At 43.0% G+C, this 110000-nt stretch overlaps 1 protein-coding gene and 1 long non-coding RNA gene across 2 annotated transcripts in view; both read right to left on the reverse strand.

Annotated features, from left to right (window-relative positions):
- The window catches only part of LOC147016072 (uncharacterized), a 5753-nt gene extending 3169 nt beyond the window's left edge, over window positions 1-2584 (reverse strand). Inside the window, exon 1 of the long non-coding RNA XR_015049987.1 lies at window positions 1-2584. This exon is cut by the window's left edge and continues 263 nt beyond it. This is a non-coding gene — a long non-coding RNA (uncharacterized LOC147016072).
- A 13402-nt stretch (window positions 2585-15986) lies between these two features.
- LOC147016073 (uncharacterized) lies at window positions 15987-101421 on the reverse strand. Its single transcript, XM_085848757.1, has 17 exons — window positions 101229-101421; window positions 79532-79617; window positions 66789-66942; window positions 66522-66604; window positions 56278-56434; window positions 53060-53142; window positions 52719-52887; window positions 52417-52499; window positions 49982-50114; window positions 49829-49903; window positions 40883-40965; window positions 40558-40687; window positions 38721-38813; window positions 29809-29936; window positions 24278-24373; window positions 16720-16798; window positions 15987-16443 (listed from the first exon to the last, which is right to left on the reverse strand). Exons 1-17 carry the CDS (start codon window positions 101317-101319, stop codon window positions 16232-16234), a joined length of 1935 nt encoding a protein of 644 aa, XP_085704883.1. The 5' UTR covers window positions 101320-101421; the 3' UTR covers window positions 15987-16231.
- Window positions 101422-110000: the final 8579 nt, after the last annotated feature.

The following is a 110000-nucleotide window of genomic DNA, read 5'->3' on the forward strand; positions in this document are numbered from 1 at the left end:
CACACACACACACACACACACACACATATATATATATATATATATATATATATATATATATATATATATATATATATATATATATATCCTGGATGATCCTGGAAGCTGAAGAATGCCAAAGTTGTACCAGTGATGATGAAGAACCTCATAGGAATGATGAAGAGAAACCTCACAGAGATATTAAAAACCATCTATCTATAATTCCAGCAGTGTGTGTGTGTGTGTGTGTGTGTGTGTGTGTGTGTGTGTGTGTGTGTGTGTGTGTGTGTGTGTGTGTGTGTGTGTGTGTGTGTCTCTGTGTGTCTGCGACTGCTGTTTCTCGTCAACCACTGGTACGATCTAATTGAAACTTGCCAGGAATATTGCTGGGGACCTGAGGATGTGCCTTTTCAAGGTTTGATATTAATCGGACAAGTGGTTCCCAAGTTATGGCCATTTATTTACCAAACCAATGACAGGACACGGTGCTATGACGTGACGATATGACGGTGCTATGACTTCTTTTTTTCTTTTTTTTTTGCACGTACGGCCACGCACGTACGGCCACGCACGACCCTAACAAAAAAAAAATTTTCTCATTGCTTGCAGAAACTACCGACTATTAATATTGTTGTGGTTGACGAACTTCACAAACCACCATTCAGGTCCCTTAGGTGAGATATCTCTGTAAGTATATGTGTAGTTAGGCCCAAACCCGTTGTTTAGAGGGAATAAATGTCATTCATGCGGGCTGCGACCCTTTTAGATAGCCGTTTTTCTTTTACTATCTTTATTTTGGACCAGCCGCCATTACTACCACCACCAACCACGTCTCAACAGCCATCACACAACAACCACCAACCACAACTCCGCTTCACGACAACAGCCACGACGTTTACCGTCACAACTCACCACCATCGTATCACCACCATTCTTGCGCCACTTGTGGGCACCGATACTGGACTCGTGCGGGGCGCGCACCGAGCAGCGTGTTCAGAAACATCACAGACTTTCCGAAGAAAACGGATCAAAAACGACTCACGCCCACTTCTGTTCCGTCCTATCGGCGAGCGTGGGGCGAGTTGGCCCCGCCTCCAGGTGCGTTGGAGTAATATTGCTATATGCAAATTCATGGATCAAAAAGCATTCACGCCCACTTTTCCTCGGTCCAATGGGGAGCCAGTTAGAGGTGAAGGGTCGGAGGTAAAGGGTCAAAGGTGAAGGGGAAAAGCCATGGGGGATATAAACGGCTGCGTTCGTCAGTCAAGGCAGTTCGCAGTTGGGAGTTCGCGGAGCCAGTGAAGAGTTGTGACGAGTCAAGAGAGGAGACGGAGAGGGCGATCGGACGAAGCTGTGGAGAGGCGGCGGCGGCGGTTGAGGGGGTGCTCGCGTCGGATTCGGGGAACTGCGGAGGGAGGGGCCGGCGGCGCGACCGAGGTCGTGGTGGAGACGCTCGTCGCGGGACCCGAGACAGGGAGATATCCTCCATCCCCCGAGCATCAACAACCCCCTCCTGTTTCCCCCCGCACTGAGACAGTGCGACAAGGGGGTCCCTTTCCCACCCCCCACCAGACACTGTCCGCGAGGCCCGCGGAGTTGGGGCGCCACCGCCAGTTTGCGTCTCATCATCAGACGGGTAGGACCGACGCGGTCTCGGCCCCAGGCCCGCCTCATCCTTGAGGGTGGTCCTTTTCTTTTGCTTTGGGTATATGTGTTGTCGGCGCCGTCTGTGAAGTAAAATTGTATAAGTGTTGCCGTGTGCTCGGTAGTCGGATAGATCTGCATTGTCTTCTTCTTTTATATTTGCTTTTTGTGTAATATTGTGTGTGTCTTCTCCTTTTACATTTGCTTTTGGTGTAATTGTATATGTGTGCTTTCCGTGTGCCATCGCGAAATAAATGTGAATTATGTTGAACTGTTTTCCCGTTTCGCTTCGTCTTTTCTTTCATTGAATCTCCATCTTACTTCACGTAAAGGGTTGGTAGTGGGCTGAATACGCCCGATAATTAATCAAACCGTCGGGGCCGACGATAACACCGCTCGGTTATCCCGATAGTACGGAACGGGTCGCTTAAAGTGGCCCGTGTCCGAAGTCGACCTGCGGCGAGGTGCGATCGCCCGGTCTACCCTCTGTGTGGGTACTTAGGTAGGTCGAATTTGGCGAGCAACCCTATCCCACACAGGGGGCCGATTGACACGATCGTGGTGAGGCCGAAAGGTCCACCCGTGACTGGTTCCCGGCGTTAGTCCGAGAGGGTCACGACTGGATTGTCCGTCCGGTGGGCGACGTGCCGCGATTCGAGTTACGTTGCCGTTCGCACGCCGGCGGGCGCGAATCCGCAACACTGGTGTCAGGTCGTGCGATACAAACTCATCGCCCTCCTCGCGGCACTGGTATCGGAGAACGGGAAAACGAGCTCTCCTGTCTCCAGCTAAATTCACGGGAATCGGTCCAGGGGTGAGAGGAGTGACCCCCGATTCCCTCCAAATTACGAGCGAGCTAAATTAACCCTTTACGAGAAGCAAGATGGCGTCTCAAGGCGAGCGGGAGCCGGGGGTATTAGAAATGGATGTAGAATGTGTAGAATCCATGGCTCAGGACGAAATCCCCGTGCAGGAAATGTTGGTTGTACAGGAAAACGAACTCGCCCAACTGAACCCAGAGCCCGAAATAGGTGCGGCAGCGGCCGCGGTGTATGACACCTCCCCTCCCCCTCCCCACCAAAACCCCCCCGATCCTTGCCGAAACGGCTCACCCAAGCGCACCCGACATGGCCCAGCTATTCGCCATGCTGGCGGCAATGACAGCGAGGATGGATGCGAATACACAAAAGCTGGATGCGAATACACAAAAGATGGATGCGAATACACAAAAGATGGATGCGAATACACAACAAATAAACGAAAAGATGGATACAAACACAAATGAAATGAAAAACGAAATGAAAGGAATGAACAAGCAAATGAAGGAAGAAACTAAAAAGCTGCGGGGTGAGACGCAGAACATGGGCCGATGCCTGCAGGCGGGCATGAAGGCCGTTAGCAGGGAGCTTAAAATGGCGACTCCACGTGTGGGAGTGAACGAGCTGGGAGGGGGTGCAACGGCTGTCGGGCCCGCGGTGGAGGCGGGTGACAAAATAATTCGGGGGGCGTGTTGGGCGAGGGTCGTGACGGTAACCGAGAGGGACAAACTAATTGGGGTGACGGAGACGTGCACGAGGGAGATAACAAGGGAAGAGACGGAAATAATCGTTGAGACAAGGGAGGTAAAGGGTGAAGAGGTGACTGAGTTGGCAGAGACACGGGAGATGGGAACGATAGAGGGAAGACTACACGATGAAGACGGGGTAAGTGACGCACACACACACACGGAGGTAGTGGAGGACCATGAGGGTGAGCTGGTGGACTGGGTGGAGGCCCGGTGCGAGCAGCTGGATAGCCTCCTCCAGGAACGAGGGGAGGGAGTATGCCCCCTTGAGGCGAGTCACGACCAGGTAGGTTCGGTCGTGCTTTGCGAGGTCGAGGGGACGGGTGCTGTGGACAGGTGCACGGAGAGCTTGGGGGGTATAGAGGCCCCGGAGACCCTTGTGGGGACACGAATCCCCAGTGTGGTTGTCCCTGTGTGTGTGGTGCAAGGTGTGAGTGCGTTCCCGTGTGTGGAAGCGACCCCGTGTGTGAGTGGTGTGGTGGCGATTGTGCCGGAGTGTGTGCTTCCCAGCACAAAGTGTGTGGATGAGACACCGCGGTTGAGTGCCCCCGCGTGTGTGAGTGAGGCACGGTGTATGAGTGAGGCACCGCGGATGAGTGCCCCTGCATGCGTGAGTGAACGGCCGAGTGCAAGGGAGACCGTGTGTGTGAGAGAGCGGTATGTAAGGGAGATGTCGGTCGGCATGTGTGAACATGCAGCCTCGTCTCCCGGTGTGAGTTTAATGGTCTGGAGTGTGAGCGTCGTAACACGCGGGAGTGCGTGTGTCGAATGGCGACGACGGCGACGGAGGAACGAAAGCCAGGTAGCGGCTGTAGTTGTTTCGGGGACCGTGCCGGGTTCACCCAGCAGTGAGCACGAAGTCCGTGCTGTGCAACGCACGAGGCCCCCACGTGCTCGCTTGCGAGAGTGAAGTCCCGGTCCGGAAACGCCAGCGGTGGATTTGCCGATCCCGCGGACGGACAAAGTTTAGGCAGGATTACGGATTTGGACCGGACGGGTTCTCCACGCGATTGTGTGTGTTAAGCTCCAACGGGCAAAGCACATGTGTTCGCGTGGGGAACCCCTCGAGACGTGGGGCTTGTGTTTTTTTTTTATGCGCACGGTGACGTCATGGCTGCACGTGGGGTTGGAATCCGGCAGGAGGGGTATCCCTGCCGGATGGTACCGTCCAAGGAGGGACGAGGAACACGTGCAGCTGCATGACGTCACGGGCAGGTGCAAAGTGCGCGAGCTGCGAGTTGCCGCGCTGGTGCTGCGCATGTGAAAAAAAAAAAAAAGCAAGCCTCACTTTCGGGTGCACAGGATTCCTGGGCAAGGGGTGGAAGACCCCCTTGACCTGGGCACAGGATGGAAACTAGTTAGGGGGAAGGGTTAGCTTAGTTAGACCGACTTCATGGGGCAGGGGTAAGTCCTCATGGAGTCCGTGGAATGGATTAGTTAGAGGGATTTAGATGAGCTTTAGGTGGGGAAATAAAAGTTATTTTTTTGAGTTGGAAGACAGTGACAGACAGTGAATGTGTCGTGGGGACGTAGCTTAGCTATGTAGTGTTAAATGGAACGTGCTATAGTATAAGGGACGACGTGGGAGCACGAGTTAGTTAGGGGATGTAGTTAGAAGGATGGCAGAGTTCAGCGGTGGGTGTGTTGAAAAGTTGTGAGGTGAGTACATGATGAGTGAGTGAGGCCAGCGGGTCTGTGTGAGTGGAGCGAAGGGGGAATGCATGGTGCGATGAGTGATTGGGGGGAGGAGTGACTCCCGCCCAAGGGACCCCGGGGTTGGTGTAAAGTGAGTTAGCTGGGTTAGTCAAATTAACAAATATGGAAGTCGTTTTGTTGTTGGTGGGGAAGTAGGCTCGAAACCCGTTTGGAGGGGTGCAGGAGCCCTGTTGACAGGCTGGGAGGGTGGTGGCGAAAGGTGAGTATCGCTGAGTGGGTACCCCGGGCACCAGGCTAGTCGGCCTTAGTAGGCCAAGGGCCCATGGGGGGCCGGGATAGCGTAGTGGGCACGGGTGCGCCTGCTTAGTGCGGGGGCCCGGGGCGCCATTAGCCGTGTGGGCAGTGTTGTGGGCACGGGTGACCCTCGGAAAGGGGCCTGGGAAGCCAGCCTGCCACGTGTGCGTTTCAGGGGAGGTGCCATGGGGGGCACTCCCCGGTGTTAGGGAGCTGGTAGGCTCGGAGGCAGTGTAGTGCCCGGGGGTGCCATCGTCGGAGAATCGGCAGAGGGTCGTGCCTGCCAAAGGGAGCCACGTGTCCCAGCCATGAGACCGTGTGAGGGCACGGAGAGAAAATTGGGGGGCGAGGCCCGAAATTGTGAGGACACCAACACAGGCGACGGGAATCTGGGTTGTTAGAACCAATAGTTTAAGCGAGAGGCGCTTGTTGAAGCCCCGGGGTAGTTTAACAGTTAAATGGTTAGGGTAGATTAGGAGATGTACCCCTCCGCACCATCCATCCCCTCGCTCTCGTTGTGGGCCGCTGGACCCACTTTGGTTATAGATCGCCGAACTCTGGGGAGGCCATTCTGAGGATTGAGTTGGGCCTCGACACAGGACGTTAGCTCTCCCTTACTCCCCTCCGGGAAGGGAACGTAGGGGTTGGGAGTAGGCTAGGTGACAGGATAGGTTAGCCGAACAAGGACAGTACAGGGGGTTAGGGGACGATTTATAGTGGGGAAGTAAAAATAAAAACAACAAAAAAATAAGTTGGGGCTAAATTGGGTTTGACAAATTAAGGGAGTGGGTATAGACAATGACAGGCAAAGGCGATAGGTTGGGAGGGAGACCATAGGGTAGGTCCGAGCCCGCCTTCCGAGTGGCCAGCACCACCGCACTCCCTCCACCAACCTCCACTGAACGGCAAAGGCTGGCCAGCTTCATCTGCCGGCTGGCTGTTTTCTGCAAGGCCTGTGCCATCGGCTGGCCGTGTTTTGCTTCAAGGCCTGTGCCGGCCACTTCATCTGCTGGCTGTGTTGCTGCAAGGCCTGTGCCGGCTCACTTCATCTGCCGGCTGGCTGTTTTTCTTCAAGGCCTGTGCCGGCCAGTTCGTCTGCCGGCTGTGTTTGCCTGCAGCGGCCTTCTTCTGCGGGCTGTGTTTGCCTGCTCAACTTTGCCATGCCATGCCCACTGCCCCTGTTCACCAGCCCCGTTCAATTTTTGCTTTGCCCCCCCCCCCCTGTTCATTGCCATGTGCGCCAGGATCAAGGCAACAGTTTGCAAGCTGCGAGAACTGCCCTGTTGGCAGCTACAACACGGGCCTGCAGTGGCGGCCCGTGCACCGTGTTTGCGTTCAGTTCAAACCATTCATCCATCCATTCGTTGTGTTCATTGCGTGTGCCACTTGAGCTGGCACGGAGACTACGTTTGTGCAGCCCATGCACCGTTGTGGTTCACTGCGTTCAGTTCAAAAGGGAAGGCCTTGGACTGCGTGTGAGCAGCCAGCCACGTTCCCTGTCACCTGCATTGGTTGAGTCAGAGACTGCATGCGAGCAGCCTGGCTCCCTGCTAACTGCTTTCTTTTTGCAGAGTCCATTGATCCTGGGCCATGGTTTAGTGTAAAATTTGTAAGTTAAGGTTAAGATGTACTGTACATATGAGTGCGCCCCCGGCATGTCTGTCCTAGCGCCGGCAATTTTATTTAAGTCGTCCGTGTGAGTGAGCTTGTTTAGGTAGTTACTCAGCCCTCAGGTTATTTATTTTGGGGACACGAATACCATAAATGTCGCACTCAGGGATCCGTAGGTAAAATGTACTAGGGGAAAACTACACATGATGGCACACGAAAATTTGACGACTCGGGACGAGTCTGTAAAAAGGGGAGGGGGTAGTGTTGTGGTTGACGAAATTCACAAACCACCATTCAGGTCCCTTAGGTGAGATATCTCTGTAAGTATATGTGTAGTTAGGCCCAAACCCGTTGTTTAGAGGGAATAAATGTCATTCATGCGGGCTGCGAGCCTTTTAGATAGCCGTTTTTCTTTTACTATCTTTATTTTGGACCAGCCGCCATTACTACCACCACCAACCACGTCTCAACAGCCATCACACAACAACCACCAACCACAACGCCGCTTCACGACAACAGCCACGACCTTTACCGTCACAACTCACCACCATCGTATCACCACCTTTCTTGCGCCACTTGTGGGCACCGATACTGGACTCGTGCGGGGCGCGCACCGAGCAGCGTGTTCAGAAACATCACAGACTTTCCGAAGAAAACGGATCAAAAACGGCTCACGCCCACTTCTGTTCCGTCCTATCGGCGAGCGTGGGGCGATTTGGCCCCGCCTCCAGGTGCGTTGGAGTAATATCGCTATATGCAAATTCATGGATCAAAAAGCATTCACGCCCACTTTTCCTCGGTCCAATGGGGAGCCAGTTAGAGGTGAAGGGTCGGAGGTAAAGGGTCAAAGGTGAAGGGGCGAAGCCACGCGGGATATAAACGGCTGCGTTCGTCAGTCAAGGCAGTTCGCAGTTGGGAGTTCGCGGAGCCAGTGAAGAGTTGGGACGAGTCAAGAGAGGAGACGGAGAAGGCGATCGGACGAAGCTGTGGAGAGGCGGCGGCGGCGAAGGTGGTTGAGGGGGTGCTCGCGTCGGATTCGGGGAACTGCGGAGGGAGGGGCCGGCGGCGCGACCGAGGTCGTGGTGGAGACGCTCGTCGCGGGACCCGAGACAGGGAGATATCCTCCATCCCCTGAGCATCAACAACCCCCTCCTGTTTCCCCCCGCGCTGAGATAGTGCGACAAGGGGGCCCCTTTCCCACCCCCTACCAGACACTGTCCGCGAGGCCCGCGGAGTTGGGGCGCCACCGCCACTTTGCGTCTCATCATCAGACGGGTAGGCCCGACGCGGTCTCGGCCCCAGGCCCGCCTCATCCTTGAGGGTGGTCCTTTTCTTTTGCTTTGGGTATATGTGTTGTCGGCGCCGTCTGTGAAGTAAAATTGTATAAGTGTTGCCGTGTGCTCGGTAGTCGGATAACTCTGCATTGTCTTCTTCTTTTATATTTGCTTTTTGTGTAATATTGTGTGTTTCTTCTCCTTTTACATTTGCTTTTGGTGTAATTGTATATGTGTGCTTTCCGTGTGCCATCGCGAAATAAATGTGAATTATGTTGAACTGTTTTCCCGTTTCGCTTCGTCTTTTCTTTCATTGAATCTCCATCTTACTTCACGTAAAGGGTTGGTAGTGGGCTGAATACGCCCGATAATTAATCGAACCGTCGGGGCCGACGATAACACCGCTCGGTTATCCTGATAGTACGGAACGGGTCGCTTAAAGTGGCCCGTGTCCGAAGTCGACCTGCGGCGAGGTGCGATCGCCCGGTCTACCCTCTGTGTGGGTACTTAGGTAGGTCGAATTTGGCGAGCAACCCTATCCCACGCGGGGGGCCGATTGGCACGATCGTGGTGAGGCCGAAAGGTCCACCCGTGACTGGTTCCCGGCGTTAGTCCGAGAGGGTCACGATTGGATTGTCCGTCCGGTGGGCGACGTGCCGCGATTCGAGTTACGTGGCCGTTCGCACGCCGGCGGGCGCGAATCCGCAACAATATATTGGCAGAACTATAATCGTACATTTATATCATTGTCAGAAAAAGGACCCCTGTGGAGTGTGCCACCATGGATTGCAAAAGCAGGTTATGAAGCATGGCGTTTCACTCAATGAATTGACCCTATGCACTCAGCAAGTGACGTCACAGCGGAAGGCTCCGCCATATTGAGTGGCAAAAAATCATGGCTACCACGCATGTGTCACGCGAACTTCTGGGCTATTTCCATGGATTAGATATTTCTCAGAAGAGGTACTGCAAAAAACTGAAGCTGTGTGGTCTTAGTGAAGATCCTTATTTTATTTCAAAGGATAAATGGACAACAGAAAGGAAATTTTGCCCTCAAATCGTTTTCCCTGACATCTGTGTTTACCTTGTTGAAACGCCGAGTCCTTACACTCAAGCCAGCCTGAAAGCCTTCAAGAGTATGGACGCTTACTCATATTATATCGCCGGGTTTGTAAGTGACATAATCTCGACGAAAGCTGACAAGAACTGTATTATCGTGAGGACAATGGTAAGCCTGTTTTCTTTCATTTCACTATTATTCTATTCATTGTTGCTTGTTTTGTTCAGCAACCAGCGTCACTTTTTTAACCTGACTGCTGCCACAAGTTAATTTCAAGTGAAGCTCTTGTCTAAATGCTAAGTTTGTAGAAAATCTTCGTCAGTTTGCTTACAGATACATTATGTTTTTTCCATGACAAACATACGGTGTAATGCCACAATACTGTGGATATTTCCAAGTGCTAGTTTTTTTTATGTATCATACATACAGTGTCGGAGTGGTGCTGAGGTGTCGTCCACCAGACGGCGGTCTCCTTGGGTTAACCTGAGGCGGTCCCTAAGGGTGGGTGCCTGGAATGTCCTATCCCTAAGAGAGGATGATCACCTGTCTTTCTTATCATCTGAGCTCAAGCGTTTGGACATCGGGATTGCAGCTCTCTCTGAGGTTCGGAGACCGGATTGCGGCGAGCTAATGGTGGGTGGTTACACCTACTATTGGTCTGGTCGCTCTGATGGTTACCATACCCAAGGAGTTGCTGTAGCTGTGTCCAATAAGCTGACCCCAATGATAATTGAGGTAACACCGGTCAACGAGCGTATTATGAGATTAAGGATTCGTCACTCCTTAGGGGTCATTTCCGTGGTCTCTGTTTATGCTCCGACTGAGGCGAGTGATCTCACCGTGAAGGATGCATTCTACGCCACGCTCGAGTCTGTGGTTGATCAGTGCCCCAGACGAGATACACTTCTAGTCTTGGGGGATTTCAATGCATCGACTGGAACTGATAGGGATGGTTATGAGGTGTGTGTTGGTCCCCATGGGTCAGGAACTATGAACCCGAATAGCACTAAGTTCCTTGACTTTGCAAGAAGTCATGGACTTAGGGTGGCTGGTTCATGGTTTCAGCGCCCACAAGCTCATCGCTGGACTTGGTATTCCAACGCTGGCGGTGTGGCAAAGGAGATTGACCATGTCCTCATTGACGGTCGTTGGAGGATGATCCAGAACTGCAGGGTCTACCGGAGTGCTCAGTTCCTCAATACTGACCACAGGCTTGTTGTAGCAACTCTAAAGCTGCACCTTAAATCCTGGAGAATGGTACCATCCCAGCCTAGGCTGGATGTTGCCAAGCTCAGGGATGAGAGAGTAGCTGAGGAGTTTGCGAACATGCTGAGTGGACACTTGGGGGGTCTGGGTGCTTTGGGGGGTCCTGAAGAGTTGTGGAGCGCCTTCAAGACCACCGCCCTTGATGTTGCCGGTGGATGTCTTGGAACTCACCGCAGGGCAAAGAAGAATTTTGTCTCTCAAGGGACACTGGATACCATTGACCAGAGTCGCAGGGCCAGGCTGAATGGCAGAGCTGAGCTGTTCAGGGAGCTGAGGCGTAAAACTGTACGTGCACTGAGGGTGGACAAGGAGGCCTATGTGCGAGGAATCTGTGAGGGGGTAGAGCATCACCTGTGGACAGGTGATTCTCGTCCCGCTTACAGGGGATTTCGCGCATTACGTTCATCCAAGCCCATCCCTCGGAGCACTGCAGTTCGAGCAGAGAGTGGTAGGCTCTTGACAGAGGAGTCTGAAGTGAAGGCCCGCTGGGCCGGTGACTTTGAGCGGTTGTACCAGGCTGATCCCCCAGCTGTCGAGTTGGACGTCAAGGGTGTTACAATCCCTGTTGCTGACCCACGAATCAACTGTGGTCCACCTTCGCTTATGGAAACACGGGCTGCGGTGAACCAGTTGAAACGGGGCAAAGCTCCAGGGATTTGTGGCATCCATGCCGAACTTCTCAAGACTGGTGGAAATGCTGCACTCGTGTAGTTGCATGCAGTTTTTTGCTCTGCCTGGAACACAGGCATCATCCCAACTGACTGGAAGAGGGGCCTTGCTGTCCCTCTCTGGAAAGGGAAGGGTGATCGCCAAGACTGCAACAACTACCGAGGGGTGACGCTGCTCTCAGTGCCGGGCAAGGTCTTTGCTCGGATAATTCTTGATAGGGTTCGCCACCATCTGCTTGAGCACCAGCATCCAGAGCAGTCAGGCTTTACACCAAAGAGGTCAACGATTGACCGTATCCTTGCCCTTCGTGTCCTCACCGAACGCAGACGAGAGTTTTGGCAGGGGCTGCTTGCAGCCTATGTTGATCTCTGTAAAGCGTTCGATTCAGTGAATCGGGATGTCCTCTGGAGGATTCTTGGTCTTCGTGGGGTGCCACCAAAACTGATCGATCTGATGTCTGAACTCTACTCTGGTTCTGAGAGTGCTGTGAAGTGTGGTGGTACCACCTCTGACTTATTTCCAGTTGTTACTGGAGTTCGTCAGGGATGTGTACTTGCCCCCACACTTTTCAGCACTTGTATGGACTGGATTTTAGGGAGGATGTCGGAGAGATCAAGTTGCGGTGCATCGTTTGGGAATGTCAAGATCTCGGACCTTGATTTTGCAGACGATGCAGTCATCTTTGCGGAGACTTTAGACATCCTTTTGGGGGCCCTCGAGGTGCTGAATGAAGAGTCGGAGCCGCTGGGATTACGGGTTTCTTTGGTCAAAACTAAGATCCAGGCTTTCGGTGACATCTTGGATGCTGCTGTCCTGTCTGTGTCTGTTTGTGGTGAGGATGTTGAGGTCGTGGAGAGATTCACTTACCTTGGCAGTGATATTCATGTCTCTGCTGGCTGCGAGTCAGAGGTCAATAGACGTCTGGGTCAGGCCTGGGGAGTCATGGATTCACTGGATCATGGGGTGTGGCGCTGCCGGTACCTGTGCGGGAGGACGAAAGTCCGAGTCTTCAGGTCCTTGGTACTTCCAGTCTTGCTCTATGGGTGCGAGACTTGGACTCTGACCAAGGATCTGAGACGGAGACTTAATTCCTTTGGTACCAGGTGTCTTCGGAGAATCCTTGGCTATCGCTGGTCGGATTTTGTGTCCAACGAGCGGTTGCTGAGAGAGACTCGGATGAGATTTGTTACCTGCATAGTCCGTGAGCGTCAGTTGCGGCTGTATGGACATGTGGCTCGTTTTCCTGATGCTGATCCTGCTCACCAGATTCTCTCAGCGAGGGAGTCTCATGAGTGGAGGAGGCCAGTGGGCCGACCACGTGCCTCATGGTTGCAGCAGGTTGACCACCATCTCAAGGAGATGGGGATGGGCCTGGCATCTGCCTTGGGGATGGCCAGACGGAGGCCCCTGGAGTACCGACGGAAAGTGGACGCATCGACGCGCTGTTCTGGCACATGCTCCCATACCTGACCTGATCATACATACCGATGTGACTTTCTGAAGTGAAAATGACACTGATTTTGTTTTGCAAATTTCTAAAATGCTATTTAAAAAACTATTTAATTTAATCTGCGATGTAATAGCAAAAAGACAAGTTTCGAGGAAACAACTCATAACTGTGCGCGTTAGACAGCTGTTAGAAAGGCGATCTGGCCCATCTCATTCTGTCAATAAAACAAGGGATATAATGCATTTTAAAAATTCAAATCAGAAAATATTTTGTAACCACCAGCTATTTAATACCAACGACTGAAATAACGTATCAGAAATTAGTTACATACCGGAGATAAAATGAAGGCTACACAACCAGTCATGTTCACCAGGTCACCATTTTTCTCTTCTCAGAACCGATATCTGAAGATTCCGTCGGTCTACTTCGGCAGGAAAGTGGTAAAACTGCACTCCAGAGCCTTAAGTATATCGCTGAGTACATCCCGGGGCACAACAACTCTTACCCATTTGCAGAAAAAAAAAAATCGCTTGCTTGGAAATAACGGTGTCGTTGAAGTGGAGACTATCGGTTGTTATGGACGCGGTATACTTTCTTGCCACTCAATATGGCGGAGCTGCCACAGTCACGTGACCGGTGACGTCATCTGAATAAGGGCTATTTACACTTTCTGTACATCCCATAATTTTTTCTTCACTCAATATAATCCTCCGAACAGTAGAAAAAGTTAAGTTTAATGCTTTGCTTAAATAAATACACTAAGGTATAAAAATTACTACTTTGTTAAAATTTTGTATTTCATTTCACTCCAGATTTCGACTTATTTTGTTCACCAGATCCGATTCTCAAAGTAGGTGTGTCTTTACCGACCTAATATTTCGATTATATACTTTAATTATTCCGTGAGAGTAGATCGTGTTTCCAAATCAAGGCATTGGCCAAACAAAATGGCGGCTGAAGACTCCAACAAGCACAGAGAGCTGACCAAGATGGCGTGCTGCCATCCTGGTAAGGCTTGTTTTGGTTTTATGTGATGAGCACCCCCAAATTTATCTCTTCAAAAAGGTGTGTTTTAACACAAACCACCAATTTTCACTCCTGCACTTCCTTTGAGTTTTCTTAGTATGCATGCAAAGTTTCAGGCTGCTTGGTATATATATATATATATATATATATATATATATATATATATATATATATATATATATATATATATATATATATATATATATATATATATATATATATATATATATATATATATATATATATATATATATATATATATATATATATATATATATATATATATATATATATATATATATATATATATATATGTATATGTATATATATATATATATGTATATATATATATATATTTATATATATATATATATATATATATATATATATATATATATGTATGTATGTTCCCGAAATACAGCCAAAACGGTACACAATAGCGCAAAAATTTTAGGGCCACCTTACTCACCATTCTCCTGCGGTGTGCAGTATCAAGTTTCCTTCAAATCGGGGAATGAAAATAATTATTTAAAAAATCAACTCCCGATTCAGTCAAGTACTCTTCGGGAGAATTTGATCAATGCAAACAACCTCAGCGGTATAGTTCGCTGGAGCTATCTTATTTTTTTTCTTGAAATGATTTATGAAAACTCTCAAACATTTGGTACAAAGAACGATTTATTTTTAAGCATAAAATAAACATCGCCATTTTGATCTAATACTTCCGTGTTGATTAATAAATAAAATTGTGTTGAGAAGATTACGCACAATAATTTCTTTGACTTTCTTTTCTCCGTTTTTTTTTTCACATTGACATGCAATATCAAGTTTCGTTCAAATCAGGCAACGAAAAAATTATTAAAAGATCAATTCCCAATTCGGTCAAGTACTCTTGGGGAGTATTTGAACAATGCAAACAACCTCAGCGGTCTAGTTCGCAGGAGCTATTTTTATTTTTCTTGAAATTATTTTTTGTATCAACCGCTGTCACAACGGGAACCCAACGGGTTCACGGGTGATCTAATATATATATATATATATATATATATATATATATATATATATATATATATATATATATATATATATATATATATATATATATATATATATATATACACATCACCTTCATGCGATGTGTTATCTGCCCTGCCATCTCCTTCAACATTCTTAGATGTTAACTTTGAGTAACTTAATATCCACAACCCCTTTTTAATTAACCCACATGCCCCATTTAACCTCCAGGCAGGGAATTCAGTCAAGTTACCAGTACACAATGGGCTGCTGTTTTTCAGATATCGCATGGGATATTTAATGTCCACAGCATAATGAGAGCCAGCTTTACATTGACAACTGGTTATTGTTGTTGATGTCATGCTCTGACGAGCAGCGCCCCTTGCCAGCGCTGCAACGTTACTCACCTTTACTCAAATTCAACTCGAAAGGTGGCGTGAGTGTTGGGGGGAATGATCATGAGCACAATACCAACTGAAGGACCACGTGTCCTGTCAACCTGTGTGTCACAGCTGTTTATGGGTGGTGAGACCTCCACAACTCTGATTGAGGCAAATCTAATTGGATATTTTACATGAAAGAGTATCACAAATGTTGTATGTACAGTGGTGTCATATTACAGGTGTCAAGACAAATTCGTTGTGGGAAGGAAACATATTCTGATGGTGAGAAATATGCTGGGTGGTTTGTCATACACTTCTCAGCAGTCGGAGTTGTGCAGGAGTCTGTCAGGGTTGTGTGAAAGTAGCACACTTGCATTTGATCGATTTAGTCTAGGTCCGATTCCAGACCTGACTATAAACTGTTGGATTGGTGCCTCCGTGGCAAGGTGTTGCATCTCAACGTGTACCTTCCTTCAAATGGATGCTAAACTGGGTGTTCTATCTGTCATCATTAGCTGGTTGATGTTAAATAACCTGCTCTGTCTTTCACAAAGAGTAGGCAAGAGATCACTGCCATTCTGAACAATTTCAAAATTCCTGCCACATCAATTCAAACATCAGGCCACGCCAGCTGAGATGTTTTGTAAAACAATTGAGTCAAAAAGAAATCTCCCACAGTTGACACCATAAAAAAGTGGGAATAATAAAGATTGGTAAAGACATAGGTAGTCGTAAAGATGTTGTCGTAGTAGTAGTCATAGTAGTAGACGTAGTGCTAGTAGTAGCAAGTGCATGAACTTGCCATTTCTTCAGAGTAATAACTGCACTCAATGGCCTACAATTTGAAAGGCCTTTAACTTCCACAAAACTACCACCAGACGGGACAGTCAGCTAATCGTCCCCTCCAAAGGATATCATACCCACTGCTCTATTGTCTTGCCTGCCAGTGCGTATAATGATGAAATTTCATTTCGTTGATGAAATTGCAAGGGACTGAACACAAAATGGCTTGCAGGGAACCGTGGAATAATGGAGCTCTTCTTGACTGCAATCTCTCAACTATTACGAATTAACAATGAAGCAGGTTACCATTCCATAAGGTAAATCAAATAACTTTAATAATGGTGATGCAAGTCCTACCATGAATCAATTTCTTTACTTACTTCCCATTTAAAAATAACTTTTATCCAACATTCCTCAAACTGGCCTTTTGTTTGCATTACTGCATTATGTCTTATTAAGGATTTCTAGGTAAATTGCAAAACCGTTCAATGTAAATATTGATTGCAAAGCAAATTTAAGTCTCTATCTTATTCATTTGATTGATATATGATCCCATCTTCATTTTATGAGGCTACACCAGCTGGTCTCCCACTGTAAGTTGGCCTTACAAGTGACCTTTCTCCTTAAGACAGCTTTACCATGTTGCGATGGGCATGACATCCAGAAGGTCTGCCCTGGTTTGTGGTCATCATCCAGGTCTCCCCAAAGCATTACTTTCTCAGGCAAACTGAGGAATGGGCAACGATCCTCTTTCAAGAATGTTGGTTCACCTGCATCAAAAAGGAAACTTGTTGAAAAAAAACAAATAAAAGGGCTTCAAACTGGGACACATACTTTGCATACTTAAGACTATATTGAGAGAAATAAGACACCCTCTGAGTCAGCAACATATTTAATGAAGATTTGATTAGAAATTATCCATGTGCATTGCATTGCAACAAGAAAACCATTTTAAAAATAACTTGTTCACTGAGGCTGACTGTTCACACCCTGCTAAATTGATTATTATCAGACAATGAGTAAATAGACGCCAATATTAGACTCACCAATGATTGGTACTTTCTTGGGGATGATCAACCTGGCTTTAGAAATGGTGATACTATTCGTCAACAATGTCAGTTGCAACTGGAGATTAGGTGAAAAGACAAAAAAGGGGTTGAAAAGGAAATGTGATAAAGTAGACATCATATAAGTGGGTGAATTATCATACTATAATATCATACCGTTTGCGTGTTTTACTTGTATGTCCTGCAGAACCGTTGGATGCACTGCTGAAATGAGTTAATGATCGGTGGTTGTACTCGTGGGGTGCACTGGCTAGTTTTAAGCAGTTTTTAAAAACCCAAATGATAGTCCCAGGGGTTTAGTATAGAAGAGAGCACCCCGATTTTTTTGAAATGTGTATAGTATTGCATCACCTGGTGGTAGCTCATATTACAAGTCAAAAGTCGTTAAGTCAGGTCAGGGATGGAAGCATGCACCAGAGCAGCATGGCACTGCATTCACTTTCCGCAGGTACTCCAAGGGCCTCCGTCTGCCCATCCCCCAGGCAGATTCCTAGCCTATCCCCATCTCCTTGAGATGCCGATCAACCTGCTGCAACCAAGAGGAATGTGGTTGGTCATTGGCCTCCTCCACTCATGAGGTTCCCTCGCTGAGAGAATCTGATGAGCAGGGTCATCGTCAGAAAAATGAGTCACATTTCCACACTGACGCAACTGATGCTCACGGGCTATCCAGGTAACAAATCTCATCTGAGTCTCTCTCAGCAACCGCCTGTTAGACACAAAGTCTGACCAGTGAAAGCAAAGGATTCTCCGAAGAGACCTGGTTCCGAAGGAGTTAAATCTCCATCTCAGATCCTTGGTCAAGAGTCCAAGTCTAACATCCATAGGGCAAGAATGGAAGCACCAAGGACTTCAAGAATCGGACTTTCGTCCTGCATAGGTACCGACAGTGCCACATCCCATGATCCATTGAATCCATGACTCCCTAGGCTCCAACCCAGATGCTGAACAACGTCTGGCTCACAACATGCGGAGATATGAATATCACAACAAGGGTAAATGAATCTCTCCGTAACCTCAACATCCTCACCACAAACATGTACAGACAAAACAGCAGCATACAAGATGTCATTGAAAGCCTGGATCTTAGTTTTGACCCCGGAAACGCGTAATCCCAGCGGCTCAAACTCCCCATTCAGTTCCTTGAGGGCCCCCATTAGGATATCCAGCATCTCTGCAAAGATGACTGAATAATCTGCAAAATCAAGGTCAAAGATCTTGACATTCCCAAATGATGCACCGCAACTTGATCTCTCCTAATCCTCCCCAGAATTCAGTCCATACAAGCGCTGCAAACTTGGGGGGCCAGTACATACCCGTGACCAACTCCAGTAACAATTTGAAATAAGTCAGAGATGGAACCACACCTCACAGCACTCTTAGTACCAGAGTATAGTTCAGACATCAGATTGATCAGTTTTGGTGGCAACCCACAAAGACCGAGAATCCTCCAAAGGGCATCCTGATTCACTGAATCGACACTTTCCAGGGATCAACATAGGTTGCGAGCAGCCCCTGCCGAAACTCTCGTCTGCATTCGGTGAGGACCTGAAGAGCAAGGATACGGTCAATCATTGATCGATTTGGTGTAAAGACCGACTGCTCTGGATGCTGGTGCTCAAGCAGATGGAGGCGAACCCCATCAATAGTTATCTGAGCAAAGAACTTGCCCAGCACTGAGAGCAGCATTACCCCTCGGAAGCTGCTGCAGTACTGGAGATCACCCTTCCCTTTCCAGAGAGGGACCACAAGGCCCCTCCTCCAATCAGTTGCGATGATGCCTGTGTTCCAAACAGAGCACAGAACTGCATGCAACACGAGTACAGCATTTCCATCAGCCTTGAGAAGTTTAGCATGGATGCCTCAAATCCCAGGAGATTTACCCCCTTTCAACTGGTTCACCTCAGCCTGTGTTTCCACAAACAAAGGTGGTTCACAGTTCAATGGAGGGTCAGCAATAGGGATCGTTATACCCCTACCATCCAACTCAACACCTGGTGGGTCAGCCTGGTACAACCACTCAAAGTTATCAGCCCAGTGGGCCTTCTCTTCGGACTCCTCTGTCAATAGCCCACCACCCTCTGCTCAAACTGCAATATACCGAGGGACGGCTTGGAGGAATGCAATGCACAAATTCCTCTTTAAGCAGGATGAGAATCGCTTGACCACAGGTGATGCTCTACCCCCTCACAGATTACTCACACATTGGCCTCTTTATCCACCCTCAGCGCACGTACAGTTTTATGCCTCAACTCCCTTACGAGCTCAGCTCTGCCATAATGCCTGGCCCTGCAAATCTGGTCAATGGTTGCCAATGTTGCTTGGAAGACAAAGTTGTTCTTCACCTGACGGTGACTTCCAAGACATCCACTGGCAACATCAAGGATGGTAGTCTTGAAGACACGCCACGACTCTTCATGATTCCCCAAATCCCCACTCAGTCTGTTCACAAACTCATCAGCTACCCTCTCATCTTTGAGCTTGCCAACATCCAGCCTTGGCTGAGGTGGTACCATTCTCCTGGATTTAATCTGCAACTTCAGAGTTGCCACAAAAAGCCTGTGGTCGGTATTGAGGAGTTGGGCACTCCGGTAGACCATGCAGTTCTGAATCATCCTCCAGCACCCATCAACGAGCACATGGTCAATCTTTTTTGCCACACGATGAGCGTTGGACTACCAAGTCCAGCGATAAGCCGAGGGTGCTTAAGCCTTGAACCAGCCACCCTCAGTCCATGACTTATTGCAAAGTCATGGAACTTCGTGCTATTCTGCTTCACAGTTCCCGACCCATGCGGACAAACGCATGTCTTATCTCCAACCCCATCAGTGCCAGTCGATGCCTTGAAATCCCCCAAGACTAGAAGAGTATCTCACGTGGGCCAGCACTCAACCACAGACTCGAGCGCGGCATAGAATGCCTCCTTCACAGTGAGATTTCGCACTTCAGTTGGAGCTTATGCAGAGACCAGAGAAATGACACCGAATGAGTGATGAATCATCAGTCTCCTAATATGCTTGTTGACCAGTGTTACCTCAATTATCAAGGGAGTCAGTTTATTGGATATAGCTACAGCAACCCCTTCGTTATGGTAACCATCAGAGTGACCAGAACAGTGGTAGGTGTAACTACCTGCCATGATTCCACCACTATTCGTTCTCCGAACCTCAGAGTGTGTTTCAATACTGATATCTAAATGCTGAAGTTCAGATTATAATAGAAACAGGGATATGACATTCAAGTCACCCACCCGAAGGGACCACCACAGGTTAACGTAAGGAGACCGCCATGTTTTGTTTTTTTTTTGAAACCTTGTCAAGGCTCATATGAGAGCTAACACACAACGCACAGCAAGGTAGGCACGAGACAAGAGAGGCGGTAGTGGGAAGGACAAAACATGGGAACAAACATATTAGGTGATCTGTGGAAGGGAGAGGGATGGGGCGGGGAACACGGGGTGTACAAGATGGACATTACAGGGACATTCAGGAAGGAAAGCAGGGAATTTGAAGGAGGTGGGTTTGGGGTGGATTTACTGGGGAAGAAAAGATTGAGGACTTGGATGGGGGAAGATAAGAGGTGGTGGTGAACAGCTGTTTTGAAGACCTGGAGGGAAGAATGGGATTGAACAGAATGAGGGAGTTTATTCCAAAGGCAGGAAAAAAGAGGAATGAAAGAGTGAAGGTGAGCAGTGATTCCTAATTTTGGTAGTTTTATCAGAAGGGGGTTGTTGGTGGACCTTGAGCGTCCTGCAGAAATATGGTGGAGACAAATCGCAGACAGAGCAGGGGGGAGGGGGGGGTTGAGACTGGAGAGGAGATGGTGGAAGACAGAAAGACTACCGACCTGCCTGCAGTGAGAGAGTGAGAGGTCCAAAGACTCAGCCTCATCACGGGAGATGCCAATGATCCAAAATGCCTCATGGTTTCCACAGCGTGAAGCCGAGAAAGGTGACAGGCAGGAGCACCAGCCGAGAGGGGAGAGCAGTACTCCATCAGGCTGCGAACGAAAGCTTTGTATGTGGTCAGGAGCTCAGGTGGGCTGAGGAAGGACTTTGCATGATAGAGGATTCCCAGTCGGCATCTGGCTTTGGAGGCCAGGTTGGAAATGTGGCTTTCCTAGGAAAGATCATGGCAGACAGTGAGACCCAGAAGCTTGAAAGAAAGGACTTTTTCCAGAGGATTGTTAAGTAAATGAGGGGGGGCAGATTTCCAACCTCCTTGTCTTGTGGATGACCTCCCCCACCCCTTGTCCAACCTCCCCCCCTCCATATTTCCACTGGGTGCTCAAGGTCCACCAGCAACCCCTTTTTGGTAAAACTACCAAAATCAAGAATCTCTGCTCACCTTCACGCTTTCATTCCTCTTTTTTCCTACTTTTGGAACGAATTCCCAAACTCTATTCAATCCCTCTCTTCCCTCCAGGTCTTCAAAACAGCTGTTCACTACCATCTCTTATCTTCCCCCATCCAAAACTATGATCTTTTCTACCCCCGTTAATCCATCCCAAACCCACCTCCTTCAAATTCCCTGCTTTCCTTCCTGAAAGTCCCTGTCATGTCCATCTTGTTTACCTTGTGTACCCTGCCCCATCCCTCTCCCTTCCACAGATCTCCTCATGTGTCTGTTCCACATTGTTTTTTTCCTTCCCTCTCCTGCCCCTCTTGTCTCCTGCTCCCCTTGTTGTACATTCTGTGCATTAGCTCTCATACAAGCCTCGAAAGTGCTTCCAAAAAACAAAAACCCAACACAGCACTACAAGAAAGACTGCGTCTGTGGAATGTTGGTGAATGTTGGAGCCAAAGTTATAGCCGGGAGTGTTTGGACTAGAGATGAGTTTGACAACAAGGGCTGTGCATAGGCATGACCGGGAGAAGAAAGTGTGTGAATCTCGGCTCTGCCAGTGATGTGTGTGTGTGTGTGTGTGTGTGTGTGTGTGTGTGTGTGTGTGTGTGTGTGTGTGTGTGTGTGTGTGTGTGTGTGTGTGTGTGTGTGTGTTAGTCTTTTGGCACATGCAAGACAATATGTCGGTGTTCCATGTCCATGAACACAACTGGAGTGAGAACTTTTCTGCACTTCATTCAAACCATGAGCTGTGCTCATGTCCCACCATTCCCTTATAGCTGCCTTGCTCACTTCTACTGGTTCGAAATCCTACAAATTACTTATTTGATCTTGGTGAGTGAGGAAATAACAGAAAGGAACTCACAATATCATTCCATGTGTGTTTGTCTTTTTGGGTCTTTTGAATTTTAATGTCTCCAGTGGCCTGCAGAAGTATTCAACCCTCCAAAGTTTTCACATTTTGATGGCACCTGAGATTACTTCATGATGCTTTCAAATCAAACTTAATACTGTATATGGAGTCTTCACAAACTAGTCCAAAGTGATAAAGCTAAAAATTTCAGATAAAATGTGAATAAGTTAGATTCACAAAGAAAATCAGATGATTCTCAGTTGCATAACTATTCAAACCCTTTGCCAAATTAACCCAAAATCACTTCAGCAACAAATTATTTGTTTGAAATGTAACAAAATAAGTGTAATAGGTTTCAACTGTATGTAATCAGTGGTGTAACATAAAAATTAAGGTCCCGCACTTATCTAAGGAGTTTTAAGTTGTAACTCACTTGGTCAACCAACAAGACTAACATGAAGATCAAGGAGCTTCCCAACAAAGTCACACATAAAATGGTGGAGAAACACCATTCAGGAGAGGCTTATAAGAAGATTTCGAAGCCACTCATTATCCCTTTGAGGATGGGGAAATCCATCATTAAGAAGGGGACGACATATCATACCACCCAGACTCTACCCAGATCAGGTCGTCCATCTAAACTCAGCAGCCGGGCAAGCAGGAAAGTGGTTTGGGATGCAACTGTAAATCCAACAATGACTTTGAAATGTCTGCAAGGTTCTATGTCCGAGATGGGGGTCAGTGTTCATCAATCAACAATATCCAGTTCCCTTCACAAAAGCTGGCCTCCATGGACAGGTGGCAAGAATGAAGCGATTACTGAAGAAAGAAAAAAAAACGCATCTGAAAGCTGTATGGACTTTGCAAAAAAGCATCTTAATGATACTACAGGCACGTGGAGAAAGATTTTGTGGTCAGACGAGACAAAAATGGAACATTACAGTCGAAATTCAAAGCGTTACGTCTGGCACAAGCCTAACACTGCACATCACCCAGTCAACACCATCCCCACTGTCAAGAATGGTGGTGGCAGCATCATGTTATGGGACTGCTTTTCATCAGCAGGGACTGGAAAGCTTGCCAGGATAGAAGAGACAATGGACAGTGCAAAGTACAGGAGAATCTTTGATGAAAAACCTGCTTGAGTCAGCCATGAATCTGAAACAGGGCAGAAGATTCACATTTCATCAGGGCAATGGTCTAAAGCACAAAGCTAAAGCTACACTGGTAGAGAGAAACACCATACAGAAGAAAAATGCTGAATAATAAGAAAATAAATGTTCTTGAGTGGCCCAGTCAAAGTCCTGACTTGAACCCAAATGAGCATTTATGGCGAGATGTGAAGCTTTCAGTATATCGACGATCCCCATAAAACTTGGCAGAACTTGAGCAATTTTCACCTGAAGAATTGGCAAAGATTTCACCATCTCACTGTGTAAAGCTGGTGGAGACATACCCAAAAAGACTCAGCAGTCATGACTGCAAAAAGTGCTTCCACAAAGTACTGACCGAAGGGGATGAATACTTTTGCAACCAATCAATTTTGATTTGTACATGTTTTTTATTTTATCATCAGTATTCCTGATGTGTAAGCTCCTTCAACAATGACAGTGTTCAGTTTGATCCCTTCAGTTAGGAATGAAAAAGTTCATTTCGAAAAATTGTTTTTACATCATTCAAAAGTAATCTAAACGTGGCATTATTGGTCAGGGGTGAATACTTGTGCAGGCCACTGTATATTTTTCTGTACTGAGATTTAAAGCAAAATTAATAACCCTTGATTCTTCTCCTTCTTTTGAATGCAGCACATGGCTGCAGGTTCCATCCTTTACTTGGGGCACAGCTTTGCCGCAGTACCCCCTGTATTTGTTGAGTATGTAATGTGCTTGCATTTTGCTTGAGTTGGACATCTGTTTGGCCAATAATCCCCACAGTAAGAACGTTTCTGGCTGGCTAAGAGCTGAGAGTACTTGACTTGCTATTAGGCAATTATTTTCTCATTTGTAAGATTATTCAGAGAACTATTCCATCCTGCCTTTGTGCAAAACCAACCACCATCACCAACTCCCTCCACCTCCTCTTTGGGAAAATTGTAACTGTTGAGAATATCTTGCATCACATTGGCTTGGAATTCTGATAAATAAATATCACAAGAGAAGCAGATTTCTCCCCATTCTCCTCTCCCCTTTCCCCTACCATATATCTACCTACATAACAAAAGGAATATTATGTGACTGTTTGTGAAGGAGAGAGACAAATTATTGTTGAGAAAACAAGGCATATAAATTGAGTTTCTGTGAGCCTGGTGTGGTATCATGTGACAAACAAGGTGAACACTCACGAGGCCTCCATGATACGGAACTCGAATTGTAAAACAGCCTTCATCTGCTGCATCAAATTTCTGCAGGTTCCAAACCATATTACCATCCTGAAGCACCTGAAGTCACAAAAGTCACATTCTTCTCACACCATACTAACACGTCTGTTAATTTTTAAGTAATGCTGCACAATGTCTATTTTATAACTGTATGAAGTAATAACAAAAGAATCCATTTCAGATGGATTATCATATGTAGGTCATAAATCTCCAGCTCGGTTCTTGGAATATTTGTGGTTCGACTTGAAAATCCTTTTACTTTTTGCCTCCAATTCCCCACCTCTTCCTGCTTTCATTTTCCTTGCCAAACCAGGCAATGTCTACTACTCTGCTTCACAACCCACAGATACTTTACAGTTTAATGTAAAGAACATTCATTTCAGTTATAAATAATAATAATAACAGCCAAACTTTGAGGGAGAAAGATTTCAATGGAAAGTGCTCGGTCAATATGAATAACGAATAATTTTAAGCAAACAAGCAAGTGATACAGCAAGCAATCCAAATGGTTTCCACGTAATAATGTTGTCACTAATAAAATTAATGGGGCACATGCTATCACTTAACATTTTCAAAATTATCAATGCACAAAGATATTACTAATCGGTAATCAAACAAATCCTCTTTCAAATGCTGTGGAACATTTCTAAGTGAAATATGTGCAGAGAAAGATTGTTGAGAAAAAAATTTTAGAAATGAGTTTTTCTCACATTTCATAGAAATGAGTTTCAGAAATATTGTTTCAAAATTATTTTTGGATAAGGGTTTTTCTCACTATTTAAATAGACTAAGATTGTTTTAAGTGATTTTGGAGATGGGTTTTTTCTCACGATATTTATAACAGAAATACATCGAGGAAAGTTGTTTGAAATTATTTTTGGAGATGGTTTTTCTCATGTTTCCATCAGAAATAGAAAGAGAAAGATTGTTTAAAATGATTTTTGGAGATGAGTTTTTCTCGAATTTCTCATAAGAATATACAGATTGTATGCATTGTATATGTGGGAAAAAAAATTACATACCCAAATGAGGAATTGAACCCAGATCTACTGGAAAACTGTATCAGTGCTTTGCTATCTAAGCTATCTCAGTGATCTACAGGATGAATACGCAGTTCTCCCACATATAGATGCCACTCTCTTTCCTTTGCTGCTTCCAAAGAACTCGCTGCCAACTATAGGAGAAGCAGGGACCTGTCTATTAGAGGATCTTGCCTCCAATTCCCCACTGTGGGGGGGGGGGCAATTCCATGACCACTATTCCTCACCACAGGGGGTGAAGGAACACAGTTACTGTATAAATGAACAGGAAATAATGATTATATGTACTGTATATGTGTCTCCTCCATAACTCCAAAACCATAAAACCTTGCAGCTTGAAACTTTTCATGCACACTAAGAAAACTCCAAGGAAGTGCAAGAGTGAAAATTGGGAGTTTGGGTTAATGAAAACACCCCTTTTGAAGATAATTAACTTCCAAATTTAATTACATCTTCGGCCACCTCTCTCTCTCTCTGGGGTCTTGAGGCGTATCCCAGGTAACCTCACTGGCATCTGAAGCCGCCATTGGTTTTGGCCTGCTCAACCTTTCCTTGACTTGGAACAGGCCACAACAATTTGTGAATGATAAAGTTTTTTTGTTTTTTTTCACTTTTCTCACTCATATTATCGAATGCCTGTTCATCATAGCTACGAATTGCTGGGTATATTGCAATGCATAGAAACACCCAGAGAATGCCAGCATTTGTGGGATTATTTCATTTCCGCAAATGCCATAACCTTGAGAATCTCTTAAACTAAGCCAGATTATAAAATTTTAGCTCCATAATTGAACTTAGTAGCAGTTTTGACTGCGAAAAATGTTAACTTGTCTAATTCAGATATAGCTCTCGCTTGCGACCCATTTAATTGGAGTGCTTGAGCCGATTGCCGATCGCCCTACAGTGGACGGCAGTACAGTTCACGTCCCAATGATCGGTATGTACAGCCGGCAGTTGCAACAAGGTAGAGGTACGTATACGTGTATATTTGGATCTGTAATTTAGAAACTCTCTGTGGGTGTATGTGTATGCCTGCATGCTTGGTTACGGACGCCATCGTGTCAAAGTTTCATCCCATATCTTGGAGTTTTAATTTTTAACCTCAGCAGCGTATGAGCAATCATGTTTTCCTTTGTCCTCATGACTGATTCTAAAGCAATTGGCTATTTGTATGACTGTGCTTTCGCTTTGTGAGTTTCAAATCAAAATACATTTGATAACACACGATTTCCAAGCCATTCGCAGTCTTAACACGTTCTCTCAATTACAGAGCCAATTTTTTTCCACCTGTCACACACACACACACACACAATTGTTGTGCGTGTGTGTGTGTGTGTGTGTGTGTGTGTGTGTGTGTGTGTGTGTGTGTGTGTGTGTGTGTGTGTTGCTCATAAAGTATAACATATTATCTGCAAACTCCCCAACCCCCACAAGCCCCATCAATCAATCAAAAAAAAAATCTCTCTCTCTCTCTCTCTCTCTCTCTCTCTCTCTCTCTCTCTCTCTCTCTCTCTCTCTCTCTCTCTCTCTCTCTCTCTCTCTCTCTCTCTCTCTCTCTCTCTCTCTCTCTCTCTCTCTCTCTCTCTCTCTCTCTCTCTCTCTCTCTCTCTCTCTCTCTCTCTCTCTCTCTCTCTCTCTCTCTCTCTCTCTCTCTCTCTCTCTCTCTCTCTCTCTCTCTCTCTCTCTCTCTCTCTCTCTCTCTCTCTCTCTCTCTCTCTCTCTCTCTCTCTCTCTCTCTCTCTCTCTCTCTCTCTCTCTCTCTCTCTCTCTCTCTCTCTCTCTCTCTCTCTCTCTCTCTCTCTCTCTCTCTCTCTCTCTCTCTCTCTCTCTCTCTCTCTCTCTCTCTCTCTCTCTCTCTCTCTCTCTCTCTCTCTCTCTCTCTCTCTCTCTCTCTCTCTCTCTCTCTCTCTCTCTCTCTCTCTCTCTCTCTCTCTCTCTCTCTCTCTCTCTCTCCTCTTACAATTCCCATCAGCAAAACGATGGGTGGTATTTGCTTGTCTTTAAAATAAAATAAAAATAAGTGGCTCTTTCTTGCCAATGTGTTTTAGTGGTAGGTGCTGGTACTACAATTCATAAATGTATTTTTTACAAAGAAAGTAGGATTTACCTAAATATTGGCATGTATCACAACTTCTTTCTTTAATGGCCATAATTATTCCCACTTTGTTGTGGGGTTGGTCAACGGGAAGTTTTTTGGATGTCTTTCACAAACCTGATGGCCAGGCCTGACGTTAGGCTAAGTATTTAGTGCACGAATTTGGAACTTGGCCAAATATTGAATGACAGAAAGCCTGGGGATCTCCATAATTATACAACTGATGTTACATCTCAAGGTGTACCGTCTCGTGATACTGGTTGTCCTTTCTGCTGTCGAGTGTTAACTGGTAGACGTAAAAGATGCAATGATGTCTTTCAATGAATACAAGGCGAGTTATCACCAGTACCCTGAACAAATTCCTATTTCCTGCCACTTTCAGACGAATGGCAGACCAGGTCACCTTGTTCATGAAACAGTTGGTTCAAATTTAACCCTCGGCTTGCGTTAAAACAATGTCATCAGAAGATGGGAATAATTGGGACAGTCGTAGAGAGTTATAGTGACCTTCTATAAAATATATGAATTCATACCCACATACTTTTTAGCTCACCTGGAACGTAATTCCAGGGAGCTTATGGGATGGCACGTCGTCCGTCCGTCCGTCCAAAAATATTTTCAACTTCTTCTCTGAAACTACACCTAGGATTTCAATGAAACTTTACCACAACGTTCATCACCGTATATGTATCAAAGTTTGTTCGTGGCGTAAAAAAACAATTGGGCCCTACGGGTGTCTATGGGTGGTTGCCCCCCAAAAAGGTATTTGCTTTCTTCTCAGAAACTATACACACAATTCCGATGAAACTTGACCACAACCTTCATCTTCCGTGATGTACTAAAGTTTGGTCACGACATTAAAACCTAGAGGGGGAGCACTCGGGAGAGTGCAAAACCTTCGCCGCCAATACTGCTGGGTCACTCAAGTGAACCTTATATCTTATTCATTAAATATGTCAACAGTGCTGATAGAGTTATAGTTCTTTTCTCCATTTTTTTTTTGGGGGGAGGGGGGTTGGAAATCACTTAAAACATGTAGAAATGCAAAAAAAAAATTTTTCTCTACATTTTTTTTTTGGGGGGGGGGGTTGGAAATCACTTAAAACATGTAGAAATGCAAAAAAAAAGTGTTTTTTCTTTCCTCTAACAATTTTTTTTGGGCGGGGGGACCAAGTCCAAAATCTAATGGCATGATCCTTGGACCATACCTAACCCCCCCCCCCCCACCAAGTTTCGTCGTAATCCCTCGAGGAGTTTTTCCGTAATACTGTTCACAAACAAACAAACAGAAAGGGGTGAAAACAGTAACCTCTGATCTTCGATGGCGGAGGTTAAAAAATTGGGGTCCAAGGGATTCTAAGTAGAGATTGCCCCCCAAAAGAGGTATTTGCTTCTTTTTCTCATAGACTACACACACAATTCCGATAAAACTTGACCACTGCCTTCATCACCCATGATGTGCCAAAGTTTGTTCACGGCATGAAATGAAAATCCATAGGTATTTACTTTGTTCTCCGTTACATATTTTGTGGGCCATCCATGCCTATCAGTGGTTCCCTGGTTATCTTATCCAGCCGCTACCAGGTGAGCGCCCAGGGACATTGCCCCTATGTCTTACTAGTTCCCGATCGGTTTCACCGGAGGGGACTATTGGCTTGCTGTCCATCTCACCTGTAGTTTTTCAGACTTTTTTTTCCATATGCTTTAATATATTCAACTGAAACCTGGTACATGGCTTTATTATATTAAGTTACAGAACAAGTTCGTGTTTCAGGGCATTTTTCAATTTTTCACAGAATTATGCCCTTTTTGGACTTCGAAAATAACACATCGGTAGGGGGAACATATTGCAAAGCAATACTCGCTCTTGTTTATGATTATAGTGCAAGTAGAACAATTGTTTTATTTATTATACTCCATGTATAAACTTTTGCTTGGAAATTTGGACAGGAAAATAAAATTGTTGGTTCAACTTTTCACTATTTATTTGGTTACTCTTGATCCTGGTAGACGTTCAAACATTTAATATGTGACAACTTAAATTATCCCTCTGAACTCAAGGGAGTATTCTATTGACAATGTTAAGCTAGTTTGAGCATTTTACATGACGTTTCTGTTCATAAATCTCCTGTTCTATAAAAAAAAACATTCCAACATCATTTGAGACCACAGACAATTAGGAGCAATTTTGCTTTGAAAAAATAAAATAAATGTTTTTTCTCATCATTGATAGCCATTGTTTTCATCCATAATAATCTTTACAACATTGCAGCTGCACTTCATTGCTTGAGTTACAAATATTCTGCATTTTTGTTGACACAGAGAAATCCAGACTCCAGGGCCATTCCCATAAAACATACCTTAACGTTCCAGGGAGGAAGACTTTCATAGCAGAATACGAAGTGATCATTGGGCCCTGCATTCGTATGTATCATGTAGATGGTGTTTTGGCCATATAAAGCTAGTCCGCTCCCATTTCTCCGTGGGACTGCAAGAACAAATGAAGAAAATATTGTTATAGATATATACTGCATGTGCATGGTAAGGAGTGGTGCATCCCTGTGTGGATATAGGTGCATATTTCTTTGACAAAGAGAAAACAGCACGTTTTTGGTGTTGCCTGCGTGTGAATATACAAGTTAGTCATGATTTAAAGAGGTCCCAGCGTTGTCCGGTTGGCCTCCCCCCTCATTATTTAACGATCATGAATCTCTCCCATTTCTTTCCCACGACAGACACACACAGTCCCATGAACCAAATTCCACCGGGTTGGGATTCAGTTTGGGTCTACCTGCATCATGCCCTGGTGCATGATGCAGTCTGACTATAAAATAAGTGCTGGTGATAGAAACTGAGAGAAGGATAGAGCTCAGTCGTTTGAAGTGCGAGTTGAGTCACCAGCAGTCCGAGAAATGCTGGAGATCTGTGTCTACAGAATGTGTGGTCAAGGGAAGATGCAGATTTTGGGTAGTGTGCTGAGTGTTGCATCTGTGTCCACATGATGGACCGGACTTGACTGTCCACTCATTATCCCAGCCTGGTGTTGACTTAGTGGCTAGGGTGGCTGGCTTAGGATCTCAGGGTTGTGAGTTCGAGCTCCATTGGCTGGTGAATTAATACCATGTGGGTTGACTCAGCCTGTCATCACTTCCGAGGTCGGCAAAATGAGTTCCAGTGTACTGGTAGAGGGGTACAGCATCAGCGGCACAGCCACGCTTACAAGAAATGACAGCTACCTGTCAGCAAAGCTGCCACACACAAGGACAGAACTCATTAACCCCATTGGCGGAGCACCAACATCTGATCCAACTCATGCCATCGGCCATGAAGCACACTATTACCCCCCCCCCCCCCAATCACCACCATTATTGCCCATTTATTTATTCATCCTAACTTTATTTATTTGCTATTGCCCCAACACTCTGTGTGTGTACAGGCACAGGGCCATATTAGAGAGGTTATATTTTAATTGTTGGTCGGTGTAGCTCAATGTCTGTTTAACCCTGGAGTCTCATTCCTTCTGTACCGAAAAATGTTTGTGTTTTATTCATGATTGAATAAAACTGCATTGTCTTATTGTCACCATTTCTATTGTTATTGTGATTAAACCATCAAATAATAATGTGGATCAAGATGTTCTCTCATTCAGCGATCAAGATGTCGAGCGTCAAAGAAACCACGAAGTTTTGTCAGGAAGTACACTCTTCATGCCTAATTGTTCAATCTGATAAAATCACCATTAGACAAGTTTGGGGTGGAGCCCATGTGAATGGGGTTGTAGCAAACAGCGATCTGACATGTCCGCACAAACACCTGACGAATATATCTCTGATCTCTGATGTACCATACTAAGTTACAGAGCATTGATGCTGCCAAAGCAGTTTCGTGGCAAGAGTTATACAAGGTGGTTTGTCATTGCCTTCCCAGCAGTAGGACAAGGATTTGGCCATGGTGCCAGCAATAGCTCAACAACACTTCACTGAGGACACAGTGGGATATTTAACCTCTGCCAACTAATACCGGCAGACAAGACACCCAGTTTAATGTCCAGCGAGGGACAGCACACATATTAATGAATCACTACGTCTATGAAAAACCAGGTTGATGAGATTCAAACCGAGGCTAGACAGCTTAGAGGAGAGTGTGCATACCTCAATCCATCCTCGTCCTAATATATATATATATATATATATATATATATATATATATATATATATATATATATATATATATATATATTGTTGTGGTTGAGGAAATTCGCAAACCACCATTCAGGTCCCATAGGTGAGATATCTCTGTAAGTATATGTGTAGTTAGCCCAAACCCGTTGTTTAGAGGGAATAAATGTCATTCATTTGGGCTGTGACCCTTCAAGATAGCCGTTTTTCTGTTCTATATTTATTTTGAACCAACCACGTCTCAACCGCCATCACACAACAACCACCAACCGCAACGCCGCTTCACAACAACGCCAACAGCCACGACCTTTACCGTCACATCTCGCTCTCGCAACCATCGCATCACCGCCATTCCCGCGCCGCTTGTGGGCAGCGATCCTGGACTCGTACAGGGCGCGCACCGAGCAGCGGGTGCAAAAAGCGGCCTTTCTGAGAAATCGGATCAAGAATGATTCACGCCCACTTCTGTTCCGTCCTATCAGCGAGCGTGGGGCGATTTGGCCCCGCCTCCAGGCGCGTCGGAGTATAATCGATATATGCAGATTCGAGGATCAGGAATGATTCACGCCCACTTTTCCTCTGTCCAATGGGCGAGCGTGGCCCCGCCCCCGAGCCGATCCTGATCCAAAAATCTGCATATGGTTTCTCCTGTCGCACTATAAAGCGCCGAGCGCGGGGCGAATCGAGGAAGAGTTGGAGAGGTGTGGCAGCGGCAGAGGGAAGAGTTGGAGAGGTGTGGCAGCGGCAGAGGGAAGAGTTGGAGAGTTGTGGCGGCGGCAAAATCAGTCGAGAGAGTGTCTGTCGGGGTCCGGAGAGTCTGTAGAAGCCAAGGAGCTTTGTGGAGGTCTGCGCTCGTGTCAGAGTCGGGGAGCTGCGGAGAGGGGAGGCCGGGAACGCGGTCGAGGTCGCAGTGGAGTCGCCCGTCGCGGGACCCAAGCCAGCCAGATATCCTCTTTCCCCCGAGCATCAACAACCCCCCCCTGTTTCCCCCCGCGCTGAGATAGTGTGAGAAGGGGGCCCCGTTCCCACCCCATTCCAGGCAGTGCCAGCGAGGCCCGCGGCGTCGGGGCGCCGCCGCCATTTTGCAGCTCATCACCAGACGGGTAGGCTCGACGCGGTCTCGGCCCCAGGCCCGTCTTCCCCCTTATCGTTGAGGGTGGCCCCTTTTTTCTTTTGCTTTGGAGTATATGTGTTGTCGGTGCCGTCTGTGAAGTAAAAACTGTGTAAGTGTTGCCGTGTGCTCGCGTAGTCGGTAGTAGATCTGCATTGTGTTTCTTTTGTTGCAATTGCTTTTGGTGCGTAATTGTTGTTTCTTCTTTTGTTACATTTGCTTTTGGTGCATAATTGTGGTAATTGTATATGTGTGCTTTCCGTTTGCCGCGGAATAAATGTGCTTTATGTTGAACTGTTTCTCCCATTTCGCTTCGTCTTTTCTCTAATTGAATCTCCATCTTACTTCACGTAAAGGGTTGGTCGTGGGCTAAATACGCCCGATAATTAATCGGAACCGTCGAGGTTGACGATAACACCGCTCGGTTATCCCGATAGTACGGAATGGGTCGCTTAAAGTGGCCCGTGTCCGAGGTCGACCTGCGGCGAGGTGCGATCGCCCGGTCTACCCTCCGTGTGGGTACTTAGGTAGGTCGAATTTGGCGAACAACCCTATCCCACGCGGGGGGCCGATTGGCACGATCGTGGTGAGGCCGAAAGGCCCACCCGTGACTAGTTCCCGGCGTTAGTCCGAGAGGGTCACGACGGGATTGTCCGTCCGGTGGGCGACGTGCCGCGATTCGAGTTACGTGGCCGCCCGCACGCCGGCGGACGCGAATCCGCAACAATATATACATATATACATATATATATATATATATATATATATATATATATATATATATATATATATATATATATATATATATATATATATATATATATATATATAGATAGATCCACACACATCTGTAATACTAAATGTGTGTGTGTGTGTGTGTGTGTGTGTGTGTGTGTGTGTGTGTGTGTGTGTGTGTGTGTGTGTGTGTGTGTGTGTGTGTGTGTGTGTGTGTGTGTGTGTGTGTGTGTGTGTGTGCGCGTTTCTCCTCCGTAACTCCAAAACCATGAAACCTTGCAGCCTGAAACTTTTCATGCCTACTAAAGGAACTCCAAGGGAGTGCATGAGTGAAAATTGGGTGTTTGGATTAATTAAAACACCCCTTTTGAAGATAAGAAGATAACGACTTTATTTAATTATATCCTTCATCAGGCGCATCCTCCTGCACCTGATTGGGGTATTTAGGCACATCCTGGGTGACCTCGCTGGGTGTCTTAGCCATTTTGTTCGGCCTGCTCAAAAATCCCTCGAGTTGGAAACAGGCCGCAACGGTTTATTGACGATAAAATGCTCAAAATGGTTTTTTTTTTCTTCACTTTCCTCACTCATATCATCGAAAGCCTCATCTACATACCCATGAATTGCTGTACACATCACTTTTCTAAGTGCTGTAATTTTCAAGTGAGGATCTTGGAGTGATTTCATGCATTATATGATCCAATTTTCCACGATATACTCTCACGGACTAATTCAAGTATGTAATCGAAATATAATTTGAGTTTTGTGGATCGGATCATGTGGACTAAACTCGAAATCTGGAGTGAAATCTGAATATGTTAAGAAATTGGCAATGTTTAGTTTTTGCAGGTATGTGCCAGCCACTCCTTATCGACTATTTAATTGGCATGCTGGCTTGAGTGCTGAAGCTACTTGCCGAATGCCCTGCAGTGGATAGCGGTACAGTTCATGTCCCAAATGGGATGTTCAGTCAGCAGTTTCTATACAAGGTAGAAGCACATATTTAGCACACACAGAGGTGGTACATATGGGTAGATTTGGATCTGTGGAGGGACTCTCCAAAAATGTGTGCGCATACCTGCATGCATGGTGACGGACGCCAGGGTGGCAAAGTTTCATCCCATATCTTATGGGGGTTTTAAGTTTTAACTTCAGCAGCGTACAAGCAATCACATTTTCCTTTGTCCTCTTGACTGTTGCTAAAGCAATAGGTTATTACCTCTACCACCTAAAGTGAAGGAGGTTATGTTTTCACCCATTCCTGTCTGTTGGGTCGTCGAAATAGGTGACCCTTATTGTCAGTAATTCTGTCTGTTTGTTTGGATGTTTGTTCATTTGTCATCAGCATAATTGGTAGTAAATGTGGGTGGATTCTTATGTACATCGGTACATCTTATGACCAAGTGCTTTGGAAATTGTGATGGTTGCTAGGGACGCTTTGGTTCCCTGACAACAACCGAAAAACCTTCAAAATCGGTACCGTTCACGGGAAATCAATTCCGAAAGCCATTATCCCACGTAGGGTTATGAAATTTGGCACGAATGATCTACAGGTGATGCTCTATCAAATATATTCCGTTTTTTTGTGATATATGGAATACTTTACCCACAGCGCCCCCTACAATTAGGGTATGTGCGAAAATTGGCGAAAATTGAAGGCCCCTAGTGACCAGGTGAGTGCATCGATACGAATGAAACTTTGCAGGTTCATGGTACTCAATGAGTACTACAACTTTGCCTCAGGACATATTGACCGATTTCGCTTAGGTCAGGGGTCAAAGGTCAATTAGTGCAAAAATCGATAATATGCGAGAGCTGGAGGCACCTTCGTGCCAAATGCTACTCCTCCTAGGGTTATGGTCGGATGGTCATGAAAATTCACACTAATCGTCTGGAATACATTGTGCACAAACAATCGAGCCGGATTTTCGATTTAGATCTTTGTTCACCCACAGCACCCCCTCGAACTTTGGGGATTTCAGATTTCAAACCGCATTTTCGGTACTTTTCATTCAAATGGATACCGAGTAGTTATCAGTAGATGGAACTGGATGAGATTTGATATGCATAATCTTAAGGTGATTCCCTATTCGCTATATGACATCCATTTTGCTCTATACCTTATAGTTTCCATGCTCGGTGACCCATAGACGCCTACTGGCTTGTTTGTCTGTCTGTTTGTCTGTGAACAGGATATCTCAAAAAGTTGTGGACGGATCTGGATGAAATTTTGTGGACAGGTTCGCTGTGTGACAAGGATGAGCTGATTAGATTTAAGTGAAGATCCAAATCCGGATCCGACTACTAGAATTTTTAAGTGATTCTTCACCATTGACAGATAGGGCTAAACCGATATATATAGCACGATATCTTAAAAAGTTGTGAACAGATTCGGACGAAACTTGGTTGACAGGTTGGGTGTGTCGCAAGGACAAATTGATTCGATTTTGGTGAAGACCTGAATCCGGATCTGGATACGATAATTATTTCATTTATAAAGTGATTCTTCACCAATGAGAGATCGGGCCAAAAACGATGTAGTACTGGATAGCGTGATATTTCAAAATTGTATTGGGTCTGATATATGTTGTCATGGATCAGGCATTACGTGACGGAGGTATGCGCTCCACCGAGTGCCCTTATAGTTAGGTGTGCTTCACAAAAGTTATACGTTTCTCTTTGTGAGTTTCAAAGCAAAATATGTTTGATAAAACCCGATTTCTGAGCCGTTTGCCATATTGACGTGTTTTCGAAATTACCGAGCCAATTTTTTTTTCCACCCGTCACATGCAACTGTTTATAAAGATTAATGTTTATGCACATCTCCTTGAAACATCGATAATGCAAAGTTGTTTTTTTAAATTTGTTTATTGAAATCCCCCCAAAGCAAGGGTGAAAGCTACTCAAGGTTTTTGGGTTGTATAAAGTATGTACTGAAGTTGGTAATCACACCGACTCCACCCTGCCTAAAATTTTTGCCGATATCAGCCAAGCACTAAGGTGTGTATATCGTGTGTGTTTGTGTGTGTGTTTGTGTGTGCTTGTGTGTGTTTTGTTCATAAAGCAAAACATTTTCTCTCTGCAAACAACCCTCCCCCCCCCCCCAAAAAAAAAATGTCTTTTTTTTCTCTCCCTCTCCCTCTCCCTCTCCCTCTCTCTCCCTCTCTCTCCCTCTCTCTCTCCCTCTCTCTCCCTCTCTCTCCCTCTCTCTCCCTCTCTCTCCCTCTCTCTCCCTCTCTCTCTCCCTCTCTCTCCCTCTCTCTCCCTCTCTCTCCCTCTGTGCCATCCTTGCTCGGCCCCCTCCTAATACACTGCAGCACCCTCTCTCACATATACACATATAATCTTGACGTGTCCGGGCAGTGTTTATCTCCGGACGTGTCCTGATGATGTTTGTTTATCTCCAGACATGTCGTCATGCGGTCAGAATGTGTGAGCGACGTGATATGTGTGCTGATTGGGTGTCCAGCTTTGCCCATCCCCACCTTTGAGTATTTAGGGGGGTTTGTGGTAATTTTCATCACTCTTGAGAAATGTTAACGGATGCATGTTGCTTGTTACATGTTGTTAATCGAAACGTTGTCATTGTTTGTTCAAATAAATACTGGAGAATTTACCATGAATTCCTTTGATATTTCTGTTTACATATATATATATATATATATATATATATATATATATATATATATATATATATATATATATATATATATATATATATATATATATATATATATATATATATATATATATCTTGGGTACCCAGCATTGCCCGTTGTTTGGTATTTTGTAATCTTGTTGGTATTTTGAATCAATGAACATTTGATTTTTTTTGAGGGTTTATCTCTGGGGGCCTGAAACGTTTCCCTCCACCCACTAAGGAATGAGGTTGGGGATCATTTAATATTACCTTTCACATCTTTGTTTACAGACATTTTAGGATGGTTTTGTGATTTTTGTTTCCTGGGATAATGGCATTAAATTACATAAATATGCAAAACTTCAGCTTTCTATCGTACCGAGAAAGTCTTCAACATTATTTTATACGAGTGAGTGAGTGAATGAGTGAACGAGTCAGTGGTTAGAAAGGACTTTATAAATATGATGAACGTTCACATAAAATATGGGATGGACCTGCCACAAAGTCATATTTTGAAATGCAAGATACTCTCCTAACCCCCTGACACAGGTGGTATCAAGAAACACCAAAAACGAAATGTTGATTTCCTTGAATGCATGTTTTATACGAAATAATAATAAAATAAATAAATTGATCGATGATCAGATTGTTTTATAAACGTCATTACTTTGACTGTCAATTTCGAACCTCGGTGGTGTTATGTTGAGTGTCCACTCCGAGTCTGGGAGGGCGGCAGTTCAAACCCAGGCTGAGTCACACCAAAGACTTAAAAGTGGTACGTTCTGCTTCCTTGCACGACGCTCAGCATTTAAAAGGATGGAACTCGGATAATCCCCAAAGGTTGGCATCAATGGGGAGGAGGAAATGTCTCGCTTAGTGCAGTGAGCGGCACCGTTGTTGTGATGTCGCTGGTAACCAGAATATCCTGGGAAGTGGCGGCACTTCCCTCAAGCTCAGTGTGTGTGTGTGTGTGTGTGTGTGTGTGTGTGTGTGTGTGTGTGTGTGTGTGTGTGTGTGTTCCATTATGAGTTCAAGACCTTGTATTGAAAAATTTAAAACAACACCAACAACGATGCACCATCTCTGACACCTACGGGCAGCTACTTATTGCAACTTTGACAGAAGGTGTATTTGGTTTGTTTTAGGTTGCTTTTCCTTTGTTACATTATAGTTAATTGTCTTGTTTTGTATCTTCACGTGAATGTGCAGTGCAAGGTTCAAATTCGATTTACTGCGTTTTCCCCATTGTCTCATTACGTCTTCATTTATGTAAAATGCTAATATATCCCTGTCCTGCACATGATGTCTGTCCAAGCTACTCCTTCAGCCTAAGGTTATTTATTAAGAAAGGATTGTTGTTTTTTTATGACATTACTTTTTCTCACCATTTCTACCCAAAGGGTTATTATTTTTAATTAGCAATAAAATTTAATTAGCAATAGCAATAAAAAAAAAAAACAATTAGCAATTAGCAATTTTCTTGCTCAAACATCCAATACAAGTGATTGCAAGACCAAGTCAAAAGAACCTGAGCTCATGACCAGGATTTGTTGTGTGAAATCAATGAGAGATCTTGCACATAAAGCGATGAAAGCAAATCAAACTTACTCGTGCTGCGAGGATGAAATAGTGTCCACGGTCCTATTCCCATGGATTTGTAGTTGTGAGGGAAATGTGGTGTTGAAGACACTTTTCGTGATCCTGAAAAAAGTGCATATTATTGAACACAAAGTTAACAACGAGTTGTTTAAGAGGAGGTTGCGGGTCACCAAACATGTTCTGAAAATTTATCAATATGATTATATGTGCATTAAATAGTTCGATGCAAACTATTATGGTTGCCAAACTATTGGGAAAATTAATGAAATTTAACTCCGAAGTTGTTATTTCTCGAGGCTGTTGAAAAAAAAAAAAAAACAGCCGCGTGCCATATATGGATTGTGACGTCACGTTCTCCAAAACAAAGCGGACACTCACTCGCTCATTGAAGAAGTGTCCAGTTCAGCGGGCCGTTCTTTCGCTTTTTTTGATCTTGCAACTGTCTATATTATCCTTTATTATTTTTAATTATTGTAGAACAAAGTTATTTGGATATTTGTACATCATGCCTCGTACGTGTGTCGTCATGTTTTGCGAAAATGGCTGGAAAACGGGTAATCGCTCCCACCGATTCCCAAAGGAATCAAACATTCGCCGGCAGTGGATAAGATTTGTACAAACAAAACGGGCGAATTTTCCCCCAAAGAAAACGGGTAAAGAGGACCCTTTGGATAGACTTGTCATTTGTGGTGACCATTTCACAGCCGAGGATTACGAAGGCATAAACACATCTGATCACCACTCTGTGAATATGAGTTGTTGGTTGACAAGTTCTCCAGATACTGCTCTGTCAACAGAATCAATTGTTAAGTTTAAGTGAGAAAAACCTTGAAATGTATTCTTAAAGAGAACGTGGAAAAACACATAAATAAACTTTCTGAAAAACACGAGCATGAAAAAATTTCTCTACAAATCAACTTATTGTTGATTAAATTACTTTTTTTTTTAACAGCATCAGCAAATTGGGCTATTTCATTTCAATTGTAAAAATATTGATCAATTTTCCACTTTTTTTTCTAAATTTGGTAGAATATTTCCCAATGAGGCTAAACATGTTTTGGTATTTCTATGCCACAACAGTCTCTTAAAAGTTGGGGTTTGTTCTCACTGTTCACTTTCGCTGGGGTCAAGCTCAGCTGTCAGAAAGACTTCAACGCCAAGGCTTCGGTGTATAATATATCTGGGTCCATTATTAATTCATTCTATTTCTGACTCTTGAGTGACTAGAGGGTTAAAAAATTATTATATTAAGTCACAGACGAATCAAACTTTACATTATTTTATGCATCGAACAAGAAAATGAAAATCTACAAACCAATCTGTCTGGTGGAGTCTGTCAGTGTGAACTGCCGGGCAGTCAGTCCTGCCACTTGTACATGAAATCGGCCGTTTTCTGGCATTCGCAAGTGGCTCAAATTTATATGGCTCAGGGCCAGAAACTCCATCGTATAAATTCCCATCATCCTCCGACTCGTCCTCGGCAATATCGGAATGAAAACACTCAATTTCATCGCCGCTGAAATCGCTTTGATTCGCATCTCGCCGTTGTTTACACGCTGTTTCCGAATGTTCACGAAGTTTTCGGAGCACGTGACGTCATAGCATCTTCGGTAAATTCCGTTCTGTTTTTCGATCACTGACAAAATTTTTGACTTAAAAGTTAATTTTAGCATATTTTTTTTGATTTTCAAATGTAAGAAAAATAATTGCCCAACGATTATTAATGTGATTGCAACCTTCGAATCATGCGAAGTCATCAGCGACCCAAAACCTGCTCTTCAAGATGAAATAAACAGCACAAAGAAAAGGTGCTGTGAATATTCATTTGTTCAAAATAATACATCACCTAACGAGCAGTGTGGCAGCTCCATGTAACCTTGAGAGCAAACTGCATGCAGGGGTTTATTGGGTATATGTCCAGGCAAACACTGGAAGCTAATCAGCTCATCTTCAGGGACCAAAATGTCTCTTTTAGGCTGTAAAAATTGCATGATGAACACCACAAAACAAACAAAAATTTATTTCCAATTCTGGCCATCAGGATGCTCATTATTCAATAGCTCGGAGATCCAACATTCAGTCACTTCAACCAAATTAACGCATTTTATTCTTCAATAAAATGTCTTCTGTTCTGTTAGAATGAAAGCTTGGATAAAAATTAAAAAAAAAACCTTATTGGCCTGCAGACTGTAGTACATCGCCGGCAACACAAGGTTGTTGCTGTCCATCTGCTGTTCCATTACTTTGCAGTTATCTGGAAGTGAAAGGGTGACAGCTAACTGCTGGTTAAGAGAGAGGGTTCACAATTCTATTCATTACTAGCACTGATGTCAAGGCCAACGTGCAGGAGCAGAAAACATTGCACAGATTCTGAAGTATCTACATGTAAAATTTAGGGCTACTTGATGCTACAGTTTGGCAGTGAAAGAATAACGTGCAAACGCTTGAAAATATGTATGTTGTATAGATAACAACCTCAACCAGTAACATTGTATTTTGTACTTTCTTTTTTTTTCAGAAGTGAAGCTCATTCAAAAGCAAGGTAGAACTGACAGTGGGGCTAACATCAAGGGAATGAACAAACAGGAAAAGAGGAGACGGTGTAGGAAGGAAACACTGAAAACAGCAATAAGAGGGATGGGTTTTTTTGTGTGCATAGTTGAGGCTCGTGGAAGAGCCTGTACTGTTACTCTGAATTCTGAACTTCGAGGCTGGTAGAAATGCTGTACTCATGTCGTTGCATGCAGTTCTGTGCTCTGCCTGGAACAGAGGCATCATCCCAACTGATTGGAAGAGGGGCCTTGTTGTCCCTTTCTGGAAAGGGAAGGGTGATCGCCAGGACTGCAACAACTACCGAGGGGTGACGCTACTCTCAGTGCCCGGAAGGTCTTTGCTCGGATAATTCTTGATAGGGTTCGCCATCATCTGCTTGAGCACCAGCGTCCGGAGCAGTCAGGCTTTACACCAAAGAGTCAATGATTGACCGTGTCCTTACTGGATGCAGAGGAGAGTTTTTGGCAGGGCTTCTTGCAGCCAATCTCGATCTCTGCAAAGCATTCGATTCAATGTAACGGTATGCCCCTTGCGGGATTATTGGTCTTCGTGGGGTACCATCAAAACTGATCAATCTGATTTCTGAACGATAGTCTGGAACGAAGTGTGCTGTGAGATGTGGTGATCACATTTCCGACTTATTTCCAGTTGTTCCTTGAGTTTGTCAGTGGTGTGTACTGGCTTCCACACTTTTCAGCGCTTTTATGGCCTGGATTCTATGGAGGTTGTCAGATAGATCAAGCTGCAGTGCAACGTTTGGGAATATCAAGAACTCTGACCTTGATTTCACAGATGATGCAGTCATCTTTGAAGAGACTCCAGATATCCTTTTGGGGGCCCTTGAGGTGATGAATGAGGAGTTCAAGTTGCTGGGATTACAGGTTTCCTGGATATAAACTAAGATCCAGGCTTTCAATGACATCTTGGATGCTGATCGCTTGTTTGTGGTGTGGACATGTTTGTGGTTAGAATGTTGAGGTCACAGAGAGATTCGCTTGCCTTGGCAGTGATATTAATGTCTCTGCTGGCTGTGAGCCAGAGGTCAATAGACATCTGGGTCGGGCCTGGGGAATCATGGATTCACTGGATCATAGGGTGTGGCGCTGTTGGTACCTGTGCAGGAGGATGAAAGTGAGAGTCTTCAGGTCCTTGATGCTTCCATTCTTGCTCTACGGATGTGATACTTGGATTATGACCAGGGATCTGAGACGGAGATTTAATTCATTTGGTAACAGATCTCTTCGGAGAACCCTTGACTCTTGCTGGTCGGAGTTTGTGTCCAACGAGCGGTTGCTGAGAGAGACTCAAATGAGTTTGTTACCTGCATAGTCCGTAAGCATCAGCTGAGGTTGTATGGACATGTGGCTCGTTTTTCTGACGCTGATCCTGCTCACCAGATTCTCTCAGCGAGGAAGCCTCGTGAGTGGAGGAGGCCAATGGGCTGACCATGTGCCTCGTGATTGCAGCAGGTTGATCGGCATCTCAAGGAGATGGGGATGGGCCAGGCATCTACCTTGGTGATGGCCAGATGGAAGCCCCTAGAGTACCGGCGGAAAGTGGACGCAGTGACGAGCTGCTCCGGTACATGCTCCTGTTCGTGACCTGACTTGATACTTTAATCCTGGCTTTTGTCTCAGTCCACTATGTGGATTGCCACCACTGAACTGAAAATAAATAGAATGCTCATTGCCATTCACAGTACCCAGAGCCCGGTGTAGCTTTCGGATACCACCTTGGAACTTATGGTTTAAGGAAGTTTACGAAGATCAAATCTGCCTGTTTATTTCACAGTGTTGATTTTGGTTCAAATTGAAAACATGAATTTACCTTTCGTTGTTTTGTTATGATGTACCAAAATGATGCAAATCAAAGTAATGAAATATTATTAACTTTATGCATAGTAAACCCAAATCATTGGCAGAGTGAGCAGCCGAGAGAATGTGTATGTCTGCTGCAGGCAGGGCGATTCATCAATGTGTGTGCCGTCCCGCGGATGGATGTGAAACTGGATGTCCCATCGCATGCTCACCTGCCTCCAAGCAGTCTACCCTGAGTTTGAACCCCGACCCAGCTATAAACTGTCATCCTGGTGTTTCACATGCAGGGTGATTCATGAACGTGAGTGCCATGCCCCGGATGGACGTTAAACTGGATGTCCCGTTGCACAATTCCCTCTAAGCTGTCTAATTATCGCCGGTACCAGCCAGTTCATGAAAGACTTGGGTAAAACTCCCCTCAGTCTCACCTGGCCGAACCGACGAGAAGGTGAGTTTAATGATTGCCGTTCATATAAATACACTCATTAATCCTACCCCGTTAATCCTACCTACATAAAAAAAATTGTTATTAACCAATTTGCAACCTACAAACAAATAGATTTACCAACAGGGTTCATGTGATGAACGCCAAATGAGAGGCTGCGATCCTGCAGTGATATTTCAGAATGAAACTACACCATTCCTGTTCATCAACATATAAGAATACCTCCCGTAACAGATTGGAGCAGTTTATTGCTGCAGAAAATGTCATTTTAACATTGATTTTGGTTTTTCAATCTGGGATGCATTCAAAACCACCTTCATCCGCGACACGACTCAGCCAAGTGGTGCTAAAGGCCCGGTCACACCTTGACGTTTTAGCCAGCGATGGCAACGTATTAAAATGTATGTAAAACGCTGGCTTACGTTGAACTTTTGATGTTTTTTTTTTAAAGATTCGGACGTATTCATAGCGACTTGGTCTTATGTATAACGCATTGGTAACGGACACAGAACGTTTCGTTGTGTTATAGATAACTTATACCAACGAATGCTGAACCTGTTGTTGGCCTACACAACCGATGCCCAACGATAGTCTAACTTAGGCATAGCGCGTTGCACGCATCGCCGACGATGTCGTGACGTAGCCTATTAAAAGGCTGACGCACAACGATTCGAATCATAACTGCCGTAGAAATGGAAGTGTCAACATCGCGGTCACACCTTGGCGATCTTGCCAACGTATGCTGACCTAAGAAAAATGTGTCTAAAACGTTGGGGCACGTCAAATACGGTATGAGTAAGTTTGGTATACGTGAGTAGAACGCTAAAGTACGCTATCATACGTCGTAGTAAGTAGAGTACGTCAAGAAATTTTAAACATGTTCAAAATTTTACGACGTACTCGGCGTATGACACACGTTCCGCATGCGATGGGGATAAGTTTTACACACGATATGTGGACGCTTACACACGTCCACAAAGGCTACTTATAAGCTACTCATAAGTCGAAACACGTCGCGGTAATGTCTTTTTTACGCGAAACTTATTTCTAACTTATGTTTGACGTGCTTTGAACCAATTCTTTACGTAGTCCCAACACACATCGACGTATGTCGACGTATTCCAATGACGTCTTCCGGTCGACAAAAAAAAAAAAAATTAATGTGTTTCTAGCTTAGAACTGCCATATAAAGACGTGTTCCCAGCGGTTTTGGGAATTGGTATATAAAAATGCTGCTCATAAAAGGGGAACCCAACAGTGTTTTCGAGTCCTTTTTGAGTCGATGTCGATGTCAGCAGTAACAGTATCAGTATCAGTATTAGTATTAGTAGTGGTTTGTTCATGTTGGCAGTAGTAGGTGAGTGTGAGGGGGAGGGTGTGGGTTATGATGGATCGTCCTTGCGTTTAACGATTTAAATGATAAACTCAACGATTTAAATGGCTGCATCTCCACTATTGAAAGTAGACGCTTGCGCTCAACAATTGGATTTTTTTTTACACTCAACGACTTTTAAATGGTACCACTCAGCTATTTTCATTGTTTACAATGAACGATTTAAATTGCTGTCACTCGCCTTTGTTTTTTGACGCTGGGGTTTGGAAATTTGAAGCGTTTCTTCCAAACGTGTTAAAACGCTCAAACTCGACTATTTTAAATAGACACTGCCGATGGACAATTGGAATCATAGCCAAGCTCGACATCGAAGTGTGAACATCCTCGTCATGCCGAAGAAAAGTTTGAAGAATGCTGCAAATAAGTGTCCTGGCTGTGGCCGTGGACGCTGACGCAAGGACGATCCATTATACCGACTTCTTTCAGCCTATGAGTAACTTAAAAGTAACGTCTGTCGATGTGTGGCAACGATCGCGTAACGTGCCAACAACACGTTAATCATAGGTTAGAAATAAGTTTTGGGTACGCTAAACGGTGTCTCAACTTATGATTAACTTACAAGTAGCATGTGTTGACGTCTGTCAACGATCGCAGACCGTGCATACAACTTGTGGCCAGCGTAGCGGAACGTGTGAGTCATACGCCAGCATACGTCGTGAAATTTCAAGCATGAAAAAATTTGAGGACAACCAAAAAGTACAACGTTTAAAGCCAGCGTACAACGACGTATGGCAGTGTTTTTCAGCGTGCTCTCAATGTTATCAAAACTTACCCATAACGTATTCAACGTGTGCCAGCGTTTTAGAAAAAAAATTCAAAAATCGGCATACGTTGGCTAAAACGTCAAGGTGTGACCGGGCCTTAACCAAGATGGCGCCCGTCACGTGACCTCGAGCTCACGGCGGTGACAGTTTTCATGGGCTATGAACATTCTATTTATTTTCAGTTCGGTGTGGAAATGTCGAAGTGGATATTGTTTTTAAAATAATGAAATGCTAAATGTTTTACATATTTTGTTATTTTGCTATTGATTTTGCCTGGTTTGGTTGAGTCCACATTTACCTTCAATTGCTTCTCCTCATAAAACGATTAATGTTTTATATGTTTTAAAATGTTTGGGTTGTGTGCACTAGCCCAGACACAAAGTAACTTCCTCGCATTGGAATGATCATCATAGCTTCGGCAGTTATTGAGGTTGGTCAGGCTAAAGTTTCACATTGTTTTGAGAGGAGACCAAGAAGAAGTAGTAATTGGCAATTTAGCGATTTCCCGCCGTGGTACTTTCATGATGTATTTTGCCATCTTTTTAAGTCTTGGTCATTCAGAAAATGCTTGAGAATACAAGTTATGGCTATTAAATGCTTATGACTCTACTCTTTAAGAGTTTATACGCACATCATTGTGTACACCTTTGAATGGGTGGCCATTTTTTCCCCGTAACATCCCTCTATATGGAGTACTCCCGCACTCCGATACTGGGCTCATCTCAAACTTAAACTCTCTGACTGTCTCCTCTTTCAAGACCTGGTGGAGACTGGCAAAAACAGATAGCTCCACAGAAGACTCCGCACATTACAAGGCAGAACATTTATACTTGGTAATTTATTGCAAAGCAAGAATCCTCAAAACATCCTTTTCCATCTCGTTATTGTCTTCTCTTTCTCAATGCCACTTGGACACAAATTTACCATGTAAAGCCTTAATAGTTTTTTGTTGTTGTATACTTTGCTGAAGGCCTTGTCACACCTTGACGGTTTAGCCAACATATGCCTGACGTGTGCAAAATTGGGCTAAAACGCCGGCCACATCGAATACGTTATGGGTAAGTTTGTATATGTTAAGAGCACACTGGCAGACGTCGTAGTTCGCCGAGCTGTTGGACAAATTTTCCATGCTTGAAATTTCCCGACGTATGCCATCGTATGACTCACACGTTCTGCATAACGCTGGCCATAAGTTGTAGGCACGTTACGCGATCGTTGATACACGTCGACACACATTACTTGTAAGTTACTCATAAGTCAAAATATGTCGAGGTAATCTTTAGCGTACCCGAAACTTATTTCTAACCTACGAGTAACGTGTTGTAGGCACGTTACGCGATCGTTGACACGTGTTACTTGTAAGGTACTCATAAGTCGAAACACGTCAATGTAATGGTTAGCGTCAGTGTTCGACTCCCTGTTTTTTTATTGTTTTTTTTTTCTTCGGTATGACGGTCATGTTGACACTTCGATTTCTAGAGCGATTATAACATAATATAATTAAAAGGCTGCCGCTCAACGATTTAAATCATAACCGTCATAACGAAAAAAAAAAAAAAAAAAAACCAGGGAGTCTGGATCACTGACGCTAACCATTACCTTGACGTGTTTCAACTTATGAGTAACGTACAAGTAACATATGTCGACGTGTGTCAACAATCGCGTAGCATGCCTACAACTTATGCCAGCGTATGCGGAATGTGTGTCATACGTCGAGAAATTTTCAACATGCTGAAAATTTCTCGACGTACTCGGCGTACAATGATGTATGCCAGCATACTACGACGTATGCCAGCGTGCTCTTAACGTGTACAAAACTTACCCATAACGTATTTGACGTGAGCCAGCTTGGTTCGGCAAATTTTTCATACGTTGGCATACACTAGCTAAAACGTCAAGGTGTGACAGCGGCTTCACACTTCGATGTCTAGTGCAGTTATGATTTGAATCGTCGAGCCGCAGCATATGAATAGCCTACGCCACGTGATCGTCGGCAATACGCTTCTGCGCGCTATGCATAAGTTAGACCATCATTGGGCATAGGTTGTGAACGCCGACAACACGCTAAGCATTCGTTGGTATAAGTTATCTATATGTGATTGAAACGTTCTGTGTACGTTACTAATACGTTATGCATATGTCCAACACATTATTATACGCCCAAAAATTAAAAAAAACATCAATAGTTCAGCGTACGCCAGCGTTTTACATACATTTTGATACATTGCCATACGCTGGCTAAAACGCCGGCACACATCGAATATGTTGTGGGTAAGTTTGTATATGTTAAGAGCACACTGGCAGATGTCGTAGTACGCTGGCAAACGTCGTAGTTCGCCGAGCTGTTAGACAAATTTTCCATGCTTGAAATTTCCCGACGTATGCCAGCGTATGACTCACACGTTCTGCATAACGCTGGCCAAAAGTTGTAGGCACGTTACGCGATCGTTGATACAGGTCGACACACATTACTTGTAAGTTACTCATAAGTCAAAATATGTCGAGGTAATCTTTAGCGTACCCAAAACTTATTTCTAACCTACGAGTAACGTGTTGTAGGCACGTTACGCGATCGTTGACACGTGTTACTTGTAAGGTACTCATAAGTCGAAACACGTCAATGTAATGGTTAGCGTCAGTGTTCGACTCCCTGTTTTTTTATTGTTTTTTTTTTCTTCGGTATGACGGTCATGTTGACACTTCGATTTCTAGAGCGGTTATAACATAATATAATTAAAAGGCTGCCACTCAACGATTTAAATCATAACCGTCATTACGAATAAAAAAATAAAAATTAAAAAAAACCAGGGAGTCTGGATCACTGACGCTAACCATTACCTTGACGCGTTTCAACTTATGAGTAACGTACAAGTAACATATGTCGACGTGTGTCAACAATCGCGTAGCATGCCTACAACTTATGCCAGCGTATGCGGAATGTGTCATACGTCGAGAAATTTTCAACATGCTGAAAATTTCTCGACGTACTCGGCGTACAATGATGTATGCCAGCGTACTACGACGTATGCCAGCGTGCTCTTAACGTGTACAAAACTTACCCATAACGTATTTGACGTGAGCCAGCTTGGTTCGGCAAATTTTTCATACGTTGGCATACACTGGCTAAAACGTCAAGGTGTGACAGCGGCTTCACACTTCGATGTCTAGTGCAGTTATGATTTGAATCGTCGAGCCGCAGCCTATGAATAGCCTACGCCACGTGATCGTCGGCAGTACGCTTCCGCGCGCTATGCATAAGTTAGACCATCGTTGAGCATAGGTTGTGAACGCCGACAACACGCTAAGCATTCGTTGGTGTAAGTTATCTATATGTGATTAAAACGTTCTGTGTATGTTACTAATACGTTATGCATATGTCCAACACATTATTATACGCCCAAAAATTAAAAAAAAAACATCAATAGTTCAGCGTACGCCAGCGTTTTACATACATTTTGATACATTGCCATACGCTGGCTAAAACGTCAAAGTGTGACAGTGGCTTTAGGCTCGTATGAGAGCTAACACATAATGCATAGCAAGGGGGGAGGCATGAGACAAGAGGGGCGGGAGTGGGAAGGACAAAACAGTGGGGAACAGAGACATTAGGAGATCTGTGGAAGGGAGAGAGTTTCTAGGATATTATATCCTAGAATATCCAAGGCTATTACAAGGTTTCTCGATAACCTTGTAATATCCTTGGCTACAGATCCTGATTGCCTGTGTTGATAAAATCATTCTCAACAACTGGCATTTCCTCCGTCTGCCATTCTTCGCAAGTCCTTTACTTTGGGCTGCCCTCCATCTGCTTGGGGGGTGGCTTTCATCACCTTCATCCATAATAAGGGTACAAAATTAATATAGATTCACTCAACTACAAGCTGGTCAAATGTATGGCCTTCTTCTTTCCGATCGTACTGTACACTGATCAGTGGTCTTTCAATCGTCCACTATCTCTCCTCTATTCTTATTTCCCAAATCCTTTCAGCCTCCAGTCTCACCAGAGCCCTACCAGAGCGAAAGCATTCATCAGGACTTAAAGACCATTCAGTGTCTTCTCCAAAAATTCCTTCATAATAGTCATGCCTTTTTAGAGAGTTGTTATTCTATCATTATTTCATATGGAAAACCGACACCTACTTTACCTCGAGGCCTTCGATCTTCCTCAGAATCCTTGCTTTGTCCTCCAAAATCTGGCGGCTCAGTACTGATTTGGCCATCTGCATCAGAAAGCGTTTTCATGATAAATATCTCGTTATCTGTGAATTTATAGGCATGCCATTTACCTTACCGCATACCTTCTTCGTGTGGGAGTCCGCAGGTTGGCAAGTTCATATGCCCATGGTGGCATGACACAGTTAAACTCATCCTTGTGTGAAACCCCGGTATGCATTCAAAGACAACCACTGTTTTTCCAGGAAATTCGAATTTCTTCACCACAGGAAGAACAAAAAAAACAATGCATTAATTCCTTTTTTTTTTCAGGAAAAGTTTATCATTGCAGTAATATTATCTTGAAACTGAACCATGGATCTGATAACTTGCAAAAGCAGTGCAAAAGTTGAATTGTAACTACGCACGTGAAGCGAAAAGTGGGATTAAGCAATTGGTTCATGGCTGTATGTCCGTCCTATCGGTTTATGATTGATTAACAGCATATTTAAATTGAATGTTATATTTTGAACAAATGGGAACGTGAATAGAAAGACAAGTTTGTCGTTTTTACTGTACATTGGCTCCGAGTTCGTCCAGATCGCAGCTGTGCAGAGAGGAGTGGGATCATTTTTGCCTGGCAGTCAAACAAAATTTAAAATCATTCCGATCAGGAAAAGTACTATTTTTACCTCCGCCACCGAAGGTGAATGGAGGTTATGTTTTCACCCCTGTCTGTCTGTCTGTTTGTTTGTTTGTTTGTGAGCAAAATATCTCGAAAAGTTGTGGATGGATTTGGACGAAATTTTGTGGACAGCTTCGGTATGTGACGAGGACGAACATACTATAAAATTTGATGAAGATCCGGATCTGGATACTCGATTTTTAAAGTGATTCTTCACCATTAGGTGAAAGGGCTAAATGAAATATAGGATATCTCAAAAAGTTGTGGACGGATTCGCATGAAATCTGTCCACAGAGCTAAACTTGGTGGACATGTTGAGTGTGTGACAAGGAGGAAGTGATTCAATTTTGGTGAAGATCCGGATCTGATAAATTTTTTTAAACCGATATTTCACCATTGAAAGGTCGTGCCAAAAATGATATCTAGCACAATATATTAAAAAGTTGTGGACGGATTCAGATGAAACTTGGACAGGCTGGTTGCTAGGACGAATTGATTCGATTTTGGTGAAGATCTGAATCCAGATCCTGATGTAAGAATTATTTAATGTTATAAGTGATTCTTGACCATTGATGGGGCTAATAACGATATATAGTATGATATTTGAAAAATGTATTGGGCCCGTTATGTTCTTGTGGATCAGGCATTGCGTGCTGGTGGTATGTGCTGTACTGAGTGCCCTTCTAGGTTATTACTGTAAAGAGTCAAATTTCGTAGCAATTACTGATTGAAACAGTGTTGGAATTTTTTTTTATCTAAAAACAGTGATAATGCTTGAGAAATTATATAAAACCATAGGGCTTTTGGGGCTATAAGACGGGCACAAAACCCCACCCATTATGACCTGACTCGTGAAAAAGTGCTCACCGTCCCACCCAGCCATAGCTCAGAAGTTGGACAGTCTGCTTATGCCATTTTGGCAGTTGTCACTTATTGGGGGAAAGAATATGAGGTTCTTTACGACTGCAGCACGTACTTCAAAGGCAGATTGACAGATGAGCAGGGTGATCCTCCTGCATGAACTGATTCCAGACTTTTTTATGAACCAGAATTGGTGGCAAATGGTTTGAGTGTCCGCTCTGAGTCTGGGAGGTCGACGGTTTGAACCCCAGCCGAGTCATACCAAAGGCATTAAACATGGTAGGTGCTGCTTCCTTGCTTTCTGATTGTAGACTGATTTGACTCAGCGTTTAAAAGGATAAAGCATGGGGAAAACGTTGGCAATGCCAGTGCAGACTTTGATGGGCCTCATATCATGGCCTCCTCCTGCATTGAATTTTCTTGGAAGGGAACAGATTCCTGGAGTTAGAAATTTCGTTCTTTAATTTCAGGGCTGAAATTCCAGGAAGTCTTTTGAATGTCCTGTTAGTTAATGATAGATTTATCGGTTATCCTGTACTGTCCCCAAATGTTTATGTTATATTTTGCATTCACCAAGTTTTCTCATCACTTCAGTGTGGCAATTTTGCCAGGCACGGCATTCCAATGCCTTTGAGCTCAGTGTACTGAGAACAAAGTAATGCTGCACACGAACTGGTCATCAACTGGTGATAATTTGTTCACTATATAACACATTCCTCATTGCTGCGGGAAATCAATAATTTCTGCATTAAACCAGTTTGATGAGTGATCAGCCTGTCCATGTCCATATCTGGCCATCCCTTTGATCAAGGCCGACAAATTAAGTTCTCAACATCCCCCAATCCCCCAATCCACAACAATCTTAAATCTACATGCCTCAATTCCATTTAAGAACCCAGTTTTTCCGAACCTTTTGGAATACCCGTTGAGCAAGATATGAGGTTGAGCTACGGTTCAAGTTCAGGATTTGCACTATCGATCTGCTCCACGAGCCTTTTTACATCTGTTTGCCGCGGTAAATCAACTATTACTTACATTCCCTATAAAGTAGTCATCATAGATTTCTGGAACAAACAGGTAGTTTTTTGCAAGATCCTTGTCATGAAGAAAACATGGTTCTGCATAGAAGGAAAAAGAATATGTGAAAAGGGATAGAGATCACACCGTCATTTAATATTTTCCTCCGATTGCAACTCTATGGTAAAGCTACACATTTACACTTCCTCAGGGGAACTACAACAGTAAACATGTGACTATATTATATGTTACGTCTTTGTCGTTGAGGATCCCAGGATCCCACAATTAAACGAGGCGATTTAATTGCAGTTTCCGCTTACTCCTTTCTGTTTCTTCAGAAGGCATGCAGATGGGCAGTTCAATGAGGCCATGGCTGTGGCAGAGTGTCACCATTGGCCCAACTTCCTCATATGTTTCGGAGCAAGTGAATGTCACTTTAAAGTTCACTGGGAAACTGTAGCCCATCGTCGCATCCCCTCTATCTTGCAGCTGCATGCAAAAGCAGAAACTCATTAAAAAAAGACAAAAATGCAAGCTATGTTCAGATATTTAATCTAATAAGTTTTGACGCATATTTCTAAAAAAATAGAAATATTTTTTAAAATTCCAATTCATCACCAAATGAGAGGCAGTAAAACTCTGTTGTCTTTGAGAGAACTACCTGCTTTGTGTGATACCTCTTGTAAGTGGGAGATAAAAACACGTTTGACTCGATCAGTTGCTCATCTGACACGAAACAGCGGACTGTGGGAGACCGAAGTAAATAATTCAGCAATTTCACTGATCGAAATCCCAGCAACAATATGTCCGATAAGTCGTTTCAATCACCTCTCCAAAGACCTGGCATCATTGTTTTACCTGTAAAATTATCCTTCACCTTACTATGTTCCATAAAAAATAAAATTAACATAAGATTATTATGTTTAGTTATCTTTCATGCTTCTTTTTAAACATGGTCAACACTTGTCGAAGAGCAAGAATCTTGGTTACTTACTAAAAAATATTCCAGAGCTAATTGTGATTTCACACCTGAATGATTCTGATGGGATTATTTCATAAAGCGCTTTGTAAAATACTAGCAAATTGCCTTTACGGTGATTGCACCACCCCACTACAGTGACATGCACTCTTGCGCACACACATGCATGCAAACACACCTGTGGCCAGTTACATTTTGGCTCTTAGTAAACTTACACATGCAATTCTGACATGTGAAAAACATATCACCACCACTTATTCCTTTTCCCTTGATATTCATCACAGAATGAGGCACATGTATCGTATAACATGGATTGCATCTTGATCAGAGCAACTCTCTCCTCCTCCCCCTCTCTCTCCTCTGCCACCCCCACTCTTCCACTCCTTCCTACCTCATCCCCAACTAAGGGGTGTAGCGACCCCCATAACTGTCAGAATTCCACGTCTGCTGACATTCACGTGGGTCAAGGCCAAACTCATTGGTGCACTGGCATAACCAAGAGAGTCTTGGACATCTTCGGGGACGGCGCCAGGTTTGACCGAGTCAGTGACCGTGGTAAAGATTTGTGGCAAATTCCAGGGAGATATGGGCTGGTACATGTTCACTTAAGCAGCAGACATGCCCGAACAGGGAATAGCGTCTCCTTGCAATATCGAGCTGTGATCGGGCCAAGTCTTGTGATCTCACAAATGGTCCTGCTTGAGACACGGTCATACTAACAAACCCCAAGGATGCGGCATTGATATCGCATGCGGAAAGCTTGTAGGGTTTCTTGGTCCTTTTTCAATTGTGTCTGCATCTCACAGCCATAGAGGAGAACAGTTAGAATGCATGTTCTGTAAATGCAGAGCTTTGATGGTAAACTATGACGGTGTTGTTTCCAGATAATGTCGAGTTGCCCCGAAACAGAAACAGCCATCTATGCACATCAGGGCTGCAGTATCCAGATGAATGAATGTTGGAGCCCAGGTAGGTGAAGTGGTCCACTGACTCCACAACTACACCAGAGATAGAGATAGGTACTGGTAGGAGGTAGGGACCAATGGCTTCGGTAGCTTGCTTTTTGCCATGAGGGCTTAAGGCATAGGCTTTTAGCAACTGATTCAAAATGGTTGAACAAGGTCAGCCAGTGGACAGGGTTTCTCACAAATAGGGCAACATCATCTGCATAGAGTAGATCAGTGATGACTTCTCTTCTGGCATTGATTCCAAGCTGACCTGCACACCATGACATTATTCAGTCCATGGCAGAGCAGAAAAGGGAGGGAGCAAGGATGCAGCCCTGACAATCTCCAGAAGATGTGGGGAAAGATGGTGATAAAGTCACTGTCCACTCAAACGAAGCAAATTGTATCTTCGTGGAGGTTCCGGATCAGGTTAAGAAATGATAACGGAACTCCATTGCCTCTCAACACTTTCCATAGGGATGTCCAATCAATCAAGTCAAATGAAGCCTTGATGTTGATGTAGCCTAACAGCTGGGTGGGGTAAAACCAGATTGTTGGCCCGACTTCTATGTTGTAGTAAGAGGGGTGAATACGGTTCTGAAGAACATGAGCAAATATCTTCCCAGGAACTGAGCAAGGTGATCGGGCGATAGCTACTGCAGATAGAGCAGAGGCTTTTGCCTTTGTTGATGGGGATTATTTTTCCAGAAGAGTTCATATTTCCACTCTGCTGGAGCATGCCCAGAATTCCAGACATTAATGAAAGGACAGTGGAATGCCTCACAATTTGGAGTCTCAGCACATTTCAGAAGTTCTGCAGTGGTGTTGTCACACCCATTGAGCTACTCGACCATTTTTGAGTTTCCTCACTGCACGACGGACCTCAGACAGGAGTGGTGGGTCCACAGAGAGTAACGTATCACCAGCTGTGGGTGCCTATTCCTCTAGGTCAGGCAGTGTGGAGCAGGGTTAAGCTTGCTCAAAATGTTCTTTCCAGCAGTTAAGGCTTTCCTCATTATTGTGGCAGGGTGTCCTGCAAGCCTTCATGATCAGAATGCTGCTTTTGTTTTTGTTTGAATTTTGACCAGGATGCAAGCTTGACAGAACTAGAGCAATTTTCACGTTAACATTGGGTGAAGGTTCACCATCTCACTGTGCAAAGCTGATGGAGATATACCCAAAAAGACTCACAGCAGTCATTGCTGCAAATAGTTCTTCCACCAAGTATTGACCTTAAAGGGGATGAATACTTTTACAACCAGTGAATTTTGATTTATAGTGGTTTTTGCAGGTATTTCTGACTAGTAACCTCCTTTAACGATAACAGTGTTCAGTTTCATCTCTTCAGTTGTGAATAAAAATGTTCATTTGGAAAAATTGTTTCTACATAATTTGTAATTCATTTAAGTGTGGCATTATTGGTAGAGGGTGAATACTTTTGCAGGCCACTCTATGTAGATGGCTCCCAATATCTGTTGCTCGATTGTATAACTCTGGGTGTTCTACATTCCACCTGTAACATGCAGGTTTTAATAGCTTCTCACTGTTGATCCTGCAAGCACCACGCAGCCCCATATTTGCCACATATGCATGAAAAGGAGGTAAATTGAGAAAATTGAGAATGTGAAGGTATAGTAGTGTGTGGGAGGAGTGGGGAAATATATTAAAGGAAGTTGGGGAAGTGCAAAGTGAGACGTATGAGGGATACTGTTGGGTTGGGTAGGGGTGGCATGGCAAAATATTGTCATTTGGCATATGTAATAAATAGGTGGTCCACATTTGACCCCTTATAAATTTGTACTTTATTCTGTAAGATGTATTTTAACCCATTGACATCTTAGATTATGGCAATCTAGATCAATTTTTTGTCAACCGTCACAAAAACGACTGCTATGAAAACGAAAGCAATCGACAGCGATCCTTTTAGTGAATGTCAATAGTTATTCTGCGTACTTGGCTTGCATAATGGGAGATCCATGGGTCCACCTTGACAATGTGCCACAAGTGATCCCTCTGGGATGTGGTTGGCTGTGCAGTTGAAGGTCAGCGTTTGATTCATTGGTAGTCTGTAGCCTTTGTATAATTTTTCGGACGTCATAGATTCAAACCACTGCCACACACAAACAATCGATATTCATAGCTGCACAGGAGGAATACACAAACAGCCAATGTAGAAAATATAAGGAAGGTGCTGGGGTAAAGTAAGGCAAAGACCAATCAATATAAAGTAGTCTGTAACTTGACTTTGAGGTATGGCAACCATTTCCAAAGTGGATCGTAGTGCAGCATGTAGTTTATAGTGAAAATGGTAAATTGCTTTCCTTGCTGCTTCATTTCCGATATTTAAAAGAAATACTTTTGTGTCAGTGTAGCCCACATATTACTTTACCCCAAACCTTGACTGTACTTGAGTAAAGAAGGCAAAATTTGGCTGAGGAAATGATGACTACACATGCATTGGATGATCTGTGTGTTAATAATTCATATTCATATAATGAGTGAAGATCTTTGCCAACAGTTATCAATTTAGTAGAGGAGCTAGGTTTATTTTTGGAACATAGTCGTTTAGCCCAATTTGTGAAATGTGAAAGGCAAATGAAACACTTGGAAATTGGGAAATTGTTTTCATGCCAGAAATAGAGGGTTGGTCTGGGTTAATCAGGACCTGAGGATGAGATCATTTGCAACCCAAGTATTTGTAAGCCCCTTACGTGGAGCGTGAAAGGAACTTGAAACCATAATAGGCTTTGCTTTCTCTTACAATTGTGTTAACGACTGGAAAAAAAATTAAGCCTCGTCATGTGGGTACACCTTTACTCACGAATCAGTCATGGTTCGAGATTAAATACATATTGTTCTGAAGATTTTAATCACACAACTGATAAATGTGAGAAGGTATGAGAAAACATCCAGACACTGTCAAGAGTTAACGCATAAGATCAGACTGTAAGGTTGACGAGCAAGTGGTGTTGGCTACTGAACTGAATCATAAATTACAGGAAAGCTGCAAAATATCCGACGAAATGGATTGTCCCTTACAAAAATGAAAAAAATAAAAAAAACATCTTTGAGATGCTGGTCTAAAAGGTTGTGCAGCAGTGAAAAAGCTCGTACTTCGTACTTTCAATATAGTTAAGACTCGAATAGGTAAGACCAATATACATGATATTTCACCAACAAAGACTGGAAATAAACATGTCATGGACTAATTCATCAAACGTGCATGTGTTTGATTTATAAAATAGTGTTTGTTCAAAGAAAATCTGGAGAATGCTTGGTGGTGATCATAGTATAACAAGGAATAACAAGGAAATCCAAGGCAGGTGGAGGCCATTCAGCCCATCATGGCTGCGCGAACACCACACCAACCCATCTACACGAGATCCAAGGAGGAAAATGCAAAAAAAGTTTTTAATAAATGAAATTTAAAAAAAAATTGGTTTTGTTTTTTTTGTAGTTTTTTTATTATATCTTATTTTTATTTACTTTTCCTTTTCGTCCCCTCGGGGAGGGGACATGGACTTGGTTAAAAACACACAACATCAACCACACAACCCCCCTTGACAAGACCCCCACCAACAGCACTTCGTACACAATCACCCATCAATACTCAAACTACCTAAAAGTTTTATCAACATCCCCATACCCCTCTATCTCCACAACTTCCAGGTACCTATCTAATTCTAATTTAAACTTATCTACTTTTTCTGCTGCCACTACCCTTCCAGGGAGACTACTCTATGCATTAGCTACTCTGAGTGAAAGTCCCCCGCCTTGCTACCGTCTTAACTCTCCTCTTCTTTACTCTCAGGCTATGGCCCTGGTCCTATCACTGTCTACTCTATTGAATAATTCATCTGCACTTATTTTATCTACACCTTTCATTCTCTTAAACATCTCCATCATATCTCCTCATAACCGCATTCTTCCTGGTGTATAAAGCCCTGTCTCCTTCAGCCGCTCCTCATAGCTGAGTCTAGCTCGGCCCGGAATCAATCTAGTAGCCCTGCACTGAACCTTCTCTCTGGCATCTTTGTCCTTCCTGAACTGTGGTGACCAAAACTGTACACAATATTCTAGATGTGGCCTCACTAAATTCCTGTACAATGTTAACTCCACCTCTTTTGATTTATAATTGATCCCCCTCCGAATACAGCCTAAAACCCTATTTGCTTTACCTGTAGCTGCCTGGTACTGTGCTGCCTGCTTACCTCCCATATCTATTACCACCCCCAGATCCTTCTCCTGTGTGACACACTTCAAAATTACCCCTTGCTTCTTGTAATCTCTTTTTTCATTGTTCTTTCCCATCCCCAGCACCTTACACTTGTTCAAGTTACATTCCATCTGCCAGTCTTTTGCCCAATCTATACAAGTATCAATACTTTCCTGTATCTGATCACCACTCCCTCAACTATCCACCTTACCTCCAAGCTTTGTGTCATCTGCACATTTAGAAAGCTTACTCTTTACCCCATTATCCAAATCGTTGATGCAAATAATGAATAGGAATAGTAGTTTGAGGTTGTTTTCTAGCAAATGCGGCATATGCAGGAAGGTCTGCTGGTGTTTCCAACTGAACAGACAACTTATGATGAGGAGGTACCCAAGTTCAAATCACATATACAATTTGTATTTGTACATTGTTAACGAATGTCCATGTAATTCGTGTAAAAGTACAATGATGTCACTTCTGTCTTTGAGTTGACAGGATGGCCGACAGGTACACAGACCTGCCTCTCGGCTTCTCGGCTTGGTTCGAATCACAAAGTGTATATTGCCTTTTGACGTTTTGTCTTTTGGTGAAGGGTTTATCCTTTAAAAGAGTTAATATTACAAACATTCTTCTAAATTGTTCAGATATTAAGAAAAGCAGAATGTTCTTCAAAGCATAATTTAGCCCAATCCATAAGCTATCATCACTGAGCTTGTGTGATAAACTTGACAAAATATCTTAACAAGTCTTAGAATTCAGTGAGAATATCGATTTAAAATAATGAATTGCTGGAATGCCAAAGCCCGAGTCTAGACGTAGAGAATTATAACTGTTAACAAGGACAAAAAGACATAAAATATCATAGCGCCTTTTATTAATTTTGCTGTATGGAGTTAAAGGACGAGCCCATATTTACAAGACTTATGTGTATGTGCAACTGACTTGAGTGTTCATGTGACATGGAAGATTGCGCAAGTAACAAAATGGTCGCCAGTCGGCCATCTTGAACATGATCTCGAAAAAAATGAAGTGCATATGTAATCCATCATTCATTACACTGGTCAACAACAAATTTGTTGTCTGCATTTTTTAAGCTGATTTAGGACGAATCTGATGCGCTGAATCCAAAACTCACATTAGTTTTGTTCAATCAGGTCAAGTTTTTGAAATATGGCCACATGTCGTTTTTTACATTTTTGTTCACATGTACGCATGTGTGGAGCATTTTAGAAGAAGTTGATGGGGGTAAAATGTCATGTCAAATAATTGTTTTGATTGGAAATAATTATTTTAATGACAAGAAGTATTCAGGTACGATAGTTCTGGGTGATTATGTCGAAAAGGGATCAGTTTGAAGTCATAAAACCTCAAAATCTTCCAAAAATTGGTGAGGCAAAGCATAAAGTTCGTGGATCAAAACTAAAGTTAATGGGGCAGATTTTGTAATAATGTGATACAAAAAAGTTGTATTTCTTGAAATAACGAACTCTGAAGAATGTACAATACCTACATGCGCCAATTTATGACATGCGCTTCTGCTCAAGCTTGGAGTGCCACAGTACGAACCCAAAATTGGAGACTGTTCATTGACAGCAGCAAGCGATCACTGAAATGTGTTCTGCTACACAACGGCAACCAGTTTCCCTCTGTACCCATCGCTCACTCGACTACACTGAAGGAGAAGTATGAAGCGGTGAAGTACGTGCTGGAGAAAGTTGGTTATGATCAGCATAAGTGGTTTATTTGTGTTGACCTGAAGATGGTGAACTTTTTGTTGGGACAACAGTCTGGCTTCACCAAGTACCCATGTTTTCTGTGCATGTGGGATAGTAGGGACCGTGCTCAGCATTACACGAAGAAGGACTGGCCTGTGCGGGAGGAATTGGTGCCATGCAAAGAAAGGAACGTCATCAACGACCCTCTGGTGGACAGAGACAGAATACTCTTCCCACCGCTGCACATCAAGCTCGGCTTAATCAAGCAGTTCACCAAGGCTCTGGACAAAGATGGTGACTGCTTCACTTACTTGTGCCAGGCTTTTCCAGGATTGACCATGGAGAAGTTGAAAGCTGGCATCTTTGATGGTTCTCAGATCCATCAGCTCATCAGAGATCCAGAGTTCAAAAACTCAATGAACGAAGTGGAACTGGAAGCGTGGAAGACATTTGTTTTGGTAGTGAAGAACTTTCTTGGCAACAATAAGGCCAGAAACTACGCAGAACTTGTCAACAACATGCTGACTGCTTTCAGAAACCTGGGCTGCAACATGAGCATCAAGATGCACTACCTATTTTCACATATGAACCGGTTTCCTGAGAACCTGGGTTCAATGAGTGACGAGCAGGGGGAGAGATTCCATCAGGACATGAAGGAGATGGAGACCAGGTATCAGGGTCGCTGGGATGCAGTCATGATGGCTGACTACTGTTGGAATCTGAAGAGAGACCTCCCTGCCGCTGAACATTCCAGGAGTTCGAAGAAACGGAAGTTCAAGCCCTGAAGTTTGAACAGTGGTGACGCAACATGCAATTTACTTGTACTTACCTTTATCAATGCCCACCATTCAGATGACAGTAATCGATGTTTCTATCATGTAATCAATAAATGTTGTTGGCAAAACATTTTTTTTTCTTAAAAACATGTTTAGGATGATACGTGTTGACAAAAATCAGCTGATAATGCCACAAAAATGTAATTGATTTTGTCACAAGATCTGATTTTTTCAAATCAACTTAGCACAAAAACCTGACCTGATGGAGAGAAACGGATGCCATTTCCTGATTCAGCAGTGCCAGAATACCCTAATTCACTTGTAGAAATATAGACAACATTCAGAAAGTAAAAAATTGTTGACCAGTGTTATCTGTGTGCCAAGTTTGAATGAGATCAGTAAATGTATGTCCGAGAAGTGGTTGAGGACATGTTCAGCATTGGGCTTTTTAGCTTATTTGGAATTGGGATTCCAGATAAGGTATTGTTATCGTGCACCGTCTGTCTGTCTGTCTGTCCGTCCGTCCGTCCGTCCGTCCGTCTCCTATTTCGACTTCTCCGGCCAAACCGCTGGGCTGATCCGGCTGAAATTTGGCAGCAACGTTCTGTTCCTGACTGGTAATATAACATTCGTTCCTGAAAGGTAACATAAAATTCAGGATGCAACACCACACAATGTGGAAAAAAAAATCAAGGGGTGTGAATACTTTCTGAAAGCACTGACAGTAGTGGGGTAACTTGGGGATCAATACTAGATCAATGTGCCCAATGAGTATTCATCACCTACATCATTGATTTGGATAGTGGGGTGAAGAGTAGGCTTTCCAAATTTGCAAATGACACATAGCTTGGAGGTAAGGTAGATAATAGGGAAGGTGATAATCAAATTCAGGAAAGTATTGTTACTTACATATATTGGGTAGAAGATTGGCAGATGCAATTTAACTTAAACAAATGTATAGTGATGGGGATGGGTAAAATTAATTAAAATAGAGACAAGTAGAGCAACATTCAAAGTATTGGACACCTCCTCCAGGCCAAATAAATAAACATCGCCGAGCAGCACATGGAGATGGAATTTGGAGGTTGTAGTGTAAAACTAGAAGGGCACTCAGTAGAGCACATAACTCCGCCACATAATGCTTAATCCACAAGAACATATCGGGCCCAATAGATTTTTGAGATAGCATGCTATATGTTTATCATTTTTGGTCCCATCTCTCAATGGTGAAGAAGCACTTTAAAAATTTAACAATCCTCGTATCCAGATCCGGATTTGGATCTTCACCAAAATCGAATCAATTCGTGGTGGATACACACTCACCATCTCCACCAAGTTTCATCCGAATCCATCAATTTTTTTTTACATATCGTGCTATATATCAGTTTAGCCCGATCTCTCAATGGTGAAGAATCACTTTTAAAATTCTAGTGGTCGGATCCAGATCCAGGTCTTCACCATAATTAAATCAATTACTCCTTGTCACACACCCAACCTGCCCACCAAATTTCATCTGGATCCGTTCACAATGTTTTGAGATATCCTGCACACAAAAACAGACAAACAAACAGACAGAGAGGAGGAGGACATTGGGACCATACTCTGTGCAGAGCATTGATGCTGCTTTAGCAGTCTCCTTGGCTATTATGCTGCTTAAGCAGTCTTCTTGGCTATTATGCTGCTTAAGCAGTCTCCTTGGCTGTTCGGTACAATCCTGGATGGGTCGCCACTCCAATACAAGATGCCAGCAAGTTGGCACTCATTTTGCCGACCTTGGGAGGATGACAGGTTGAGTTAACCCCACCTGTTATTAATCCAACAGCTGAGCGGGATTTGAACTCAGGACGCTAGGATCTAAAGCCTGCCACCCTAACAATTAAGCAAACACCAGGCATAGACAAAGAGGGGTGAAAACACAAACCACCTTCACCTCGGTGGCGGAGGTAACATTTGATTGATTCGTTATAGGGATGTTGACAGGACTTTTAGGTAGCTCGAGTACAGATGGGAGACCGTGTGCATCTGTATAGCTTGTCATGTCTGTGGGGATCTCATCAAGGGGTGGTGTGTGGGTTGATGTTGTTTGTTCCTCAGAACTACCTTCGCCCCCCCCCCCCCTACACACACACACAGGGATATCCCTGAGCATGCCACATTGTCTTAGCCACATTCGTCCCCTCATTCCCCCAATGAAATGGTGTTGTTTTAACAGATAAAATTGGTCTGATGTTGATGTGGTGCAGACACGATGGACCGAATGACCTCCTCCTGTGTCTAGTTTCCTTGTGTGTCAAGGTATCTACACCGCACCTCTGCACTGCCATCGCTGCTGTTCTACAAATGAATGAATAAATAAATACAGGTTATACTTATTATTATTCGTATAAAATGACTACAAGGTCCACTATACCTCAACACAGAAATCTCTAGTGAATATAAATGATGTTTTCATTGTGGTCAATAAGAAATTAATTCACATGCCCATACCACAGAAAGCTTGTTCGACTGATGCATTTCTCAAGTCAAAGGCAAAGGTTTTTTGAAAAGTCTGAGCAGCTGGCAATGAGAGAAATTTAAATGAAAGAGTACTGGAGCATCAAATTGCACAGCGTGTTGACTCACAATGTTTCCACTGTGACGACTAACACCACGCAACTTGTGATGTCAAATAAGGTGGTGTTTGGAGAAGATAATTCTGGCCAATCTTTAGTAGTACAAAAAGCTTTTCAATTCCTATTATATGTGAGAAGCTAGATTGATATTATGCTAACTCAGGATGTATAAAGACTATGCAAGAAATTTCCTTCCAAGTATTCCTTTCATTGGTTCATTACAACCAATATGTCAGGTGTGTGATGGAGTGAAACCAATAGTTTCCCTTGGGTTATTTTGTTGCGGAATTAAAATGCAAAGGCGTTATCTTGAATTGCAGACATTTCACCTAATTTCAGATCTTCAGATCATTGATAAAATATTCCGAATGTCATCTGAGATAATTTCAACATTTTGTTGCGGAAAAATGTATTTCCAATGACTGGATTTGTGTATTACGACATCATGAAAGGTGAAAACTGAAAATATAGTGAAGCTGTGAGCTGGAACTGTCGTAGTATATTTTTTATGTTTAAAAGAGACATGCATGACAAAATATCTTGCTACCTAAAGTTTACAAGATGGAATACATGACCGGTTTATCTCCTCAAATCTCGACAATCGAGCAAACTCGCCTTTGCTTCTTTTAACTACTGCAGTTATAACCACCTTCTTGTGGAGTCGGCCAGGGAATATTTTCTTGCCAATTCTTTCACGAACTGTCTGGCCAGGCCTGGTGTCTGGAGGTGATATGAATCTGTAAATTGTTCAGGATACTGGCGATAACTCACAAACTCTTCACAAAAGACAATATGGGATCTTTAATGTACACCAACTAATACCATGCCTGGTGTTGGCTTAATGGTTAGGGTGGTGGGCTTGGGATCCTAATATCCTGAGTTCAAATCCCACTTGGCTGGTGAATTAATACCAGGTGGGGTTGACTCTGCCCGTTCATCCTTCTGAGGTCGGCAAAATGAGTGCCAGCTTGCTAGTGTCCTGTGTCGGAGTGGCGACCCGTCCAGGATTGTGCCCAATAGCCAAAGAGAGTACTTAGGTAGCACCAACGCTCTACATAGAGTATGGTCCCAATGGAATGGAACTAATGCCAGCAGTCAGGTTGCCCAGTTTAACATCCATCCAAGGAAAAGCACACATTGATGAATCATGCTGCTTGTGAAACACCAGGAATACAGTTTATAGCTGGGCTGAGATTTGAACTAAGGCTAGACAACTTATAGGTGAGTGTGTGCACCTCAATGCCATCCTGCCAACCCAAGTAAAGAGATAGCAGTACAAATAATTTTTGTAAGTGACCAAATAAAATGGGGGTACTACAATGATTGCAGTTTTGCAAAAGCTTCTAACCTAACTACTGTTGGAAAAAAATTTGCATTCAGTTAGCATCAACCATATTGCCACCTCAAACTTAAAAAAAATCAATGTTAACATCATTATACCAAGCTCAGAGTGGTTTGCCATTACCAAATGATGTTTCAAAGCTATAATGATTTCAAACATCATCACTTAAATGGTGCTTAAAATATAAACTCTTATGTTGAGAATATAAGCAGGGAGCAGTGTGAGTAAACTGAAAAATTATAATACAATAAAAAACTGAAGGGGAAATATAAAGTAATCAGACTCAGAACTGTTGTGCTTACAGCATCCATTTTGAATCTGGAAGGTTGGCGGTTCAATTTGAACCCTGAACGAGTCACAGGAAAGACTGTCTAAATGGTACATGCTGCTTGCTTGCTTGAGCCTCAGCATTTAGAGGATAGAGCACAGACAAACTCTGTGGGTTACAATCCCATTATGGGTATGGTTATGCGAAGGGGGTGGAGGTTTCTCCTTAATTGTCCAGCTAAATACACAGAAAAGCAATGTTACAATATGGCGTCAACAGACACCTAGAGTGTCGGTTACTACCTGTTTATCAGAAGACAAGTTCGTTTTTGCCTCGTGTATGTGTGAGTCATTGTGTGATAGCTCCTCCCTGAGCCTTAAACCATTGTAATAAAAAAAAGTAAAGAAAAAAACTAAATCAGCAAATAGTTTTCAATCCAATTATGTGCATGGCGTTGCCTGGGGAAATTCGATGAAATATTTATTTAAATATTTCCTGCATGACAAATTGGGGATTGTTGGCTTTATGGTTTTGTATGAATTCCCAATCTTGGGTGTTGCAAAATGTGCTTAGACTGCTCTCCCTTCTTTTAACTTCTTTTTATAATTTTTTTTTTTTTTAATACAACAAATCACTACAACCTCAACATATGATCTTCACAAAAATATTACTTGATCGCTCCAGGGAAAATCCCAGGCAGTGCAAGTAACATACTCACTTGAGGCCTAAACACGGAAGTATTATAATAAACCTGTGTAAAGCAATCTTTTTAAATACCAGGCGCACGTGTAAACACTATGATAAATAAATGTGCTGTTGACAACAAATCACTATAACCTCAACATATGATCTTCATAATACATATTACTCGACTGCTCCCAGGAAAAAAAAAAAAAAAACACAGGGAATGTATTAGCACAAGATCCGACCGAGGCCTGAAGGCCAATTATCTGATCTTAATTTTTTTTTAATTTTTCAATCCGACCATAGCCCACGGCCTTCCTCTGGATGAAACAACAAACGCAAACTTTCCTCTTCATATATTAGATGAGTAAATCAAGGTGCATTAATTGATTATGTTTAAGAATGATTAAAAGAAGAAAATTGTAAACATATTCAATTAGCAAATATCAGTTTTAACATATTCTCACTCTTACATGACCCTCAATTTAGTATACAAAAGAGAATACTGCACTAGTATTAAAAATTCATGGAAAGAAAAAACACATACTTTCACAAAGCCAACATGCAGTGTAGAGGTATTGTACCTGAGTGTCTTCATATTGTTGATGACGAGCTGGAACCACCAAGTTGTTCATGGCAAGACTGGTGGCAGGAACTAAGCATGTGTCTGAGACAGCAGGAATGTGAGAAGGCACTTTATTAATTTTACTTATCTCTGACTTGTCAATCAAAACTTTTAAAAAGAGATAACAGCAAAACGAAAAATACTGTATGAACAATCCATACATTATGACTGCACCAATGGTGTTTATCCTGTGTGGCCCAGCAAAACTAAAATGGGCATCTCTCACCTTGGGGACAATCTGGTAGGGGCAGGTTTCCATCGAAACAGATCGAGGGATTTGGCTCGTTTCTAGAGAGACATTTATGGCACTTAAACTTCACCACGAAACCTGATGGAAACTGATACTCTTTGACCAAGGGGAAAGAGCTTGAATCTGACTCCTAGAAGGAAAAATAAATTTAAGCAACATGTGAACATAGTATTAGCATAACAATATACACCTGTGACACCAAAAAGAGACACATAAGTCAGCTATTAGGATACAAATGTATGTCATAATTACTCGTGGACAACTCAAATTATGACAAACAACTCGCGTGTAACTTGTGAGGAGAAACATGAGATTCTTTGATTTTTTTTTAAACAATACAAAGGTAGAGTATCTCACAAGTCATAAGTACTATAGCATCAATGGCTCAACTAACATAGAGCTCGTCACGGTGGGAGGTTAAATCCCGCGATGTTCTGAATGGCTTAAACTCCTGTGGAGACTTCCCAAATTATGGCGGCCAACCCGCGCGCAGCTTGTGAGGAGAAACAAGAGAAACTTTGCTCTTTGTAAAACAAACGGGTTTATTCCCAAACCAAAAACAAGGGATGATTGACCGGCGGAAGGAATATGACGGTTATATCAGTAAAAGTTAATCACAGACATATTTCTGATGATAAAAGTAAGAAAATTGAAGCGATATGGTATAAAGAAGGTAATGGTCCTGTTCATAGCTTCATTACATGGAAGCGTTAGAAACAGTTTGACATGAATGCCTTGTACAAGATGTATTTGCATTGTTGGTGGTTGATCAAATGAAACAGCACAACAAAATTATATATATATATATATATATATATATATATATATATATATATATATATATATATATATATATATATATATATATATATATATACACACATACATACTGGTAAGCCTGAATCTGTTGTCAAAAATACGACTGAATTTTCTGAACATCAGAACGGTTCGAACCGGTTCAAAAAGGACAAATGCAAACTACATATTTGGCATCCAATTATCCTACTCTACCACAGTTGTTGGTTGTGGATCCAGAGAAATGAAGGGTATGGGAGGGGGGACCATCACCCTCCCCTCTCCATTTTTAAGATTATATTTTGTCAATATTAGCATCTGGTGAATTATACATCAAAATGGCTACGTGCAATAAAACTCTATTGCAACACAACCTGTCATCTTGTCTCTCTGTCCATTGATAACACCTCTGATTACCGAGTGAAAAGCTGTGAAACATTAAATGGCATTTCAAAGTTTCCTTTCACAACAACACCTATTTAATGCATTAAGACATGACCTTGTGGCATCCAAACTTATGCTTGGAGGACTCCCAGAAGCCTCGTTTACACTTCACAGCTCAGTTGCTGGCGGTGACTATGTATATATATGTATGTATATATATATATATATATATATATATATATATATATATATATATATATATATATATATATATATATATATATATATATATATATATATATATATATATATATATACAGACATTGGACAAAATCATTCTTAATGGTGCACCAATGAGAATGTTAATCACGTACCACATACAATGTTGTTAGCAATCAACATATAAATACAATACTAAAGATATTATTTGGCTTGAAGGGCAGTGGGGAAACAAATCAAAAAGTCCAAGCTGCAGATGTGCATAATTGATTAGGTAAAAGCAAATTGATTGTTCCCTCCAATTACCGGTGAGATACATGATTGGGCCTTTAGTATTTTTATGTTTACTGCTCTTGGTATTGCATGTGGTACATGTTTGACAGCCTCGGTGGGAATCTCTGTCTACGCTGTTGCTGACGACTCGCCAACAAGCGATGAAACTATCCATAACCATTTGGTTTCTCTCATTAACACAATCATCAAAGATGACGAGGTTCTCTTTTGATTCATCCAAATCTTGGGGTGAAAGTATATCATCCGTATTATTACAAAGAATACAAGTTATCAGTTTTGATTCCTTTTTACATTTCTGTGCATCACAAATTAGTTGTATTACAGTATATCCTCAATGTTGTAATCATTTAGTTTGTTTTGAAGTTTAAATACTGCAATGATGTCTTATTTTTGAAGACATGCATTACAATCTTATGAGAGTCATTGATACTCAGGTTGAAAACTTGACTTTGTGAAAATTATTAAATTATCATAATCTAAAAAGTTGGCAGTAAGGAGCATCTTTAAAGCAAGCGGGTTTTTCCACATCCGCTTGAACCAACTATTTGACATCTTAATGAATTTGGAAAAAATGTTATGGTTGTTAAATTTTATCTTATTTTCCCAAACGGGTAAAAACTATTATACAGCCCCAGGATTAGCTTGGAGTGCGATGTCAAAAATGACAAAACAACCATTGGAATTAATCGGTGATGTAGATATGCTTTTTTATGATAGAGAAGGCTAAAAGAGGTGGAATATCATAATTCTGTTCAAAGAGATATGCTAAAGCTGACAACAAATATCATCCCAACTATAATGTTGAAAAAGATGGTTGTTACGTGATGTATTATGATGCTCATAATTTATATGAATGGCCTATGTCTCAAGCTTTACCTTATGGAAATCTTAAATGGATTAAGGAGAAACATTATGAGAGAGTTTTACAAAACATCATTATCTATTCTTTAAAAAAATTAGATAAAGCTAAAGTTGGATACAATATAGGTTGATTTGAAATATTCAGAAGTACTCCATTAAAAAAACATAAAGACCTTCCATATATGCCTCATAAAGAAAGGCCTAAGAAGGAATGACTTTGCAGTAATGAACAATCATTCTTATGAAAAGCAAACCAATAGAAAACTTACTGACAACATTACAAGGAAATCTAACATGGGTGGAGGCCATTCAGCCCATCGTGCCTGCGCGAACACCACACTAACCCATCTACACAAGATTCATGGACGAAAATGCCCCCCCCAAAAAACATTAATTAATTAATTTCATTAGTTATTTCCTTTTTTTTTTTTCTTTGACAAAAAAAGTTTTGTCGTTTTTGTATTTTTTTTTCTTTTTCTTCTTCCCCTCAGGGGAGGGGGCATGGATTTAGTTAAAAACCTGCATCAATCACACAGCACCCCCTTAACAAGATCCCCACCAATAGCACTCTGTACACAATCACCCATCAATGTTCAAACTACCAAAAAATCCTGTCAACATCCCTATGCCCCTCAATCTCAATAACTTCCAGGCACATATCTAATTCTAATTTAAACTTATCTACTTTTTCTGCTGCCACTACCTTTCCAGATAGACCATTCCATGCATTAACGACTCTCTTAGTGAAAGTCCCCTGCCTTGCTACCGTCTTAACTCTCCTCTTCTTTACTCTCAGGCAATGGCCTCTGGTCCTATCACTGTCTTCTCTATTGAATAATTCCTCTGCACTTATTTCATCTATACCTTTCATTATCTTAAACATCTCTATCATATCTCCTCGTAACCACCTCCTTTCTAGTGTATAAAGCCCTGTCTCCCTCAGCCGCTTCTCAGAGCTGAGTCTAGCTAGCCCAGAAATCAATCTTGTAGCCCTGCACTGAACCCTCTCTATGGCATCTATCCTTCCGGAACTGTGATGACCAGAACTGCACACAATATCCTATATGTGGCCTCACTAAATTCCTGTTCAATGTTGACACCACTTCTCTTGTTTTAGAAATAATCCCCCTCCAAATACAGCCTAAAACCCTATTTGCTCTACCTAAAGCTGCCTGGCTCTGTGCTGACTGCTTACCTCCCATATCTATTACCACCTCCAGATCCTTCTCCTGTGTGACACGCTCCAAAATTACCTCTTGTATCATGTAATCCCTATTTTCATTGTTCCTTCCCATCCCCAACACCTTACACTTGCTCAGGTTAAATTCCATCCGCCAATCGTTTTCCCAATCTCTGCAAGTATCAATACTTTCCTGTATTTGATCACCACCTCCTCTGTTATCCACCTTATCTCCAAGCTTTGTATAATCTGCAAATTTGGAAAGCCTACTCTTCACCCCACTATCCAAATCATTGATGTAAATCATAAGAAAACAATGTATGATAAAGGGAATTATGTTTTACATCAAAGGAATCTTCTTCTCCTTCTTCTTCTTCTTCTTCTTCTTCTTCTTTCGGCTGCTCCCATTAGGGTCGCCACAGCGGATCATCCGTATGATCCGCATAGTGATTTGGCACATGTTTTACGCCGGATGCCCTTCCTGATGCAACCCTGGTCGACTCTTACGACACAGGGATAGGGTACACCTATTTTAACCAGGGTATACACCGGCCCAGTATACTGGTACTCATTTCGCCGACCTCGGAAGGATGACAGGCTGAGTCAACCCCCTGGTGTATTAATTCAGTGGCCCAACGGGGCTTGAACTCAGGACCTTTTGGATCCCAAGCCACTGCCCTAACCAGTGCACCAGCACCAGGCCTGTTTTACATCAAAGGAATGTAAGACAATATTTCTCTGTTGGGTTAAGAGTAAAGACAATTCATAGGATTTTGGAATTTTAACAAAGCAATTGGTTAAAAAAGTATCTTGATTTTAACACAGATAAGAGAACACTTGCTACAAATGATTTTGAGAAGAACTTTCATAAATTAATGATTAATGCTGTATTTGGAAAGATGATGGAAGATGTTAGGAATAGACAAAACATAAGACTTGCTACATCTTGGAAACAAGCATCCAAATTAATTAATAAACCAAGTTTTCAGAGCAGAGGTGTTTTCAGAGAACTTTTGTGCTTTTCATTTGAACAAAGAAAATACTGAAATGGACAAACCTATCTATATCTGAACAGAATTTCTTGACTTGTCAAAGTTGTAAATGAATGACTAGTTCTACAACAACTTAAAGAAGAAATATGTGGATGAGGTTAATCCACTTTATATGGACACAGTTATATTTTGAAAATCAATACAGAAGATGTTTATAAGAATATATCTCAGGATGTTGATATTTATGACACAAGCAATTATAAATCATATAACCAACTATTCTCCTCAAAGAATAAAAAGGTAATTGGAAAGTTTAAAGATGAATTGGATGGAAAGATCATTAGTGAATTTATAGGATTGATAGCATAGGCTTATGCTGATAAATATATTAATAATAAAATTGAAAAAGAGTGAAAAAAAATTAAAGGGGGTCAACAAAAATGTAATCAAAGAGACAATAAATTTTGAAGATTAAGAAAAAAAAGAGTATACGAAAATGAATACAATGAGAAGTTATAAACAACATTTATATACAGAGGAGGTAAATAAGAAAACATTGGGGGCTTTTGATGAAGACATTTATTTTCAAAAATGGAATTGACAGCCTTCCTTATGGATATGTATATATATATATATATATATATATATATATATATATATATATATATATATATATATATATATATATATGTTAAGTTATACATAAGTATTAAGATATGTATAAAAAAATTGGGTTGGGGGAATTTTAACAGGCTACTGCCACCTTTTTACTGGTATATAAATTATAGAACCAAGCAATAACCAAACCAGAGTGGAGAAGATCAAATCCTTGGTATTGAAATGGAAAACATAATGAATGTGAGGAATATCAAATAAGCCTTATTGAAGAAATAACTAAAATAAAAGGAGTTAAAATAACTGAGGGGATAAATTTAAATACAAATAGGTTAGAGGAGCTAAAGAAAATAAACATCCTTGAATGGACAGAAAACTTTGATGGTTGTCAAGAAATTAATGGAAAAATAATTTACTACATTCTCAAAATGATATGTGACTCAGGAGTTGCTCAGACAAGAACATTAAGTGAGGTTTGTCATTTCATCTCTGCTCAACAAAGATACTTAAACCAAGAACAAAGTTCCAACTTATTCTTTGTTAATATACTCGATGGTGATTAGTGTAATAAAAAAATATATATTACGTAAACAAATATTAATTGGTTCGCTGTTTGAGTATAATGAAAATATGATAGGTGTGAAAATGTGAAAGACCATCCCCTCGGCCTCCCTCCCCCCTCCCCATCCCTTTCCCACTCCCCTTCCCCAAAGTAGTTGGTCTATTGAGGATTTAATATTTGTTAATGGCTTAGTTGGGGAAGGGAGAAATAGGAAGAAATTTTGGGTGGGTGGTAAGGTGGGTCGGAAAGTTTTTCCATTTTCTTCCATTCACTTGCATGTAAATTTGGGGGTGTCCCAAAAGCCCCAAAATCCGACTACTCCCCTCAGCTGCCGGACTGGTTTCATCACTCGGGTGAATTAGCAGCGACAGCGCAGACAGAAACATGCACCACTGAGGCACCAAAGCATGTACCACATGTAAATGTTAAAAGCAGTCAACATATAAATCAGAATCATAAAACAGCCAATCATGGGGTCTCTAATAAATAAGAGACCCTGTCATTGGCTGTTTGATAAATAGAGATCCATGAAAAGAGCCAATCACAGGCATCTATTGATGGCCTGCTGCATGCTTGTTGTGGAAGAGGCTAAAGGAGGGGGTCGAGGGGAGGGGTGAGAGTGGTGGGAGAGAGAGGGTGAGAGGGGTGGGAGAGAGAGGGTGAGAGGGGTGGGAGAGAGAGGGTGAGAGGGGTGGGAGAGAGAGGGTGAGAGGGGTGGGAGAGAGAGGGTGAGAGGGGTGGGAGTGAGAGAGGGTGAGAGGGGTGGGAGTGAGAGAGGGTGAGAGGGGTGGGAGTGAGAGAGGGTGAGAGGGGTGGGAGTGAGAGAGGGTGAGAGGGGTGGGAGTGAGAGAGGGTGAGAGGGGTGGGAGTGAGAGAGGGTGAGAGGGGTGGGAGTGAGAGAGGGTGAGAGGGGTGGGAGTGAGAGAGGGTGAGAGGGGTGGGAGTGAGAGGGGTGGGAGTGAGAGAGGGGGAGAGGGGAGGGAGGGAGAGGGGGGGAGAGGGGAGGGAGGGAGAGAGGAGTGGGAGAGAGAGAGGGTGAGAGGGGTGGGAGAGAGAGAGGGTGAGGGTGAGAGGGGTGGGAGAGAGAGAGGGTGAGGGTGAGAGGGGTGGGAGAGAGAGAGGGTGAGGGTGAGAGGGGTGGGAGAGAGAGAGGGTGAGGGTGAGAGGGGTGGGAGAGAGAGGGTGAGAGGGGTGGGAGAGAGAGAGGGTGAGAGGCATGGGAGAGAGAGAGGGTGAGAGGCATGGGAGAGAGAGAGGGTGAGAGGCATGGGAGAGAGAGAGAGGGTGAGAGGGGTGGGAGAGAGAGGGTGAGAGAGGTGGGAGAGAGAGAGGGTGAGAGAGAGAGAGAGGGTGAGAGGGGTGGGAGAGAGAGAGCATGAGAGGGCTGGGAGAGAGAGAGAGGGTGAGAGGGGTGGGAGAGAGAGAGGGTGAGAGGGGTGGGAGAGAGAGAGAGGATGAGAGGGGTGGGAGAGAGAGAGAGGGTGAGAGGGGTGGGAGAGAGAGAGAGGGTGAGAGGGGTGGGTGAGAGAGAGGGTGAGAGGGGTGGGTGAGAGGGGTGGGAGAGAGAGAGAGGGTGAGAGGGGGGAGAGAGAGAGAGGGTGAGAGGGGTGGGAGAGAGAGAGGGTGAGAAGGGTGGGAGAGAGAGAGGGTGAGAGGCATGGGAGAGAGAGGGTGTTTCACAGGCAGGGTGATCCATAAACGTGTGTGTTGTCCCTCGAATGAACGTCAACCAGGGTGTTCCATCTGCCGGCATTAGTTGTTGGGTGTTAAACATCACATGGTGTCCTTCATGAAGAGTAAGTGAGCTGTCACTGGCACCATGGCCAAATTCCAAATCCCTGCCCTGACTTCCGGAGTTGGAGAGGCAAGGAAACCAACCAGGATTGCAGCCACACTGCTCTGCACAGAGCATGGTACGTGATGATAATTTTTTTTTAAGGCTGTGCTGGTTAAACAGTTGTTTAGGCTCTGCCTACTAGGCATGAGCTTACCAAAGCTCCAGCCCCTTACATCTCCATTGGATTGTACTGTAGCCAAGACTGAGAAAAAAAATGAATTCTCAATTTTATAGACTAATCTTACATAACTCAGTTACACCCTATTCAAGATTGTGAAACTCAGTTATGCAACAATCTTGGAAGCATCTACCATTTGCTGTTTCCGTGAACACAATTAACATTGTCAATTGCTTTGCACCTGCCATCATAGTTGAAAATGAAATGTGCAACTCACCCTTCAAGTTCCTTGCTGTATACTTTCCGTAACGTTTTGAGCATAAGGCTCGCTTTTGTTCACGCCGGGAAATCTCAAAAATCAGGGGTGCGCCTTATAAACAGGTCAAAAAATTCTGCATTGGATATCCCTCAGAGTATCACCTTAGCGGCGAAAGGTTCCAAAACCGTGAGTATCATGACGATTGGGCACAAGAAGGACCACTTCACAGTTATGCTCGGCTGCACCACTGATGGAGGAAAGCTGCCGCCGTATGTCATATTGAAGCGGAAGACTCTTTTGAAAGAGAAGTTCCCACCCAGGGTCATCATGAGGGTCCCCCCCCCCCCCAATGGCTGGATGGACGACGACCTTCACAACGACTGGCTACATCGCATCTAGGAGAGCAGAGGTCTCGCATGTCAGAGAAGTAATCTTGTCCTCGATGTGTTCTGCTGTCATAAAACGGACTGCACTAATGCGACCCTGTGATAATCCAACACCGATCTCGTGATGATTCCCGGCAAGATGACATCACTTCTCCAACCTCTTGATGTCTCGGTCAACAAGTCTTTCAAGGATGACCTGCGGCGTTGCTGGATGGACTGGATGATTGAGAGGGAGAAGTCGTACGCCAAGGGAGGATGGATGCAGAAGGTAGATTTTCCTCCCACCTGTTTGTGGATCCTGAAAGTCTGGGAAGAGCTGCCGGCAGAGACCATCCATCACACATTCTTGAAGTGCTGCATATCCAACAGCTTGGACGGCACGGAAGACGATGTGCTGTGGGAGGACGATTCAAGAAGCACTTCAGAGAGCGATGACAGCGATGCCGACCTCCCGTACATGGATTCAGACAAGGAGCTTCACATATTATTAGATGAGACTGATGACGAGGTGTTCCTGGGGTTTTAGCTTAACTGCTTTACCCAACCTACAACCATTTTTCAGAGATACTAAATAACAAGAAAAAGTACTTTGAAATAAAAAGAAGAAAACCCCTCCCACTATCTTCTCTCAATTTCTGTCTTCTTCCTTCCTTTTTCGCCAGCAATGTGAGGATGATCGGGAAATGCGTCCGTATTTTTTTTCCATGAAGAAAGGGTCAAAAATGGGGGTGCATCCTTATACTCGAGTGCACCTTATACATACTTAAAACAAAACGGTAAGTTAAGGCCTGTGTACACTATGCTACTTCTGTACAGCTTTTCTGTAACCTTTCTGACCTACTTATCATCTCAGGCAATTAAAGTAGTTCACTGGATGATATCTTGCGGAAGATTAAATCATTTGGCGAACAGCTTAAAAGTTGTTAAAGGTATGAATTAAATTCAGCAAATAAAATTTGCTCAAAAGTTGTGTATTTTTTTTTTTTATTGTAAAACAACGTTTGAGAAAAGTTACATCGGTCACAATGTCTACAGGTCACAACTCAGTTTGAGGAATGATCTTCAACCTGCACCTCCGCTCCTTATTTTATTGTGCAGGTATGAATTAATAATGCTTTCCTACTTCTAATTCTGATATATATTTCTGTTGCAATATCACACACATTGATGCTGTGATTTCGTCCTCAAGCGATCCTCCAACCCAAGCCTCCGAGTCGCCGGATGACAGGCGCACGCCACTACGCCTGGTATACGGGCAACCTCTTTATGTACCGATTTAGTTATCGCGATGATCAATTTCAAACAATCGCGGTTTTTCAGCCGAGTTGAAATGATTTTCGAGCACCATGAGCTTTTTGTTGTTTCTCATAGTGTAGTAGAGAGTAGAAAAATCGTGCAAATTATGATACAAGCATCAAATTTGGCATTTCTGTTCTGCAGGGCTTTCTGATCAAATCTGCCCGATTGGCCATTTGAAAATCCAAATTTTGAAAAATTAAAAAAAAAAAGTTTGAAGTCACAGCTGGCTGAAATTCTTGAAGCGCAAGTGAACATCCCAGACAGAGAACCAAGGGGAGATGCAGTCATCATTGATGGCTCAGCACTTATCAATGCCCTACCTCCACGCACTTCAAAGATATTTGATGACTATGCTAAAGAAGACATCATCCCAAAGGTGGAATCCTATAGTGCCAGGTACGAGAAGGTGGATGTAGTGTTTGATGTGTACAAGAAGTCAAGTCTGAAGTCCGAGGCAAGGTCGAAAATGGGGCAAGGAATCAGAAGAAGAGTGACAAGAACCAGTAAGACCCCGAGTAACTGAAGAAGCTTTCTTTGAGATGACAGCAACAAGACTGAGCTGTTTCACTTCCTTGCGGAAAATATGTGTGAAGCACAGACGACAAGCACAGTCATTGTCACAAAAGGAGAAGATGCCATTAGCAACACAAGGAAGTCACTGGATGCTGTGTCTCCATGTTGATATGAAGAAGCTGACACTCGAATATTTTTACACGCCAGGGATGCAACGACGGATGGTAGCAAGTCCATTATCATTAAGGCTAATGACACGGACGTACTAGTCATAGCAATATCTGTACTGCCATCCTTACAGGAACTAGGTCTTGAGAACATGTTGATTGCCTTTAGCCAAGGAGCCAAGGCGCGATGGATTCCAGTCCATGAGGTAGTTTCCGCAATAGAGCCTGAGAAAGCTCGAGGGATCCCATACTTCCATGTGTTCACTGGATGCGACGTCGTGTTTGCCTTCCGCGGTAAAGGGAAGAAAACTGCATGGCAGACTTGGAACGTCTTTGATGATGTTTCTGAAACATTCACCAATCTCAGCCAGCATCCAACATTGATTTGTGATCTTGACTTTTTTGAAGTTTTTTTTTTTTTTTTCAAATTTTTCAAAATTTGGATTTTCAAATAGCCAATCAGGCAGATTTGATTGCAATCCCCTGGAGAAAAAATGTGCCAAATTTGATGCTTGTATCATCATTTGCACGATTCCTCTCAAAAATTGCTGTTATCTGCCCCACTATCAGCACCGTTAATAGAAAGGTGCTGAAGTGTAAAACGATAGACAAAAATGACAATTTTATTTATTCACTGGTTTACAGAGCTACTGACTGATTTATAAAATAAAATAAAAAAATTGACAGATTACACAGGAAAACTATTTGAGAGACTAATAGGGGATGAATGGAGGAGGGGTGAGGAGGGAAAGTTAAATCGCTTCTGAACATTTAATCTGCTTCAATGCAGCAGGAGACTTCACCATGAAGCCGATTTATAATTATTTTACATGTTTATTTCAATTGTGATTTGTATTTATGGCTACCACCGACCTTACACTATATTTTCTCTAAGCCCAGTAACCTAAACCCCTTATCCCTGTAGGAAATTGTTTTTTAATTCTCGCAGATTTGAATATCGCGGCATTTTCCAAGAACGTAACCCCCACAATATTTTAGGGTTTACTGTGTAGTACTGTACTTAACATTGTTGTTGTTTTTTTTCGTTTGCACTTTTGATATCCTGTTTTCATAGTATTAGTGGGCACTGAACTTTATGCCTCTGGTGACGAAGTCGCCGGTGGCTTTATGTTTTTGGGTTGTCCTTCCATTCGTACGTACGTCCATGCAAATTTTATGTTTTCTCTGCAACAGCTTATCCGAGTGACACAAAATTTTTACCATTGATGCGACTACTCATACAGAATTTTTTCATTATAATTATGATATCATAGGTCACATAGGGGTGGCAGCCATGTTTGGAAAACGGAAAAGCTTTGGACCTTGTATCTCCTAAATCGCACCATAGCAAAATTGAAACTTGGCACACGTGAACTACTCCCCATGGCAAACAAGTGTGATTTTTTTTTGATGATGTCATACGTGGCTTCATTGTGACATCATAATTGCACATGTCAAATACTTCATCCGATCAGTATGAAAAATTTTGAGGGTCATCTTGGGCGAAATTGTAATTGGCAGAAAAATTGAAGATGTCATCGGTCACGTCGTTCGGCAGTCATATTGTTTTCAACGTAAAACCTTCAAAAATATTCTTCTCTGTAACGGCTGAATAGACCGAGGCAAAACTTTCCAGGTATGATTGCATATTCATGAGGAACAAAAAGTTTTCTACCTCTGATGTCATAGGTCACATGGTTTTGCAGTTATGATTTTTTTGAAGAATAAACATTTTAATATCTTCTTCTCCAAAATGGCTTGACGGATCGAGGGGAAACTTCACTTACATGTTCCCCAAGCCTTGGGGATACCTAGGTGTTCACGAATAATTAATAGGTCACATGGTCTGGCAGCCATATTGGTTTGAACGAAATTGTTGTTTTTTTTAATTTTTCTCTTGAACCGCTTCATCAATCGATGTGAAACATCACAATTATGATCTAGTAAACACGTGGAATATATGTTTTAAACTTAACCTGATCAGACACATGGTCTGGCAGCCAGAATTATTTAATATTTTAAATCTGGGTTCAGGGATTTAAATCAAACTTGGTACAAGTATGTATAATGATGTCATAATGTACATGAAGGCATATCTGGCGACGTTGTGACGTCAAAGATTTTCGTTCTACTTTTTTTATGTCAATGTGCTTATTCGTAAAGAAAAAAAAACTCCTTTTTATCATACTTATTGGTGTTTTACTTTTTGATAGGTGGTTTAGAAGTCATCATACATACCTCAAATAGCTTGAAGTAATCATAGGCTTCTGGTAACATCAAGCTCCTTTTAGCCAAGTCAGTTATAGAAACCTTGCATTGTTTGTCTACAGGAAGAAAAATGGCAAAATAAATAACACAGCATCATCATATATAATAATTCTAAATTCTCGAAAACAAAAAGTTGTTGAAAGACAAAAAAACACACCAACACACACGGTAATTAAGGACAGGTAATGCCATTTGTCCCGTCATACCTGTTTCATTTCCACACGTGAGCCTTCCCCTGTAATGCTGGTAGTGTTAATTATACAAAAAATATCAAGCAGGGAATTTTGCAGATGTAATCATTTAAGTGAATGAACGACATAGATTTACCATCTACAGTTGCCTCGCAGGTTAAAGCTCAACAAAAAAACTGTTGAGCTGTAACTCAACAATCAATGTTGTAGCAATCAATGCGAAACAACAGCAGACTGTTAAAGCTAGACTGATCTAGCTGTGATGATCAGACTATCAAATCTATACAACACGAAGCAAACATTATGAATCTACGAAAGCTACGAGCCACATAGCTGACGTTAGTTTTGAAAATACAGTGTGATCACGAACATCCACACACACCTTAATGTATCACAGAAGGACAACAATTTTGTGATGCAACACCCTGCCTGTACAGTCCCAATGTGTCTGTTTATTGCGGGATGATAATGAATTGGTGATCAAACACAAGATTTAGAAACTCAGTGATGAACATGCTACTAATTTAACTATTCTGCTGCACCAAACAATACTGATTGGTAAAATCTGCAAAATTCTGCATTCAGAAAATACAAAAAGTCAAACGTTCCATCCCTATATTTTTGTATACAATAAAATAATTGTAGCCAGAAGAATCCTCTAATCTAGCAAGAATGGAGAAAATGTTGATGGCACCGAAACTCTAAAATTGACATTTAACAGTTCTTGGGACTACGTAGAGGTTCCAAATCAGGTCCTACATCTGGTTCCAACCCCATTACTGGCCTTAAGTGGCCACTCAAGGTCAGCAGACAAGCATGTACTTTAGCCTTTGTCCAGTGCACATGCTCCAGCACGTTCTCCAACCCGAGCTCTGAAAAACTGAGAAGGATGCTTCTGCCTGGAGGGCTAGGGTGCCCGTTAGTTTGTGCAATCTATATAATGCAGCTGTATCCTTCAAGCTGTGTTCACGATACACAGATACAGATAGAAATACAGAAATGGTAAAAATCGTGATCAATGGTTTTCAATGTCTATGTTCACATATATGCGAATGCGGGTATGGAATACGGAATGTGGATACGATTCTTCCGATTCCACCATGTAGCGATATAAATTACATCCACAATACCACAGGATGGTGAATTGTTGCTATTTACGTCATAATCTTCAACACATCAACTATCGAGAACTATGCTGCATCATTCTTCTTTGATCAGTGTTGAAGGGGTTGAGAAGTTGATGGAGCTTGTCAGGGGGAAACCCTTGCCTCTATAACCCAAGACTCCACGAGCACAAAAATGGTCAAAAAATACACAATGTCTTGGTCTGGATTGCTCATGTCATGAGCCATGAGGATGGATGCCAGTGGTGCAGAGAACCAATATTGCATACTTGATACAGCTGGAGCCATCGTGAATGCAAAAAGGACAGCCCCTGCAAAAACAGTGGACTCTGAAATTGCGCACCACCACATCATCTATATATTACTAAAACTCTCATCTTGTATGTATGTATGTATGTATGTATGTATGTATGTATGTATGTTCCTAAAATGCAGCCAAAACGGTACACGATAATGCAAACATTTTAGGGCCACCTCACTCACCATTCGCCTGCAGTATCAAATTTCGTTAAAATCGGACAACGAAAAAATTATTCAAAAATCAATTCCCCATTTGGTCAAGTACTCTTCGGGATTATTTGATCAATGCAAACAACCTCAGCGGTATAGTTCGCTGGAACTATCTTTGACTTTATTTTCTTGGAATGGTTTATTTTAAAATCTCAAACATTTAGTACAGACAAAGAACGATTTATTTTTCAGCATAAAATAAACATCGCCATTTTGATCTGATACTTCCATGTTCATTAATAAATAAAATTGGGTTTAGAAGATTATGCACAATGATTTCTTCGACTTTCTTTTCTCCATTTGTTTTTTTCACATTGACCCGCAATATCAAGTTTCGTTCAAATCGAGCAACGAAAAAAATGATTAAAAAATCAATTCACGATTTAGTCAAGTACTCTTTGGGGTTATTTGATCAATGCAAACAACCTGGTGGTAAACAACAACCTGGTGGTTCATAAGTTAAGCCCTGGTGGTATAGTTTGCTGGAGCTATCTTTTCTTTTTTTTTTTTAATGATTTTTTTAAATGATTTTTTATCAACTGCTGTCCACACTCAGGGGTGGGAGACTGTGAAAGGTGACCCCTATGGCGCGTACTGTAAGGTTCACAATGGGAACCCAACGGGTTCACGGGTCATCTAGTGACCATAAAAAGGCAATTTGTCAACCACAAATTCTCGTTTGACACATTTTAATAGGGTCTTCATTAGCTCCACACACATAAACTCTCTTCTTGAGCAAAACAAGGTTATCAGAGGAGAGCTGTGTTTAACGAGGAAACAGACTCCAAATGTGTAATTCAATAAACAGTCATTGTTTGACCTCTTGATCGTCTGTTCATAAGTTAAGCCCTGGTGGCAAGTCCTACCCATCGCAAAACCACAAATACAGTCTCCAGATTCACTTGACAGCTTCATAGAGTGAAACATGCTGAACTGAAGAGGAAAAAAAATGCTTAAATATTGTTGTGGTTACCAAATTCGCAAACCACCATTCAGGTCCCTTAGGTGAGGTATCTCGGCAAGTATATGTGTAGTTAGGCCCAAACCCGTTGTCTAGTGGGAATACATGTCATTTATGCGAGCTGCGACTCTTCAGGATAGCCGTTTTTCTTTTACTATCTTTATTTTGGACCAACCGCCATGATTACCACCACAACCACAACATCAACCACCAACCACAACGCCGCTTCACCACAACCGCCACGACCTTCCCGTCACACCTCGCAACCGTAGCATCGCCACCGTTCTTGCCCCGCTGTGGGTACCGGTGTTGGACTCGTGCAGAGCGCGCGTCGAACAGCGTGTACAAAATCACGGATTTTGTGCTTCAAAAACGGATCAAAAACGACACACGCCCACTTTTTGCCGTCCAATCGGTGAGCGAGGGGCGAATTTGGCCCCGCCTCCAGGACGATCGATATATGCAAATTTGTGGATCAAAAAGCCTTCACGCCCACTTTTTCTCGGGCCAATGGGGAGCGAGGTGAAAGGTCAAAGGGAGGGGGTCAAAGGCGAAGCTACGGGGGGGATAAAAGGACCGTGTTCGTCAGTCCACCAGAGTCCAAAAAGAAGAGTCCAACGAGGAGAGTCCAACGAGGAGAGTCCAACGAGGAGAGTCCAACGAGGAGAGTCCAACGAGGAGAGTCCAAAGAAGAGTCCAGAGTCGGAGAGTCCAGAGGCGGAGAGGCGGCAGCGGCGAAGGCAGACGAGGGGGTGCTCGCGTCGGTGCCGGGAGCTGCACGCCCGAGGGAGGCCGGCAGCGCGACCTGGCCGAGGTGGAGACGCACACCAGGGATAATAAAGATCCTCTATACCCCGAGCATCAGCAACCCCCTCCTGTTTCCCCCCGCGCTGAGATAGTGCGACCAAGGGGGCCCCTTTCCCACCCCCTGCCAGACACTGTCCGCGAGGCCCGCGGAGTGAGGCGCCATCGCCGCTCCGCGTCTCATCACCAGACGGGTAGGCGCGACCCGGTCTCGGCCTCAGGCCCGCCTCATTCTTGGGGGTATTCTTTTCCTTGGTTTTGGGTATGTGTTGTCGGCGCCGTCTGTGAAGTAGAATTGTATAAGTGTTGCCGTGTGCTCGGTAGTCGGTATTAGCTCTGCATTGTTTTCGCTTTTATATTTGCTTTTTGTGTAAATTGCATTGTGTCTTTTCTGTGTGCTTTTGGTGGAATTGTATATGTGTGCTTCCCGTGTGCCGCGAATAAATGTGCTTTATTATTGAACTGTTCTCCCGCTTCGCTTCGTCATTTCTCCCATTGAATCCCCATCTTGCTTCACGTAAAGGGTTGGTAGTGGGCTGAATACGCCCGATAATTAATCGAACCGTCGAGGTCGACGATAACACCGCTCGGTTATTCTGATAGTACGGAACGGGTCGCTTAAGTGGCCCGTGTCCGAAGTCGACCTGCGGCGAGGTGCGATCGCCCGGTCTACCCTCCGCGTGGGTACTTAGGTAGGTCGGGTCGGCGAGCAACCCTATCCCACGCGGGGGCTGATTGGCTCGATCGCGGTGAGACCGAAAGGTCCACCCGTGACTGGTTCCCGGCGTTAGTCCGAGAGGGTCACGACTGGATTGTCCGTCCGGTGGGCGACGTGCCGCGATTCGAGTTACGTGGCCGTCAGCACGCCGGCGGGCGCGAAATCCGCAACAATATATTGCAAATGGATACAAACACGATTTTATAACAAATATTTGCAATTTGGCTGCAATCTCTCAGCCTCGCAGCAAACATGTCCAGGTCTTGCAATCATGAATCTTCAGCTGTAACTGTAATCCAGTCTGCTGAGTAGGATATATATATATATATATATATATATATATATATATATATATATATATATATATATATATATATATATATATATATATATATATATATATATTTGACTTTTTGTGTTGTCCGAATGTCCAATTTTGCAGATTTTACAAATCGGTATCTGCAAAATTCTACATTCGGACAACACAAAAAGTCAAACATACATATTATATATATATATGTATATATATATATATATATATATATATATATATATATATATATATATATATATATATATATATATATATATATATATATATATATATATATATATATATATATATATGTATACATATATATATATATATGTATACATATATATATATATATATATATATATATATATATGTATACATATATATATATATATATATATATATGTATACATATATATATATATATATATATATATATATATATATATATATATATATATATATATATATATATATATATATATACACATATTGTTGCAGGCTGGGCGTCTGGTCAGAAGATCACGGGGGGGGGGGGGGGGGAGGGGGGGAGCTTTCTTGGATTCTCACCAGAATCTCAGGCCATTGCATACGGATGACTCTGACGCAACGGGTCACTAACGGACCATGAACGCTAATAGCTCAACCACGTGACTTAGGGTCCTCCGTCTCGTTTATCTGTTACCTAAAAATAATCACGTGATCTAATTACCGGGGGACACCCTCGGTACGCCTTGTCTGAACCAGATCACTCTACCGGATCAGATGCAGCCCAGTGACACTGCCAAAGATGTACCAACTAAAAGGAACAGATCGTTGGGAATAAAGTCCCGGCTAGGTTCGGATATCGACCATGCTGGGTCAATGAAAGAAAAGACAAAAACGAGCTGGGAACACTTCCACTAATAATTTATTAACAGGCAGGCGAGCAAAAATATGTGGCACCATCATGGGCGTCGATTGCTTTTGAAAAATGGGGGGGGGGGGGACAATGCATGTCCAGACCACGAAGCCCACTTCGTGCCGGCGTGGACACAGCAAGTCTACCCTTGCAAATTCTTGATTTTATACGCTCGTTGACATGCTGCCTTCTGATCACACAAATCCCTTAAATTAATCTGACTATCTATCGACCATCTTTTTATCAAATGTAAGCAGACGGAGCGAAATTAATGAAACATTAATCATACACATTTCAAAGTTTCAAGTGTCAAAGAAATATATATATATATATATATATATATATATATATATATATATATATATATATATATATATATATATATATATATACATACATATAAAGAATTGTTTGTCAAGCCTCCTTCTCACGACCCTTGAACTGATTCACTAAACATAAACTGAAAACTAGACTGACATACAAATTGATATTACATGAGTTCGGTCAACTTACCTTAAAACTTGACAAAAATATGAACCTTCTTGTCTGCTGATCCAGTTAAAAACTTTGTAGCAATGTCTTGGGGGTCAAGTGCAGTCAGACGATCTCGGTGAACATGACGGATCATGAGATGGTTGAGGCATTGTTGGGTCATTGTGGAACGTAACCAAGTCTTCATATGTTTGAGTGTGCTGAATGACCGTTCAGCTTCGCATGAACTTGCTGGGGAAACCAATAGAAGACGAAGCAAACGTTCTACCTGTGGGGACATTCGACGGACTTCCGGCACCATGTCTACAAATATCTTACGGTAATCCTCAACAGATGAACCACTGAACTGGTTACGAAAGAAGCCAAGTTCTTCCTCTAGGGAATGCGACAGTTCAGGATATTTGTGGACTATTTGTGGTTTGAATGACCCAGACAGGAGCATTTTACCCAAGTCTCTATATGCCATGAGGTCGGTTGATGTGAAGTTCTGGTTCAAGTTCTCAGATGCGCTGTCGATGACTTTGAAAAAATTCAACTCTGTATACCTCCTCTGCAGAATTGGCAGTGTATTCCTGCGTGCCTCCATCAAGTCTCTTTGGAAGCTTGCGCTTACGAGGGAGGGTCACTGGATCTAGTTGGCACTGCTGGAGCTTCTGTTGTGCTGTTTCGAAAACCTCCTTAAATGTCTGGTCGATACGGAGAGATTTGAGATTCTGTGCAATTACCTTTGCAGCAGTAAGCATACCAGAGATGGTAACTTGTGAACCCTGAAGTGCCTTATTGGGGAATTCAAGGGATTGGAGAACGGGCAATGATGCAAACAGACCGAGAACACACTTTCCTGATGAAAGACAGCTTCGAATACCGTTGGCTCGTGATGCCGTGTTAGTACCAAAGTCATCACTTGCTTGTTGAAGGGAATCCAGTACCGCTTCATAGTTATCCAATATCGATTTCACGGCAGGAGAACGAGTTAACCAACACGTCGGCCAAATTGGCCTCAGGTGTGTAGGGCAAGGAGTGTCAGCATCGTCAGCGTGGATATTCAAGTACAGATGCTTGAATTTTCCAGAGTTGTAGATGTTGCTGAGTACCTGGACATAATCAAGGGAGTCTCTTATGCTTCAGTCACATTTGGCTCGGCGGCCGTAGGGTCTAAAAAAGATAGCACCGCAAAGCGGGCGTAACCCCTCAGCACTTTGGCGCAAACCAATTTCAAGATGGTGGCCATATTGAAAATCGCAGCATGGCGCACGCACGCACGCACGCACGCACGCACGCACGCACGCACGCACACACACACACACACACACACACACACACACACACACACACACACACACACACACAACACCAGATCAAGTGCAAGTAGAAAAAAAAAAAGAGGAAAGAAAAGAAAAGCAGAGCACCCCATCTGTGATGTCATTTGACATTTATTTTTGCTGGGATTATTCATATTCATCATTTTATTTAATCTGCATTTAATTAACCAATGAGCAAAAGTTGAGTGAGATGATTATGATATTATTGGTTCATAGTTAGCGTCGTCGTTAAAGATTGTTCTTGATTTGCATGCCATCAAAAGGGTTCACCAAAGGAATGAGATAAATCAGTTGTAATGTGAACATTTATGTAATTATTTACCTCTCACAAACCACAAGACCAGGAGACGAGGGATTAAGATCTGTTGCCGTCCGGACGTGCACTCTCTTCTTTACAATTATTGTACATAGTTTATTGATTTGTAAATATGTTCATCATTTCCACGAGTGCGTGCCCGTACGTGCAAAAAAAAAAAAAACAACAACTTTGAGACCGCGTGCCTTTGTTTAAGTATAGTGCGTGCCCGTACGTTTTGTTTAAGTATAGTGCGTGCCCGTACGTTTTGTTTAAGTATAGTGCGTGCCCGTACATTTTGTTTGAGTATAGTGCGTGCCCGTATGTTTTGTTTGAGTATAGTGCGTGCCCGTACGTTTTGTTTAAGTATAGTGCGTGCCCGTACGTTTTGTTTAAGTATCGTGCGTGCCCGTATGTTTTGTTTAAGTATAGTGCGTGCCCGTACATTTTGTTTAAGTATAGTGCGTGCCCGTACGTTTTGTTTCAGTATAGTGCGTGCCCGTACGTTTTGTTTCAGTATAGTGCGTGCCCGTACGTTTTGTTTAAGTATAGTGCGTGCCCGTACATTTTGTTTAAGTATAGTGCGTGCCCGTACGTTTTGTTTCAGTATAGTGCGTGCCCGTACGTTTTGTTTCAGTATAGTGCATGCCCGTACATTTTGTTTAAGTATAGTGCGTGCCCGTACGATTTGTTTAAGTATAGTGCATGCCCATACGTTTTGTTTAAGTATAGTGCGTGCCCATACATTTTGTTTAAGTATAGTGCGATATAAGTTAGAAAGGTGAAATAAACCATTTTGGTCGCTAAAGGGCCCAGAACCGTTGCGGGGTCGACATGGTGGGGAAGAAGCTGACAATCCTCTTTATTTTATTCTCAACGCCGCATTTAAAATTTCCAATTTAATCATTCTAAATCACACAGTTTAATGAGACACCTTATTCTGTCGGTGTATCCTTCGTCTTTGTCCTCGTGCAAACGGAAAATTATTCGGATGATGGCGGAAGAGAAATTCCTTCCGGAACGTTATTTTTCCCTGTAAAAATTGCAAGTCGCGGCTAAGCTACGAAGCCTAAGCCTTTTTTAATCGGATTTTCGAGGTAATCTCATTACTACCCTATAGATACTGTATAATCCGAGAACAGAATTAAAAAATAATTTTCCGTTCGTTTGTCTGAACCGCTTAGGTGAATTTTGCATATTTTTCAACAGCAACCTCTTAAAATCCATAATTTAATCCTCATAAGTCCGACGACCGAATGATACCTCTCGTTTTGTAGGTCTATACCTCCCCCAAGTCCAAGTACCGACGAAAAAATTATTTACATTAACCGCCGCAAAAGCGAGTGAATCAGCGCATTTTATTTTATGTTTCCCAAGTATTCAAAGCTAATTTAGTCACCAAAATACCCACTTTCCTTCGATTTTCACCCCCGGTTTTCAACGTTGGGGTTTAGGCCACTGTTGTCGACTGCGAAATATGAAAACAGAATTACAAAATATCTTTCCGTTCGTTCGTGCGAGCCGGTAGAGTGGAACCGTGACATCCTGCACAAGCTTCAACATCTCAATCAGCATACCAGGCCGCAAAATCTTTTATTGGCTTATAACTCGACGGTGCAAAGTCACAAAAATTAAACACACACATCATCGTGCAGGTAATAACATCAGGCATCCGGCGATATAAGTTAGAAAGGTGAAATAAACTATTTTGGTCGCTAAAGGGGCCCCGAGTCATTGCGGCCTAACACTATCCGAGGCGTGGCGCTCCGGGCCATGAAGCCGCTATTTATTTAAACACTCATAAAATGACGATACAAAGTCCGAAAACGTCCCTACATACCTCAAAATGTCCAGGTCACGTTCCCTGTTAGTGGGTGAACAATCCAACGCTTGTCGAATTCTGCTTCGCAATGATAGTAAGAGCCGACATCGAAGGATCAAAAAGCGAAGTCGCTATGGACGCTTGGCCGGTGGGAGACCATGGCTTGGGAAGCACGGATTCTCAATGCTGAATTGTTAACCTATCATCTTTAATACAACTATAATAGACCAATAAAACTTTAATAGAGATTTAAAAAATTATTCTTTTATTTGAGGAGCAGCTCGTTTTGTGTTACGTAACTTACGTTCAATGAAAAAAGTGGGGGGGGGGGAAATCGATATGTTGTCCCCCCCCCCTTGATAAAAAGTGTGGGGGACATGTCCCCCTCGTCCCCCACCAATCGACGCCCATAGGCACGATTAATAGTTTATTGTTGTGTGTAAGTGGAGATAGAAAGAAAAGTGTGGTGCGACAATAGAACAAGCAACTTACAAAAGCAGACACAGAGCAGAGTTATCCCAATATAATTCTTCAACACTCTTAACTTAAACGAGGACAGGCGCCATGACACATACACATATATACACACACACACACACACACACACACACACACACACACACACACACACACACACACACACACACACACACACACACACACACACACACACACACACACACACACACACACCCCGATGAAGAAGAGTTAATGAAGAGAAAAAGAAGAGGAGATGAGGCGAACAGTCTCTCAATACCTTGCACGATTGACCGACTGCGCCACCAGTATGTTTTGGGGGGATGCTCCGCTGGGCGACACCTCCCTCACAGCTGGCGGTCGTCTCCGGCTTAATGGCCCTTCGAGCAGCTCAGCGTCAATCCAGAGAATGGGGTGCGACCGACAGGCATGAAGGAAGGACTTTGGGCAGAGTATATCGTGTGTGTGCGTGTGCGTGCGCGTGTGTGCGTGTGCTTTGTTCATAAAGCAAAACATTTTCTCTCTGCTAACAACCCTCCCCCCCCCCAAAAAAAATTCTTTTTCTCTCTGTCTGTCTGTCTGTCTGTCTGTCTGTCTGTCTGTCTGTCTGTCTGTCTGTCTGTCTGTCTGTCTGTCTGTCTGTCTGTCTGTCTGTCTGTCTGTCTGTCTGTCTGTCTGTCTGTCTGTCTGTCTGTCTGTCTGTCTGTCTGTCTGTCTGTGTCTCTCTCTCTCTCTCTCTCTCTCTCTCTCTCTCTCTCTCTCTCTCTCTCTCTCTCTCTCTCTCTCTCTCTCTCTCTCTCTCTCTCTCTCTCTCTCTCTCTCTCTCTCTCTCTCTCTCTCTCTCTCTCTCTCTCTCTCTCTCACCCCCTCCTTGCACCCCTCCCTCCCTCCCTCAGTGTATAGCAACGTTTGGCAAGGAATAGTTCTCCCCACCTCCCCCCACTTCCTCACTCTTTCCCCCTTCCTCGCTTCCCCTCCCCCTCCCTCCTGTCTCCTCTCCCTCACCTCCCACCTCTCCTCCCCCCCCAACCCCCCTTTAACACCCACATCAGTGAAGTGACGGGTTGTATTTGCTGGTCAAAAATAAGTGTGATCAAATCCACAGTGCTGGGTGTTCTTCTGCAAGTCCCTGAATCTTTTCCTCTGTCCCCCCCCCACCCCGCACGTTTCTCTTTTCCCACAGAGAGTTTTCATATAATAGCTGATGAGGATGCAATCTTCATCGATCTGGCTGACATGGCAAGTCCAGCTCAACTTCTTCTTCCATCGTATGCATTACAAGACTGTGGGATAGCATCATTGACTGAAGGGACTGCTGTGCCACGAACCACCTCAACTGAGTCATGTATATATCATGGTGATGTATTATAAAGGAAAAACACCAATGTCTTCATGCTGTTCACCTCACCTTGGCTTTGTGGCTGCACACGTGAGGTCATCTATCAATCAAATAGCAATGCCACATGGAGTCCCTTAAATCTCAGTATTGCAATGTATCTTAATCTTAAATCTTAAATCCCCCACCCCTTCTCGTATAATTACTATTCTCCATATTTCATAACCTGCTTTAAAGTCACGTCATTCTTTTGGACCAGACTCCATCAGCACGGAATTGTTGTGAACAACTTGTGAAGGTCAGAGGAACACAGTGACGATCAACCTCGACTTTCCATGCAGGAAAGGACATAAATGGCAAGAAGTGGTTAGGAGTCTTAGTCCTGACATTGGAGAGTTATGAAAGAATGTCAGTTGAGTAACGAAGTGTGGAGTTCAAGTGAGTTTTTTGAGATGGGAGTGAATTTGAGTGAAACTGTATTGACTTGAGTAGCAGTTCAGTTGTACATTCAGTCCAGTCGAGTGGAGCTGGAAATTAGTCCCCCCAAAAGATTGGGTTGGCAGCAGGTGTGACACCAATTGGACGGAAGAATGAGCTGGACAGCAGTAAAGCGTGGGAGAGAGGAGGCTTCCCTCATCGTTCAGTACGAGTTGAGGCTGCGATGTGCGGTTCACTGCTGACCGTGACTCCGTGGGGTCCCGTTTTCCCATCAGTTGTGCCATAAAAACTTACAGTTTCAGGGACAGATGCCACTTCCCCCGTTATCTCGTTTATTTTCTCTGCCCTGGGGTTGAAGGTTTATTTGTACTTTTGCAACCCCTATCCAGACAAACCCTTTGTCATTTCAGGCTTGCGGCAAAAGTTTGTAATAAGTTAACTATTTGTTCTGTGTAATCTCATTGGAGCTCCCTCACAGATCATGTCCTAATCGTCCATTTTGAATCTTTCGTAACTTGGTTATTGTTGCTGTGTCTGTGTCTCATTAATAACTCGCAGGGGCACTCGGTGTTGCCCGGTACTATTCTAATCCTGTTGGCATTTTGAAAAAAAATCAAATTTTGTTTTTTCTCTGGTTTTTTTTTTTTGTGCGGGCTTAAATACTTCCCAACATCCACTAAGGAAAGGGGTTGGGGATCATTTAATATTACCTTTCACGTTGCTTTCACATTTAATATTACCTTTCACGTTGCTTTCACATTTAATATTACCTTTCACGTTGCTACAAATGCTTAGGCACGATAAAGCCTCATAAATCCAATTTCTTTTTATCAAAATTTTCCAAATTTATTTTGCCTGAAACACTCCAGGCACTCACTAATTAATCTCTCTGAAAGTTTGATGAAGATCCGTTCAGCCATCTCTGAGAAAGATGGTGACATGACAGACAGACACACAAATCACTTTCTTATAGTATAGACATAGGATCAATCATTGCTACCCATAAAATTTTCCACCATCTCATGTCATCCCTCATCAACACATGACATATATATATATATATATATATATATATATATATATATATATATATATATATATATATATATATATATATATATATATATATATATATATATATATATATATATATATATATTTTCCTCTCTATTATTTGAATTAACCCATCACTATGACTTGCTCTTTTCTCGTCTTTTCCTGTTCGTATTGCCTTGCTGGTGATGTTAAACTGTCATGATCCCACTATGCCTGGTGTTAGCTTAATGGTTAGGGTGCTGGGTTTGGGATCAGAGGATCCTGAGTTTGGGATTTAAAATCCCACTTTGCTGTTGAATTAATACCAGGTGGGGTTAACTCTGCCTCACATCCTTCCGAGGTCGGAAAAATGAGTGCCAGCTTGCTGGTATCCTGTGTTTGATGGTGACCCATCCAGGATTGTGCCCGATAGCCAAGGAGACTGCTTAGGCAGCACCAACGCTCTGCACAGAGTATGGTCCCAATGGTTGGATGGTCCCATTTCCCCCCAGTCAGTGCATTGTCATTTTACTCTGTCTCCTCTCTCTTACCTGAGCCAAGATTTTGTGGACAAAATGAAATAAACAACTTATGTTGGAGTCAAACATGTGAAAAACATATTCTTATAGTCCAATACAAATTACTACAAGTAATAAAAATCTTAATTTTTTTAATTCAAAAGGATGTCGGGATGTTCCGACAAAGTATGTAAATAAGGTAGGGTTGTTCACAAGAAATGATCATGTGAAACCATCACTACATCTTTTTTTGAATAATGGTTGTCGTTGGAAAAGACTGTGTGTGTGTGTGTGTGTGTGTGTGTGTGTGTGTGTGTGTGTGTGTGTGTGTGTGTGTGTGTGTGTGTGTGTGTGTGTGTGTGTGTGTGTGTGTGTGTGTGTGTGTGTGTGTGTGTGTGTGTGTGTGTGTGTGTGTGGTTATATCGAACACAAACACATCAGAGGTGGATACTTTCAGACCGAGTAGGTTTTCCTTCCATCTCTTGAAACCCACCCAAGTGTGGAAAAATCAGCCAACAACATTACTTGCAGGCACACACGTGTGTATATATATATATATATATATATATATATATATATATATATATATATATATATATATATATATATATATATATATATATATATATATATATATATATATATATATATATATATATATATATATATTGTTGCTAATTCGCGCCCGCCGGCGTGCGAACGGCTGCGTCACTCGAATCGCAACCGCGTCGCCCACCGGACGGACAATTCAGTCGTGACCCTCCGGGAACTATCGGGAAGTGGCGACTTCCCTTTTGTCTCTGGTGAGTCCCTCTCCCGCGACCGTCAGCGTGGTCGCGCCTGGCCCCGACCTCTCTCGCGGCCGGCGAACCCTCTCCGGCACTCCCCATCCGGACGCACAGGTCCACCTCGCAACGGGCGCTGCCGCGTCTCTCGTCCCGTCCGTGCCTTTGTGACAGGCCCGCTCGTCAAGGCACGGGCGCAGGACCTCTTCCTGATGACCAACCAACCGAACCACCAGCCAAGGTGAGGAGGAAGAAGAAGCGCGAGAGGAGCCTTTTAGGAAACCTTCTTTTTGGGAGCTTCTTCAGGGAGCCTCTCAGGGAACTTCTTCAGGGAACTTCTTCAGGGAACTTCTTCGGGGAGCTTTTCGGGGAGCTTTTCGGGGAGCTTTTCGGGGAGCTTTTGGGGGAGCTTTTTGTGACCGCCCGTGTCCGTCTTTTATCGCACGGGACTCCGCCCTTCCGCCCCGCCCCGTTTTCGGCCCCGCCTCCCTTCGAGCTTCTTGGAGAAGCTTCTCGAAGGGGGCGTGTGCCCTCACGCTTTCCCTCCACCCCACTCCGTCCGGGAGCCGAGGGAGTCAGTTTTTGGCTTGGAGCCAGAGCATTATTCCCCCAAAAAGAGGCCCCACCTTCACATGACCTCTGACCTTTGACCTGCATCGTTCTTCCGCCACTCCAAAGCATGGGGAAGTCAGACGGGAAAACAGGCGGGAAAAGCCCACCGAGCATCCTTGTTGGTTTTTGTTTGCTCCTCCGCGGAGATCGTAACCGCACGGAGCCTGTTGAATGGCAAGTGGCAAAGATGTGGTAGCGTAGATGGTGGAGGTGGCGTGGTTGCAGTATGGTTGGCGCTGTGATGGGGATGGCATGGTTGTTGAAATGTTGTGTCTTTGAAATAAAAGATAGAAAAAGAAAAACAACTGACTCAAAGCGTCGCAGCCCGGATGAATCACATATATCCCTCTAGACAACCGGTTAGGGCTAACTACACATGCACCTATCAAGATACCTCACCTACGGGCCCTTTATGGTGTAAGGCGAATTTTCACAGCCGTAACAATACACACACACACGCACACGCGCACACACACACACACACACACACACACACACACACACACACACACACACACACACACACACACACACACACACGGGAATGGTTTCGCAGATCATTTTTTTTTTCATTATGCCTACCTTGTTTCCATACTTTTTGGAGTAACATCCCAACTCGTCCCCTGGAAATTGTAATGGTGTGAGAATTTAATGATTAAAGCAAGTGACCATAAAAATAGTTTATTATGAACGACAAAGTACCAAAAAATGCATGTTTGCATTCTGGTGAAGATGGTAGTTCACAGTTATGGCGTCATCAAAATGGCTAGCTACTTTTCGCAAAACATTCAAATGTTGTTAATCATCGTTATGGTGTTCAACGTGTCGAATATAATTTATCTAATTGTGATTTCTGTTATTATCTTGCCAAAACGAAGTTTTTGCAAGATATGTTAGTCAGCTTGTATGTTTTTATTTATTTATTTTTTGTTTGTCTGTAATCACGTATAAAAAATTCTGCAGAGCACAGTTATCATTGGAAATTTTTGTAACTTCGCATATCAGAGGCCTATAGAGGTCCCTTTCAGTGCACAAAATTTTGAAGGTCAAGGTCAAAGGTCAAGGTCACTTTGTCGCAAATCAGCGGAGTCGACAAAACCCTTATTTTTTGAGTAATTTTGATCGGATCGTCTTCAAACTTCATGGGAATATAGTTCATGGTCTGACGCTCCGCTGATTAATTTTTGGTGGCGATTGGCCTTGACCTTCATGGTTAGTGCCTGAGGTCAAACATATTTGACGCCAAGGTCAAATTTTCAAGTTTTAGGAACCATATCGTGTCATACCTCAAATTGAACACCTCGATGAGTGCTTTCTGGATATGTCAAGCTTGAGACATTATGACGTCATTTGGTGACGTTATGAGGCAAACGCATATTTTTCATGGTTACTCTGTAGAACGATTCTCATCGGAATCTCTCGTAGGCAGATATTTCTCAAGGAGTTGCTCCTAGTGGATAGCAGCTCTGTTCACCTCAGTGTGACCTTAAAGAAGTCACACGTGGTCACCTTTTGGCAAGATACGGGTCACCCTGCAGGTGACATTGGTTTATTTTTCCTATCAGCCAAACATCATAAAAATAAGAACAATGATTACCTCTGCCACCAAAGGTGAAGGAGGTTATGTTTTCACCCCTATGTCTGTTTGTCTATCTGTCTGTCTGTGTGCAGGATATCTCAAAAAGCTGTGCACGGATTCACATTAAATTTGGTGAGCAGGTTGGGTGTGTGACAAGGACGAACTGATTAGATTTTGGTGAAGATCCAAATCTGGCTACTGGAATTTTAAAGTGATTCTTCACCATTGAGAGATGGAGCTAAACTCATATATATATAGCACGATATCTCAAAAGGTTTAGGACAGATTCAGATGAAACTTGGTGAACAGGTTGGGTGTGTGACAACGACGAATTGATTCAATTGTGGTGAAGATCCGAATCCGTCTCTGGACACAAGAATTATTTAATGTATTAAAGTGGTTCTTTACCATTGAGAGAAAGGGCCAAAAACGATATATAGCATGATATTTCAAAAATGTATTGGGCCCAATATGTTCTCGTGGATCAGGCATTGTGTCGTGGATGTATGCACTCTACTGAGTGCCCTTGTAGTTAGAGATGATATCATTTTGGTCAGTTATAGTTTGGTTCTCTGGTCAACATATCTTTCTCGTGAATCTAAGTCATCTCAAAGTTGTCTACTTCCTCAACATCATCAGTGCTGCATTCATAAGAGATATTTTGATCACAAGTTCTCATATTGCTTCAGGTGCAGGAGGAAGTAAGCACATAATGGGTGAAATCTTTCCATTCTCGTCTAGCTTCCAGCCATATTCAGTTGGAGGCGGTATATCTTGATGGGCTTTATCGTGTTGCCACCACACCATGGCTTGGTGGTAGACATGCTGAATAGCTGGAACAAGGGTCACATGAGTTGGGGGTAGCTTTTATGCTTCCCATTGCTTTTGTCGAAAGAGCTTCCTTCTAAGGTATCCTATGTCATTCCATTTGATCTTTGTTGGGCAAAGCCAACAGACAAATGACTCCAGTTGTTTGTAGATATCTGTTATGATCTCTCTAAGTCTAGACCTTCCAAGATCTGCAAAAGCCTGAATGACAGCTGTATCTGAAGTGTTAAATGCTTTCCAGCAAATCAGTTTACTTTCACCAGAAAATGAGCCAGTTAAACCTGCACCAGTGAGCAATCCGAGAACATCAGTTTCTGGTGAAAAACATCCAGTTTGGTTGCACCTTTTGTGGCACTGAGAGCATGTAAAACAATCTTTGTGTCGGCTTCTTCATGGGAGATAGAAATACATGGTAAATCATCTGGTGTATAAATGGCTGTCTTTTGCCATGCTACTGCGAAAAGTCGCTTTTGATCGTCACTTTGAGCATGTTTCAACATATTTTGAGTGAAATGTGGTGGTACCTCATTTTTGGTCTTCACATAGGACAATATCTTTTTCAGAGTAATGTGCTGGATCATTGTAGAATGTGATATTTTACGGTGGACAGCATCAGTTCGACCAAGATGTCTCGATCTTGTGGCAGATTTCAGGGAGTCCGTCATAGTCATCAAATATGACATGCATCTCATCGTTACAGTATTTCGTGTGTAGGTGTTTAATGAATGATTCGCAAGGTGTCTGCAAGTCTTTATCGATGCTCATGGCTTGTCATTGCTTGCACCTCGGCCATTCCATCAACTATGGCGACTTTCCAGCATTTGGTGGTTCTTGTTTTGTTCTGGCAACTTCATTATCCGTCTTACTTGGCAACATTTCTAAAACTTTCATCAGATTGCTTTTTGTCAGACAGTGTAGCATCCTTCTAAGATCAGCAGCGAAAAGAGAACTCATACTTCATGAAACTTATCTTTCATTCTTTGTCTGCTTTTGAACATGCAACTATAAGCATTCTTGCAAACAGCTTTCCATCTTCTTTCATCACCATCACGGTGTCCTTTACCTTCGCCCTAATTTTCTTCAGAGCAGTCGTAAAGGTTTGAAGATGGAGGTTTTCATCGGGGCCAAAAATTTGACTGTATAGTGTATACTGATTGGTGTTTAACTGCCTTCCAAACGTTTCCTCTACAAAATGTCGCTGTATACATCATTCAAATGAAAGGCATTGGGCCCAAGTCGATCATCGTAAAATGCATCTCAAAAACAGTCAAAATAACATTTTTTTGAAAAATTTTATTCACAAACAAGAATTTTCCGACACAGTTTTCAGTTTCCCAATGAAATTTTTAGATACCTCTCTTGACCTATGTTCGACATAAAACAATCTCTCTATGGGATAGAAACTTGGAAGCATAAATTTAACTCGTTTTAAAAAAAAATTTCAAAACAAAGTGCTTGCATTAAATTCAGTTACAGAGCAACTTTCAGTCAAAATTTCAAAATAAGGTACATGACCACATCGCCAACCGCTACCAAATTCCCTCAATATCATAACTCTGATTATCTTCAACAGAGGTATCTGAAAATTATTTATTGTGCGTAATTATTTCAGCAAGTTAAGAAGATTTGTGAAATGTCATCATTTTGAAGAATTCAAAACTCTACCATTTTTATAACATCATATTTCTCTTCTGCCAGAGTTTGGAAAATGCAAACATGTTATTTCCATAATTTTAAGCGACGATGGAGATCTCTACGTGGTCCGTTTGTTTCAATCACAAAATTCCCATGGGACTTTTTGTCACGACATTTGCCAGGGGGCTATACATCCTTTTGCATTTAAAAAAAAAAGTTTTTTTATAACTTGTTTCTTTGCTTTTTTTAGAAATGTGTTTTCATGCTGGAGAATTTAATTGTTGTTGCACAGAATTTTTTTCTATTCTTAGGATTTGTGTAATATTAAACATGAGCAGTCCCCCAACCCCCCTTTCGGGTGGAATAATATGGGTACAGAAGGGGAACTTGAAGTGGAGCACAATCTTTGCTGAAGCTAATGAAGTGACTACATTAATGTAACGGTCATTTCTGGTTCTAAAGTGTCTTACCAAGAGAATGTGACAAGAGCGCCTTTATTAACTATGTTCTCTTACTGGTTTACAAATGTTGTAGTACAAACTTTACAGACGTGCTCACATTGTATTGGTACTGTACATACCTTATAGATGATCTAACATTCTGAATAGTACGTATTTTGTCGAAATATGTGTGTATTGTTGTTGGCATTTGGCCTCGTGCCTGAATGCAGGGTGTGGGGAGGGGGAGGGAGGAGGTGGCGGAGTGGGTTGAAGGAATGGGCCAGTTCATGGGGACCGATCGGCACTATGATTGTGACCACACTTCCTTCATTAATCCGGGCAGCAGGGAAGAGTGGAGAAGATTTGGCCCCCGACTTTCAGTATGTATTTTATAGAAAAAAAACCCTGATAATATTCCACCATTAACCACACCCATGTGCGTCTGAATGGACCTTGAACAAATGTGTTTAGCGACCCCACCCCCATCAGGTTGATTGACAGTCGTAGTCCACCTAGCCCTCTGTTTCCTTCCTCTTCCTTTACAAGGGAATGCAGTTTTGAATACTTTTCATGAAAACCTTTCAAACTATTAAAGTTTCGATCAGTTTTCCCCTTCCCACTATAAAATGCAGTAGAGTGGTATTTAAACCAAGTTCATGGCTTAAACCATTTTGAGTTCGTTTGTCTGAAAATATTAATAATCATAATAATAATAACAATAATAGGAAGAAACAGAAGAAGAAGAAGAAGAAGAAGAAGAAGAATAAAGACAAACAGGCATTTTTGGATCTCTCATTTTTCTTGTTCATCGATGATGTCCCAAAGTTAAATGAGTGCAATTGGATGGGGAATTCTCCACCGATGACTGGTTGGTAACTTATAGGTTTACAAGTTTTATCTTGCTAGAATTTTTTGAGGATTTACGTTGTATTGAGCCAATGGAGTGTCCGAGCCATCCCTACATATGAAGTCTACCGTCTTATAGATTAGTAGGTGAAGTACGACGAGGATTTCTTGATGGCCGCAGTTATCCTCACCTTGTTGTGGAGTTGGCTGGAGAAAGATTTTGGCTTAAGCATTTTCAAATTGCTTGCGAGGCCTGACATTCGACTGAATGTGGCAATAATTTAGAATTCGGCCAGGGTGTCGGCAATAACTCACCTACTATTAGTATTATTATTAATAACTAGCAGGGGTTACCCAGCACTGCCTGGCTGACTGAGCTTTTCTTGGCGGTCGTTTCTGTATGTATTGGACATTGAAAAGCGATGGGGTTATTGCCCCCATAGTGGGTTACCTTTCGTCTGTAGGCCGGCAGCAACACTGCCTGACCTCACATCCCAATATCCACTTTGTAGTGGCCTTTGGTGGCCTCAAAATGGATGATGTGGTCAATGTGTGGTAGCTTAAAACTTTGTTCAGATTCTGAAGTACCTACACCCAAAATCTGGGGACTCTATGTGTTACAGTTCGGCCGTGAAAGAATAACGTACAAACACACAAACACTTGACAATATGTGTATAGATAGTACAAAATGTTGTCATTATTATTGTTGTTATCATTTGTACATACTGAAGGTCCTTCCTGTCTGTGATGGGCAGTAAGAACACTTTAATACTGTTCCTCTCAAACAGCTCATATAGCTGTGATACTTGCATTACGTATTTAATTTTCTTCAAATTAAATTATTTTTTTGTGCACATATATCTTTACAATTGAATTTGAGCTTCAGTTTCCATTAAAAAAGTAGTGTATTCATTTTAATTTATGAAAAATGCAATCCCTGGAGTTTCGGTTCCATACATATACACACTTACACTTACGTATGCGGCCAATGCTCCATTGTTGGACAATGATGATAATTGTTGTCATTGTCATTGTTGTTATCAATCTGCGAATTCTTTAAGCCATCATCTTCGGAAATCTATGAGGCTTTCAGCGAAAGCATCCAATTAGATATCGTGAATAAATAAAGGAATGAACAGCATCATTAAAAAAATTTTTAATTATTCCATTGCAATGGCTGCTTGGACTCCAAACAGCTCATGCTCAGCAAACTGTTTAATATTAAATTATTTAAATATGACTTACCAGCTGCAGTAATAAAATTGCTGTTTCATTAAAAGTCCAATTACACACACGTGGGAGCTAATCCAAAAGTTGTTTGTTTGTTTTTTCAAAAATATAAATTAATCAAAAATCTTTTGCACAAACGATGAAGGAATGAATGTTCCCGTCCCAGGGGAATTCAGCACAGACGTTTTCCATTGCAATGTAGTTTCCAGCGAGCGTGACAAATTTTCCCAACGGTTTCCTGAAGCAGTCAGAACAGGAGTGGTGTTTTTGGTTATGACAAGTGTTGAGGGGAGAAATTATTTGACTCCACTTTGTTCACTTCAAAGTCTGAACGTGGGACGACGCAAATATAATGAGGCAGATTGAGGCAGCCAGAACAAACTAATTTACTCTTGGAAACGACGAGGTGACATGATATGGACTGTGGATGAAGGAAAAAATAAAATCTTACCATGGTTAAATCTTTCCATTTGGATGTCACTTCTGCCGAATGTGAAGCAACCATAGAGTATGATGATCCAAAACTCCATAAGACGAGACATGTTGCGGATCAACTGACAAAAAGAAAACTCTCTCAGAAGAGCAACTACTTTACAGGCACATGTCGTCGTGTCCCTTGTTGTGGAGGCGTGCACCTATCCCCCCACTGAGGGCCAGGCCAGTTGATTAACCACGTAATTATTAACTCACCAAAGGACAATCAGCTGTAGGCCTCCAACAACAACCTGTTCAGTGTACACTCTGTATTATTACACAACGCATTCGTGGCATGTTTACAAAGTTAATTTAAGGTTATAATTTTATTGTGAAGTGTTAATTCATTTTTTTCATGAATTAAAGATAATTTAAGTGTCGTTGTTTGTCAATGTGGACAAACAAAGAGCCCGTCCTTTTGAATGGGTGGAAGAGAAAGCAGGATTGGAAGCAGGACTATCACGCCACTGTAAAAACACACAAACAAACAACGCCGAAAAAAAAAAAAATATATATATATATATATATATATATATATATGTATATTATATCTAATATATAATACTCATTCTCACCACTCACTGACTGATATTAAAGTTCAGTACCTTCCGGATGACGTGGAAAGCTGAATTTTGTGTGCTCATGGACATCAAAGCCAATACACCAGGAAAAATCACAAAACCATCAGAAATCATCCACACATGAAAATATACATAAATGAAAATAAATAAATGAAAAAAAAAATCAAATGCAGGTGAATGACCTGAGACAATGGGGAAACGCGGTCCATTATTGCTAACAATGTGTAAGCATACCCCGCTGGTACATATATACATATATACATACATATATACATGGTGTATCTACACACTCGTACATATGGTTGATTTTCAACTGCTCGTGTACGATGCTTTTCATGACGGTACGAATAATTTTTCACAAATAAATTGGGAACCTTCTGTTGTTAACACAAAAGCTCCAGACATTACGTTATCTGTGGGACCTGCAAATAGTGATATGAAGAGGGAGCTTTCTTCATGCAGTTGTTAATTAGGCTGAACCATCAAGTCAGATGTGTGGCATTGGACAAGGAGTAAAAGTTGTTTAAAATTGGACCTGAATTTTTTTGAGAACTGTGATTTTGGTTGCAGAGCTGCTGCGACTTGAGCCTGCAGTTACAAAAAAAAATCTCCAATTATTATATAATGATTAATGATATACAAGGGAGGCCCCATCATGTCTGCATTATATCTACCGCAGTTATTAAAGCTATTTGTTTATCAACTTAATTTTACTTGGGGTGGGTGGTGGGGGGGGGGGGTAGGAGGAAAAGCATGGGACGAACAGTCGGACAAACATGGAGACAGGCATGCATCCATGCTTACCTTCCCCACACTTCCCAAGACATGTTCATACAGACTATTTCACATACATACACACACACATACACACACACACACACACACACACACACACACACACACACACACACACACACACACACACACACACACACACACACACACACACACACTGTCCCATCTTGTTTATTCACTTCCGTAATATGGTCACAAAACCCATAAATATGGAGGGGGTGATGGGAGGGGTGGGGGGACAAGTTTCAGAGTCCTCCAGCCTCTGCTCTACAACAACTATGTATGGCAAGGCCACCCTATCTGCAAAGCCAACGTTTCAATTTCTGATATTGCACTGCATCTTGTTCACTTGCACATTTCTGTATTTTGTCAGGACATTTATGCAATTTTCGATCTCCTTCTCTGAAATACTGTACTGCACACTAGACATTGTACCTGATTCTGCTCATGGGTGTCAGTCTGTTCCTCTTCTTCATTCAAAACATCTTCCTCCATGCCTTTCTGATATGTAGCTTCAACTGCATGTCCTTGAAGTTGCAGCTTCTTCGAAGCAACTATCTTACAGAACTCGCACAGCTTTCAAATCCTTTTGAATCAGGTCCCTCCATTTTCCCTGGGTTTGCAACTGGGGGCAGGGCTGGGAAAGCCAACAGAAGAATATCTTATTGGGAATGCAGTGCTCCAGCATTCTGGCAACACAACCCAGCCATTCTAACCTGTGTCGAGTCACCCTCTTGGATGCTGGTTCTACTTCAAGCCACGTTTCAAATTTGGTCTTCAAAGCCAGACCAGCTGGGCATCCTTATTGTGCAAAGTCCTCCCTTGACACGCCTGAGTTCCTATCCACCTATAAGGCAAATTCACCTGCAAATTCACCTATTCACCTGCAAATCCCCTCTGAGCTGGCGCCCCTGCCTCACACCTTGCTCAGCTTGACGCTGTGGAAACGAAGGCTTTCAAGATTATTTGAATCTCTCGCAATGAAGCTGAGTCGATGGGCCGACCACTTCGCCATTGCCAACAGGTCGTTGATCTCTCTGTCTTCTACCACCTCCTTTCTGGTCTTGCACACTCTACCCTATCCATGCTTTGTCCACCCCAGGTATCTGCAGGACATGCGTGGTCCACCAGCAACACCCTCCTAGTGAAACTGCCAAAATCTAGAACCACTGCTCTACTGACTTCCACTGCCCCCCTCTCTATTCTTGCACTGTCTGCTATTTCCATTTCCTGTCCTTGCCCCCCACCCCACCCCCTCCTCCACCAGGTTTCTGCAAGGCACGCATGGGTCTTGTCAGTAATCCACTTCTGGTGAAGCTCCCAAAATCTAGGATCACTGCTCACCTCCACTCATTCATTCCTCTTTTCTTCCTACCTGTGGAAAAAACTTCCACACTCTCGTCAATTTCATTCTTCCCAGCAGATCTTCAAGACAGCTGTTCACCAAAATCTCAAATCACCCCCCATCCAAAACCATGATATTTTCTACACCTGTTAACCCCACCCCCACCTCCCCACTCCAAATCCCAAAATTTTGCTTCTGTATCCATATTGTCCACCCAAAGGAGCCCCTCATAGTTACCTGCATCCCTTGTTTGTCCATCTCTATCTATTATCCCCCTTTTCTTGCATTTATTTGGTGATGTTACGTCCTGATCCTTTCTGTGTTCTCACTCTCCCACGAGCCTTGACAATGTATACAAAAAAGCCACTCTCAATCCATATGATGTTAGGTCCAGGGTGCACTGCTGTCATGTAGAGATGCCACAGACTGCACTGATGTATCTATCGTGGAAGGTGTCTAACTTATTGAGATTTTTGCACAATGGTGTCCAACAATCTGTGCCATACAACAGCACTGATAGTACACAAGCCTTGTAAACAAGATGTTTCGATAGTACACAAGCGATCCTTGAAAACAGCTAATCTCAGAACCCCAAAAGCATTGTAAGCTTCAGCAAATCACCTTTCAATATCGACATCCACTTTCCCGATGAAGAAATCAATGACCCCAAGTAGGGTAGCTCCTCTACAGAATCAATCTCATCATTCCCCATTTCAAGGGTTTTGTATCAGTGTCATTGACTTTTCTTCCAACCCAACAACGATCATTTTTGTCTTGGTGAAGCCCACACTCAGTCCAAAGTCCATTTCTGTCCTCCATAACTCTCTCATGACAACCTCTACACATGTTCGTGTGGTGGCCAAGAGTGCAGCATCATCTGCAAACTGACATTGACTCAAGTGTGTTTGAGATGAGTTCCCAGTGTACCACTTGAAAAGCTTCTGTTCCAGCTTGTAATTCAGGAGTACCATTCCCTCCACTCTCGTGACCTTCTCACGCCATCGTTGTACCACACAACAAGCATACAAGTTAATATAAATAGGATTAGTGTTATTGGGCACCTATGATGAATGCCATCGTCAACATCTATCTCATCCAATACCTTTCAATTCACACATATCCGGGCCATAATGGCCAAAAGAAAAGACCAAATGAGCATGACAACACTTTCGTGGAAACAGAGCTTCTCAAGTGCTTTCCACAATGCAGCATGGGGGATGAAGTCATATGCATTCCTCAAGTCAGAAAACAAGAAGACAGATACTAATGCAACTTCTCTAGGAGTTGCCGAACTGTGAATATCAAGTCGGAACAGCCTCTTCCTTCCTGAAGGCCACACTGGGATTCAAGCAATTCCATTCTCAGCACTTTGTCATCTTTTATGCAAGATCAAAGCCAGAGTTCTGGCCAACAACATCAAGAACAGCAATGCCTAACCAGTTGTCACAAAGAGAAAGGTATCTGCTCTTAAGGGTAGGCACCAGAGCAGCATCAGACAGATCTCTCAGTACTTCCTTTCCACTCCACAAAGCATTATGAGGTCACAAAAGTGATTGAGGAACTCACCTTGTGGCATCCAGCTCTCAGCATCTGTGGCAGGATACCTGATCTTCCAACTGCTTTTCCATTTCTGAGGTTGTTTGTAGTCACAAGTGTTTCCAACCTGGATGGTGGTTCTTCCAGTTGCATTCTCATTTGCCTCTGTCTAACTTTGTCAACCTCAGCCATGTTGAAATGTCTTTGAACATTCAACACTTTTGAGAGAGAGGTCTCCTCCATTTTTCTTGCTGAGCCTGTATTGAGGTGCAAGGAATTCCAGCTTCATCCTTCATAGTTACACACCTTGTTGGATTTAGTCCATTCTTTCTCTGTAGCATGTCTCGTATGCACTGCCATACCTTCTTCCCACCAAATCTCTCTCCTTGTGCTTCCTTGGCTTTGTCTATTGTTTTTCATATTTGGCCTAAACCACATGTATTTTTGTCATGGGTTAGTATTTTTTCATGTATTTATATACATGTATATATATGTGTATTTTTTCATGTATTTATTTATATATATATATATATATATATATATATATATATATGTATTTTTCAAGTATTTATATACATATATATATGTGTATTTTTTAAAGTATTTATATACATATATATGTGTATTTTTTCATGCATTTGTATACATATAGATGTGTATTTTTTCAAGTATTTATGTTCATATATATATATATATATATATATATATATATATATATATATATATATATATATATATATATATATATATATATATGTATTTTTCCATGTATTTATATACATATATCTTCTTCTTCTTCTTCTTCTTTCGGCTGTTCCCCTTAGGGGTCGCCACAGCGGATCATCCGTTATGATCCGCATAATGATTTGGCACAGGTTTTACACCGGATGCCCTTCCTGACGCAACCCTGGTCGCCTCTTATGAAACAGGGATCTTCTTCTTCTTCTCCTTTCGGCTGCTCTCGTTAGGGGTCGCCACAGCGGATCATCCGATCCGCATAGTGATTTGGCACATGTTTTACGCCGGATGCCCTTCCTGACGCAACCCTGGTCGCCTCTTACGACCCAGGGATATGGTACACCTATTTTAACCGGGGTATACACCGGCCCAGTACACTGGTACTCATTTCGCCGACCTCGGAAGGATGACAGGCTGAGTCAACCCCCTGGTGTATTAATTCAGTGGCCCAACGGGGCTTGAACTCAGGACCTTTAGGATCCCAAGCCGCTGCCCTAACCACTGCGCCAACACACCAGGCTGTATTTATATACATACATATATATATATATATATATGTATTTTTTCATGTATATATGTATATATATATATATATATATATATATATATATATATATATATATATATATATATATATATATATTGTTGCGAATTCGCGCCCGCTGGCGTGCGAACGGCCACGTGACTCGAATCGCGGCACGTCGCCCACCGGACGGACAATTCTGTCGTGACCCTCCGGGAACTATCGCCCGCAGCCAGTCACGGGTGGGCCTTTCGACCTCACTACAATCGGCTACCGGCGTAGGATAGGGTTGTTCGCCAAACTCGACCTACCTAAGTACCCACGCGGATGGTAGACCGGGCGATCGTACCTCGCCGCAGGCCGACTCCGGACACGAACCGCTTAAGCGGTCCGTTCCGTGCTGTCGGGATAACCGAGCGGTGTTATCATTGGCCTCGATGGTTCCGATTAATTATCGGACGTTTTAAGCCCACTACGAACAAACCCTTTACGTGAAGCAAGATGGAGATTCAATTAAAGAAAAGACAAAGCTAAACGGGAAAACAGTTCAACATAATGCACATTTATTCCGCGGCACACGGAGAGCACACATATACAGCCAAAAAGAATGCACATATATCAAATGCAACAAAAGAAACAATGACGCAGAGATAATACCGACTACGCGTACACACGGCAGCACTTGTACAGTTTTACTTTACCAGACTGGCGCCACACACACACGTTTACACAGAACCCAAAATAAATGGAAGTCGCGACTTCCCTGAGCATGTCTAGTCCCTCCCCGACGTCCATCGACGGGGTCCCGCCTGGCCGCGACTCCGTGCCCGAGCGTGGTAGGCGAGTCCTCTCCTACGTGCCTCGCGCCTGCACGTGTTGGCCACCCGACGCCACGGACCGAGTGTTCGGCGTTATCCCAGCGTGGATAGAGGGGGGGGGGAAACGTGGATGGCCAAAGTCGTGAGAGGGGAATGGCGGACGCTCCTTCCCGCCAGCGGGGTCTTACAACTGCCCCACAAAAGACCCAACCAGCGGCCACCAGGACGAGCGAGCCGGAAGACGAGAGCAACCACGAAGCAAGAGCATCCACCAAGCAAGAGCATCCACCAAGCAAGAGCATCTACCAAGCAAGAGCATCTACCAAGCAAGAGCATCTACCAAGCAAGAGCATCTACCAAGCAAGAGCATCTACCAAGCAAGAGCATCGACCAAGCAAGAGCATCGACCAAACTGCTTCCCCCCCCCCCCCGTCTCCGACTTTTATATCCCGGAGCTCCGCCCTGTTGCTCCGCCCCGTTCTTTGCTCCGCCCTGTTGCTCCGCCCCGTTCTTTGCTCCACCCCCCCCCTTCGAGGCGCTTCGAGTAAGGTCTCTAAGAGGGGCGTTCCTCCTCCCTGGCCACGTCACACTGCGCATCCACCAATCGGGGGCCAGCTGCCCTCCCCTCGCTTCTCTCCCCTCACACCAAGCGCGGAGAAGAATGGCGCGAAAAGCCCACCGAGCGTCCTCGTGGGTTTTTATTTGAAATAAAAGATAGAGAAAGAAAAACGACTGACTCAAAGCATCGCAGCCCGAATGAATCACATTTATTCCCTCTAAACAACGGGTTTGGGGCTAACTACACATGTACTTAAGAGATATCTCACCTACGGGACCTGAATGGTGGTTTGCGAATTTCCACAGCCGTAACAATATATATATACATATATATATATATATATATATATATATATATATATATATATATATATATATATATATATATATATATATATGTGTGTGTGTATTTCTTGATGTATTTATATACATATATATGTGTATTTTTTCATGTATTTACATACACTAGTGCATGCCCGTACGTGCAAACAAAACAAAACAAAAAAATTTCAAACCGCATGCCAGAAACAACAACTGCACAGGCCGTTCCTTCGCTCTCACATGCCCGTACCCGTTTCTTCTGCACGGCGCCTTGCGTTGTGTCCAGTGTTGTCTGCCAAGCGAGCAGTTCGTTCTTCATCCGTTTCTTCTGCACGACGCCTTGCCTCACGTTCAATGTTGTCTGCCAAGCGAGCAGTTCGTTCTTCATCCGTTTTAGCTGCACGACACCTTGTCACACGCATAATGTCACGTGTCAAGCGAGCAGCTCGTTCTTCATCCGTTTCTTCTGCACGGCGCCTTGCATCGCGTCCAGTGTTGTCTGCCAAGTGAGCAGTTTGTTCTTCATCCGTTTCTTCTGCACGATGCCTTGCTTCGCATCCAGTGTTGTCTGCCAAGCGAGCAGTTCGTTCTTCATCTGTTTCAGCTGCACGATGCCTTGCCTCACATTCAGTGTTGTCTGCCAAGTGAGCAGTTCGTTCTTCATCCGTTTGAGCTGCACGACGCCTTGCCTCACGTTCATTGTTGTCTGCCAAGCGAGCAGTTCGTTCTTCATCCGTTTCTTCTGCACGACGCCTTGCCTCACGTTCAGTGTTGTCTGCCAAGTGAGCAGTTCGTTCTTCATCCGTTTGAGCTGCACGATGCCTTGTCATGCGCGTTGCAGCTAGTGCTTCGTTGGATTCCATTGCACGTGCACGACGCGCAGCTTCATTCCTTCGCTGTCGTAAACGACGATTGGATTGGGGCATTGTGTTTAAGAAAGTACAGAAATCGAGAAAGAAAGAATAGAGTAAGTCGAGAAATCAAGAAAGAAATCAAGAAAGAATACAGTAATCGTCACTGACTGGATTGGGGTATTGGGTTTAAGAAAATCGAGAAAGAAATCGAGAAAGTACAGAAATCGAGAAAGAAAGAAAGAATACAGTAATCCTCACTGACTGGATTGGGGTATTGGGTTTAAGAAAATCAAGAAAGAAAGAATCGAGAAAGAATACAGTAATCGTCACTCTCCGGAAGTGAAGTCCTCACTGTCCGGAAGTTCACATATGGCAGTTACGATTATTCGCAATTTAGTTTTAATGGCCAATTATTCAATTAGCCCCAACGTATTTTGCCTTTTCCCAATGTCATCGCAAGGAAAAACACAAAGAGAAGAGGAAAGAGGAGAAAAAAAAAACGTACAAAAAATAATTTACTTCCTGCTTCGGAGCATACCAGCACTCTGATGTTACCCAAATGTATGCACCGTCTCATATGAAAACGATCATAACTTGCGGCATTGTGTTTATCTATAAATGCACATAAGAAATCGAGAAATTATTAGAATACACGGTCATCACTCTCCGGAAGTCCGTAC

The sequence above is a fragment of the Eptatretus burgeri genome, chromosome 12 (assembly GCF_056783735.1).
Source record: "Eptatretus burgeri isolate ZD-2024b chromosome 12, Ebu_testis_v1, whole genome shotgun sequence".
Lineage (NCBI taxonomy): Eukaryota > Metazoa > Chordata > Myxini > Myxiniformes > Myxinidae > Eptatretus > Eptatretus burgeri.

Excerpts from the sequence above, each read along its gene's own strand:
- LOC147016073 (XM_085848757.1), bottom strand. The coding sequence starts at position 101,319 with ATGTCTCGTCTTATGGAGTTTTGGATCATCATACTCTATGGTTGCTTC. Across the intron at positions 66,943-79,531 it reads ATTACTTCAAGCTATTTGAG|GAGTCAGATTCAAGCTCTTT; the intron begins GTATGTATGATG and ends TTTTCCTTCTAG. Across the intron at positions 52,888-53,059 it reads AGAGGTATCACACAAAGCAG|CTGCAAGATAGAGGGGATGC; the intron begins GTAGTTCTCTCA and ends TTTTGCATGCAG.